The 144,179-nt window shown below is 41.3% G+C and overlaps 1 protein-coding gene across 2 annotated transcripts; it reads right to left on the minus strand.

Annotated features, from left to right (window-relative positions):
* Nucleotides 1–3,029: 3,029 nt before the first annotated feature.
* Nucleotides 3,030–99,350, minus strand: SPSB4 (splA/ryanodine receptor domain and SOCS box containing 4). 2 transcript variants are annotated; one of them, XM_075417296.1, is made up of 3 exons: nucleotides 99,160–99,350; nucleotides 74,547–75,402; nucleotides 3,030–4,307 (listed from the first exon to the last, which is right to left on the minus strand). In XM_075417296.1, exons 2-3 carry the CDS (start codon nucleotides 75,238–75,240, stop codon nucleotides 4,180–4,182), a joined length of 822 nt encoding a protein of 273 aa, XP_075273411.1. In that variant the 5' UTR covers nucleotides 75,241–75,402; nucleotides 99,160–99,350; the 3' UTR covers nucleotides 3,030–4,179. The 2 variants fall into 2 exon arrangements, with proteins under 2 accessions (XP_075273411.1, XP_075273413.1); XM_075417298.1 differs by lacking the exon at nucleotides 3,030–4,307 and adding an exon at nucleotides 18,181–18,246.
* Between the last annotated feature and the right edge of the window lie 44,829 nt (nucleotides 99,351–144,179).

Below are 144,179 nucleotides of genomic sequence, written 5' to 3' on the forward strand. Positions count from 1 at the left end.
TGACTCAGGCAGATCTCCTGCTGATGTCAGTGGGAATTGTACCTGAATGAGTACTGCTGGATCTGATACAAAGCTTGCTGCATAGTGATTGCTGCTGACTGACATGAGAACATCTGGTTATAGTTTAACAATACCAACTGTAAGGGAGATGAGAAGGAAATTTTACAGCATTTCTGGCTTGCTGTTCTTTTATCACTACCAGAAACACTCAAATAATTAATACATTATCTGGTTCTGTAACAGTTTTTCTCAGCTTCAAGTGAACACTGAGAAACTTGCAAAGTTAGATCCTACCTCAATAGGAGCACTTTGAGTCAAGCTGTTGAGACAAAAACTTCAATACCAGGAAGACTAAATATAAAGTCTAAAATAAGACTTCACAGTTTCTCTACAGATTGTATTACATTACTTCTGGATAAGAATGCAAGCATTTCAATAAATTTCCCTTGGTCCAATCTGAAGCCTTCGTAACACTGACTTTGTCAGCCTAGTAGTAGGGACATGTGTGTAACAGGTGCTATACCAGCTGCTTCTCAAATTTGACCTCAAACATAGGTGTTACAAAATTACAGATTTAGTAAGTCTAAAAGCAGCTAAGAGTGGTTCAAAACATCACCGAGGTTACAGCACTTGCGAATCGTAATCACTAAACGAGCACCTCTAGGTGGAAAATTCAAGCCCCCTCCCTCATAATACTTGCAGAAGGATGAAGAGCGACAATACTGAGAAAATAACGAAGAGAAGCTACGACGCATGTATCCATATGCTTAACCACAGTTCTAACAGAAGGGATTCTGCACCTTCAATACTTCCTAGGAAGGGGTCATATTAGAGACCCAAAGTCAAAAAAGTAGGGGAAAAACTTCCTATTGCAACCCAGTAATTAGCATGCACCCACCACAAAGGCTGCAATTTGGCTGCAGCTCCCAGGCGTGTGCCCTTTTCCTTTAAATACTACAATAAAGAGTCACGTGCTTTGCTTTAAAGAGACGTAGTTTATCAGCCATGGGAACGCTTCAAGATCCTGCGTAGAAAAGCTACACTCCTTTTGCTCAGATAGGGGTAAAAAAAGGCTGAAAACCATCACGTCTATTGTCTATGTTTGTTCATGTGATGAAAGCCACAAGTGGCTGGAAATTAAAAACACAGATGCAAAAGAGATCTTACAACAAGTCTCAAAGTAGTACAGCTTTTTAGTAAGCAATCATCCTCTCTGTTAGATATGTGTGGAAGTGGACTTCTGGGTATGTATCTTGACGCATTTAGGCTTCCAGGATAGAGAGACTGAGAAGCTTGAACTGCATTGGTTGAAGAATGATCATAACTTAGTGTTTGACCTCTGTTTTGGGCAAAAGCCAATGCATCGCCACCTTATAAATTATTGCCCAATTCCCTCCTGAAGCAGACAGTAAACAATGTTTGCATTCTGGTAAAGTGAGCCTTGAGAATCAATGTAAGGAACGTACCACCCAGGCTGGAGTTCAGCAACAGAGAGGAGACACTTTTTTGGTACCATTTTGCAAGGAGGTACTCAGACTATTTGCTTAGCCTCAACGTTTGACTCATTCTTAGCAATACAGATGGGCACTCTTGTTCTCTTGTAAGCTCTCTTGGAAGAGAATCTATTTGCAAAGGGATGGTTCGCAGGAACACTGAAGGTTCATTAATATTCTTCATGGTACATCCTCCTTACAAGACCTCTGCGGACCAAGACAACTATATCAAAAAGACTTTGACCCCTGAAAACAGGGCCCTAACCCAGGTGAAGGGGTGTATCTACCATCCAGAGCATCACAACACGCAATTGGGGAACAGTAAAAGAACAAAGCTACCATTCCTATAAATAAATTTTCTAATACCTAAAAAAAAGGTATTAGAAAAAAGCTCTGAAAGTCAAAATAAGGATGTTTGGTTTAAAGAAATCATCACAGAAGGGGCACCAACTGAAATTCCAACCCAACTTTAAAATAATTAGGTTAATTAATATACAGAAGTACCATTGATTTCTCTCATGATATCCATTCCCACTTTACTGTCATATTAAAACGCTGTCAGCTGGATCAAGTGAAAGAACATAGAAGGCAATACAGTTCTGTCACTGCAGTTATTCAACAGAACATGAAGTCTAGTTACACACACATGGTAGAACACTAATTTTACAAAATGTTTACCTGAAATGGACTTTAGTGGTGGAAAAATCAGGTACACCAGGATTACTATGGCATTCCTGAACAGCTGCTTACCTTGCTTAGGAAAAAACACTTGACACAGCTGTATTTCTCCTTTTGACTGAGTTGTTATACCTTCATATCTTCTTCTTCCTACATACCTATTGAGACAAAAGGTTTAAATTAAACAAAGCAAGTAGGAAAAGGAAGAAATACAGATCACAGATTTAATTCCTTCCCCTTGCAAGACTAAAGGAATACAGTATGTACCTCTCACCTTAAGTGAAAGCAAGTCTGAAAGTAAGTTGATGCTGAAGCAAGCATTGACTTACACAGTTAAGCCCAGAGAATCAAATACTTATTAATTTTTGACATCCCTGCGTTACCTTGCTCTTGCTGCTTCCACTCTTGCTCATGTTGTCATATCTTATTTATATCATGTTTCTCTTTTCCAACTGAAACTGTAATTCTGTTCCTTGGGGTGACTGAGAGAAGGGCAACCATCTTCTTTCAGTCGTTTTGCCTGTATCAGCACACAGCAGTCAAACTTCAACCTACCTCAAAAGTGTGGAGTCTCAAAATGCAACTCTGCACAAAACTGAGGTTTTGCTTAGAGGAATCTCATCAGAATTGTGTTAAAAGCAAGCATACAGCTCTATTCAGAGTAGGATAAATCAGGAACAGGACACGATGTTGCCTGTGACTTCTCTCACATATGAACCCAAAGCAGCAATTCCAAAGGGGTACTGAACAGAAACATTTGCAAAACTGCAGGAGGAACTGAACTGAACTTCAACTCTGTATGGAGTGCTATGTTATTTAACACTTCATCAAAGGAGACGTGAGTTTTACTTTGGACAGTAGACTTTATTAGAAATTTTCTCCTCATTCATCAGTAAATTCACATTAAAATATGCTGAAGGCAGCTCAGTCTAAACATTTGACATCGTGCCTTAACAACTTCCAGTTTAAAAACTAGATAACTGATCAGGCAGATAACTTGAAACATGTAAGAAATGCAAACAGAAAGCAGCATCTTAAAAAAAGGGGAATAGTCTCAAAAATTAATACATTTCAGGTGGAGTTGGGGAAAAAAACCAAAATCAGTCATCCCAAGATGGGAAACAGTTAAATGAGAACTCCACAGACTCTAAACAGATAAATAAACATTATAACCACACATACATTAAAAAGAGAACCAAGTACTTTGAGTTCATACCACATAAAAATTATAACTTTGTTCAAATAAAAAAGTGACATCCTTTCTAAAATATTAATTTCCTAAATTCTTGGGATAGTGAACACTTCTAAACTGCAGATCTTTGGAGGGACTAGATCTGGTCTTGAAAACAAAGGACTGCATCTGACTGTTGCCGTGTCCAAAAATTGATCTTTCTGACACATATACCTGTTTTTTTTTCCTCGTGTTTTAAAATCAGATATTCTTCTAGACACTAATCTGCTTTTTAAAAATGTTAGAACTTTTAGATATTATAGGTCTGATTATGTTGAGTGCTGAATACTCAAAGCTCTCAACAACTCTGGATACCAAAGGCAAGTTTTAAATATTTTTGAAACGTTACTGTCAAGATTTTTCCTTTGCTAATTTATTTTTATTTGTTGGGGTGAGGCACAGGAAAAAGAAAGAAAGAAAAAAATCACATTACTGAAGAATGCTCTGTCCTGCATGACAGTGGATCTTGCAGATCAGAGTTTCTGTTGGCATTTACCAGAGGCAACAGAGATAAACCAACATATGAAAGATAAGAAAAATGGCCTTCAGGACTGTAAACACAACAGGCAACAGATAATACACAAATCTTGATCAAATCATTGTTTTCCACATTCTTTAGTAGTCCCCCACAGTGATCCGCTTTCACTGAATCAGAAAAAAATATATATTAAAAATTAAATAACACTTAAGTGTCCATCATGAAGATTTCTAGTTTGCTGTAAACAGTTTTCTGCCATTTGCATTGATGTAGTCCAATGTGAGGCCAGAGGGTACTTCTTATTGGTACTGTAAATAATTTTTCAGAGACAGAGGCAAAGGTAGAATTTCTATGTCATGCAGGCGGTCTCTGCCAAGAGCAAAACGAATTGATCTTCGGCACAAGTCCATTAAAGGCAGGGGTTCCGCTGAAAAAACAGAAGACAAACTAGTTAATTTTTCAGCATCTCCATTTACAGGCATGTTTTATTTATTAACATAGATTCTGTATTTTATTAAACAGTCATAAAGATAGTAGTGGTATTGTTAAAAACCTGACAACCACGAAGCAATTAAGATAATCAATAGAAGCAGACAGAATTGTACGCATTTCACCCATAATAAGTGACTGCAAATTTCAGACTGAGCTTCTTTATCTGTAAGGTTTAAAACAATAATCCAAAACCACTACCAAGTTGCAACACAAGAAGTTATGACAGTTCCAGATTTCTAACAAGACAAAGAGTTTCTGCTCTGTTTATAACAATGTTTGTCATGTCATGTTAACGTGAACTACACTGCCAACTTCTAACCTTTACATACCAGTTCCTTCGGCATCTTAGGAACTGTAAATGGTACTTAAGGGTAACCAAACTTCTCAGCAAACACTGCTTTTCCTGCAACACTCTTTTAGCCTTTCTTTGTAGGAAGTTCATTGGAAGCAAAAAATGAAACAAAACACCCTCAAAACCTGGAGAAGAATCTAACCTTTTCCTCTGTGAATAAATTAGGGGAAGAGGATTCAGCTGACGAAGTCAGGATTTGTGTTCTCGTACATATATACACAAACACCCTCAAAATATACAAACAACATCTGTAGATGTTCTTAGTTTGATTTAACAGAAGTGAATTAAGTATCTGTCAGAAAAGCCTGGCTGATAGCACTTGAGACTGGAGACCTAAACACAGTGATCTGCAGTATCTCAAACCATCTCACCCCTATATCCCACCCTGGCCTGCAAGACTCGCACAGAATTGCAGGAACATCATAGAGTTTCCATCTAATAGTAGCATGAATGACCTCTGTGATCACAGCTTGCAACAGAAATCTCTTTGCAGCAGGAACTCGAGTAAAGTCATAGTCTTTAACCAGTTACAGCTATCTTCAAGAACAACTTCAACCTTATGGATTTGGTTGCACATGTTGGGTTTAAAAGGGTAAGAGCTTAAAAGACTACAGGAAACTCTATGTGATAAAACAAAAGTAGCCTTTAAAACCTTACCAGTACTTTCAAATGGAAAAAAAAAAAATGTTGTGCTTATATTACAGTGATAACTGTTTATAAACTTGACAGATTACTTACAAGTACTCAACATTGTACAGCACTCAGTGGTTTTATCAAGAGTTCTTTTATGTGCCACATGTAGATTTACACAAACTTTGTTAATCTACCAGTCCTTTTGCTGATATTATTTTAAAACCTAGCTGAAAAATCATTACCAAGCACAAAGTAACTGATTTAAGGATTGGTTTTATATGCTACAATTATCTGCTCTGGTGACACACCACTGACTTAGTGGATTTTCCATCATTCATCCCAGCATCACAATTGATTTGTACAGCCCAGAGTTCATTATAGTGTTTCACAAAAGTGTCCAGGGAAAAAGCTTAAAAAGCATTTTGTTGTACACTGACAGACTAAAAAGCTTATTTAACTTTATAATCACTTCAGTGACTTGGATATGTAGTCTACTTCTTAAAATTACACTTAATCTATAATTTTGCCTATTAAAAGATTAAAAAATAAGAGCCCTCACATTGCAGTAATAAAGTAGTATTTTCTATATACTGGTGATCTTATTTTTTATTTTTACATACCAGAATTGTGAACATTAAATCTTAAGGGATGAAGCTGTAAAATTGATTAACCAGGATTAAGAAGTAGAAGCAAAAACAGCTCATGAGTTCCAGGACACAGAATACAACACATCTTACGAGTTTTACACCATAAAAAACAATTTTCTGAGTATCTTCCCAGAATATCTGAGGTTCCATTAAGAAGATGTAAAATAAAGACTGTTTAAAGCCATTAACTGACCATGCGGTCTCTTTTTTTTTTTTTCACTAGACAAAGGAATATGTAAAGCGTAGCCATCTGTACAGCCAGACACAGAGTTAATCCTAAACTTCAAAACACAATTTAAGGAAAAGTTAAAATATTCTTCAAGCTTGAAATACTAAATGAATGTCTCCTGCCTCACTTCTACAGGGAATTTTCAAATGGTAAGGAAAATACCCCAAAGTGTTTGCAAAACCTGCCAAATTACACATACTAAACATGGTTTTGCAACTTGAAAATTTAACTATACTTTTTATTCTCCTTTCTATCCAACAACAGTTCAAACCTACAACAAAATCAGAACAGGTTTGTCCTACAACACTAAATAAAAGTTATATTTTCTGAGGTGCTGGCTGTAAGAACTTGAGGAAAAAATGTAATAATAGCATTTTAAGTAAAAACTTTTTGCAGCTGTGAATAATTCTAAATGATCAAAAATTAAATTCAGGAAAAGAAATCACTTTCAGTTTCAAAATAGTTTATGGGATAAAAATTAAAGTCTGACAATTTTCGGACAGCCTAACTCAACAGAAGTATTATTAAACATTTGGTATGTACCTTAATGCAAGCACTCTCCCATCCATCACATCTCACATTTTTACTGTATATTTTATAGAGGAGGATCATCTGGAAGAAGGTTTGGGTTTTAAGAAGCCCAAGTTCAGTTCCAAAAATTAGGTGAGTTCCAGGGGGAGGAGTTTGTATTAACATGGGAGAGAGCCAGAAGAAAGCTGTACAAAGATCGTGCAGCCCTGTGATGCTGTGCTCTATGGCAGCTGGGAGTGCTGCTCAACTCTGGCACGTGGGTGCGTCCCTCAGCAGCGCTCTGCCCTGAAGCTGAGCAGACAGACTGCGCCATGCATCCTTTTCCAGTACATCAGGCCCTGGGCTCGGCGGATGCCACTGTGTGCCCCAGCAGGTCCCCCGCCTCGGGAACTAGCAGAGCAAAGGCATGCCAGAGTGCCACTGCTCTGCACTCTCGACATAAGCAAGTGGTAATTTCAGAGATGCTTTAACATTCGTCAGGTGCCAACATCTGGCAGAGCCAAGATGCCAATATCTGGCAATTGTGCTGGGTGACTAGCCCAGGCTCTGCCATGCCCCCACCGCAGCTCTGATGATTCACCAGTTGCAAGACATTTCCTGCACTGGAGCTCAGAGAGAGGGAATTGAGATGATGATAACACAGCACAGCATGCCGGCGAGGAAATGGACTGCTGCAAAGAGGTTGCTCATCATCTGCTGTAACGGCTGAACTGCCTCTTTCACACACATGCAAACACCAAAAGTGCTTCAGGTTTTCAAGGAAATTCAGCCAGAAATAAAAGCAGCACAAGTAACATGGTCCTTTCAGAAAGGAAAGGAAAGAAAAAGTTCAACCATCCTGAGTATATATTGCTATGCACCCCACCTAAAACACACACACAGACAATGTATCCAAAACATTCAACAGCACATTCAAACGTTCAAAACAGTATTTCCAAAATGCTACTTCCATTTGAGATCACACAAATAATGCTGAGAAGAGAAAATTCTAATAATGCAAGAGATGGGAAGATGAATATCCTGAAGCCCATGGTTAGCTATGAGTTTGGCTATTGCAGAAGTCTTTCTTTCACAACATTAAATACTCACAGCTGAAAAACTTTTAAATTCAGGGACATTAACTGTTTGGCAGAACATCTCACTATTTAGTGTACTTAACATGCATTATAAGCATTGTATTTTTAGAATAACCCACCATGGAATGGAACTGGAACATTCAAGCCCCCCAGAATAACATGAACCAGCCATTTTGTAACCAGGGTGACAGAATCAGTTGACCATGAACATGAACAGTGCTGCTATGTTCCTGGTACAGCCCGACCCACCTGGACATTAGGGCTGGGAACAGAGGGTCTCGTCTCTAGGTAACCACTAACGCTAACCATAGTGGGGAATTGTGTTTTTGTCAAGAGAAATGATGGAGCGTGGTTCTGTGAAACGGGCTGAAGAGACTGAGCAGGTTTGCCAAGCTTGCGAGCCGAGTGGGCAAAAGGGAATTCGGGCAGGGGGAGATCGCGACCACCGACTCACAGACCCCCTACTCAAGTGATACCACCTACTCAAAAGGAACAATGGAAGAGGGTGACTGAGTCTGCGCAACCATTTACGTAAGAAGCGAGAAAAGTTTACACCAATTGCCAAAGAGAATAATACTGAAGATGCATGAATAAAATAAATACGTATATTTTTGATCTATATAAACTGCACGGAAAAGGTATGAGGTATGCACGTTTGGTGGAATTATCCCCCGTGCATCCAGCGCTGCAATAAAGAATGCCTGCCTTTTAACACTGCATTGGTGTTATGAGGTTTTATTCCCGGATTTTCGGTGACAATTTTGCCAATGTTATGTGAACTTGAGTAATGTTCTTGCCATTAGAAGAAAGAGGAATGAATTGCTGAGCTGGAATGCAAAATGGTAAAGAAAACATGCTTCACAAGAATGGCTCTTTGTATTAAATTCCGAACCAGGCTAAGAAATTCAAAGCAAGACACTCCAGGGCAAGGGAGCAAGCTTTGCACAGGAAACCCAGTGCTTCCACTCGGGCTCCAGCAGAACTGGGAGAGAAAAGAGCAGCAACAGCTCCTTGGGTCAGGCACACACCGAGCCTCAGGCCAACTCCCATCACCCTCCTGAATGCACTTTCAGGAGCGATCTCCTCATTTAACGCTTACTATGAAACCTCTTCACCCAAAGGTAACTCCTCATAATGGTCACATTACAGAAAACTACTTTTCAAGTAAAAAAACAACAGTGTAAAAACAATACTGCTTAATTTCTGTGTCAGAGTTAAATTCCCATGTCTTCCAATTTTATACCAGTAGCTTACAAGAAGGTCCATTTAAAAAAAAACACACACACACAAACAAACCAAAAACAGCTAAGGAACACTTTTGCTTCCACTCCTTCTCAGCAGTTTATCTGCAACATGCTCACCATGGATCACAGTGCAGGGTACTCCGTCGCAAACTTTCCTTTCCCTACACTACAGTTACACACACACCATCACCTGAACACCTGGGAGCTGGGGGTAAGGCACAACAACAGCCGCTCATCTCAGCCAGAGCTGCATTTCACCAAGTGGTGTACAAAATAGCTTAGATAGCTATTTAACATAATAGCTAATAGCTCAGAAATAGCTTAAATAGCTAATCAATAAATCAAATTAATTTCATTAATTAAATAAAAATAACCACTAAGTAGCTACTTAGCTATCAATAACACAAAATAGCTGTGTTTATATATCTAGATATACTCGTTCCAATGGTATCACTGACAGCTTAAGGACAAAGGCAAAGAAACATTTGTAACTAGAAACAACTATGTGCTTGTGATCATTTCTCCAATAAATACACATCTGTGATAGCAATTTGCACATCATTACCAGCTGAAAAGTTCATTTAGTTTTGGCAATCTGTAGTTATTTAACAATCTGGCACTCCAACAAGACTGCCTCATCTTTGTAAACAGGCTTTTATAGTTGAGATACTGAAGTCACTTAGCAACCAATAACACTAAATGTTATTAACTGCAATGTTACATAAGGCTCATGCAAAAGTACAGCTTTTAGCACACAAGTTATTTGCCAAATGACAATACTAATTTTTAAAGACCTTTTTAAAGCTCTAACAGCACATAATGTTCATGGCTTTCATTAACCTATCTCATTTTATAAAATCAGAGTTGTCTGAGTAAAAGAAAACAAAGCAAAATTAAAGCTGGTTGAAAAACAACAGAATTTTTGTGAGAATCACCATTACCAAAAATTAAGAATTTTTAAATTATTATTTTATAGGTCTGAGATACCAGATTATCTTGTATTTTGATATTTTTGGCCTTAAACTTATTAAAAAGCACTTATATTCAGTGATTCATGTTACCGTTTCCAATTTCTGTAAGGCAGCTTTGCAGTCAGATTTAGAAAAATAAATAAATAAATACAGTGTTAGGAGACAGAGATGGAATCATTGATCACAAAGTAAGTGGATGACAACTCCTCAGCTCTAACTTTGCTGTGCTAACAGCAGTGCCATGAAGGAAGAGCCAGCTCCTCAAGGTGGCAAGCGTGGTGTAACCAGGGTGACAGAATCAGTTGACCATAAACATGAACAGTGCTGCTGTGTTTCTGGTACAGCCCGACCCACCTGGACATTAGGGCTGGGAACAGAGGGTCTCATCTCTAGGTAACCACTAACGCTAACCATAGTGGGGAATTGTGTTTTTGTCAAGAGAAATGATGGAGTGTGGTTCTGTGAAACGGGCTGAAGAGACGGAGCAGGTTTGCCAAGCTTGCGAGCCGAGTGGGCAAAAGGGAATTCCGGCAGGGGGAGATCGCGATCACCGACTCACAGACCCCCTACTCAAGTGATACCACCTACTCAAAAGGAACAATGGAAGAGAGTGACTGAGTCTGCGCAACCATTTACGTAAGAAGCGAGAAAAGTTTACACCAATCGCCAAAGATGCATGAATAAAATAAATATGTATATTTTTGATCTATATAAACTGCACGGAAAAGGTATGAGGTATGCACGTTTGGTAGAATTATCCCCCGTGCATCCAGCGCTGCAATAAAGAATGCCTGCCTTTTAACACTACATTGGTGTTACGAGGTTTTATTCCTGGATTTTCGGTGACAGTGGCACAACCTTCCTTGTCCCAGGCCAAGTAGTGAGCTGAAGTAGCGCCGCATCAGGAACAGGAAAGAAAGTAACCTCTCGCAAAAGTAATACATGCCTGGTGCACACAGAGGAGTCTTGGAACCTAGGAGAATGCACGATGCCTCTGTTTGTATACTAACTGGGCATAAGGATTTCTATACACTGTACATACTTGGTGGCTGTTACCCGGTGCCCCTTTCTGCTCTCTGCTCTTTGCCACCAGTGTCAGCATCACTTGGGTTCCTGCCCTCTTTTCACCCTCAATGTTATCCTCATACTTTGTCATAATCAATGATGGTCATGGTCTTTAGAGGGATGATGTCCCCAAAAGATTAAACCTTTGTCATGGAAAGGGGATCTGATAGGGACACAAGATGACTCTGTTCTGGCAGGGCTCCCATACACCAGGCAGAAAGGGAAGGCTCTTGCCATGGCTTGTCACCACTCTGCTACCTGATGCCTACCTGTTCCGATGGACAATCCTCTGTGCCCCACCAGGGCACCTGAGCGCCGATCATACTCCAGACTACAACATGCTTTTGTTTTTAATCCTTTTTCTTGTATTTTCCCCCTCCTCCAGGTATTAAAACACCTGCTAAGGGATAATGTGGCCTAAGTGTTTCCATTAGTGTATGCAGAAATTTGTAACTACATTCAATTATCACATACAATGAACATACAAATATATGTAAGCCAGGAGTTTTCCTTCCAACCTTTCTGCCAAAGCTTAATTATTATTTTAATTTTATGCAGTACAAGCTAAATTCCTTCCCCCACACAATACAGTACATAAATACACCCCCTGTGACATATTTACGGCTCCCCTGATGCAATTGATGGAAAATTTGAGTCGTGTTCCTTAAATAGCACAATCTAGACAAATGAAATTGCAAATAATATATTAAAGTACACAGGCTACGACCAGTCATGAAAAATGCTAATAAATCTCCTAACAGCAATGAAAATTCAGTCAAAGGATAACAGGATAAGAGAAATTACTTATGTTTTACCCACAGATGCCTTTAAGCTCTGCAGCCTAACCCAGCAAACCGTACAAACGAAGCACCTTGAAACATTACATTCTAAGTACAGCTCAGGCGATCCAGAGGAATCACCACTTTCAAGAATTCTGCAATTCAAAAGGGAACACCGTGGTTTTTCAACAGAGCACTGTCATTTTCCTCTGGTCTCTGCCAGACCACTGCTAAACTGTGCTGGCTTTGCAAACGTCGCGTACTCACGTGCTACACACAAAGCTCCGAGCTCCCCCTTAGCAGCTGACGCTGTTACCACAGGCAGAGCCCCTGCCCACCCACCCACCCACCCTCCTTCAGCCCCTCCGACATCGCCCTCCCACCCATGCAGCTTGTTCATATACAGCTGGAAGCGATCACGTTCGCTTCTTCAAAAGCGTAACAGAGGGCAGATGGTGAGATGTTTTTGTTATCAGTCAAGGCTGATAAACAGCCACTGTCTCCAGCAGTCGTCTACTAGGACAAATAAAGCTTCATTCAGTACCACATCAGCAGACAGGGTGGGTAAGTAAAAATACAAAAATAATACAAACACATCCCTGTATCTCAGTTAACACAAAAATTTGGTACTTGAAATTAAATACAATAAAGGAAGAAAATGAGGCAAGAAAGCTTGAGTAGAGGGAAGGACTAAGGGGTAAACCTCTCTCCTCCTCCTCTGCATGTCCTGTGCTGGACAAGGGGGATTGTTTTGCAGATACCTTGCTTTGGCTTTTAAGTGTTAAATGCAGTTAACCACAGTTTAAAACTTCCATCAGGCATCATGTAGCAGAATTAAGCTGAAAAAGCAGCAATGAACACACAGATATTCTGCAGCATCATTTGTTTTCAGTTAATGCTCTCCAGCTGTGCCTTCTTGAGAGGAAAAGAGTTGAAAAGCAGAACAGAATGAAAACAAACCAAAACCAACCCCAAAAGCCAGTGGCCTCTTGTCAGGGGTTGGATAAAGAATCTGTCATTTGAGCACAAGTACATGTCTCCCTGCAATTTCTTCTTTGCATTTCAGTGTTTGCAATCTCCTATTCAGACGCAAGACCTAGACAACTAGTACTGACTCATAAGCACCAGAGCACATGCCTAAATCCAATGAATTCAATGCAGGCTTAAAATTTGTTCTTAAAGATTTCAGTTTAGTAGACTTAAGTATATGCCTAAACACTTTTTTTTTTAATCATATTGGTTATAGGAGTGCTTCTTCCAGAAAAGTAATTTGTCTGCATACATTTATAGGAAGGCTGTGTATATAGAGTCATATACACACATATCTGTAGAAACCCTCTTCTGAGAGGCTCAATGTGCTCTACAGTTTATACCCTCTAAGAGGGTTTATGATCCACCTAAAAAGGGCTCTAGATCAAGCACATTGAATATGTAGAACAGGAGCAATACAAAGTCTGGCCGAGGCCAAATCTATAAGCAAACTTCACTGTAGAAACTTTCCTGAAAACCTTCATTTTCTGAGTCACAACAGCTAATATAAATGTATATATGCATTATAATAATTCAATTATATATATGTATTATAATAATTCAATTTCCAGTTTAAAAAAAATCACAAGTATGAATCATATCTGAAAACATTTTAACACACTTTTTCTTCAATCTACTAAATTGTACTGCTCTGCATAAGTCAGAAGCTGCAAAACAGAGCCAGACAATAAATTTTACCCGCAAATGAGCTGGTTTTGTTACAGCTTGATAGATTTGCATGCTGCCAAAGAGCATGAATGAGAACGGTGGCCACTTCCCTTCTGAAAGAAGAAGCGTACGTATGATTTCATGCCCTGTGTGCATTAGGAAAACGCAAATAGGAAGGATGGGCTGGAAACATTTGCTTTCTGGCCTTGATTTGTTTGTTGCTCTCCTCTCCTCAAATACTTCCACAAAACAACTCTTGCCTTTGTTCTTGAACACAGTATGAAGCTAAATTAAGAGTTACTTCAGCGATGATCTCAATGTTCTGTAGTAGAAAAGACACCTAACATAAATACACACTCTTTAAAACCAATAAACAAAAAAGAAAAAATGAAGTGCTTGATGTTAGAGATGAGCCTAAGCTACAACTGTTGGCTCCATGGCTTCTCCCAGATCAAACTTCCCCAAGCTGAACATGTTGGGAAGGAGGATTTGGCTTAGATTAATCTCCATTGTATACTTCATAGCTTTTACTCTTAGAAACACATCGCCATTAAATTCAGCTTGTGTGCCAGGCCATAAAGAGGGAAGTTGAAACAAATCAAGGTGAGAGAAGATTAAAGGTTGGATGAGAATTTCACTGAGTAGATGCACTGGAGTTCAAAGACAATGCTGTTCGGGGGTTACGGACAGATTTACAGGCAAAGTAATAACTGAGAAAGTTGAAGGAAAGTTCAGATTTCAAGGAAGAACCACTGCAGACAGCTACAGCCACAGGAGTTCACACACTGCAAACAATACGCAACACGGTGACTGAAATACGCTGAAACAATTCTGTGCATTTTATCTCTGTGAAATGTGCTTCAGAAATGGGCAAACAAAACACTCATGCACAAGCACACACCTATAACAACCTTTATGACTGTGAACAAGTCATTATTGTTGGAAATTGTGGTAAATCAGAAAGAGATTTTAGGTGAATCTCTTCAGGTGAATGTTTACCTGTTCCTCAATTCATTGGCACTTTTCTGCCTTAGTAGTATTAGAGCAGATGATGAGATTTCTTGGTGGGAAATCTAATCGTAGTGATTAAAATATTCTAAAATTCAAAATTGTAAGCTTTCACAGTTCTTTAGCACACTTTTTATTTTGGGTTAAGCTAATCAAGTACACTTTTGAGAGAGAGAAAAAAATGAGAGTGAAGGAGAGAGATGCATGCAAAAAGACAAAATGTTGGAACTATGTGCTGAACCAGGTGGGTACCTGGTACATACACCCTGTCATATATTTTCTTGTACTATGCCCAGCACGCTGGAGCTTCACAAGAGTTTCTAAATACTACCTATACTAAAATAGCACATGCTCATTCAAGATACTCATTGCTTACAATTCACATATTCCCAGCTGGAACATATCACAGTAGTTTTCTGTATTAGTGTTCAGTATTATACTAAATAAAGTTATTTACTCTCGTTAGCAATTAAATTGACTCAAACCATCTTCTGCACCACACTGCATGACACTGCAGCTTTCTTCAAAGTTTCACCATATTGACAGGGCAACAGACCTGATGACCCTCCTACTTAAATTAATATAAATTGTGCTGAGCTGTTTAAGACAATAAATATTTGACTACATTCCTCATATCATTGTTACAGAACATTATCTCAACTGCTTCAATTTAAATTACCCGGATGCTCCAACATATGCAGATTTCCTCAAACAAAGCAAAAAAATGGCAACAGCGTGTCATTTAAGTTTTAGTGTAATTGTATACAAGCTCATGATCTTTAGGGGAGATCTGCAAACAACAGACCTGACTCATCACTTTGTAACTCTAGTTGTGATACTAATAGAATTACACTGGAATAAATCTAGAGCAATAAAGTTGCAATTAGGCTCAATATAATGAATTTAATCCCATTAGCTCAGTACTATTTATGTTTTCAATTTCTTGAAAGTGATTTTTTTCTTAAGCATCATCATCTTTATCAGCAGAAAATGGGTACTGTAGATGACCTGAATTATTTTCATACTGAATTTAGGATTTCTCATTGTTCCTGGTATGCAAACACAGCTGATGCTCTCTGAAGACATTTCTAAAGCATGCATTTTGAACACAAATGCACTCTCATACCACAGGCAGAGCACACAGAGCTGCCCTTACTCACCATTCCTGAGCTCTTCTCATCACATGCTCCTGTTACCATCTTTCAACCCTGGCAAAGCTCTGTTTGAAATTTCACACTGCTGTGCCACCACCTACAACCAGCACTCCTGGCATGTTGTCTTGCAAACGGTCTGGTGATTTTGTGAGAAATAGAATGTGGAAAGATGACTTCCCTATTGTGCATTCCTACAGCCACTGTATGTTATGTGTTATCATACTGCGAGCCTCTGAAGCACCCACCATAAAATCCACTGATGGGCAGGGCAAGGTGCGGGGGTAGGTGGGCTAGGGACAGTGGTTTGCCACTGAAGTGACTTTTCCTGTTCTTGGGTACAAAAAAACCCCCAAACAAACCACCCTGGAATGTCACATGGGATTACTAGAATCCAATAGCTAAGTTTTGCTCACACTGAATTTCTTCACCTCCGGGGCAGTACCACCGGGCAAAACTTTCCTGTACTTGGTCCTACTGGACACATGGACAGCAGGAGCCCTCTCTGAGCTGTGTCCTCTAGCTTGAAGGGCTGAAAGGGGAGGTGGCAGTTGTGGTGGAACCTTCTGGCATTCTCCACCCATCCATCATCCTACTCCTCATTACTTCATGTATTTGGAGAACTAGGCCTGCAGCAGCATACCACTCACAGTCTCTTCCCTGTCCTGCTCACCAGATTGAGCTAACACATTTTCTTTGGACCTCTCAAACTATACTTGATGACTCTTCTCCCAGTGGCGCTTGCTTGCTGTACGAATGAATCCAGATAGAAAGGGGAAGACAGGAAGAAGCGACGACGGGGACTTTTGCCCCAGCCCTCTCCTTCTCACACACCTCCCAGCTTCATGCTTGGTCCTTCTGTCCTCATGCTTTGTGTTATCCACTTGCGGTTTTATGACCACCATCTGCACAGGACGTCATTGATGTCAAACAAGATGAGGAGAAAACCAAGTGCAGCTGAACCACTGAGCAGTGTGGCTGTGCTCTGGAAAGAGCTGTAAAACACCACGAAGAATCTGGGTTTATTGCTTCTTACTGATTCATTATCAAGTATGCTTTGTCCATAAACAGCCTTTTCCAGCTCTCTCTGCCCTCAGCTGCCAGCTGGCTAATGCAGTTGCACAGGTGTAAATGAAAGCATCCTCTGGCCTGCAGAAAAGCTATTATGAACAAAGATTCATCTGGATTTGTCAGATGCTAAAGTCAATCTGTAAGGCTGGCAATTAGAAAATTGCATCTGGGAACAACAAAGCGAAGCTGAGCAATTCACTCACCTCTTTAATGTACTTGCAGCCTTATTTCTGTAGGAAAGCGAATCCCATCAACCCAGTAATACAGCTGATTTCTAATAAAAAACTAGAATGAAAGAAATTGAACATGTACTAAAATCCTTATAATACTTTCTATGTGTTTGCATTTTCAGATTCCTGAAGAGATTTAGATAGTAGCTTGAGGCACTCAGCTCACTACTATATGTGTGTCTATATATGCATGTATACATATAGAACACACACATACACAAGAAAATAAAAAGTTATGAATACGATGGAAATATTTGAACCACCCTCTCCTCCTTCCTCCACACATACTTTACTTGTTTATTTTAGTGGCATTAACACGCCATGGAGTTCAGTGACATAAAAAAGCTATTACTATTTGATTTTAGATTTAAACAAATGGAAATAGACAAGGGAGACGAAACTATGAGCTGGAATTAATATTATTGTACTTATATTACAAACAATGCTGTGCTTAATAGCACAGAAAAAATATTTCTAGAATTCTACAATTTGAACAGATGTATAATAATTTCTTAGTACAAAATATAAGCTAATTTCATGTTCTAGCTACATCAGGATACATTTTCTTACCTGGGCACTGGTAAATATGCAGGTTTTCAAGAATAAGCAACTTTATGCAAGCCCATACCTTAGATACCACAATAAATGACTTGATTCATTACATTGTGAAGTAGGCAGCAGAGCTTAGTGAAGACAATAAGGCCATTTCCAGACTAAAAAAAGGGATGGCATTTTTTGTCAATGTTTTCTTCGATATTTTCTTTACAGTTTGGGATATGACAATTTCAAAATTACATATTAAGTTCTTCAATGGCAAGAATTGTGGGGTTTTTTTGTTTTGTTTTTTAATTCGTGGAGTGTCAGTTTGACACTAAATATCCATTATGTTTTAGCAGATTCTGGACAGACTCCTTTACTATCAGCCTCATATTTTGAACACCAATTTTTATCTTTTCCTTAATGTGATTACAAAAAGAAAAAGAAAAAAGTGAGACACAAATATCAATCACATTTTATGCTTGTGTGGCATGCATAAAGATATATATTTTTTAATATACATAAACTCCACTATGACTGTTTTCAACCAAATCTTCAGACCTACTAAACCATTTATGTCTTATTTTCTCCTCTTCTCAGTGGTGTCCTTCCTTTTCTTCTGTGCTCCTCCTCTCAAAGCAGTGTCAGTGAACTGGGGTTTAAAAATGAAAAGACCTGTGGGTCTGTAAACATCAGGAACAGTATATTTTGCAACAGATGAAATGCTAAATTATCAAAATAAATTCTTCAACTTAGTACTTAATGCAAAGTACAAACGCCCAAAATATTAAAAGCACATTCAGAATTACACACAGCACAAAAGAACGCTTCCCACTGAATTCTTTCTGCTCCCTGTCGACTCAGCCTTTTTCACTCCACCAGCATTGCCAGCAAAGCCAAACAGAACCTTGCCAGGGTAAATACTGCTAAATGGGCTCCCCCCTTCATAGGTATTTGAATTTTCCCCTGTTGCCAAGTCTTTTCGATGTCTATCTGCCTGTAAGACGAAATGGATTTTTTTTTCCCAAGTACTCACAGTTTCAAGATAAATACTGACCCCTCGGGCATAAGAATATGCCCATGCCGTTTTGATGCCTTGGATATTTCTTAACTAAGTTCATCACGCGAACAATGACTGAGTAAAAAGCTACACACAGCTTTCCAAAAATCATCCTTTGTAGGGGTGGGAACATCCACCCAGACCAGACTTTTGAGGAGTGTTCAATTTAACCCATCCTCTAAACCCATCACATTAGTTAGTTGTTTACTTTGGTTATGCTTTCAATCCCCTATCCAGGAGGAGAGATCAAGACCTTGTGCTTGTTTTAAATCTTACTCAACCAAACATTGAATCAAAACCACAACCCCTGTAGTCAAGCACGAGGGGCAAGAAAAATTCAGAGATTAGGGTAACCTGACCCACTCATGTATCCCATTCCCAAAGTGCTGATAGTTGTTGTGTCCTTTCTGTCCTTTCCAAGATCAGAACAACTTCTTCAAAAAGCAGGGTTTGTAAATCAAGGAAGATGCTCTTCTTCAGAGCTGTGAGACAGAAGCAGTCAAACAATACCAAAGCAGAGACATGAAGACCTGGGCCACCACAGCAACAAGAAATGGACTGACTTTATCCCTCCAAGCATCTCCCAGCTCAAGAGACAGGGAGGAGAGCGGAGTAGTGACCATCCAGAGTACTTCCCCAGGAACTGACAAGTGCAGCTCGTGTGTGTGTGCTGCTCCCTGGGTACCTCCATGCTGCTAGTGATGGAGCGGAGACCTGGAGCCCTCCGCCACCTGCACCTCCAGGCCTCCTATGCAGACACTCCCAGGAGGGCAGGCTCACTCCTGCCCATCCCCCACCTGGGAAGACCAGGAAATCAGGAGACTAAGGAAAATGTTACTAATTGACGAAGACAAAAGTAACTTGAGAGTGGTAAGCACTACGTTAGAGATTGATTATAAAGAGTGATTATAGAATAGAATAAAATCATAGAACTAGAACCTAGATTCACCTGTGTAAACACAGCTGTGTTAAGAAACCATACAATCGGTATGTTGCAATTGGGATAGAAATCAATTGTATGGATTGTATCAAACAGAATTCACAAAAGAAGCCGAGACGACCCTGAAACCAAGCAAGGCCTGAAACCAGCGAGGGAGAATTCTACGAAGACAGAAGAATAGAAAGAATTTAATAAATGAAGTACTTAAAGGAATGGAATGGTTGCTTAGAAACTTATGAAGATTCTAGACTTGATGTAATTGGTTCAATAAATGTATATAAACTGGTCCATCGAGTTAAGCTTTGCCACTCACTGAGGTGATGGCCCAACTCTGAGTTGTGAATAAAACAATACCTAGTATAACCCACTCGTGTGAGGATAAAATCTTTAACACACTACACCGAGATCAGTGGAAAAATGTCAATGAACAAGGTAAAAAAAGAAAAATAAAGACTTCTTTCCTTTCTCTATGTTACAGTTTAGCGTATTGTTTTCAATACAAACTTGACGCTTTGCATCGTCTCTGCAATTAATGACATGTTTATATGTTAATACCATGCATTTCATATGCTGAATGAAATATTTTTATAATATATACCTTAATTTTATTTACTGCCAGAAAATCAGAATTCTGGAGTTTGTGTATTGGGGATCCTGGTATCAATGGAAATATGCATTTCACTGCCTCCAAGGTAATTTTCTAGTAGGCATTTTTTTTCATATCATTTGCTTTATTGATGTACCTTCCAAAGACAAAAGCAGGACTATGTATTATTCACCACTGCCTTTCCCTTGTTACGTAACAGCAATTAAAACTGACCTTCCAGGACATTCTTCCCTTTAAAACATCAAAGTCAGACGACAACCATTCAAAACTTCTGGACCTCTCTCCCATATAGGTTTGAACAAGAAATTGTGTGCTTGAGAAAAAGCAAACTTCATAGAAAGCAACTTGTGTCATTGCTTGAAGATCTCACGGAAGAGCAAAACTCACCCTATGGCAAAAGCAGACCACAGCCCTTGTGTTCAGATTTCCAGTATGGACTAGGACGCAGCACACCACATTTGTAATCTTCCAGCACAATGTGAAGACTTTCCCAATAAAAACATTTCATCTACTTGTTTCTTAGATGCATCACATTTTTTAGAAGCCAGTTGTGCAAAATACTTCTCATTTCATCAAACTCCTGATTACAGAATTTTGTTACTGGAAAACCATTTTCAAGAAGTCCTGAAATAAGAACGTGTTCTCAAATAACAGTACATGGACTAAAAAAATCCCCACAAATCTAGGAAGTTCAAAAGATTGAGTTGCCTGTTAATCATGAAAGAAGAACACGGAACAGACAAAAGTTGTATTCATACACAACTGCCACCCTCTGGCAACTACCATATCTCTTTTAAAGGCTCGCTCTGAAATTTCATCTCTGCAAATTCTGTTCCCAAAAGCTATTCACCTAACTTCTAAAAATATTTTTTTGCTTCATAACAGCAAGGTATTTGCAATTGTTCAGACTAAGATACTAATCTGCATGGACATTTGTCTCGTCCAGGTTTTGCCGTGCTCTTGGCAGCAGTGATGTAGCTTTTCTCCAAGCTACCACAGTTGAACCACATCATTTCCCACCAGAATTCAGACCAAGTCCAGGACTTGCGGTTCCTCTCAGGACAAATCACCAGAGGAGGAAAGAGGGATGGTATGGGATTTATCAGTAGTAACAAAACATGTAGAGAAGAGGACCTGAGAGCAAGCCTACACACATTTCTATCTTCCTTAGTGACACTCCGGTGCTGATGACCCTCAACAAACTTTCGCATTTCAGTGCTGTTCTTTCTAATAGCTGCTACCTGTCTCATTCCCAAAACCCCATTTCAGAGTCACAGAATCACAGAATGGTAGGGGTTGGAAAGGACTTCTGTGGATCATCTAGTCCAACCCCCCTGCCAAAGCAGGGTCACCTACAGCAGGCTGCACAGGACCGCGTCCAGGCAGGTCTTGAATATCTCCAGAGAAGGAGACTCCACAACCTCCCTGGACAGCCTGTTCCAGGGCTCCGTCACCCTCAGAGGGAAGAAGTTCTTCCTCATGTTCAGACGGAACTTCCTCTGCTTCAGTTTGTGCCCATTGCCCCTTGTCCTGTCGCTGGGCACCACTGAAAAGAGCTTGGCCCCATCGTCCTGACACCCACCCTTGAGATATTTACAGGCATTTATAAGGTCCCCTCTCAGCCTTCTCTTCTTCAGGCTAAAGAAGCCCAGCTCCCTGAGCCTTTCCTCATAGGAGAGATGCTTCTCTCCAGTTCTGGGTTTTGGCATTTCATTTCCATTGCCTACCCAGGCCAAAGCTGAGCTTCGGAGAAAATGAAGGGAAACTTCACCACACAGAAAATCCTTAGAAGGCAGGGCAATGCCGCGTTTATTTTTGGTTGAAAGGTGGCTACACTGACACCTGCCATGCTTTGGCTTTCCTGTTTTTCCAAAACACGCCTCCTGGGCAACATGGTACTTTAGACATACAAAAATTACAACAATGAGGGCCACAAATATACTGCTAGCATACAGCTAAACCCATTGCCATACAGATGACACAGATCCATAATAGATCTCCAAACCACCACTAAAACTTTTGTATCGATGTTGGAACTAATTATATTTGTAGGCACAAATTAATCCGGAGCCCATGAAGCAGGGAAGTTGAAGGAACAACACAGAATACAAGAACTAAGCAAACTGGCAGGCCACTGAAGTCTCCAACTCTTTTCAAGGTCCCCGAAAACTGCCTCTCACTCTGTGCAAGTTGCGCTTTGCAGACGTAATGCAGTATATGATCTTAATCCTGCAGAGCCTCAGGAAAGCTCTACCTACCCCAGCATTAAATCAGGTCTTTGGGAAGCTCTACTCAAAAGAAGGTAAAACTAAGAGCTGTTATCAGAAATTCCAATAGTAATTATTCCCTCAAGTGCCATAAACAATTCATGACGCTGGAAATTCAATATTTCTTGGAAACATAGCAACTATAATGCCCCTCTGCACCTATCATTTGCGGGAATTTAAAATCTCACTTCGAAAACCTGAAGTTCATCTGATAAGAGCAAAACAGCACTGTTCACACAATGTCAGAATACTTTAAATCTTATACAAGTCTTTAACCTTGGCTTTCAGAAACGAGAACATAAGTTTCTAGTTGCACCTATGTAACTCCATTCCCTCCAGCAGAAAAAGACTATTTATTACTGCTCAGTTACGAGCCTTCTGCAGCACAGGGAGCCCCAGTCGGGCAGTAGTGCCAGCCACCTTTGTCAGGCAGCTGCGGCTCTGTTCCCACAAGCACCAGCCAACCTCAGCAGGTTAAGAGCACAGGCTGCATTTTTCACTGGGATGCGGTCTGCAATATAAATGAGGTTGCTCTCTAAGCTTGCCTTCAGAAAGCATTCTCAAGAACCCTGATTCAGCCATTTCCCGCTTGAAATCTCTCATTTCCAGAAGGAAAGAGAAAAAACTAAGCTTCCCTAGCAGTAAGCATCTGCCAAGAAATTTAAAGCCCTCCTCCCTTTTCTTAAGCTTTCCATTTCTTGCTGTATTGTAAATCACTCTGTGAAAATACCATGGACTCTAAACATTTAAGTTACATTCCTAAATGGTAAACCATCAAGTTTTACTAGCTTCTTTAAAATAAAATAGTGTGGTCTAGCTGCAGAAACAAATTATATATTGCTTTTCTATGTTAATTATGTTACACAGATTAAGGGCCATAGTAACAGGAAGTTAAGCTAGCCCTTGTTACAGAAAACTGCTATATCTGAAATAGAACAAATATCACAAGGGTTGAACAAAACTTTGGGGAATGCATTGGAATGCTATGGAAAGATTAGCTCACTTGGCTCCAAAACAGCTTACCAAACAACAGCATGTTTGTTTTTTTTTTAATTCAAATATAAGAACAGCTGATCTGTGGTCAGAAAACAGGCAGTACCTTTCAAAATGCTGGAGCTCTGGTACAAGAGAGCAGGTATGCTTCCTGCCCCGCATGACCTTCTCCCAAACATACATACTCCAATTTTGGCCTGTAAGTATTCATTCTTTCATCAACAATCTCCTTATCAAATCTTTTGTTCCAGGAAGGCCACTGTAGGTTAAGAACAGTGCATTAAAATGGTTTCACAGTATTTATAGAAAGATGTAGAAAGAAAGGAATAGTTTAAGTATGACTGAGACCGTGCATCACTAATGGGAGTTTCTGCAGAAATTGAGCATTTTGACAGGACGTCAGCCAGGGAGCTGAGTTCCTAAATCAGCAGAAACACAAACACAAGTACCAGCCATCGGTAAGTGCTTTCACCTGGCTTCAACTGATGGACTGGTTTTCTTTGCCACCAAGGGATGATTTACACATCCAAGAGGCATTTCATTTTCCTGTAAGTGGTGACAGAAATTAGGAAAACAACATAACAGTATGGGACAGAGCGCCCTATTCACTCGGGTCCAGTGATTGTTTTATCTGCACTTAAGCAAATTTTTCAGCATCTAATTTTGGATATTAGATGTATAATGAGGTACTGCTGAGAATCTGGGGCCTCTGTGAATATCAAACCCCAGCATATGTGAAAACATGGCAGTGACAGAGGATGCGTTCTTAGCTCTGACACATCTCCTACATGGCATTGGTCAAAACACTTAGGTTAGTGTAGCAGAGTTAGCTCTACTGCACATATGTATGTAGAGGAGCTGTGTTCATCACGCTGCACAGCAACATCAAGCCATTTATGAACTGACATATTTGTGTTGCACTTAGACCTGACTTCAGCAAGGCTTTCGACACAGTCTCCCATAACATCCTCCTAGGGAAGCTCAGGAAGTACGGGCTGGATGAGTGGTCAGTGAAGTGGATTGAGAATTGGCTGAATGGCAGAACTCAGAGGGTTGTCAGCAGTGGTGCCAAGTCTAGTTGGAGGCTGGTAACTAGTGGTGTCCCTCAGGGGTCAGTACTGGGCACAGTCTTGTTTAACTTCTTCATCAATGACCTGGATGAAGAGCTAGAATGTACCCTCAGCAAGTTTGCTGATGACACCAAACTGGGAGGAGTGGTGGATACACCAGAAGGCTGTGCTGCCATTCAGCGAGACCTGGACAGGCTGGAGAGTTGGGCAGAGAGGAACCTGATGAGGTTCAACAAGGGTAAGCGCAGGGTCCTGCACCTGGGGAGGAACAACCCCATGCACCAGTACAGGCTTGGGGCTGACCTGCTGGAAAGCAGCTCTGTGGAGAGGGACCTGGGTGTCCTGGTGCTGGACAGGTTGACTATGAGCCAGCAGTGTGCCCTGGCTGCCAGCAGGTTTGGCCAGCAGGTGTGGCCAGCAGGTCGAGGGAGGTTCTCCTTCCCCTCTACACTGCCCTAGTGAGGCCTCATCTGGAGTACTGTGTCCAGTTCTGGGCTCCTCACTTCAAGAAAGATGAGGAGCTACTGGAGAGAGTCCAGCGGAGGGCTACGAGGATGATGAGGGGACTGGAGCATCTTTCCTACAAGGAAAGGCTGAGGCAGCTGGGATTGTTTAGCCTGAAAAAGAGAAGGCTGAAAGAGGACCTCATAAATGCTTATAAATATCTGAAGGGTGGGTGTCAAGAGGATGGGCCCAGACTCTTTTCAGTAGTGCCCAGTGACAGGACAAGGGGCAATGGGCACAAACTGAAGCATAGGAAGTTCCACCTGAACATGAGGATGAACTTCTTCACTCTGAGGGTGACAGAGCCCTGGAACACACTGCCCAGCGAGGTTGTGGAGTCTCCTTCTCTGGAGATATTCAAGACCCACCTGGACAAGGTCCTTTGCAGCCTGCTGTGGGTGACCCTGCTTCGGCAGGGGGGTTGGACTAGATGACCCACAGAGGTCCCTTCCAACCCGTACCATTCTGTGTGATTCTGTGTGATTCTATGTCCCTAGAGGTCTTTCTGCTTTGGAATTTAGAGAAGTGCTATATTGCTTTGCTGTGTCTTAAATGCATTTGTAAAAGAACATTTAGGTGTAGGCTTCTGTCTATGCCCTCTCTCTCAACTGCTGAAGTGGCAAAGATCCAGCTCAAGGCTGAGCTGGGTACAATGTTTGTCTTGCAACAGCTTATGCTGGGAACACGCCAGACACGAGATGTGGTAGAAACTGGCAGACAACCCTGCCGAATATTGAATTTATGCATACAGGCCTGAATAGCTGAAAAATCCCCCTGTGTGAATGAAAAGCCCCAAGTACATATTAACACAATAAACTCAGCTGACATGAAGTAGGTGCAGAGTCTTGCTCCTAAAAGGCAACACCCTCATGGAACCACACAAGGAGTCTGGCAGAGCTTTTGCCCATCACATGCACCTGGGAGGCCCCTCCATTCCAGAGGGAGATGGGTATTTCCCTTGAGCATTGGAAACCTTTGTCTGGTATAGGCAAATCAACAGCCACGTGCCAAGGAGGCAAACCTGCTCTGCCTCCCAGGGGCTCTGGGCAGGTCCTCTTGCTGGTAAGTTATAATGGTGATGAAACGGAGAGATGACAACAGAGACCTGTACCAGCCTTTACACCACTGATTTTGTTTTTGCTTTAACACCATTTTTCCATCAAAGCCACATTTTAATGAATGAAATCTTGTACTTTCCATTTTGGAGGGTGGAGGAGTTTGTTTTTTTCTTTCAGAAAATTCACGCTATGGTACAGCAATGTAGTACAACAGATTCTGGCAGGAGAGAAGCACAGCTCAGAGCAGACCTCTGTCCTGTTTGAAACATTTGACAATGCATCGCCGTTATCTGCCTTCCCCACTGGAAAAAGCACGTTTACTTTCCAAAGCACATATGTTAAAAAAGACCAGTATCTGAAGACTTTTAGGTTATCCTATTGCTATTACTGAGAAATGAAGGTAAAAAGCAAGTCATTAAATGAGGTGACCTTTCTGCCAGACTGGCTTCCATTACAGCAGTTTTCACACAGCGAGAAGAACCTCTAAAGGTATTAACATAATGAGCACTTGCAGTGCCTCCTCTGTGAAATGAAGTTTGCTCCATCAAAAAACAATACCAAAGAAAGAAGTTCTGAAAAGAAACCAGCTGTGCCACTCGGGAGGCACTTGCTGCATTCAGTCGCATGCTTGTTTCTTTCTTTTTATCAATGAGCGATTGAGACTGAAATACTTTTTTATTTTTCAAGAATACAGAAGAGATGCTACAATATCCAAGCTGGATAAATGAACTGTAACATCCGATTGCCTCGTGACGGCTTGAAGAGTTTACCATGTTTATCCTGCGGGGCCAGTCATGGGGGTTACACGCAACACACATCACTGGGAGAGAAGTGACATGCCCACAGTGACCACACTGTGGAACCACCTTGTTCTGCACAGAGGGAGGGAGCGAGAGGTTCGGGAATATCCCAGGGTGCGAACCCTGGGAAGACCCCGCTGCTCTCCTCCTCCAGCGATGCACATACACTGCCTGCCCGTCCTGCTGCAGAGTGGTGAAGCAAAGCTGTGAACAGCGACTACAAGCCACCACAGCTTGACTCACTGCAAGTTGCTCTAATCTAAAATAAAGCTTCACCTTCACTTACACTCAATCACTGCTCATGAATACTCTCTTCATATTTCACCTTTTAACGAACCCATGGCAACCACAGTCTAAATTATTTACCAACAGTGCTCCATCACTCCGTCAGCATCCCTGCTTCTGAAGCACAACCACTAAATAGATATTTAAAAAAAAAAAAAGAAAAAAAGAAAAAAGCACATCACCTTTGGAGCATTCTTCTGCAGTAGATTAAAAGAGCTCACATTAAGTGCCAGCACTTCCTGCAAGTATGCCCAGAGATGAGGTTACTCACTTGGCAACACCAAAAGCTAGCCTAAGTACTGCTGGCAAAATTTTTCGTGCTAACTTAGTGGTAAAAATGTCTGTCAAAGTAATTATTCATACGGTGAATATTCCTCAGTTTGGTTTATCATGACAAGCTGGAAAGAATCACGGTGGCTGTTCATGCAGGCAGGAATGGCATCGGAGCGCTCCAGTTCAGATGTGCCCAGCCTAATTCCATTATTAAACCATTCAGTCTTTAGCAGCAAAGCTAGGCGTCACTTATTCCACTTAGTCAGATTTCAGGGCATGAAAAAAAATCTCTTCCTTCAGCAGCTTTCAGCATATTTGAGTCAAAGGGACTGTAATATACCAAGAGCAGAACAGACGGCTTGTTCTGAAAATGGGCAGCAAAACATGTCAAGGGGATGGACATAGAAAGTGTCTTTCAGCAGTGAATTATGGAGTGTGAGCCAAAGGCAAAGCTCAGTCATACCCCCAGCTCCTTCCAGTTTCCAACAAGTGGAAAAAGCAGCCTTCGGTTTCTCAGATTTGGTGTAAAATGAAATCCCTAATCCGGTTTCCTAGTGCAGAACCATTAAATTGTAGCATACGGTATATGAATGGATTACATTAGTACACTTCTAATGTTCTAACATTTGTATGCCATAATTCAACATTTAAGCCTGATTTAAGATTGACCAAATCCAGCTTGGAAGGAGAGATTAAAAGAACTCACACCACAGAACCTGTTAAAATGAAAGAGGTAACGAGGAGATGATAGGACAGAAAAAAAAAAAAATCAAATGTCATAGCTCTCAGCGCAAAGAACAACTGTTTAGGAAATCATACAACTTTGGAAACAAAAGTGGTCTAAGATGAATATAAAAAATGAGCTGCGGAATAACCTCCTGAGCCAGAGTATGGGAGTTTCGTCATTTGGTACCTGTAGAATAGGAGGGTGTTGGGGGGAAGATCCTAAAACCATTCAGCCCAGAACAACTAAGTCTTCTGTCAGACAAACAGAGGCCATTTGGGCAAAAAGGAGCATGTGGCAAAAAAAAACCAAACCAAAACCAATACCACTCAGTCACTGAGTTTACTATCTTGCTACTGTAAATACTGCAACATAGACTACTTCCTTCACTGACTGAGCCTTATCTTAGGCTGCTCTAAGTTGCTAAGTTTCTTTCCCTTGTAACAAGTATCAGAAAGAGCAGCAAAGGGTCAGCCCTAACATCTACAGTCTAAAGAGAAATATTGTCTGACCTACAGAAAACCTACTCTGCATTACTGCAGAAAACTTCTGGTTGGCTTCTGTTCAAAGTCCATTTAAATTAAACTGATCTTGAAAAGAACACTGATGAACAGTAGAACCTAACAAAATACACCTTCCAAATTAAATTATTCTTTTCTTCCAAATTTACTCCTGCTATAAAAGGTATCCACTATTACCATGGACCTGTGCAGAACGTGCCTTTAAAACCGGTTTCATGCTGTGTTTGTGTTGGTCCATAGCACCCAAGAGCACTCTGACCAGAGCACAGGTAATAGCGCGGGGCTGCCCAGAAAGGCAGCTCCTCTTCCCAGCCAGATTTGACTCCCGCTCCTGGAAGCCAGCTCCATGACCCCTTCCCCTGGGTTTTAAGCTTCTGGATGAGTGACTACCTCCCAAATTAAAGCTTGCTACTACTCTGTTCCAGATAGAAACGTTGTTCAAAGCAGGCAGGTCTCAAGGTATAAGCTATTTTTCTTGGAAACCTTTAAATCCCTTCAGAAACTGCCTGGTCAGTTAAATAAAGCTGTGGCCTTTGGTTTAAATTTTGTACATATTACCCAACTTCAGAGCAGTTCTCAAACTACCATTTCTTTTCCCCAGAAACGCGCAGCTGCGGGAGAGCAGTGCTGAGCGGGACAGCAGCCCACCACCACGGAGCGCGGTTCTGCGCGGGATGGCGACCCACCGCCACGCAGCCCCCGGCACGCAGGTGTGAGCCCAGCCAGCAGCCCCTGCCCACAGTGAAGGGCAGCCCCCTGCCCTGACCTCTTGCCGAGGCACCAGCACCTGAGAGGCTGCAGACTGCAGGTGGCACAGACAGAAAATGGCACTGTGCTGCCCGAGTGCGGGAAGCTCGCTACTAGGAAACTTTATGTCCTCCTGGAAGTGAAAAAGAAAGAAGAAAAAGCTTTTGTTCTCTGTATGCACAGAGCAGCACATGTGTGCACGCTCAGAGTCATCTCCGTGGCTGAAGTAACCAGCAATTACAATGTTTCAGAAATGGCTTGATTTCCAGTTGATAGTAAGCTTACAACCATTAGTTTCTTGTATTACCAGATGGGCTGTATAATGTGAAAAATAAATTACAAAACACTTCCCAGGGTTGCTTAAATGACTGATTTGTAGCTGCAGGCATCTAGCAAGTTGTGAATGATTACTGATGTAAAAGGACAACTCTAGCGGGTACCACAGTAATTGGTATTTACAAAATGTAGTGGAACATTGTCAGGGAGAAGAACAAGAAATGCAAGTAATTTATGCACCACAATTAAACAACTGTTAGAATTTGCAAAAATTTAAACCAGACAAATACAGCATATAACATGCAGCACCTGTGGATTTATAATCTTCTCAAATAATACCACTTCTCTTCTGTAAGAAACTATCAATTAAGGTAAGCACAGGAAATAGCACACAATTTTGTCAGCCTAAACTACCATTTCTACCACCCCCAAATGTCTTTCTCCAATGTTTATCCTGTGCTATGAAATAATGTAACTAGCCTCCCCTTTCCATTTCATCTATGGCAATGTTTAATTAAGTGACTCAGATATCCAAGGAATAAACCAGCTGTGAACTATTAAATTAGCTGGTGCCATCATTTCTTGCCATTTACATGCTTTTAGCATGAGTGATGAATATTACAAAAGTGATGGAATTATATACCACATTTAGAAAATTATTTTGATAACTGTAACTGAAATATATATATGCATATATGTATACATATATGTAGAAAAACATACAAATTATGATTCTCAGCTTCCGGTAGAGAAATAGGTAACAGATATTTTTGAAGCTGCACATGAAATGAGTCTGGAAGAAGCATGACTGTTTCCAACCTGAAAACGAACTAAAGAATCCAACAGAGCAGTCCCATTTCAGCTGGTTATCGTTTCTGCTTTACACAAGGCTTTGTCCCTGCACAGACCCCTGGCACCACAAACGTAAGGGCAGTTTAGGCAGTACAGCACCCCTCAGCACCAATTCATCCCGTCCAGCGCTCTTAATAAAAACCTGCATACACTCCTGGTGTTAGGTAGCCTTTCTGCATGGAACAATGTCTATATATACTTCTCAACTTGATAGCAAACAGTGGAAATGAGCGATTTGATCTTGGAGGTAACGGGAATGCAGCAGTGGAAGAGAAGGCAGCAGTGATGCAGCTAGAACAATTTTTTAGCAAGAAAACTATTCAGACTAGTTGGGTGCAACAGGGAGTGTCTGACTACATGACCAACTCCTTCATGTTACTGCCTAAGCATTTGCTGTAGCAATGTGATGCAAAGCGATGCTGTTGCACACCAGCAGAGACTCCAGCCCTCCACCACCAGCCTGCCAACAACATTAAATAAAGACAAATTGATGCACTATAGTATACAATGAATAAGAACTGAGATCTGGCATTGAGCTGTTCACATGTTACGCAAATAAATCTCACTTATTGTCAGCTATTTTAGGACTGTATGCAAATGTCACTAGATACTACAAAAGAATTTTAATCTTCCTGATTCTCCAGTCCAGCTACAGCTTGTCCTGAATCAAATATCATTTTGTTAGGTTTCAGTTATTCTTTATAGGGATCAGCAAATCAAGTTAACTAGCTGAAAAATTGCTGAATATAGCACCTTGAGAAAAAAACACGTCATGACCTAGTTCTACCTCCTGCTATCCAGATAGGCTTAGGCTTACTCAGCTACATCACACACTTCATAGCCTGCCAACCAAAGTATTTTCTTTTAAACTAAACATTTGAATTACAGAAAGAGCAGCCTGTTTTATCAGGTGCACTGTCAATTCCTGCCATTCTCAAGCTTTGCCTTACCTACTCAACGTTGAGAGAATATGTTGGTAAAATTAACAGAGCATGCCAAAAATCTCTCTGTATCTGTGCTAGGTAAAACTTTAATTTGTTCTTCTCTGCTTTAAGACATGCAAAAGGATATTCCACCTGGATAAACTAAGACAGAAAGGCAAGTCTCTGTCCCCTACCAATCCTAGGAATGGTGCATCAGCATTTCTGACCTTCAGAAATAGTATCAAAAACTCAAAATGCAAACACAAAAAGGACTGCAAACGGCAGCCCTGCCCGTGCCTCTGTGCTGTGCTGACTGGCAGTGTCAGGCCTGAATGGGAGCAGATATGGAACCAGCTGCAGCTGTTTTCCCAGCACATCACCTACCCCAAAGTGTGCACCTTCCAGGCTCAACAGAGACCTTTCGTAAGTCTACAGTGACAGATCTCTACTGAAGAATTTGAATACTGGAGCTGCTTTATCAATATAGTGTAATTGTCTCCTAAATTCACCAGCGTTTGTAGACTTGCAGTTAATTTTGTTCCCTTCAAACAGGATGGCATTTAAGCAGTAATAGGGGGAAAAAAAACCTTAAAGGCCAAGAGAATTAACTGTATCTTACTAAAGCTAGCAAGTTCATGCATTATTCATGCATGGAGGACAGGAGTACACTCATCAGCTTAGAGGGCTATAGGGAACTCAGAATCTGAAGCTCCTCAATTTCTAGCATTAAAAAGGCTAGCTGCATTACTTTATCTGAAAGCAAGCAATAGTTAGCTGCTGCATTTCTTACAGAGCCACATGTAGGCAAAGGGATTGCTTCCAGTTCTCCTAGATGCTGCTGCAGCTCCTGTTGAAGAGCTAACACAAGAACTTGACTGTTGTCCCCTGGATGCAGCAAGGGAACACGGAGGAATATTTAAGCTGACATTCCTAAATGCAAGAAAATTCTTGTGTTATTACGAGATGTCAGAGCATGTGGCTATTATATAGCACGCTTTCATGGGCCCTAATGAGACCATCAGCATTTAATGCCAGCCAATACATAATCTTTTAATTAATAAAACCACAGTAAACAGCTACTTTGTACTAAAAGTAGCCCTTTTCACCTAAACTATTTATGTCCACCATTAAGTGCCAGTTGAAACTAATTTTGCATGTTTGTAACCTTCTTTCTAAAAATACACCGTAATAGTACAGTAGCTATTATTTCTCGATCGTATAATCATGGAAACTGCGACTGCAGTACTTCTAGCCCACATGTGTTAAACAAGTGAGCTCATTTTGTAGAAAATTTCACACCCATGTCTGAAATCTGTCTGCTATAATACAGTATTTACTTTTCACCTGGGCTGTAAACTATTAAAACCACAACACCAAATATTGCAGACAAAACTCACATTCACTGAAATCCTAATTGAAAACTGCAGAATTTTCAGCAATGCTGTTCACGGCAAAGACAATGTTGGTGAAGGAGGGCCAAAGCACCTCAAAGAATTCTTTCATATTTGACAAGCTCTCTTGAAGGGGGTGCCTTTCCCTAAATTAGGCTTTGCAAGTTGACTATCCTTAGTTTCTACTTCTCCTTTATTCTTTTACATCTACCGATATGCACTGTTACATGATGTGCGCTAGTTAAAACATGGAACATGAACAATGGCCCCACTAAAATATTCTTGTGTTAACCAACCACATCTCACAAGCTGAGTCTCCAGATCTGACAAACTATCGATCCTTTTTCTCCTTCTACTCTACAAATCTAATGAACTATTGATTCTTTCCCCCTTCCCCAATTTTCTGCTTTGGCTAGGTGTGCCCGCCCCCCACTGTCTAAATCTCCTTTTCTGTACAGCCTTAGGCAAGGCACGAACTCATCCTTCTTCTCCACTTCATCCATGCCGTTCTGTATCTCGACAGCTGCTGGTCTGTCACACGGTGGTATCTGACAGCAGAACTCTCAGATAAGAAATACAGAATTGGATGTTGAGCTGTGCTCAGCAATGGAAGAGCACTGCAAAGGAGCCAGTTCTCCACCCCACTGTCTACTGTCCTACTGCACGCTGGGGCTGCTGTAGCACGTACCTGTCACCTCCTGCTCTCCACTAGGCCTGGTCTTGCAGCCATGAACACCACCGTGCCGCCCTGAGGGCGATGATGCCAGTGACGTGCAGTAGGAGAGCCACCTCTGCTCACTCCATCCTCCTCACCCCTTCCATACAGTTCAATACAAAAGGATCCTCCCTGCTTTCTGAGGGGGGTGATTGTTATAGTTTGGCTGTGGCCAGCAACAAAAGGGCCACGCGGCCACTCTGCCACCTCTCCCCCCGCTAGGGTGGGGAACAGAATGGAAAGAAACAGGCAAAAAACTGGTGGGTCGGGATTAGGGCAGTTTAACAGAACAGCAAACATAGGGAACAGGAACAACAACGATACTGATACGGAGAATACACAACACAAACCACAGAACGCACAGAGCCGCTCTCACCGCCCGCTGCGGCTGCGCGCTCCCGAGCCGCGACTCCTTCCCACTGCCCAGCTCCCCCCAGCCAGAACCCAGCATGACAGCACATGGTGTGGAATACCCTGCTCTGTTTGGCCAGGTTGGGTCAGCCTGTCCCCTCCTGGATTCTGGTGAAAATTAACCCTGTCCTGGCCGAACCCAGGACAGTGATGCAACCCAGGTGGCACCAGAGAAAGCCCAGCTGCCGTGGAAAATTTCACCCCTGTTCTTGCTTGTTTTGTACATTAATGGTAGTCTTTACTGTGCTCTGCAATTAAACTCCAAGTGATTTCTCTGATTCTTTAAAAGCAAAAACTATGAGCCCAATCCCTCCCCATGAGGAAAATATTTAATGCTCACTGAGACTGTCCAAACCGCTTTGCTTCTTCATCTTTCTATCCGTAACAGCTCCCTTCTCCTTCCCCTACAAAGGCTATCAGGGTGCTCTGAGTTCAGCCCCACACCCCGTCCTGCACAGTACAGCCACACCAAGGCAGAACACAGCCAGTCGCCAGCTCCCGCTGCTGCTTCCCAGGTCAGGGTACAGCTCTAACCTCCAGAACTTCATGACAGAGGTATTTGTAGTTTCACTGTTTACAAGAGATTTAGCTGTAATTTCACCCACTGAATCTTTTCATCTACTGTTGACAGCTCCTCTGCAGGCAGGGCAACTGAGGAGAGAGCCCCCCCAGCCCTGCGCAGCACAGAGATGTAGACGGAGAAGAGCAATGCGCTTGGCTCTTCCAGACAGACCTGCCATAATGGAAGTTTAACTAAGGCTATAAAAGTAAAAACTTAGTTTTCAAGTAAAATTTTTCTGTTATTCTCTAAATGCATGGAAAAGCTGCACTTATGTGTCAAACCAAGATGTCTGACAAACCAAGATGTTCAGCCAAGAGTTTTCCCACACATACCCTCTCTTTGCTGGCCACCAGGCTGATGTATTACTGCTTCGTTAGAGCACCACCACAGACCTCTTCTTTGGTCTATGCAGCCTACTTTCCTTCCACAAATCCCTCCCCTCCTCTCAGACATTACAGATGATACAGACATTAAAATCCCATGACGAAGCTCCGCTTTGAACTCGTTAGTGAGTGTGACCTCAGTCAAATACATTATTTGCAGTGTCTTCTGTAATATTCACCACAAACCAACTGAAGCCAATCACTTCATCAGATACACACACCAGTTCTGCAGATCTCAAATATTTGGAGTAAATCTTTGCTCTTTGGCTTGTTAATATATTTATGGAAATAATAGAGTTTAAACATGAAACAAGAAGTTGCTAAGGTTGGTGACACTTACAAAAGCATTATTTTTCCAATTGCATTCTAGATTAAAAGAGCCACTTGTTCCTTAATACTTGGCAACTTAGGATCATTAAAGAAAGAATACATTCCATATAGACCCGAGTAATACCTAACGCCCAAATATTGGCAACCAAGCTGGAAAAAAACCTCTGGTTTTGGACGAAGGAAAATACTAACTGGTTCCTCACCTAGGAGCTTTTCTCTAAAATATAACTACTGTCATAAGAACAGAAGTATAGACAACAGTCATCCGTAAGTTTTGTTTGCTAGTTATTGTGAAATTTTTTCAAGCCTTTTTTATTTTATTTTTTTTTAAGCCCTGTTTTTATCACATAAGAAATATTATGTGCTAGCATGGTCCCACAGAAGTGGCAATGGAGCCAAATTGTAAAACTGAGTAAAACTGACCATGGGTACATTGCTATCATCTTTACCTCTGGATAAAAACTAATGGCCACATATTATATAGCTTAGCAAGCAGTACATTCTCATCCTTTCTGTAAGGACTACAGACATACTACCCCCTCATCTCTTCCTGTTTATATCTCAAGTTTTTCTCTTGGATGCCTGTTCTAGTCTCAGATGATGCAATGTTAAAAGGAGTAGAAAGGCAGCATATCATATTCTAAACTGAATGGTAATATCCACTAATAGCTCACACAGAAAGTTTATCTTCCACTACTACTTAGAAAAAAAAATACAGGAAAAAAATTCTTCAATTGATCTGTGGTAGTGCAAGTGCCTTTTCCTAAGTACTGGGTTGTGTGAGAATGCAGTAAAATATGCAGCACATGAAAGTAAAAAAGTCATAAAAAACAAAACAAGGTGACAAATTATAGTCCCAAGGTAACTCCCACAGAGCTTAATAGCATGAACACTTCATTCAGATACTTTTCAAATAGAACACAGAAGTTTCCCCTCCACTAGGAACATTAACTTCAAAACTAAATGGACAAAACACTTGGATAGGTACACTAGAAAAGGTACAGTCACCCACAGAAAAGGATGAGCAAGTATACAAATATTTTGGGAAACATCTTCCCAAAACTTTACCCTAAAGTAAGCACCCCAGAAACACCACAGAAAAAACTCAAAGTCTCATTTCATCAGAACAAACTAGAACAAGATAATGTTCAATAAAGACGTTTGGCTCCCATAGGTAAAACAATTCAAGTTAAAAGGTTTGTAAAGAAACCTCCTGCCATGGTCTGCAGTGGAGGTCCTTTCTTTATGGCTTGCCTTTTGCTAATCAACTTGGCAATTTTCTGGGTTAGAACAAATTCCCCATAGCAAATCCACAGAGAAGCTATTTCTTCCCTTACCTCGGAGACACAGACCTTGGCCATGCATCAGCTTCCTGTTCCTCGCGGCAGCCGCCCATGCCCTGCGGAGCTCCAGCTCTCCTCTGGGTTGGCGTCTCCTGCTGCCCTTCACCCCCTTGGCTGAGCAGACGGGGCTGCTTTCAAGGAAGAAACCATCAACTCCTTTCCTCCCCAGGGTCCTGCATGACAGCAGGACGTAACCTCAGCATCAGACAAGACAGTCCTCACATTGGCTGCCCAGTTGTTCTCTTTTTTAAAAAAAAACACAACATCTGTTAACATTCAGTAAATAGGGGATAATGCATTATGCAGTTTTATAACCCATTGTACCTTCTTAGCTTTTGGTAGAATTTGCTCAGTCTTCACTACAAAACCAATACTTGTCTGTTCTGACTTAGTTAAGAACATTTAAATGTAGAAATCTTATTGACAGCTTAAAACCTGAATTGGAGTAAGTTTTGATGTGCATGAAAAAAGTAACCTGTAACTAAGCACTGGACTAGGAAGAGATCAGGTGGGCACAGAGCATGCCCACTGTCGTATCACGTGTGGGGACACTGAGGGAGGACGGGGGACAGCAGCGTGACCAGCAGAAAGGCCCTCTGGTAACCTAGTGACAGCAGTCCCCACTCTCAGTTGTAAGACACTTCCACTATGAGATCTCGGAAAAAACAACAACCATCCCAGCCAACTCGCCCCCCGCAACAGGCACCATCACAGCTTTGCGCCACCTCTGTAATAAGAAACAGGCTGAGAGCAAACACATCCATGGACTTTTAATGGCCTGCTTTTGTCACTTGCTTTTTGATACTTTAGCCCTTTTGCTTCACAGGAAAAAAAAAAAACTTGGCTGCATAGCACAGTTATGGGATACATTACTATCAATAATATATAAATTTTAACAACAAGCAGCAATAAACATGGTATGTAGAGTTTGTATTTCCAGACTACCTCCCCCAAATTCCAAGAAAGTTTTAAGAGTTTACGTTATTATGAATCATCTACCCAACATATTATTTCCCACCTGGAACAGCATTTGACTTCTTTATTTTTCTTGTAAATTTATATGTGAGTGCTTCAGGACTATTGGTACTAAATGATTTCATCAGCATGTCTCTCTAAAGCTGGCTGCAGCAGGAGACCAAATGAGCTAACTGAATGCAAAAAACAATAGTTGAATCATAAGCTATCAGAGATGAGAGGCAGGAAGAGTTCCACTTCATCAGCCCTATTTCTGCAGTTTGCCCAAATCCCAACTCCCACTCACTAAGGAGACCACAGACAGGTCCAGAGAATTATTTCCTTTATGTGGTTTAACTTCCATTGTGAAGAAGTTGCTTAAGTTTTCCTTACCAGGCAACATATAACTGCATCAGCATCAGCAAAAGGGTGATGGGAAACATGCTAACAGTGATGAGCTACTGCCCAAAACTAACTTTCACACAGCCTCCTCCTCTCCCAAAATACTCAATGTAACAAGAGCCTCATTGTCATGGCTCCAACCCAAAGCACAGATGCTCACCAGATGCTGCCAGACCAGGAAGTGAGGTAGAGAACGGAGCTTCAGCTGTTACGAACACAGTGCGGCTTGATCTGCTGCTACTGAAGTCAGTGGAAGAATGCCACTGCATTTCACAACAGTAGACGCTTACTGACAAAGGCTTATCCTCCGAAGGCAAACATCCAGAATGCCCTAAAAAAAGTTCTTTGAAAAGCAGCCTCATCTTTCTATCACTTGTCAGGCTCAGGAGATACATCCACCAGCTTACCTTGCTCTGTCCAACAAGAAATGTCCTCTCTGTCAAGGCCACGTGTTCTTGCAGTGGGCAGTACAAGACACACTGATCGCTCCTGAAAGACTGCATTCTGTGTCATGGGTACTCCATTTTTGGAACTATGAATCTTATTTTATTTTCTGCTGATATAATCTGAGCATTGCTTACAGTTATCCACCTATGCACACTCCAAAGTGTATTGGTTCAGTCACTGGAGCTAATGATACTGTGATAAATGTTTTGTCTTGTAAATCTTGTATACCCCAAGTTACAGAAACACTGCAGTTCACCAGAACTTCTGAAAGGAGGAATGATGGAAAGCTTCCACATGAGGATTTCCATCTAATTTAGACTAAAGAAACAGCGTTAATACTTCTAACAATATTTAGATACCTTCTGCTTACATTTCAGAGTAATAACTGACCTTGGACAAAAGAAAACCACCATGGAAAACACTCTTCACCTCAAGACATATCAGTGACATAGATTATTCCAGAGTCTATGGCACTTAGCTCTGCCAGGACACAACCTATCCTTTCAGATAAACTTGGGCAGGCAACATCTTTCAGCTCACATTTTACAAAGAGAGGAGTTTTCCGAGACAACGGCACTGATGTGTTCTAGCATGGAGGGAAACATTGCTGTGAACTCTGCAGGAAAGCTGCACGCTGCTCTGGTTTTTTGAACGCTGATTCCCGTTCTTGCAGTGGAACAGTCACAAGGTTCATTAAATGCTGAGGATCAATAAATGATCCTCCTCCGAGCCATACAACATCTGCATATCAGAAGCTCATCACAGAAGCTATCTAAATAGCATTTACACAGTTTTATTTATGGTGCCTTGCACTTGCCAACCAAACCAACAAACAGATTGTTGACCACCCCACTTGCAAAGCAATACAGGGAATTTAGACACCCATTAATCTTAAATTGTGCCCTGAAAGCCCAATTTACACTGCTTTGCAAACTAGCACAATTTCTTCTGACAGTTTGCACATAAAACCCAAAACAAGTAAATGCGGCATAAGAAAAATAGCACAACCGGTAACTTATATTGCATGCCTTAAAATACTGTAATTAGATTTTCTACCATAAATATATTTAATGCCTTGACAAATACAGAAAGTTGACCCACTGTCCATTGCGTACTCAAGATTTATCAACTTATCCGGGCTGGCCAAGTGCCTTGCCTGGACGCAGGGCTCAGTGTACTGCAGGCACTGCCCAGCAGTCTAGTGCAAGCCTCTGTTAATGGGTTTACCACACTTGCTTAACCTTGACAAATGCTACCTTAACAACAACAACAACTGCCAGAACAAAAAAAATTTGAAAAAAATTGTCTTTCGTATTTTAAAGAGAAAGAAGATGAAGCATGAATAAATGTCTGATTATTTCAAAAGCTAGTTGTGCTACAGGCTGTAACCACCTAAAAGGCAACTCCTGCTCTTCTTGTCATTTCCTCCACTCAGCTTCCAACACACAGCGCGATAAATGTGATTTCTAATACATTAAAGGACTATACTGACCGATTAAAAAACCCAAACTTCCCCGGCCCCTCAAAAATTTTAAATAGATCTTGGTTACACAGACACACCCCAAAACAGATGAAAAAGAGAAGTAGGGATAGTGGGGAGAGTAGGAGGAGGGGAAAAATATTTCTAATCTCTTCTGTCACATGACTGTGACATACTTTGTGATCTTTAGATGACTGAGAAAGCCACAGTTCTCTCACTAGTAAGAACTGCTACCTCGTGAGCAACACCAGGGCTGAGAAGACCTTTCCAAGAAAAAGTGTTTCTTCTGGGAGCACTGTGGGATCTCTGCTCATCCTGTGTCTCAGCTGAAGTTTTACAATATGAATACTGAGAGGGTGTGCATAAGGCATACATACACATATATACGCTCTGTGTGTATTTGCATATATACATATGTATATGGAATTTTTTTCAAAAGACAAAAAAGCCAGTGGTCAAATATGAATTAATATCCTCTGATTTTCTGCTTATAAATACATGTGTCTGTTTACATAAGCCACACAATTTTAGACCTCTGCACAGATGTAAGCATGGAAGAGAGACAGACCATGTTGCTGTGGTTATAAGAACAGCATCCTGTAAGTACAGCTTCCCACAGGTGGCCAAGTATCATCTCCTGGGAAAGTCAGGCAAACTGTGCAGCAGAGACATTATGACCTGTTGTCTCTTTCCTTCATTGCATTTTCCTAAGGAGTACTGACTATGAGAAGCTGACCAGGGTTGATCCTGGCTGGTGGATCTGATCTGGGACGTATTAGTCCAATTCTTTCAAATAAACTAACAGAAAGATAGCAGCCACATGAGTTTATACAAACGGCATCAACAAGAAGTTGCACAACCCTTGTAAGGACAATTGCATCTTCAGAACGTCATCTTGAGGCTCTTTAAGAGGAGAAAAAAAAGATACAGGAAAAAACATGATTCATTTCAGAAGCATGCTGCTCGTGATTATACAAAAATAAGTCCGTGCTTTTATTATATTTTATAAAGGCTTCAAATGTTGTGAGTTTGGTTTTTTTTCCTCATTTTATGCAATCATTCTGCAAACAAAATAGCCATTGGGCTGGCATAAAAACAGGAAAAAGACTGAACCCAAAAGACTACAGTGTTGATCTTTCTTCCATATTTCTAATCTAAAAAATGGTTTTAAAGGGCTTATCAGTGCCACCAGGCTTCCAAGCCCCTGTTAAATCAGGACCTCCTGAAGTCTTGTCTTCTAGCCAGTGCCAGTTCAGCCCATGAGAGAAGCAGCACAGCCTGCAACATGAAGCCTTTCACAATTTGGCAATTTTCTACGCTGTGACATTTTAAAAATCAGATCCAAGAAACGGAAATATACATATTTATTCACTTCAAAACACTGTGGGGCTTTTTGTCCTCTAGAGAGGCTAGAAGAGAAAGATAGAAGTAGGCAGTGTCTAGGGCAGCGTGGGAAAGCTGCTGCACCCTGCAGCATCAAAGAAAAGCAAGCACGGACCCACAGCATTTAACACTTGCAGATGACTAATGTTGCCTCTTCAAGCACGCAAAGAAACTTATGCCGAGCTGCAACAAGGAGCCTTCTGTACCTTTCCATTTGTCAGTCCTCGCAGTCCAAGTACCACCTGTGTTTATCATAAAGCAGATCAGTTAGTCCGCATACGGGGTCTTAAAACACATTGTGCTAACAGCATGACCCGAGAGTCCACACTACGAGTTCTTACCAGCAGCTGCTCCAGGATTACAGAATCACAGAATCACAGAATAGTAGGGGTTGGAAGAGACCTCTGTGGGTCATCTAGTCCAACCCCCCTGCCGAAGCAGGGTCACCTACAGCAGGCTGCACAGGATCTTGTCCAGGCGGGTCTTGAATATCTCTAGAGAAGGAGACTCCACAACCTCCCTGGGCAGCCTGTTCCAGTGCTCCGTCACCCTCAGAGGGAAGAAGTTCTTCCTCATGTTCAGACAGAACTTCCTCTGCTTCAGTTTGTGCCCATTGCCCCTTGTCCTGTCACTGGGCACCACTGAAAAGAGCTTGGCCCCATCCTCCTGACACCCACCCTTCAGATATTTGTAAGTATATATTAGGTCCCCTCGCAGCCTTCTCTTCTTCAGGCTGAACAAGCCCAGTTCCCTCAACCTCTCCTCGTAGTGGAGATGCTCCAGTCCCCTCACCATCCTTGTAGCCCTCCGCTGGACTCTCTCCAGTAGCTCTTCATCCTTCTTGAACTGGGGAGCCCAGAACTGGACACAGTACTCCAGATGAGGCCTCACCAGGGCAGTGTAGAGGGGAAGGAGAACCTCCCTTGTCCTGCTGGCCACACTCTTCTTGATGCACCCCAGGATCCCATTGGCTTTCTTGGCAGCCAGGGCACACTGCTGGCTCATGGTTAACCTGTCGTCCACCAGGACACCCAAGTCCCTCTCCACAGAGCTGCTTTCCAGCAGGTCCACCCCAAGCCTGTACTGGTGCATGAGGTTGTTCCTCCCCAGGTGCAGGACCCTGCACTTGCCCTTGTTGAACCTCATCAGGTTCCTCTCTGCCCAGCTTTCCAGCCTATCCAGGTCACGTTGAATGGCAGCACAGCCTTCTGGTGTATCTACCACACCTCCCAGTTTGGTGTCATCAGCAAACTTGCTGAGGGTACATTCTAACTCTGCATCCAGGTCGTTGATGAAGAAGTTAAACAAGACTGGGCCCAGTACTGACCCCTGGGGGACACCACTTGTCACCAGCCTCCAACTAGACTCAGCGCCGCTGATGACAACCCTCTGAGTTCTGCCATTCAGCCGGTTCTCTATCCACTTCACCGACCACTCATCCAGCCCACACTTCCTCAGCTTCCCTAGGAGGAGGATATCATGGGAGACTGTGTCGAAAGCCTTGCTGAAGTCAAGGTAGATAACATCCACGGCTCTCCCTTCGTCTACCCAGCCAGTCATGCCATCGTAGAAAGCTATCAGATTGGTCAGGCATGATTTCCCCTTGGTGAATCCATGCTGACTACTGATAACCTTCTTTTCTTCCACTTGCAGATATCTCTGCAGCAGAGAGTGAGAACACTATCAGCTTGTTCTGAATCAGCAGAGAAACTGGCAACTTTTCAAGTCATCACAAAAAAATTAGGTAGCTGCACAAATAATAAATGTCAAAGTGCTTGTCCAGAACTCCACCTGGGAAAGAGCATGCATTTTTCACATGTTCATTCCAGCAATTAACTGGTATGTGCTCCTTATTTATAAACTTCTAAGTATTTTTTAAAAGCAATTAAAAAAATGTTAAATACTAAGCCCTTAGAGAAAGACACCATATTTATGCTAGACCATGCAGAAAATGTATATTCACTTCTTTTCAGCTACACTAAAGATCAAAGGATCCCCAAGAGGATGATTCAGCAGTTAACACACATCTTTCAGTATTAAATCGCTGAATTTCGTTCCTCAGACCACACGCAATCACCACCCTCCTCTTCTTTTTAAATTTTTAATGCATGAAAAATACTCAGTCACGAGTCAGAACAGGAATTTTTTCATTATTAGTACTTTATGTATGAAAGAGGACTGATGCTCTGGCCAGTTCAAGTCCTGTTATTAATAGCATCATCTTGGCTGCAGTCAGTTGTACTTTGACCCCAGCAACATCATGTACAGCAGGGCGGCTTCAGACCTGCTCCTGCTTCAAGGAGGAATGCACACAGTAAAATATCTAAAATTATATTTCATTATATTAGGTTCCAAAAACTTTGAGGAAAACAAGGAGAAAAACCCCCCCACAGTAGCACTGATGAAGTCATACATAGAATCATATCCATAGAATCATATAATCCTAGGTTGGAAAAGACCTCTAAGATCATCAAGTCCAACCATCCACCCAACAACACCATGCCTACTAAACCATGTCCCAAAAGTGCCACATCTACACGTTTTTTAAACACCTCCAGGGATGGGGACACAACCACCTCCCTGGGCAGCCTGTTCCAATGTCTGACCACCCTTTCAGTAAATAAATTTTTCCTAATTTCCAGTCTAAACCTCCCCTGACACTACTTCAGGCTATTGCCTCTCATCCTATTGCTAGTTACCTGGGAGAAGAGATCAACACCTGCCTCCCTACAACCTCCTTTGAGGTAGCTGTAGAGAGCAATAAGGTCTCCCCTCACACTCTTCTCCAGACTAAACAGCCCCAGCTCCCTTGGCTGCTCCTTGTAAGACTTGTGCTCTAGATCCTTCACTAGCCTCATTGCTCTTCTCTGGACATGCTCCAGCACCTCAATGTCTTGTAGTGAGGGGCCCAAAACTGAACACAGTGCTCAAGGGGCGGCCACACCAGTGCCAAGTACTGGGGCACCATCACCTCTCTACTCGTGTTGGCCACACTATTCCTGAGACATGCCAGGATGCTGTTGGCCTTCTCGGCCACCTGGGCACACTGCTGGCTCATGTTCAGCCGGCTGTCGATCAGCACCCCCAGGTCCTTTTCTGCTGGGCAGCTTTCCAGCCACTCCTCCCCAGGCCTGTAGCGTTGCATGGGGTTGTTGTGACCAAAGTGCAGGACCCGGCACTTGTTGAACCTCATACAGTTGGTCTCTACCCATCGATCGAGCCTGTCCAGATCCCTCTGCAGAGCCTTCCACCCTCAAGCAGATCAACACTCCAGCCCAACTTGGTGCCATCTGCAAACTTACTGAGGGAGCACATGCTTCCATAGAGACACTATTTCCTGAACATTAAGCATCTTAAAACCCCAGTCTAAGACCTCAGTTTCCTGCTTGTCTTGAACCCCATGCAGTGCTTGGGGCCCAGGACTGTCAGTACTTGCACACTGAATTCAGGGGCTCGTGAAGGCATGGGAGCGTCGGGAGCCACAAGCCAGGCAGGATTTTCAGACTACCCACTTCCAGAGCAGCTTGTGTGGATCCGACTGCGCATGTATTTGATGTGAACATTTTAAACACTTGTTTAGCAGAACTTTATGTTAATTTGAGATGTTTTTGACAGATGCTACAACTCTTTGAACATGGACTACATACAGATAGACTGAAAGGAAAAAAGAGGGTTTTCTGGTTTTATTATTTTAATATCTTACACTTCATTCCTGCCTCCTGTTGCAGCACTAGCAAGACTATCAGAGACCCACGTAAAAGCAACATCTTTGTTTTGCAACCAATTTCCACTTCAAAGCAGCAAATCTAGACATCACTGTTTGAACAATTTCTTAAATCTCATTTCCATATGTCAAGCAGAGAAGTAACCTGCTGCTTCTGTTCTGTACTGTGAAAGCTTCCAACCTACAGATCCATTTGATAAAGGCACAAAAACAAAGTGTATATATATGCTCCCTGGGGCTTTTTGCTAAAGAGTTGATTTGCATGAGGCATTACAAACTAGCCTTTTTCAAATGAATGCAAAATCCCTGATCTACTTTGTGCAAATATTTAACAGATTACGAAATTCATAACATTGGATAAAAGAAAATATATCCATTTTAACTGCTGTTTTCGACAGAGGAGTTATGGAGTGATCCTAACCACAGCAGTAGCTTCAGAAAGAGAGACTTTAACAAACAGCCATACTGCTAAAATGCTTTTTCTGAAGGAAAGCTATAGCTGGCCATAGTTACACTGAGAGAGTGTGATCTCTTCCTCACTCAGTCTACCCTGGATTTTTATTTGTTGTCTGTATGGCTGTTGTGCAGCCAGACAGAAAATAATGCCAAACCTTCATGCTGTTCCTTGCTTTTGGCCACATTTCACATATAGTCTACCCCTGGAAGCAGCTATATTGCTTTAACGCCGTGGTAGGTTGAAGCACTCCAACAAACGCAAGGTATGCAGGGGAAACTGGTTCACTTCACGCACTTCCACTTATTTCAAAGTTCAAATGGAGGCATGTATTTCATAAGCTTTTAACCATGCTCATACAAATTAAATACATATCCTATTTTGGCCACATCCTTCTCACATATTTCTGCAAGCTAAATTAAAGATTTCAACCCAAGTTGTCCACAATTAAGAAATGTACTATGAGAAACCCATTCCCCACACCACAAGTTTAGCCCCAAGCACAGAAACTGCCTCACCCTCGTGTTTAGATTTTTTATTATTATTTTTTAAAAGAAAGACGTATTAAGGTACTAGCCCAGAGCAACACTCTACAAGTGAATTGTTTCCATGTAGTTTGTGAAGGCAACAACCAGCACAAACACACACACGGCGTGCACAAGAAGGAATACTACCCTTTGCTATTTCAGCACCATTAATCCCTTCCTTCCCCGCCAGCTTTTCCCAGCAAGACAGCCTCAGAGTTACCCTGTGTGATGTCAATGGTTATTTTGTGCCGATTACTGGAATCAGATCTCCAGACAGGATATATTCACAGCTGTCTACATTGTCTTACAATAAGCTGATGGACAACTCATCCTTTTTCCCCCTTCAGCTGAAATCACTGAAAGGGAGACGGAGGCAGCATGCCGGGCAGCGAGGCTCCCTTCCCACCGGCCCCTGCTCCCCTCTCCCATCACCAGAGACTCCTGCACCAGGAGAGGTGAGCTGCAAAAATCTTGCTCTGCGTTTAAAACGCATTATAATGTCAGTCTTTACCCATGTATGCAATGACAAAAAATAATCCTAGAAAATTCATCATTTTTAAGATTTCAGTATATGTAAACCCACTAATACACAGGCATTTATTTCTAAGTACCTGTGTACTTGCAAAAACTAATAACCCAATGCCATGAGTGCACATCCCCTTGTCATGCACATTAAACAGAATACAACAAATTAAAAATCAGTGATCGTAAATGTAAATATATGATAGGAAGATGAACTGTCAGTAGAACCACAAACTGGACTTTTTCCATCAACTATCTAGATGGTGCAGATTTGCCAGCAGAATAAAAATATGACCAGATGATGGGCTGGTGGCACAGACTGAGTGACAGAGACTGTCAACTCAGCAAGTCTACAGGCAAAACGCATGTCTGCTCTTTGTGTCAATGGGGAAGGATGTGAGTTTTCATTATCACAGACATTTAAAAAAAAGGATAAGCATATTTAGAGCATGCCTGCCTCATTTCTGTCAGCATCAGCAAAATAATATTTGACGAAAGACTGAAAAGAGTTTGAGGGATTGGTTTTTTTTAAAAACGGATGAGTCAGTTCATATTCACAGCTCATTATCATAACGTATGGTGTATCAACAGAAGAGACAGTCTATCGCAAGCTCCATCAGTACTAATTACTCAGCTGTCTCAGTAAGACATGCATGTAACCAACTTCTGACACTGGTAGGTTGGTCCCTTTGTGCAGATTTGGGCCAGGCTCTGGGAAGCCCTCCAGTACAGTTAAGCATGTGCCTACATGGCATTGACTTCAAATAAATTTAGGCACACTCTTGAAGAATCTGCTAAACAGAGATGATGCCCTGAACTGGGATTGGCGCTCAATACACAGCCACAGCATTAACTCTTTCAGCTTCTCATTACACAAATGTGCCTTCGCTGAACTAAACATGAGGACCCTGATGTTTGACTTCTGTACTATAATGATGCCCATAAGCATTGGGTGAATAGCTTCTGCATAAACATATAAACAGTTTCTGTATGAACATCTCGAGCGACACAAGGAAGCCCCGGAGTGGTTTGTAGCGTAAGATGGAACTAGAATATTTAATAAATACAATACTGTGTGCTATGTAAAAGGCATCCAACACATTTGTACTGACTGCATGGTTCTTCAGTCATAAAGTTTGCTTGTTTACAGTTCAAGCCCCTGTGTGAAGTAAAAATTGAGCTGCTAAGCTACTTTATCAAGATACAATATTTAGCCTACCAAAAAAAATTCTCTTAAAATGAATGATGAGGGGGACGAGGGGGACAGATTTCAGCACCAAAATGGCTTTCCTCATTTCTTAGTATCCCATTTGCCAGTGCAAAGAATTACATAGAAATCACTAGAAAACAACAGGGTAGAGAAATCTCACTTATCTTTACTACCTTGCCATATAAACCAAAGAAAGAAGCAAGGTATTTATTCTGGACCGGTGTCCTGGGTTCAGCCAGGACAGGGTTAATTTTCACCAGGAGCCAGGAGGGAACACAGCCGGGTGGGCTGACCCAACCTGGCCAAACAGAGCAGGGTATTCCATACCATGTGGTGTCATGCTGGGTTCTGGCTGGGGGGGATGCTGGGCAGCGGGAACTCACTCATGGCTCAGGAGCGTGGGGCAGCGGTGAGAGTTGCTCTCTGCGTTCTGCTCTTTTGTGTTGTGTATTCTCCTTATCTGTATCGTTGTTGTTCCTGTTCCCTCTGTTTGCTGTTCTGTTAAACTGCCCTTATCCCGACCCACCAGTTTTCAGCCTGTTTCTTTTCATTCTCCTCTGCACCCCAGTGGGGGGAGGGCGACCACATGGCCGCAGCTAAACTATAACGACCTGCTACCTGAAGTATACCTCGCATTAACAAAATGGGAGTTTAAAAACATACTTAGCCATCTCATGTTCATTTGCACACTCCACAGTGACCTACTGGGTAAAGTGACATGCTCATATTTTTTCATATATAATACAATATATAATTATCCATTTCTAAAATGGAGAATGCAATGGCCACATTATATTACTTGTCACAGTTATAAACCTGCTCTGAGTAGCAACAGGCAAGTAACCTTGGCTGCCACAGCTACTACACAAGTGACTACAGGTGATATTTTCAGAGGTACTCAAATGTACTCCCACTGAAAAATCAAGAGCAGAGCTGCCCTGGCTGTGGCAGAACAAAGCCAAATCAGCATTTGCGTCTGCTGAGACTGAATGAATCTCAGCAGCTCCTGTTCAGCCAGAAGAATCAAAATCACCCAACTTTAACTCTGCATAGCCACTATCTCACCCTGCAACCCCCTCATCAGATCAAATAAACAGAATATAGTTTTATCAAGGTAGCTGAACTTAAATTAAAAAAAAACCCAACACACAACTAGGGATATTTACTGCATATCCCATGACAAAGTGTTCCAAAGGATAATAAATAACCCTCACTATTAAAACATGCAACTTACTTCCAGTTCGTCTTTTCCTTCTAATGAGCAGATCCTTCTGGGCCCTATGCATGTTAACTGAAAGAGCTCTTTCTCATCATTTTTCTCCTTGAAGACGAACTCCTAAACCATGCTGCAGTTTCTGGCTGAAGGAGCATTTGATGAGTAGAAGTGAACCATGCAGGGAAGCGATCACGGCAGCTGACAGCTGCAGGACAGAGGGCAACTGCATCTCTGACAGACAAAGACAGAAGACAGTTCTTCCAAGCTTAAGAATGTTGCTTTTTAGAATTTATTTATATCTATGCAAATAGGCAAATGAATGGAGAGAAAGAAAAATCCAATACAGGAGTTGATACGGAGTTTTCTGAATAACAAATGTTTCTGAACTTTTCTAAACAAAACCAAACAAAAAAACCCAAGGTCTGAGTGTGATTTTAAGAGAAATACACATTTAAGTAATTTCAGTAAGTTTTAATGAGGATTTATGGTTTGCCGGTTAGTTTAGACGTACTTTTAATATCTAACATTGAAGCACACATTAAAACTGTAATGGAAAAACGTGTGGATTCACCCACATGTTTTTTGACATTTCCCCTCATGGACAACAGTAATCACTCACCCACGGAACTGTTTATCAAGTGAGACGCAGTAAAATTTCTCTTTAAAAAGTCAAAGAATAGAAATTTTATTTCTCCCCAGATGCACTCCATATATCTGTTCTATATGATAATGGGATCCATAGTGCCTGTAGGCAGACCCTGAGCAATGATACGAATCCCAAGGAACCCCAACAGCTGAAGAGAGAGATGCAAATCATAAATCCGGAGAGGTAATGATGTTTACTTTGGACTCATCCCAACACCAGCTTTTTAGCTAAAGAAGTGCCAAGCTTTTCTCCTTGCCTTATGAACTTTCTAGGAGCACATGGCCATGTTAACTCTACAGTAATCATAGCCACCTAAAGCAAGACAGACAGAACCATTTTCTCCACAAAAAGTCTCTTTGTTATAAAGCAATGTCAAGCAGGGAGTGAAATAATAGAGTCTGTGTTTCTAATACAGTAGTACTCTAGTCAAAAGATTTTTGTAATAAAATCTAATAACAAATAATAATTTGCACTGAGTTTATGCAACAAACAAATGCTTCAAAAATAAAGTACATGAATGCACACCAACAAAACTAAGCATCTGATAAAGCTGATTCTTCTACAAAAGTCTCATGTCCATTTTCTGTGTTTCTTACAGGACTTCTTTTTTAAGCATGCTGATGTCCATTTGAATGGGAGTCAATCCCAATATGAAGCTCAAATAATTTTCTTAATGAAATCACATTTAATAAGCCTATCTCCAAAATCATCCTATGGCTAAAAGTGACCATACTATCAAGTCACCTTCCTCTCTTTTTCGTCCAGGATTCATTACAGTTTCAGTGAAATATTATACATCACACTACCTAGATACTTCAGAACAAGAGTTTTATAAATAAGGCAAAGAATTATGCTGTGCGATTTTACATGCTTTTCTTCCCCCTTGAAGCTTAACTCAGAACGCTCAACACAGCATCAGTAACTAAACTTAGCTCTTACACCCCATAAGCTATCTAGCCAAGTATTAAATGTCATTGGACCATACTGACCCAGTAAGTCTCATCTTGCCACTGAAGTCAAAGTTTGCGTACTGTCAATATTTTCATTTTCCCAAGGGAAAGCAAATTCCATACTTGTGAAGGATGAAAATTACAAACCATGGTTAGAACTCCAAAACTGACCCCAAAGTACACGTAGCACTGATGGGGCAAGGGGGAAAACAGGGGAAAAAAGAAGATCATAGTTTTCTTCAAATGCACCCCTCTTGGGCTTAGCAACCAAGACTACTCAAGATGATTACTAGGACAGCTGACAATAAACCCAAAACATCAACATTAAAAGGAAAGCACTCTTCCACGGCCAAGTCCTTTGTTTGATGTGCACATGTTATCGATTCCCTTCCTCGGTATTTCTGGCAGTTTAACAGGATGTTAGTATCAGGAAAGAACATGAAGTGTTTCAAAGCACTATAACATCATGACAGCACTGTTAAGTTATAATTTTTGAAGAGCTAAATTTCTCTAAATAAAACAGCAGCAGGGAGCGTAAAGGGAGGATTGTGCAGACTATACTGTTTTTTTTAAATACGGAGCATAACTTGACACTTGGCAGAAAAAAGCATTTAAGAGACACAAAAAATAATAAAATAGAAAAGGTACGGAGTTCAGGTAACTCCTTCAGAAGAACACTCACTTAGCTCCAAAATGGATCTTCAAGCTGAAATTATGATTTTAACTGAAGAGTGGAAAAGCCCAAATAGTGAACCAGATACCAAGTAGAATTTGTCTTGATGTACTGGTGTGTATAAGACTCTGCGAACCTCAGCAAATAGAGAAACCAGTCAGAGAGGACAGACAGCTGCTCAGATTCTCACCGAAAACACAGGCTGGGCCTGTGCACGGGCTGCATTGGCATCGCACTAATTTACAGCAACTGAGGGGGCAGCCCACTGCACCTGTATCTCAGGAACAGAAAGCCTCCTAAATGAAAGTGAACAGAGCACTGAATTAAAAAAAAAATTTTAAAAATATCAAGCTTCTGGTATGGTTTAAACCATTGCACAAAAGCTATTACAAGTTTTCCCATTAAATGATTAAAAAACACAGTTTGATTTTTTTTTTTTTAAAAAAAAGAACTTATCATTAGGTGTCAACAACAAAGCAGCCCTGGTTCACTCATACACAAAATTAAACATTAAAAATGCACACCACTTTTATATGTTACTTAAGGCATTTAATTTTCCTCTGAAATCAATTACTTCGGGTTTTGTTATTTTAAACAGGCCAACTGCTGACCTCCCCACTACTCTCCAGTGTAACTGTTCAACAATAAACAGGATCAGGAGGTTTGCTGAAAACTTAAGCTTGTTGGACACCTGGTGCTATAGCAGGCTAAAACAAGGAAGTAGCAAGGAACGGGGTGGGGATGGTGTCATTCTGGGCTGAGAGAGGACTTGGTTACCTAATATAAGACCTTGCCAAAGCTGGGCAGTTTCAAAGTTGGGCAATTTGGGATCAGCTGGATTTTTAGATCAGACCTAATAAGTTAATTCATTCTAAATAGAACATTTTTCTTCTTCACAGGCTGAGCTGCATCTACTTTCTGGAGAGAGGGAGAAGGCAAAATAATTGCTGCTTTTCCTCATCAGGGAAGGTTTTACATTTACAATGTGTTTGTAATGACTGGTTCCGAATGAATGATCGGCGAGTGGCTGTAAGGATACTCGCAAACAACATGTAGAGCTTCCTTTTAGGTTTAAAGATTACCTAAATATGAACAGATAGCCATATTCAACTCAAGAAAAGAAGTGGAATTAACTCCGCTATCGAGCAACAGCAGGATTCTGCCATGGTCTAATCTTTAGTGAGGGCAGTTTTTAGGCTTACCTATAATAATCCATTTTAAACTGTTTCCATTTTAAGTTGTTGAAACTATTTTATAAACTGTGTCTGACAAAATCTTGTTTTTAGCCTCCTGGAACTATTTTAAACATTTAGTTGGTAATAGAAAACACATGTGAGAATATCAAATAATTCTAACAGTAGTATTTCCATACTTCATTTTAATCTTATTCATAGACATGAAGTGGAAATGAAATTCACCTTATATGACCAGACAAATCAGTCCCGCAACCCCTGTTGCAAATCACGTAACAGCTTCAGTGCTCTTCTTGACATTTTACTAAACGTCAAGTTCCACTCTCTCTCCTGTCATAGATCATTATATGTAGAACCACAAATACACTTCTGCTACCTTTTGGCATTGTAGTTTTAATAAACATATAGCTAAATCTTGTATTTATTGTAATATACAAGGCAGCACTATAGGAAATTTCAACCTTTTTAATGAGCACATAATTTTACCGTAGTTTACCTAATGCTATTTTGTTTTCCATTTTCTGACATTTTCTGTGCTGAAGGATGTAACTGCACTGCCACGTTCAACCATTATCAGTAGAACCTTTATGAACATATTTAATCCCTTTTCAAACCCATTCACACTATTGATTTCCACATAATCTCACTGCAAAGATTCATAGGACTTCTTTTTTCATTGTGCAAAACTTTTGTATTTTTATTAAAAATAAGGCACCTGATAACTTCACTGGACCACCTCAGTCCTCACATTTTGACACAAGACCCTCCATAGTCACTTTTTCTGTGCCATTTATGAATGCATAGAGATTTTTTTCAATTTTCTCTGCAGTTATTTCTTTTTCAGAGTTCAGCCAAAACAAACCAAAGGAGGTGGGTTGTCACTTAGCACATATGTAAGCTGCCACAAATTGCTCTGGATGCAAAAAGCTTACACAGCTCCACAAAGGGAGACTACAGAGTTTAGGAAACTAACTAATAATTGTTACTAAACACATATATCTCTGGCTAAGTCAGTCCTTACAAGGGTTGTGCAACTTCTTGTTGATGCCGTTTGTATAAACTCATGTGGCTGCTATCTTTCAGTTAGTTTATTTGAAAGAATTGGACTAATACATCCCAGATCAGATCCACCAGCCAGGATCAACCCTGGTCAGCTTATCTCCTTTCCATGAAATGATCACAATTACAGAATCACAGAATGGTAGGGGTTGGAAGGGACCTCTGTGGGTCATCTAGTCCAACCCCCCTGCCAAAGCAGGGTCACCTACAGTAGGCTGTAGAGGACATATAACTGTAGCATCAGATATATTCACCTGCCTAATAATTCTATTCTTTATTACAATTTCTAACAGCAGAAGTCAAAATTCTTCTTAAATATAGAATCATAGAATCATAGAAAGTTTTGGGTTGGAAGGGATCCCTAGAGGTCATCTAGTCCAACCCCCCTGCAGCGAGCAGGGACACCGCTAACTAGATCAGGTTGCTCAGAGCCCTGTCCAACCTGGTCTTGAATGTTTCCAGGGATGGGGCCTCCACTACCTCTCTGGGCAACCCGTTCCAGTGTTTCACCACCCTCATTGTAAAGAATTTCTTCCTTATATCCAGCCTAAACCTACCCTGTTTTAGTTTAAAACCATTACCCCTCGTCCTGTCACTGCTGTCTCTACTAAAAAGATTGTCCCCATCTTTCCTATAGGCTCCCTTTAAGCACTGAAAGGCTGCAATCAGGTCTCCCCGCAGCCTTCTCTTCTCCAGGCTGAACAAGCCCAATTCTCTCAGCCTGTCCTCATAGGAGAGGTGCGCCAGCCCTCGGATCATTTTTGTAGCCCTCCTTTGGACCCGCTCCAACAGTTCCATGTCCTTGTGCTGAGGGCTCCAGAGCTGAACGCAGGACTCCAGGTGAGGTCTCACCAGAGCAGAGTAGAGGGGCAGAATCACCTCTCTCGACCTGCTGGTCACGCTTCTTTTGATGCAGCCCAGGACACGGTTGGCCCTCTGGGCTGCCAGCGCACATTGCCGGCTCATGTCCAGCCTTTCGTCTATCAGTACCCCCAAGTCCCTCTCAGCAGAGCTGCTCTTGATCCTTTCATCCCCCAGCCTGTATTGATAGCGGGGATTACCCCGACTCAGGTGTAGGACCTTGCACTTGGCCTTGTTGAACCTCATGAGGTTCACACAGGCCCACCTCTCCAGCTTGTCCAGGTCCCTCTGGATGGCATCTCATCCTTCTGGTGTCTCTACTGTTACACTCAGCTTGGTGTCATCTGCAAACTTGCTGAGGGTACACTCGATGTCGCTGTCCATGTCATTGATAAATATATTGAACAGCACCGGTCCCAGTACGGACCCCTGAGGGACTCCACTCGTCACTGGTCTCCATCTGGACATTGAGCCGTTGACCACTACCCTCTGGCTGCGACCATCCAACCAACTCCTTATCCACCGAATGGTCCACCCATCAAATCCATGGCTCCCCAATTTAGAGAGAAGGATGTTGTGGGGGACCGTGTCAAAGGCTTTACAAAAATCCAGATAGATGACATCCATAGGTTTTCCCTCATCCACCCTTGTTGTTACACCATCATAGAAAGCCACTAGGTTTATCTGAACACTAGATCTCCAGCTTGGATCAATGGGAAGCAAAAACTGTAGGAGTTTCCCCCTGTAATGGAATGTATTGTACATAATGTTGACTAGATAACTGAAAATATACTTCTTTTCCCAACTGGAACACCTAGATAAATTGAAAAGCACTGCAGAAGTAGGTCTGAGGCCTCAAGGGGAGCAACACAGTCTGAGCACAAAAATGCCGGTTGCAGTGTTGCACAATCATCACATTCCAGTGGTGGAAGTTATAGTTTCATACACTAATTAAAAAGGGACTGAACTCAAATTGCAATGGCTGAAAAGACACCTAAATCTCTCTATATTAAGAATCTAAATAAACATTCATCAAGACCGCCATTACTGTCAGTTATTTTGTTCAACACTATCATCTGAGTACCAATTTTAGCAGCAAATAGCCAATAAAAATGAATCCCTAGTCTCTCAATAGTCAAAAGGAGGTCAATCTAACACTGCTTTCAGGACCAACAGCATAGTGCTGCTAATAAAGTTTAGCAGTGCAGAGCCTGTTAGAGCCGTGGGTTACACACTCACTGCTGTTCTGTCCCTGCATTGAATGCAGAGGCTCGGCTGGCTGCGTCTGAACAGTACGGAGGAGCAGGGGCCAAGAACGACCCAGCCGGCAGCATGCCGGGAGCTTTGGCAATCAGAGCAACAGCCAGCACCAGGCGATGCAGACCACCAGAGACAGCAGTTTAAGGGCAAGTTTGAGAAGGAAGTCAAAAGAGACGCACACGTACCCTCACAGCCTGCTGAACAGCAAATCCCTGGACACACGCAACTGTAAGGGATATTCAGGAAATGCCTACAGGGACACTACGCTTAATGACTACACCATCTAATGTACTTCAGGGCACACATCTTTGTCAGCCTAATTAAAACCAGAATCATTTACCGTTCGCTGTTTTTCCTGTGAGGCAGGAAACAACGAGAGACTGATGGCAGGAAAAGAGCTCCAGAGGGCATTGAATTCACTACTACAGTTACCTAGCAAAAAGGGAAGTAACATCTTTGGAGACTGCTGTCTGCACCACACAACTATGTGTTTAATGAAGTAGTTGGTTTCACTTTTTCAAAAATAGCTGAATGCATTTTATGCGAATTTCAACATAGGCCCTATAATGGATATGAATGAAATAAATCTATTAATTCATCTTGGATGGCCCATAAGGGGCATGGATACTTTGGCTCTGTCTGCAGAAGGTTATTTGTAAAAATATAATGCAGCCAAATGTGGAAGTCATTACCTGAAAAACAGATAAAGATATGGAAAAATTACAGGTCTAACCCTGCTTAATCCAGAACATTACATTCTTTGAAAGCATTATGTAATACCGAACGTTAGCCCTTATGTGAAAAAGGCTCCATTTCCTTACCATTCTATTGCACCCGGGGTAAAACAGAAAAGCAAGGTGCCAATCCAAGTCAAAGAGCCCTTAAGAACCTGTGTGACTGAGACCAAGTTTGACATAGAAAAGGAAGCAAAACAGACCCTTCCCAGCACCGGCAGTAACAAGGTCCAGAAGGGCCTTTACAGAATCACAGAATGGTAGGGGTTGGAAGAGACCTCTGGGGATCATCTAGTCCAACCCCCCTGCCAAAGCAGGGTCACCTACAGCAGGCTGCACAGGACCGCGTCCAGGCAGGTCTTGAATATCTCCAGAGAAGGAGACTCCACAACCTCGCTGGGCAGCCTGTTCCAGGGCTCCGTCACCCTCAGAGGGAAGAAGTTCTTCCTCATGTTCAGACGGAACTTCCTCTGCTTCAGTTTGTGCCCATTGCCCCTTGTCCTGTCACTGGGCACCACTGAAAAGAGCTTGGCCCCATCGTCCTTTTGACACCCACCCTTGAGATATTTACAGGCATTTATAAGGTCCCCTCTCAGCCTTCTCTTCTTCAGGCTAAACAAGCCCAGCTCCCTCAGCCTTTCCCCATAGGAGAGATGCTCCAGTCCCCTCACCATCCTCGTAGCCCTCCCCTGGACTCTCTCCAGTAGCTCCTCATCTTTCTTGAACTGGGGAGCCCAGAACTAGACGCAGTACTCCAGACGGGGCCTCCCTAGGGCAGTGTAGAGGGGAAGGAGAACCTCCCTCGACCTGCTGGCCACACTCCTCTTGATGCACCCCAGAATACCACTAGCCTTCTTGGCAACCAGGGCACACTGTTGGCTCATGGTTAGCTTGTCACCCAGCCAGCAGTCCCAGGTCCCTCTCTGCAGAGCTGCTCTCCAGCAGGTCAGCCCCAGCCTGTACTAGTGCTTGGGGTTATTCCTCCCCAGGTGCAGGACCCTGCACTTGCCTTTAGTCAGAGCCTCCCTCACCTACCAGCTGAAAAGCCATCTCTTTGGCAGCTTCTTATTCTGCAAGGTTAAGGTTAAAGGAGTGCTCTATAACTGAATCAGTTTTATCATGATTGTCAACATTAAACAAAACTAATGACTTCCTGGCAGTCAAGGAAAATTGTTCTTTTTTAAAAGATCAAAAATTTTTGACTTTGTTCAGAGCATGAATTCAAATTTAGATGTGTTCAAGACACATCTAGATAGCTTTGCACAACTGCATTTTTATGACTCGCTCACTTGGCTTACTCCAATTTTTTCAGAGGTAATTTAGAATCATAGAATGGTTTGGTTTGGAAGGGACCTTAAAGATCATCTGGTTCCAACACCCCTGCCACAAGCAGGGACATCTTCCACTAGACCAGGTTGCTCAGAGCCACATCCAACCTGGCCTTGAACACTGCCAGGGAGGGGGCAGCCACAGCTTCTCTGGGCAACCTGTGCCAGTGTTTCACCACCCTCACGGTGAAGAATTTCTTCCTAATATCTAATCTAAATCTGCCCTCTTTTAATTTAAAGCCATTCCCCCCTGTCCTATCACTACACGCCCTTGTGAAAAGCCCCTCTCCACCCTTCCTGTAGGCCCCTTCAGGTACTGGAAGGCTGCTATAAGGTCACCCCGCAGCCTTCTCTTCTCCAGGTTGAACAGCCCCCAACTCCCTCAGCCTGTCCTCGTAGGAGAGGTACTCCAGCCCTCTGATGATCTGCGTGGCCCTCCTCTGGACCCACTCCAACACATCCATGTCCTTCCTATGTTGGGGGCTCCAGAGCTGGATGCAATACTCCAGGTGGGGTCTCACGAGAGCAGAGTGAAGGGGCAAAATCACCTCTCTCAACCTGCTGGCCACGCTTCTCTTGATGCAGCCCAGGATACGGTTGGCTTTCTGGCCTGCAAGCGCACATTGCCGGCTCATGTTGAGCTTCTCGTCCACCAGTACCCCCAAGTCCTTCTCCTCAAGTGCTGCTCTCAAGCCACTCTCCACCCAGCCAGTACTTGTGTTTGGGATTGCCCCGACCCACGTGCAGGATCTTGCACTTGACCTTGTTGAACTTCATGCAGTTCACGCAGGCCCACCTCTCCAGCCTGTCAAGGTCCCTCTGAATGGCATCCCTTCCCTCCAGTGTGTCAACCACACCACACAGCTTGGTGTCGTCGGCAAACTTGCTGAGGGTGCACTCAGTCCCACTGTCCATGTTGCCGACAAAGACATTAAACAGCACCGGCCCCAGTACTGACCCCTGAGGCACACCACTCGTCACTGGTCTCCACCTGGACATCGAGCTATTGACTGTAACTCTTTGTGTGCATCCATCGAGCCAGTTCCTTATCCAACAAGTAGTCCATCTGTCAAATCCATGTCCTTCCAATTTAGTGACAAGGGTAACATCCATGACAGTGTCAAATGCCTTGCACAAGTCCAGACAGATGATGTCAGTTGCCCGTCCTTTGCCCACCAACGCTGTATCCCCATCATAGAAGGATACCAAGTTGGTCAGGCATGATTTGTCCTTGGTGAAGCCATGTTGGCTGTCCCTAGTCACCTCCTTGTTATCCATGTGCCTTAGCATGGTTTTGAGGAGGATCTGCTCCATCATCTTGCCAGGCACAGAGGTGAGGCTGACTGGCCTGTAGTTCCCCGGGTCTTCCTTTTTTCCCTTTTTAAAAATGGGAGTGATGTTGCCCCTTCTCCAGTCAGTGGGGACCTCCCCAGACTGCCACGACCAAATGATCAAACATGATGGAGAGTGGTTTGGCAACTTTGTCAGCCAGTTCCCTCAGGACCCGCGAGTGCATCTCATCAGGCCCCATGGACTTGTGCACCTTCAGGTTCCTTAGGCAGTCTCGAAGCTGGTCTTCTCCTACAGCGGGCAGTTCTTCATTCTCCCAGTCCCCGCCTTTGCCTTCTGCAACTTGGGCGCTGTGGCTAGAGCACTTGCTGTTGAAGACTGAGGCAAAAAAGTCTTTCAGCACCTCAGCTTTCTCCACGTCCTGGGTAACCAGAACTCCAGCTTCCTTCCGGAGAGGGCCCACATTTTCCCTTGTCTTCCTTCTATCACTCACATACCTATAGAAGGCTTTCTTGTTCCCTCTGACATCCCTGGCCAGATTTAATTCTGTCAGGGCTTTAGCGTTCCTAACTTGCTCCCTGGCTACTCGGACAATTTCTCTGTATTCCTCCCAAGCTACCTGTCCTTGTTTCCATCCTCTGTAGGCCTCCTTTTTCTGCTTGAGTTTGGCCAGGAGCTCCTTGTTCATCCATGCAGGCCTCCTGGCACTTCTGCCTGACTACCTCTTGGTCGGGATGCATTGCTCCTGAGCTTGGAGGAGGTGATCCTTGAATACTGACCAGCTTTCTTATCTAGGGCTTTATGCCACAGTGTTCTGCAAAGCAGATCCCAGAGGAGGCCAAAGTCTGCTCTCCTGAAGTCCAGGGTAGCGAGCTTGCTGCACACCCACCTCCCTGTCCTAAGGATCTTAAACTCCACCATTTCATGGTCACTGCGGCCAAGGCTGCCCTTGACTTTCACATTCCCCACCAGTCCCTCCTTGTTAGTAAGAACAAGGTCCAAGCATCGCACCTCTCCTGGTGGGTGTATTTTTAAATACTGTTTCTGCAAAACAACTGGCAGAATCAGCTGAACAGACCCCATTTTTCAAATCTGTAGGAATAGATACAGTATCATTTGCAGATTAAAGAAAGGGAAGAAGAATAAGTAAAAGATTTCTTACAGCCATCCACTCAGAAAAGGACAACACAGCACACTCTTCCCTGCCTCCTGAAAAGACAGTATTTTATAATACTCACTGCAGAGAAACTAGAACGGCATTTGGTCGGTGAAGTGGATAGAGAACTGGCTGAATGGCAGAACTCAGAGGGTTGTCATCAGCGGCTCTGAGTCTAGTTGGAGGCTGGTGACAAGTGGTGTCCCCCAGGGGTCAGTACTGGGCCCAGTCTTGTTTAACTTCTTCATCAACAACCTGGATGAAGAGTTAGAATGTACCCTCAGCAAGTTTGCTGACGACACCAAACTGGGAGGTGTGGTAGATACACCAGAAGGCTGTGCTGCCATTCAGCGTGACCTGGATAGGCTGGAAAGCTGGGCAGAGAGGAACCTGATGAGGTTCAACAAGGGCAAGTACAGGGTCCTGCCGCTGGGGAGGAACAACCCCATGCATCAGTACAGGCTTGGGATGGACCTGCTGGAGAGCAGCTCTGCGGAGAGGGACCTGGGTGTCCTGGTGGACAACAGGTTAACCATGAGCCAGCAGTGTGCCCTGGCTGCCAAGAAAGCCAATGGGATCCTGGGGTGCATCAAGAAGAGTGTGGCCAGCAGGACGAGGGAGGTTCTCCTTCCCCTCTACACTGCCCTGGTGAGGCCTCATCTGGAGTACTGTGTCCAGTTCTGGGCTCCCCAGTTCAAGAAAGATGAAGAGCTACTGGAGAGAGTCCAGCGGAGGGCTACAAGGATGGTGAGGGGACTGGAGCATCTCCCCTACGAGGAGAGGCTGAGGGAACTGGGCTTGTTCAGCCTGAAGAAGAGAAGGCTGCGAGGGGACCTTATAAATGCCTACAAATATCTGAAGGGTGGGTGTCAGGACGATGGGGCCAAGCTCTTTTCAGTGGTGCCCAGTGACAGGACAAGGGGCAATGGGCACAAACTGCAGCACAGGAAGTTCCGTCTGAACATGAGGAAGAACTTCTTCCCTCTGAGGGTGACGGAGCACTGGAACAGGCTGCCCAGGGAGGTTGTGGAGTCTCCTTCTCTGGAGATATTCAAGACCCGCCTGGACAAGGTCCTGTGCAGCCTGCTGTAGGTGACCCTGCTTCGGCAGGGGGGTTGGACTGGGTGACCCACAGAGGTCCCTTCCAACCCCTACTATTCTGTGATATTCTGTGATATTACCCGTACCTGCTCACTAGCAGGAGGCCCTTGTCCATCACCAGCTAAATCAACAGAGAAGACTTTTTGCACAAGGAGATACTGTTTACCTAGCCTGTGGATTTCAGACAAGCACACAGCATTACTGAGTTCCACAGAGGAGCAGAACATTATTGTCGGAGTAGCATTGGGAAATGGATTTACCAACTGCCTTTTTGGCTCAAAATCTTAATCCTAAAAGCTTGAAAAACAAGGCTTTTTTACACTTAACGTGTGTTCTCATAGTGGTTATATAAATACGGTTTTCTTCTTTTCTTAGTACTGAGCAACTTCCCAAGTAGATACAACATTTGATTACCATTTTCACCTGCTCTAAGAGCAGGTCAGTTCCTATCAAACACCTAGTTTCACACATTACTTCAAAAGCTAACCACGTAGAGTTAGCCAAAAGCTCTAGTTTAAAAGTCTAACCTCTTTTTTAAAAATTAACACTGCAGAGGCAGTTGTGCACTGAGGAGAGAATGTACCTAGAAGACATTAAAAGTACTGGGGTTTGTATCTATAGCTCGTCGTGTTTATACAGGTGACTAAACATACAACAGGGGAAAAACAGAAAATAATGACATTTGTTATTGCAAGTAATTGTCAACGATCGATAAGCAAACAATCGTACAAAATGTTAATTCAACTCCCTCTTGCCTAATGTTTATTAGCACACTTTTTCTGTTTTCATATAGTAGTCCTCCTCCACTTGCAAAGGACCTCATCTTCATGACACTACCAAAAATCCTTAAAATCAGAATGCTATCTGTGGGTCAGTTCGGATCTGTGAATATAAAATGCACATATGTAAATACCACTTACTTGCAAATATTATGAGCCTGCCATTAAGTTGTTCTCTTCAGAGTATACAAAGGAAAACTGATATCATTACCAGATACAGTATTTGTTATTTGCTACCTAGGAAAGCAAACCTTTTCCCTATTTACTGTAACAGTTTATTAAGATGTCTTATAAATTAAACAGGTACACTTCAAGTGAATTTCTGTTAAACCAAAATGACAATAATTCAGAATAATGGGGAATAATGATTTGGCATACTACAGTGCAAGTGACGTTTACATTTTATGTTCACTCATGTTACAAACACAAAATGTTTCTTGATACTTCCATTTTATGGAAGTTTTTATTGAGCCAGTAATCTGGGGAACAAAAAGCAGATGGTGGTTCCAGCAGACTAGTCTGACGAGAAGTTACTTGGAGGTCCAGGATTTGTTGACCGGCATGTTCAAGTGGATTGCCAAGAAACCCATACACCACAACAGAGTAATGGTTTTTCTTCCTCTGAAAATAGCACTATGCACAAAATAATGGGCCACTTCCACAATACTGTATTCCTCAACAGAAAATCTCTAACAGCAGCAAAACATTGCAGGGGAGACCCCTCTGAGTGGATAGGTACCCCCCAGCCCCCCTCCAGACAAAGGCATGCTTTTTAGCCAGTTTTGGAAATAGTCAGTCTTTAGCCAATTTCTACTGCAACACCTTCTCAGCAGCGAGCTTTCACCTGCTAACTACTCCTGCACGCAACATCTCACACACACTCCCCCCAAGCAGAAAGTATCACATCTACTATCTCAACACTACACCAGGCCCTTGACGCCTGGAGAACCAGAGCTGCAAGCTGTTGGTAAGAAGCAGAAGTACTGATTTAGGAAAAAACCCTGTATTCTCAGGAAGCTGCTGTTTGCATAAGGATGCTAGTATTGTTCATGCTGCCCATTTATCAGAATTTCATTTCAGAAATGTTGCCCAGGATGATGATAAAAGGATATAACTCCAGTATTTCAAGTACGTCAAGTTACATGCTGGATTTTGAAAACATTTGCATCAGACGATTTAGCTTCTACTTTATTCTTGGTCAACAAAATTATAAAATACCTTAAACTTCTTACTGGTGATCAGTTATACCTGGAAGTTAATAGAATTCCTTTAAAGGATACAAGACCTGTTCTGCAGAAATAACATATTTAAATTTTTAATAAGTCTTCAGAAAATTAAGAACAAAATTTTAGAAACGTACAAGTCCATCAGAAATTAAGAATATTCCAGTCAGAAAAATCTGCAGGGTAGTTCACCCTCTTGGATGCAGAAACATTGAAAGTTCACTCATTTCTACCTAATTTGAAAGTTCACCTAATTTGAGAAGTTCACCTGTAAAGCCACAAATGACAATAAACCCTGTGAAATGCCAATAGCATCACAGTGATTCCTGTAAAGTTCATACTGAAAACACAGCAAACATTTGTCAAGTTCTCTGACTTCATACAGGCTCTTTGTTTGACTTACAAAAACAAGCAGTTACTAGCGGCCAGGAAAGCCCAGCATGGCTGTGCTTAACAGCCAGAGGACCCAGGTGGATTTTCACTCCCTCCCATACAGCTGGAGTCAGAATCTGTGCTCCTGGCAGAAAAACTGCTGATGAAAGTAAAGAAAGTAAATTAGAAATATCTGGTCATTCAGGAGCTTAGATAGTCCTGATCTTTCTTTTCAGTGTGTTGCTTGGCTTACTACATCAAGGCTTCTTTCCTTCCATCAAATTCTCAGCATCTTTCCTTCTTTAACCCTCTTAGCATACTTCTCCGCCTTCTCTCTTCCTTTTAAGCACTAGTGCCTTCTTCACATTTGTTCTTTCAACTCTGTCTTCCTAGATCTTGCTGGCACTTCTCACATTACCTCTTCCTTTTCCTCCTCCCTCAACACACATTTCATTCTGTTGCCTGTGGGTCATCTGTCTCTCATTATACTGTTCATTCTTTGTACACTATAGCCCTTTTTCCAATGGCCTGTCCCCACAACTTTAACATTTCAACCTAAATGAAAAGTAAAGCATGTCTTACCATTACTTCACTTCCCCAGACAAGAAAATACCACTGAAGCTGGTTTCTTAACATCAAACCAATGCAGTTACATTGCCTGCAGTCTCCATGCGCCAGGCGAAGCTATCCTCCTTTCCCAAATGTGTCATGAACAAATTATTCAGAAGTACAAAAGGACTGGCTGTAACCAAATACTACCATACAGTTAATGGACTTCAGATCTTGCAGGATGTTTAAAGTTTCCCCTCTGATCTCTCTGAACTTTGGCCTTCATTTGTTTACACAGGCGGAGGCCAATAGGTCATACCACTAAAATCAGCAAACTGTTTACACATACGGCAAGCACACACCGAGCAGTAATGTAGTCATGGCTACAACCATGCACAGCACATGAAAGCAATTGCTTTAGTTAAAATAGCAAAGATACAGTGAGTCACATATGTGATGAGGAGACTTCCCAGTGCAGTGAAACTCAGTATGAACTCAGAAATTAATTGGCATTTCTTCAGAAGCCAATGCACACATTCCAGTCCAGTCTAACCCAAGTCATCCACTGTAACAGTGCTTGTTTCGTAACAAAGGTCAACCTTTGACATAATCAGTGTGAAAATTTTACAAATTTTTAAGTGCAAATGCTAATTCATCACTGGGGTAGTTAATACCACAAAGAACATACAAGTTTGGAAGAGGAGCTGCCACTGAAGGTGTGCAAACTCCCAGCACATTGCTGGGCCGTGTTTGTTTGAACACCAGATTCCGATATGGTGCCCGTGGCTGGATGATGCATTTCAACAGAGGCAACTTACTGGGGCGAAGTTCTTTGTTCACTGAAAATACACTGTTTTCATAATAGTCATGCTAGCTTTAAAACTGAAATTTGCTATTAAAAAAAAACATTAAGTGCTTAAAAGAACCCCCTAATTCCTAAGCCCGCAAAAATATTTCAATCTTTATAGAGAAAGATCTTTAAAAAAGCCTCTCCAAAAAGCACATTTTACATAATATGAATTACTTGAAAACAAGGCATTTTCAGAAGTAGAAAGCGTTTTAGTTTTGAAAGTGTGAATGGGGTACTGATATAACCCCACACTGTTTTGTTTTGATGGACAGAGGAAGGTATTTTTGAGAGCAATTACAGGCTCTCTGCTTAAAAGATTGTTAAAAAATAAAAGGTAAACTCTACACAAAATGAGGAAAAGCATCAGGATCTGAAAGAAACTAATCACTTTGTCTTGGTTAAATATACTGTAGCTGTTAAGCTTGCTGAAACCACAGAGGAGAGGAAGCAATTTCTTTTAGCTTCAAGATGCTGTATCAAGGCTTCACGGCCTAGCGAGTGGCACACTGAAAACGCATACAGGTAAGTGGCATAGACAACAACAATATTCTGAAATACTTATAATTACTTCTTATTGCAAAGTAGAAGCCCATCTTCTTTACATTTCATGTCCAAACAGTACGTTCAGACATGAATTCCCATTTGCAACAGTGTTGCATCATGCTGTGGAAATGAAAATGTCTGTTGTGAGAAAAACGCAACTGTGAATCTCAAACAAAAACTATCCTTTTTAATGCTACCTACTTCCCTGTCAAAATACATTTTGGTTTCACACAAATCACTTTTTTGGAATAAGATAATTTGTTCAGGCAATTAGTGACAAGAAACTGGCAGAGACAGAGCTAGTATGTAATCATCTACTTAAAAAAAAAAAAACAAAAACAAAAACAAACCCAAAAAACCCACACAGCCCGAAGATATCCCAGGTTGGAAGTTCATTACTTTCAGAAAGAAACGTTCACACGAGGCAGGGAGATACCCTTCTATTGTTATTCATCACACAAGTTTGACACATTACAAAATCTCTGTTTTCTTAGGCATGTCCATAGAAAAATACAGGTATAGCCTTAACTCATCTGAGGTGACACTGGACACCTGCCTCACTCCATTACTGCCTGCTAAGTCCACTCTGAACAAGCATTATCAAAAATATTTTATTCAATACTCCTAGCAAATAATCTTCCCATTGCAATAGACACTCTTTGCACCAACGCTGAAGATATGCAACGCCAAACCTGCCACGCAGAATCCTGGCCAATGCACAGAAGCCTATATGAAATGCTCAGTTTGCTTCAAATTACCAACAGAAATCCTCTTAGGAGTGTCATCATTTAATCTTCTCTATTTCACTACAAACTAACATTTTAAAATAATGTTTAAACAACTGAAAGAATCCTCATAGTCCTTGTACATGAAGTTCAGTTGTGTCAGTAACTTCTAACATGACATCTCTGCCTCCACGCTGAGCTTCAGCGCTGAAGACTGAAATGCCCCATCTCACACTTCTAGTGTTGGAGGTTTTTCAGCAAAAATTAGGTTCAGTAACAGGCCTGAAAGTCAGATCTGATCACCAGTCCCACCCCAAAACAGTTTAAAATGAAAGACTAATGTTACTTAAATTCTCTGTATATGCACAAATTAAACAAGACGAGGGGGAGCTTTGATCCAGTCCTGTCCTTGCTAGCAGGACTTTTCATTTGTTACCTTCGAAGGGCAACAAAACTGAACCTGAGAACACAGGGACTGTCATGGTCTGCCAGGTTTCCCCACTGGCTGTTCACAAAATACACCAGCTCACAGACACAGAGGACTGAGGAGGAAAGATTCAAGGAAAAATTACTGGCAGAAAAGGAACACAAAAGGATGACTTGAAGCAGAACTTGCCACCTTTTACCAGAGTGAAACACTGTCTGGGAGAAAGTGGGACACAAGCACAGTTGAAGGCTGCGGAGCTCAGAATTACAGCTGCAAAAAGCAAATCCCATTCTGCCACTTGTCAGCTTCTGAGCGACTTCACAGCCTCAGCATTATTTTAACACAGTGTTACTGCTGGGGCAGTGTTCCTCTCATTTATGTAGGGAGGTAGACAGCACCATCACTACTTTCAGTGGAACCATCTGCAGAACACAGCAGCACTTGTGAGTGTGCTCATTTTCATGCACACTGCCTGTGGATTTACCATAAAAAATATGGTATTTTCTATAATCTGAAAACTGGTATATAAATTGCCACTCACCACAATACACTCCGGGAAGATCATGGTCTTCTCATGTTTATCTTTTGAAAGTGGAATTTCCTCTGAGCCCGAAATTAGGTTGCTACCTGCCTCTCCTAATAGAGAAGTTACACTGTCTTTAAGGGAAGAAAAAGAGGCCATCTTCAGAAAGAGACTGTGATTACAGAATGAGAGAAGCTTCCACAACTAGAGACAAATAAAGTAGTATCTTAAGGAGCAATATAACTTCTGAGGAAATGTGTATGAAATCATAATCAAAACAGACAAAGGACACACATTTGTGGCAATAAAGTAAATACATCACTCGATAACATATTGCAGAAGCATTGTTATTTGCACTGAAGATTGGATTTACGCTGTACAATTCCCAACAGCAATACAGATAGAGCATATCTAAAAATAAATACCCTTTTCAAATTTCCACTTCTAATACAAACCCGTGAGAATTAGTTCACATTGCTGACCAACTCCAGCATCCTAGCTCAAACAAATTTGTAAAAGGATTAATCAAGACTATCAAATTTCTAATTGGTATTTTAGAGTAACAAATACCATATTCAAAGTGTAACTTTAGATTACAACAATCGCTTCAATTTTGACAACACAGGTATAGTTGTTGCTCTTCAAGGTTCTTACTTCTTAAAAACAGGATACACGGGAAATCAGTGGAAGCATTATCAGAACACACTAACACACGTTTTTTCCTTAAAACTGTCAGATTTGGCAGTTGCCATGGCACCTTTATGAACCAGAGCAGGAAGATAAAGCACAGATATGTCAGGACACAAATGAACCATAGCACAGCTGCAGACTACCAGTGCATGTTCCTAGCCTTAGGAACTACTGAACTTAAAATGAAGTATGCCAGCACCTTCTTATGTTTTAGGTCAATGATAATGGGATTTCCTACTAAATAAACAAACTAGACTAGATTGTAAGGGAAAAGAAAAAGGAACTGCTATCTGTAAAGCTAATGAGCGCCTTAGATTTCCAGGGATAGAGGCCACCTCAGCCAGTCTTAATAAGTCAAAGTTGTATAAAACAAGACAAGGCTATTCTTACAAATCTGGGAGCTTGAGAAGTTCTTTCTAGCTACATACTTTCATAAGCAACTATTTGCTACCAACCTGAGGTAATCAGATGATTCTCTGCATGATTACAATTAATTTATGCAAATTAAAAAAATTAACATTCACCCAAAAAGACCATTCACCATTCCAGCTAAACTCACATCCTTCAATCAGAAATGTCCTTCCTCTGAAAAAGTGAAGCTGTACCTAATGTTCTACTGTTATTAGTAACAAAGACTGTCTTATCTGAAGTTAGAGATGGGGGGGGGGGGAAGTTAGGGAAGAATTTATTATTAATAAAGAGTGTGGTAACATAACAGAAGAGAAACTCAGCTGGCGAAGAGAGGAAAGAAGCAGGAGGATTGAAAAAAAGAAGAGTATCTTGGAGAGAAATGTAATGCAGAGACCACCAGGAAGGGGCAAGGGGTGGCTGGGGCAAAAAGCCAATTAACCCAGTGGCATATTCTAGTGAGAATTAATTAGTTCTGCTGAGAATTAATTAGAAAGTCTCAAAAAATTAGGATTAAAGGACAAGAAATGCACTTAACCCAGGGAAAGGGGGTGCACGTGGAGGAAGACAAAAAAACTTCAAAAATGAGCTGATTCCTAAAGTAGGAACCAAAAATGCTGTTTCATGTTAAATTATCTCAGAAGCTAAAGATTGCTTCTTCACAGGACTAGTTGCTTAATTACTACTGCTTCATCCTCTGATTGCATGTCTGTAGGGAAAATTCTTCCTAAGGTTTAGCAATACTGGATTTTCAGAGTACATTAATTCCATTGCAACCTTCAGAGTAATGTACCATATAAATATCATATAAAACTAACAGGTTTATCTAAACAAAAAAAAACCATACCCGTTTACAATTTGAATTGAAATCCATTTGGGGGAAAACCCAGAGAGTCTGACAAAAGATTATATATTTCTCCTAGCAGTCAACAATTCTGCAATTTTGACTTAGATTTCTTTATGGTAAAAAAGCCTCCAAGGGGAAGAGTTCATATTTCTAATTAGCATTACAATGCTAATTGTATTGTCCAGGGGCAGGAGCCAAAGGGATCAATCCCTTCCCCCAGGCAACCCAGGTGCAGAGAGGGAGCACAGGATCTAGAACCAGGAACTACTGTTCCTGGGCCTCTATGCAGGGGCAGATGCGGCTCCCTGAATGGAGCCAGCATCCTCCAAACATCCTCAGTTCTGTATCTGCACGAGCTGACTGCAGGCACAGCAAACAGGCTGCTGGCATGTAGAAATAGGACTCCAGTAAGTTCAAAGCACATACTTTGAATAATGCTTCTGTTTCATCTGGGGATGTAAATAGTTACAGATGTTAAGAATTGTCTATGTGCTGCAGGGCAGTGGTCAGTAAGAGCTCACTGAGAGCCTAGGGACCCTTGTAGAGAAGTCCCAAATACTACAAGAAGGATCTGTAGGTTAAAATATGAACTGGTACACATAAATGTTTTCCATAAATTAAATCTATAAGTAAAGTCTTCTCCTTGTTTGAGACATATGCTGCCAGCTTCCTGAACTCGACAGTTCAACTTATTTTCAAAATTGTGTAGTGGCTATGCAAGGTTTAGCACAAGAACTGCAATGGTCTATCAATGCCAAGCTCAACAAGTATTCTTTCGCACCTAAATGGCAAAAAGAACCATAAATGCCACACAAAAGCCAATAAACTGTGCTAGAGAATGTTTCAAAGTAGTTGTACTATTCTATAATGGAAACTGAAAGTTACTAAGTTCTGAAATCAACATTCGAGGAGCTTCAGGCATAAAGATCAGTGAACATCCCAAATGTCTTGTAAATTTAAATTCTTGGATCTACACCAGTTTAAGAGAAGATGGCTAAATTCTGAATGGAAGAAAATAAGGAAGGTCACGGGATACTATTGTTTATCTTAAGTCTTACAGTCTGTTTTCAACCAAAACAGAAGTTACTCTTTTTGGAACTTAAAAAGCTAAAAGAAATTCTAAGAGCAAGACATGGCTGTGTTAGACTTCAGACATTATTACTGAAAAGTTGGCTGGGCAGCATTACCCCAAAATCTTGCCAAATTTACTCATCTCTAAGAAACAGGTTTGGGGATTTATAACCAGAAACATGCAAACTGGCAGCAGTGGTGTACGGTTTTTTAGTCTTCAGTTATTGTAGTCTATTTAACATGTAACACAGAACTCGGTTCTTTCCTTTCACATGCAATTTCAAGACTTTTATAGTTCATTTAAACATTGACTTACCCTTCCTGAAAATGCACAACAGTCAAGAGTTCAGGCAAGAGTTTGGCAAGTTGTACCTTTCTTCTGCATAGTCGCAATCACATGGAAACAGTGTCTTTAGTTAGGACGCATCCCACAACATATCCCAACCAGATGCTTCACCCCAAGGCAGCAGCTGTAGAAGCTAGCACTGCACTTTCAGTGACAGTGCATCTTACAGGATGAAAAAGTTTGAAAATGCTACCAGCAGGCATTCTTAGAGATGGCCAGAAGGCCAGTGCTGATGCACACCTGCAGACGTTTCTTCATGATGCTAGTGAGAGTGTGCTGTGCTGACGTATGCAGGCGGGACCATTCCCAAGAGCAGCAGAGCCCCACCAACCCTCCTCCCAGCACTCAGTATTTAATTTCAACCAACTCCACGCTATCACACAAAGATGGCGGGGGGGTGGGGGGGAACAGAAGAGAGAAGAAAAAAAAAAAAAATCTGAAGTCTCCTTCCACCTTCTCCCAGCCTAGGAATATATTAAACTCTAAATTTTGTACCTATGAGTTGCATGACCAAATTCTATGTCTATGGGTCACCTATTGTTATATACAGAATACAGACCATCTGCTTCGCTCTTCCACGCTAATTCGGAACAGAGCAGAGCTGAACCTGACTGTTCTGTCCAGTATTTTTAAGGATCAAAATAAATCACTGCGTTCAACTCACATACTCAATGACCAAGTTTTCCACCACAGCACTGTTATACTGTGCTCTCACCACTTTGTTTAAACACACAGGTACTAATGTTTCAGTCACCCTCCTCAGTGTGCATTTATACGAAAGTGGTTTTCTATTTCTATGGTCCAGTCTATAAATAGTCTTCTGGAGTCCTCATCAGACAACAGATAAAAATAACTTAGCTTTTTTTAAACATGCACGTACCCTGATGAAAAAAACATCTGAACAATAACATATATTGTATTTATATTATTTGGGTTTTTTAATTATTGCAGTAGGCAATGAGTCAGAAGTCTGATGTAAAACTCCACAAAACAGGCACATCAGTGTGGCCAATACCGATAGCATTCAATCAGAGATGTTTTTCCTGGGAAGAACTCAGTACACTTATGATGAGCACTCTCCATCCTGTCCTCCTGCCTTCCCTACTAAATCCTGACAAATATTTCCAAGTCTGAGTCTCTCCAATGTGAGTGAAACACTGTCTTGTGAAAGTCACAGCACATCATCATGTGATGCCCAAAGTAGCTTCTGAAAGCAGAATAGTCTGGGTATCAGATGCAGACGGAAGAACTACGATTGATTTTCACTACAGCATTATTCTAAGAGCACTATCCAGAGTCCAGAGGGCACATGGGTTCTTGATCTTTGACCTGCAGCATTATTCTTCTATGATTCTGCCATTTACGCAGTAATTAACATACTTCAAAGTCTGCATAGCCTCTATACCACGACGACATATGTTTAAGTTCATTGCAGCTGCACAAGCCCATCATTTGATCCTTTCACTCTTTGCCAGGCAACTGAAATACAGGGGCCTCTAAAGTATTCAAAGGTCTTCTATTTAAACAGCAAGACAGCAAGTACTGAAAAGACTAGAAATCCCTGCAGTTGAGGTCTCCATCTGCTCTGTAAGACTCCACATAAACAACCATTGCAAGCTGTGGTATGCATTCTGAGCAGTAACAATCAATCACTAAACAGCAAGTTACAAGTCACCATGTGACAACAGTTTCAAGAACAGCTAAAGTTACTATTACCACCTCTACTACCAGCTGCAACTTTCAGAGAAGGAAAAATAAAAGCAAACAACTACACTACGTTCAAATGTACTTAAATGAGCATCTCGCTGTTCTTCAAGATCTACTCTGATTTTCACAAGAGCAAACAATTACAAAAACCTGTAATGTTAAAGTGCTACGCGAGTGAACATGAAGACTGCCAGAAGCAAATTTGCTACACAAGGGCTGGCTGGATAGAACCACTTTTAGCAGAGAAGAGAAGGTGTCTGCTTTAGAGAACCAGCTAAACAAGGTACTTTGGTTTCTTGAATGCTGTTTTTGTTGCAGGACAGTAACGAATCAGTGGACATGTGATTACAAATGATGTGATTCCAGGATGTCAAACTGCCTCATGGCAAAGTGGCTTTAAACTCCCTCTTCACATGATTAGATTAACACTCAGGCCTACATAAAAGTTTAGTTTACAAGTTTACTTTTAGCCAGGGGTTCATGCTTCAAAAAAAAGACAGACTACTTTGACTTTCTCAGAGATAGTTTAGGAAGCTGTCCTTCCTCTTCCAGCAAAATTATCCCACGAGAAACCGGATGGGAATTTTTCTCTCTGCCATCTCACAAACCACAGCTATCCTTCTCTACTTAGCCCCTTTTACTTTATAATTTCTCCCAAACTCATTCACATCCTCCTCCTGTGTTTTCATCTTTCTAGAGCTCCCTTAAGGAGGGCTGTGAAGGCTACAAAAGGAATGCAGAACGATTGCTTGCGTGGACGCGATGGACCAAGCCGAGCTGTACTTCGCTTAGTTTGGCAGATATTCCCAGTATTATAAAAACTGCTTTTGCACACAAATATTCAGTTTGCAAAAGTATCTCTGCCCCACCACCCTTCAAAAAAAAGAAAAAGCATCACACCACCACTCTGCAGTGTCCGAGTAACTGCAAAATACTTATGATCCCCCGATATTGCTCTGTATGAAAGCACTCCGGAAGCTGCCATTTAGCGTCTGGCTGTAATAACCTGCAGGGCTTCTGTGGATAACGATTCCTTCTCCCAGTGCTTATTACAGATGTTTATGAAAAGGTAATCTTAAACAGGGTCAATTATTTAATTGTGTTTCTACTTTCTACAGCAGATGTAAGGCTAATGAGCAGAGAAATAATTTTTGACAGAAAAAAAAATTAGACCACCCCAACCTAATAGAAAAGAATAGTAAATTCCTTTAGAAATTACTAATTGAAAGGCAGGTTTTGTACACTTGCTATCATTCTCTTTTTACAAGACCAAGTTCCATTCATAAAGCCCAAAAACCATGAAATTTTGTTCAGTCACCTATTTTTGTTAAATCTATATATTTGTATTCACGGTTCCTCCTACGGCTCAGATAATACAGTCTTAAACATGAACACAGTTCCCCTTACTACCTCCTTCGGCCTTCCCTTCCCCAATTCACAGCAGACGATAAACTGACTGTAGATAACTGGGCATGACCGAACGGATGCCACACTGCTTACGGACCTGGCAGAGCACATGTCTTCCTGAGCAGTGAGAACTGGACAAGACCCAGTTCTGCAACTCATCTTCTGGTGGGCTACTACTTCAAGGTCACAGCAGCAACATGCTGCTCCTTACTACATGACGATTTAATTTGCTACTACATTTTTAGCTCAAAAATGGCTAATGCTTATCCACACCCCCATATTTCTGGAGAAGAAAACACCCTGGCAAAGCACCTTCTGGAAACAACTAAGGAACAGAGCTCTCTTTCAGAAAAACTGCTGAAAGCAACTTTTGACCTGAATTCCCAGGTTCTTGGAGACCCACAGCTGCTTCTGAGGGTCCTGGAAAGGCAACTATGGAAAGAAAGCCTAATGGCCTGAATTCAAATATGTTTATGCACACCATTTAAGAGTTCTCACTACTACAGGAAATTTTTACAGGGTCCACAAATCCTATTTGAAAACCACAGATTTAAAACATATCCTCCAGTAAACAAGAGTTCTACTGTTAAACATACCCAGGAAGTTTCTCAAGATCTTTTTTCTCAGTCTGCCCATTTTCTTTAGACACAGATTTCTGGCCACTCTGCTTGCCAAAAGGGAAAATATTTTGATACAATCCATACCATTATTATAACACACAACTGATAGATATTTGTTGTGGGCACCAGCTATGGGATGCAATCTACTCAGAGTGGACGCTTCCCCCAGCACACTCTGTTCACAATGAAAGGATAAAGAAAAAAATCCTACATGAACAAAACTGCAAAACAGTGTAAACAAGAAATATGGTAACACTTACGGTCAAGTCCGTTGATGTATCTCATTGTAATTTCACAGTGCCCCCAAACTGCACTGACTATAGGGTAAAGTTTTTTGCCTTTTAGTCCCCTGAAGGCCACTCCAAGATACTGTCCATCTACCATGAAGCTAAGCGTCCCTTCATCCATATCCAAAACCACCAGTAAGGAGTCTGGGAGTACAAAAGACTCATCCGGTTCCAAAAAGACAGGATACGTGACCCCAGGCTGATTTTTACAATTGTGGTAGAGTTTGTTGCGTCCCAGATCCCAGCCCCACGATTCACTATTGCTACCAACCAATGACGTGTATCCCACTGAGTGCAGCGGAGCTTCAGCTGTGGAGACACCCACCACAGCATGAGTTCCCCGTTGCCTCGTGGGCCAGTGGATTTGCCAGACGTGCAGGCCTCTTGTGTAGCCAACTTTGCCCCGGATGCAGTCTGTGCTTTGGGCAACTGGGTGTCTATGAAAAGTCAGCTTATCATCTTCCTTTACAAATATATTTAAGGAGCGATCTTCATTGTTCCAAGCATGTTTATACTGGACCTCCAGCTTGGCAGGGGGCATATCCAACAGCACGTCCAGTCGCGCCGGCTTGCAAAAATCCGGGCCTCTCAGCTCTCGCTTAACAGGTCTATAAGGGGGCTCCCTCACATCCACAGACTTTATGCTCCCTGAGATTTTCTGGCCCATTGTTTGGCTGAAGGTATATCAAGGAGAAAGAAAAGTTGACTTTGGCCCAACGTTACCTCATGAAAGCACTTTTACACTGAGCCAGTGACCTGACAAGCTGACTGGATTTACTTCTCCTGTTTGGAGCTTTATAGCAGCAATGTTTTCAGAGAAAAAACGCTCCTGAAAGAAAGCAGAAAGTTTCCAGTTAGTTTAAGAAAGCCAACAGAAAGTCCACAGTATATTTTTAAAGAACGTCTCCTCATCTCTGGTAGTTAGTTTAAACACCGAAGCTGACAATTCACCACTTTTTATTCGGTATCCTACAGCGCTAACCGGCCTGCCAGCAGGATACTCCGAGCCCACCAGCGCACACAGTGCAGACAGTCATTTCCTCCAATTCATAATAGGATGCAGACATTCCCCACTTTCTGCCCTTCCACCCATTTTGTCTGGCCAAGTTCACAGCCGTCCTGAAGAAGGCATACACTATTCCCCAGCAACAGCGATAAACTATGTTCAGCGGTACCTTCACTTTCACTTGAGCTTTTGTTTCATAAGCTTAGAAATACGCACTGTCAAAATCTCCTTTTATTTCTGGCTTTTCTCTTTCCTGGGCCCTGGTGAGACACAGGGCTTCAGCTTCTGAGTTGTTATTAAAACAAATGCAGCCAACAGCAAATGGCTGCAAATTTTAAACGTTTACTTTTAACCCCACCTGTTCTTAAATAAAAGAAAAAACAAAAATCCATCAAGCTTTAGTTTTTTTTTTAGAAAGGAGGTAAAAAAAAAAAAGGAGAGAGAGGTAATGAGGAGGCTTGGAAGGACAAATGAAAAATGGTGAGGTCAGTTCCTCAGCAGACTCTTCTATATGGGCAGCTATTACAAGCAGGCATTTCTTTGTGCTACTGGACAGCAGGCTAATCTACATTTTCTATCTTGCAGTACTAGGCTGATGCGAAGGAGTGGAACACTGTAATATGCATTACAGGGAATACATGATTTTGAAACGTATTCTTTCTGTGCTTCCATAGACAAACATGGTAACGTACCTGGAAGTGGTCAAAAACACCCAGGAAAGATTCTTTGTAGCCTGAATAAGTTAGATTCATTCACCTTTTAGAGCTCAGGTAGAGTGCAAAGGGAAGCCAAGAACCTCTAAAAGTACTACATGGATAAAAATTAAGACAAAGTCCTATGAACGCAAGTAGATGATTGACATGGGATCAAACAAAGTGTGTGCACCAGCAGACATACTCCTAGTAAAATAAGTGCGAAGTCCAGGAATGCTCAAATATAGCTGGGGAGACCCACCCTGTTTATTTACCAACAGAACAATGAAGCATTTCAAGAAGCAGTGAAAATCACCAGACTCTCCAAAGCCTGAAGAGCCTAGGTGACAAGATGGTTTTCATAAAGCACCAAACAGCAGAGAGGGGCAAAGATGTCTTGCAAAGAACATCTTGCAAGACTTGATTTGGTAAGACACAAGACCATGTTCTTCCTTTTAAAGAACTTCTACCCCAGATATACTGTCCCATTGCAAAGATAATTTCTGAAAGACAACAAGAAACATGCACTCACAAGGAAAGGAAATAAAAAGAGAAATCTAGGAAAATGCCACCTGTAAAATTTACCATGCAACCACGTTTTAGAAGTGAATTAACTCCTTACAGCGGCCAATACCATGTAAAGTTTTTTCCGCATACAGAAATTAAACAATGCCTGTGGCCTGTGAAAGCTTTCTTTCCAAAATAAGTTGATTTTCAAATCCACGTGACAGTTAAGTTACTGTATAAAAATACTATTTTCTGGTGGCTGGTCCCATATGGGTGCACATCTGAGCATAAACCAACCACCTCTCTGCACCTAATTTTAACCTTTAAAATCAAAATTAAACATCAGCCCCCATGAAGAGCCTTCAGAACAGGAGGTTCTTCTCACTGAAACAGTACCACAACTTGAAAGTTACCCCACATGAAATCAGCTTGAACAATCCCCCTTACTTCTTTACAAACCATGTAAAAAGAATCTCAAAGTTTAAACAGTAACTACATTCAACTTGATACTTGCCACTTCCACTGTTGCAGCAGCACTCATAGGTTGTTTCAAAGATACAATGGCAAATTTTGCCCACCAAAGCAAGTTTAATACTTGATTACACAGTGATAATCCGGGGGAGAATGAAATACTGACACTAATATACACATAGAAAAGCACAGGGAGTAAATGTCATTGGGTAAGTATGTTCTCCTAGGAGCACCCATGCTCAGGGATTGGGTAATTCCTTTAAAAAAGGTGCTTGATTACTTGACCTTGAAAGAAGGATACAAAAAGGGAAAGCATCAGATGTTCAAAGGGAACCCCAGCAACTTCTGTATGAGGTTTAGCTCTACATGCCTTTGAAAATGTTCTCTTTAAAGCACAAGACAATTACCACGTTCTTGTCAGGGGAGACAACCAGGGAAGTCCTCAGTGCATCCTCCCGTATCACTTCCTGATCATATGAGAAACTAAACTTGGCACAGAGGTCTACCTGGCAAATCACCAAGAGATTATAAACACCAGAGTGACTCACTTGGCAACACACAAACATTCTTCCTAATGTGCCCCAAACTGTAACATAAATAGGCTGCTAATAGATAGATCAGTAATACAGAGGAGTAAAATGCATCATTACAAGTACCTCGATATGCGCACTACTGTAGCTTTACTCTGGGATGTGCTTAGTAAGTACTTTGGTTTGAAACCGTATCTTACAACATTCAGCCTTTATTCATATATGGACATTGCCACATAATTTAATTATATAAAGTAACATTTTGCCTGATAGCTTTGTATGGGCACAGGACTGAACAATAATGTAAAAAATCTTACAGTTACTGATGCATTCAAGATGCAGCAGTTCCTAAGGAGTGGTGCAGCTCAAAAACTACCTTTCATCAAATACTTTCTCCCATCCACTGTAACATATTATACTCTCTTGCACCCTAGTTTTGCATAGCTGATAGTTGTTCTCATCTTCTGTTAGAAGGCCAACCATAGCCACACTAATCTCATTCAAGCATTGGTGGACTTGAACAAGTAAATGCAAAAAAAAAAAAAAAGTCAACATTTAATCATTTGTACCAGTACAGCAATAAAGACGTAACCCCACGCTGGCTGTGATCTGACAGCTCGGATTGCTGGTGCGTAGTAGCAGCTGACATGAAAACTTTATGTGAGGAGGCAGTGAGGAGTTGCAACGCATGCTTCCTGCTCACATCCCATGCAAAATTATTGTGAGCTCTACAGCAAGCGACTCATGCAGAAACTCCTCCTCTCCTGGCAGCTCACAAAAGTCCTGCTGGTTGCTTACAGGAGCAACCTGTCTCAAAGCCAAGACCATCTATTCCTTTTTCTTGTCTAAGTCCTGTCCACTCACACCAAGCAGATGGCGGAGACCCACACTGAGGTGAGGAGTGGCAGCAGAGGCATCACCTCGTCCTTCACCCTGCCAGGAGCTGTTGTTGGAGGGCTGCAGCCTACCAGGGCCCAGCCCATCTCCACTGACAAACATCCCCTCCCTGCTTCCAGAGGTAATACCGCACTTCCAGTGCGGAAACCTCAGAAACGTCACACTCACACTATTACTGTCAGGACCTCCAGGCAGCTTCTCCCCACAGAGCTACGCAATTATCATTCACCAGCAGTTGCTGGGAGAGCACAATGCTCGCAAGGGGAAGTGCAGTGATTATCAATTCGTCTGGCAAAGGTACTCCAAACTGGCCTCCTCTCTGCAGGACTGGATTGCTACACCACACAGGATTAGTAAACGTTGTGGGTCAGCCTGAAAGGATAGAAGATTATTCCTTTCAGATTATGTACTATTCAATCCATTTACAGAAACATTTGGTTGTAAAACCTTCTCACCATCTCCTGAATTAATAAAAGCTTGCAAAAGCACAGCACTGTCATTCAACTCCTGTGACTGTTTTTAATCCTATACTACTTAGAGAAACTTAGATTTCCATGCCTGTATCTTCTCACTAGACATATAAATACCCTGAAATTGAAATAACATGCATTCTCACTGTACAGTTTTGCTTTTAATTTTTTCCCAAACTTTGCTCTTCCAGTAATTTCAAACCACTAGAGGAGTTGGGAAATATCAAAATATTTCAATCTGTCTTAATATATATGACAACTCCATTATACCCATTTAGTGACCACAACTGAAACAGTAAACTTCATCAGTTATGTCTGTGATAAAAAGTATTTTGTGCAAACAAACAAACAAACAAAAAGTAGTGTTTTCATGGGAAGAGAACCACACATTAGTACAATCCTGCAGCAACTGGAAACCTCCAGTTGAGAAGACTTAGTTTTAGTAACCTGAATTATTTCTGTCTCACAGTTTCACATTCATGCCATACTTTGTCAGGATATGATGATTAGATTGAACATACTGTATAAGAACAAGCCAATTCCAAACAGGAAAAGTGTGTCAGCGTCACTTAGCAGTGTCCTCATGCAGACTGCCAAAATATTTAGGGAAATTATTCACAACAGAAACATAAATTATACTTACCAGAAGAAGGCCTGCTGGGACATCACTTTGCTATAATTAAATAGGGTGCATTTTGTAACAATTCAGTATGTTGGCTTCAACAGAACATAACTGCTGACAAAAGAAACACGCTTTCTGCAAAGTCAGTTTTCAGCATTAATAGTTATATTTCCCTGTGGGTTACCATGAACTAGACGTGCAGAAAGCTTGAAAAACATGCATGAGAAATGACACCACATAAACGCAATTCAAAACTACAGTAAGAACGTGCTATGGCTTAAGTTAAATATGCTAACTTGACACTTATCAAAAGTGACAAGCTAGGAGAGTCCCAACTAATGATACTGATTGGTGAAATTATCAGAAAAAGCAGGGAAGGTGATCCCTCTATCTACCAGCATTTCAAACCTTTACTCAGCAGTTCCCATTCTTTTGCTACTGGCCCTTGCGTTTTTTTTCCTTCCTGGAGCCAGACTTCACTGCCACCTCCCCTGCCAACCTGGGCTTTGTCACCAGCAAGCAAGGACTCCTGAATCCTAATAAGGTTGTGACAGGAGGCTCTGGAACCAAGGCCTCTTCTCCATGGGCACCAAAACTGTTCATTCCCCAGACACCTGAACAGAACCAATACCCTAAGTGTCTGAATACTCTGAATCTAACCCTGGTCCTAACATCTCTACTGCAAGAATCTGTTCTGCAAGTTGATGAAGAATGGTTTGTAAGTTTAAGAACAAGGACTTCTACCTCCACAGAGACAATGCAAAGGCACAAAGACCAGTGTCTATCAACTATGTTTTGCAGAATCACAGAATGGTAGGGGTTGGAAGGGACCTCTGTGGGTCATCTAGTCCAACGCCCTGCCGAAGCAGGGTCACCTACAGCAGGCTGCACAGGACCTCGTCCAGGCGGGTCTTGAATATCTCCAGAGAAAGAGACTCCACAGCCTCCCTGGGCAGCCTGTTCCAGTGCTCCGTCACCCTCAGAGGGAAGAAGTTCTTCCTCAGGTTCAGATGGAACTTCCTATGCTTCAATTTGTGCCCATTGCCCCTTGTTCTGTCGCTGGGCACCACTGAAAAGAGACTGGCCCCATCCTCCTGACACCCACCCTTGAGATCTTTATAAACATTTATTAGGTCCCCTCTCAGCCTTCTCCAGGCTGAACAAGCCCAGCTCCCTCAGCCTCTACTCATAGGAGAGATGCTGCTGTCCTCTCACCATCCTCGTAGCCCTCCGCTGGACTTTCCAGCAGCTCCTCATCTTTCTTGAACTGGGGAGCCCAGAACTGGACAGAGTACTCGACTAGGGCAGTGTAGAGGGGAAGGAGAACCTCCCTCGACCTACTGGCCACACTCCTCCTAATGCACCCCAGGATCCCATTAGCTTTCTTGGCAGCCAGGGCACACTGCTGGCTCATGGTCAACCTAAACTGTTCCCAGTGTGCAAACAGCTACATAACCATGACAACGCTTTTTTGAGGGTGACAATGAATTAAGCACATTTTTGGCACCCTAAAAAGACTGCCCAGCTTAGATTCAGCTACAGGTCCTGGTATCCAACATTGTTGTTGATTTCTTGCCCACTTTGAACAACTTTGGCCTTCATTGTCAAACTGGGAATATATAGTAACAATGCAACCAACCAGAAATGACTGGATACTCTAAACTAACCCATGCTACAGATAAAATTTTATGCTGCATGCACACTTAGCAAATGACATTTAACATGTGGGATGAACAACGCAGCAGAAAGTCATGACTTCTTCAATTCCTGAAAGGAATGCAAACCCTGAAAATCCCAAGGACATTCCTGCATAAAGGGTAACTTATTTTGTAATACTACAAAAATGTAACTGTTTCAAATTCAACATAAGCTTGTTATTAAAATAGACTGTGCATTTAGCCACTTGGAATTAGAATAATCTGAAATATCACACCATCTGTACCACCAGAGTTAGAAGCAGCTGAATCATATGATGAAGAATTCAGAAAGAATCTTGAGTAGCTATGAATACAGCAGAAAGTGTATTTTTAAATAGTTCCATTTACTGTACTTTGGAACTGAGCTGATTTGAGGTTTTGGGTCATTTTTATGCCTTCCACCCCTCTGCACTCGTTTCTGGGATTTGCCTCTCTGGTACTGAAAGCTGGTTTTAAATGCAAACATTTATACTCTGAAGAAACATGAGAGATGACAAAAACCCACTTCTATTCTGTAAACAGGATTTTTGCATAATGATGTCTGAGTTAGAATACAGCAATGTAATATGAAAAACAAATATAGTAACATAACAAAATAGAAATTACTTTTTTTACTATGGAAGTTTTAAAACAGCAACATTCCAGTTCTAAAGTTACTGAAAGGAAACATTTACTTACTTTCAGGGTATTTAACAGGAATGCCCACATGATTTCACAATTACCATGTTCAAACTGCTACATCCCTTCTACCACCCCCTCCTACTCATTCTTTCTTTTTGTCTTGCAGTCACCTGCACTCAGATGGACTCCAGATGGGTCTGCCTCAGAAAACTAATGTGGGTAAAATGTAGTGTTTTATTCTGTCAGGTTATTTTCAGGTGGATAAGCCCTCCGATCTGGCACATCAGACAGTCATGTAAACGCTTGCTCTGGCATAAGGAAAGGGAGAGGAAAAAAAAAAAACAAACCTGAAAGGCAGAACCATCTATTTAAGCAGCAGCCCAAACTGTGGAGCAAATATCCACAGTCACTTCACACTGAACTTCATGTCTACATTCAGTACAGTCATGAGCTTCTGCTTACCTTTTCCTCACTCTTCTGGCACGAAATGATGCATCTTTCATCCTTCAGTCACCCCTGTTACAGTAAATACTTTCCTGTCTTTCCTGAATGCCTGACATAGCCATTTTGAATATTGAAGTGTCATGGTTATATCAAAAGAGAAAATTAACACATGAAAAAGGCTTAACACTAAATTGAGAATTATGTTCTCAGCTCTACTTTGCATTTTACAGGATCACGTGCCATTTTACATTTCTACCCAGCCATGCTTCACCAAGTAAGTAATACCAATAGGTGTCAGACCACTTGATATTTAAAGTCCAAAGAATAATTAAGTTTTAATATTACAGTTTCTCTCCAGTCATTTCTACTTTTCACCAGCATAACACTTCTCAGACAATTTATTTTACTGTTACCTCTACAGCTTTGAGGAGGATTAATACTCCTACAGCTTCAATTTCAAAACCAGAACATTCATTACATGATGACCACGATGGCTGAATACCTTCCCATTACCTTTCTTTTGCTGTAAACTACAGTGAAGCCAGTTGGCCTTTAAAACAAAAGAAAAGTTACAAAGTCACAGATGTGAAAGCAACTCCTGGAAAGCATCATTCCTTATTCTAGCCAGCAGCATATTCCAGGGAACCTGCCGGAGATGATCCCTGAGTGGACTAAGGGGAGGTCCAAAGCTAGTAGAAAGTGACAGACAGATGAGAGCTCCTCTAGCTTAATACAATTGTTCACCAGAACTTCACGGCAACTGCAGAAACTTAACCCCTTATCTGAAGGTTCAGTCACAGTATTATACGTGTCAATGTATTCCAAGCCTGGGGAGTCTTTGTAAATCATGAAGGAGCCTAGGTCTACATCCATGATGAGGATGGGGGTAAGGAGGAACACCCACTAACAGCAACTCTTCTTTTTTAATCACAAGGCTGCTGTAGGCTTACCAGACTCTACAAGAGATGGCTCCACTCTCACAGTGCCTGTCTATATTTTGCAGTCAGTAGATGAGTCAAGTGCTCAGCCTCTCTACCTTTTCGTCTACAAAAAGACATACACCAACAGTTTAAAATTTGCAGTGCTCTTGGAAAGGCCAAGAAACTTCTGTCATCTTCTTTTGCTTTTAAGCCTTACTTTGTTTAATTCTCAGTTGAATCGCAGCAGCAGCATGCAAACAACACCTGTTGGATGCTCTCACTGCTGGTGGGCCAGAAGCAAAGCCATCATGCTTCAGCCGAAGCAGCTCATTAGAGGTAGCTCCTGATCTTACCTGGATGGCTTTAATACTTCCAATTGTACTTCTGCCAAAGTCCAGTAACTAAAACATATTGTGCCTCTGGCCAAACACAACAGACAAGAGCTGAAGATATTCTCTCCCCTGCAGCAAGCTGATTCAGAAGATGATGATGTCCAAAAAGGCTGTCTCAGACAGACCGCGGGTGATCTATTGTAGGGAAGCCACAAACGCACACAGGACTCTGGCCCATTCCTTCCGCTCAGGATTGCCTTGGGAGAGGGGGAGGGCAGGGTTGGAGGGAACCCAGCCATTGTACTTGCACAAACATGTAGAAGATGAATACACAAGAACAAGTTCTATCCTGAACAAAAGCGTATTCTTTTGTTTAATAGGCAAATAGGCTTACACAATCACACCATCTGCATCCCTCCTAGCCCTTCCCCCTTAACTATTTCAGTCAATGGCCATCATCAGCCTAACCTGACACTACAACAACAGGCTCAAAGACAGCTATGGTCCTACAGGAGGGGCAGACATCTTGGAAGTGACGTCATGGAAGATGAGGCTAGGCTGCAAGTTCATGTCTTGCCAAGGAACACAGAAGACAATGAGCTCACTTCAAAGAAGTAACTGCAGGCAAAGCATCTTCAAGTTAAGTCAGCCACAAGACACAAATCCAGGAAGAAACACTTCATTAGTCCTGCAGTTTCTAAAGTGACTTCTTTTAAAGAACAGAAATTACATAAACAGACTTTATATATCTTAAGGAAGCATCATCACAAATTCAGATTATGTAGATGAATTCCTGTTTCCCAGGTGAGGCGACAAATGCAGCTACATACGGCTTTTGAGCGCTAACAAAAAGATAAACCAACTTCCTGTTAAGTAAATGTTTTCTTTAAAAAAAAATCAACATTTTTTAAGCAACAGCAATGAATTTCATCTGTCTTAAACATACGCCTCTGCTAAACCTTATCTGTCAGTAGATAATAATTGCACAGACAAATGAGGATGATGGAGAAAGTAATATCATAGAAACAAGCCACCTGAGCTCCAAGCAACAAAATGGATTTTCCTTATGCACATAAAATCTTTCCCATTTTACAGATTAGTATTTTCATTTGTTTGCTATTAATTTAGGAAACAAGGCACTTGGTAATGTAGGAGAGGCTGGGAAAGGCCAGAGGGATTTAAGGAGTTAAAGATTTACAGACAGTTACGGCCCCATGTCAAGAGTCCATGACTCCTCCTGAAGACAGAAGGGATGTCTCAGTGAGAACCCAGGATGGGTCTCACAGTGTTGAAGGCTACGTGGAGCATTATATTCATTCTGGGTCTTTCATTGTCCTAGAGCCAGATTAAGCAGAAAGGCTACCTCTTCAAACAAATACCGTTCAACAGAGAAAAAGTATCCCAGACTGTTTCCAGGGTTAAAATCACAGAGGGTCTCTGAGTAGGAAAAGCCATAGTGAAAGAAGTTGCTATTCTGAGTAGCACTTACCTCTCTCTACTACTGACCTAACAGCGTACATCCTAGAAGAATTTCATGTTACAAGTGCCAACAATTCCAAGTATTCTTGACCACAGGAAAGTACTTCAAAAAACCCACACCAAACTTCCTAATAAAGGTATGGATAAAAATAAATCAGCTTTATGCCCACCTACAGGATTCTCAACACAGACTATGATCTGTAAAATCAAACGCAAGGCCTGTATTTCTCAAAACAACTTTACACTGAAGCTCCCACTGCTAAGCAGTTTTCCACAGAGAATTTTCTTTCAAGTGGCATTTTACTTGTAACAATGAATTACTAATCATGTTTCATTCTTCAATGCATTGAGGAAAAAGGGGAAAAAAAAAGACTGAAAATTATTTGGAAGAAAATTGTACCAGGATGCAAGATTTGATGGGAATAAAGAGATATTTGTACTCAATCTCTAGTTATCCTGTCACTGAAGTAAAATAACTAGCACCACATTCTGGAAGTCCTGTAAAGGCTATATAAAAACGAGCATGTTCCAATTAATCTTTGCACAAAAAAACCCCATATCTGATATCATTTCAATGAATCTTCAAGACACCCTCTGAATTTGCCAGACACCAATTCTCCAATAACTCAGGCAGGCCCCTGCTTTGCCCTGAAGAAAAATACACTCAGTCTAAATTTGTATCAGCAGAATTATACACAAAGAGAGACCACATCAGTAAATGCAAGCTGAGCTCCATCAATAGGTATAATGTTAAAAAAACCACATTCAGGAAAGACACGTGAAACCCTAGATTGCATTGGGATATACAGACCACCTTGATTTCCAGCATAATAAAGAGCAAAAGTAACATTTCGAAATGTCTTTGGAAGTAAGGGACTACCTCTAAGGAAAAAATCATTTTCCCATTGAGTTATAAAACCGTAACAACTCTCAGTATGGCCCGCATTCCTGAACAAATACTGGGAAAGTTATTCTTTTTTCAACTCTATCAGAGCTAGGTGGCAAACTTGATTTTTGTTTACCACATCTTCAAGAAAAGCACAGGCAGGATAGAATTGAGAATCCTTCCAGAATTATTTGACCTCTAAACAAGGTATTCACATCAGCATAAATGCAAATTTGCATTTATCAAGCAAACCATGATTTACTATTGCAAAAGCCTTGGAATTCACATACAAACCACCCCACTCTGTTGAATATAAAACCATGCTGGATACTGCACAAACTCTACAAATTGCTTCAGTAGAGGAAAGCAAGCCCTTTGGCCAACAGGAAAAAAAAAAGTATCTAACCATACTAGAAATCTGAGGGGGTTTAAGTTTTAACCAGTCTTTCAAAAGACAAACTGCCATATAGTTTTCCCAGAAGTGTTGTGCAGACATGGAATTTGCTACTAGAATCACAGGATCAAGAGCAGTTGTGCATTTTTGTATTTATCGTTAACTCTGTTACAGTTTACTGTAAAGACAGATCAAAAACAGAGGCAAGTTTGAAGAAAGTAACTTTTGTAGTACAGAAGTTAAATGGAGTGTTAAAATCCAGAAGTTTATGAATGCTTCTAACCACCTGAAGAATCTCTCTCATGAACAGCAATCTTCCGCTATAGAGAGGGAAGGAATGAAAAACAGGTGCTTTTTGATTCCCCTGTGTATCATCTTCATCACAGATTTATTGCAAAAGGGCTTTCTGTTACAATCCTGGTCTTTCCAGTCTCCTTCCCCTTCCCACCCTTTTCCCTCCTCCTTTCCCTGTATCATTCCCATCTTCAGTTTCTTTAATAATGGGAAGTCACATGTGACTTGCTTAACCATGCAGCCTTCCTGATGTACTTAAATCTGCTCTCATATTAGGACTATTCACAAAAAGCTGAAACATCCCCAAAATACTTACAATTAGGCAAGACTGGTTTATAAAAGCTAACTGGCTTTCATTAGTTACCGAGACATAAGATTCTACACCAAACTCATCATGTTGCATAACAGAAGGAAAGACTTTATTTGTCTGCCCATGTCCGGTTTTCTCTTCTTAAGAATTCAGGCTTTGACTCTCCCCCAGCTTCAGAGCTCTCTTCCATGTGAGTCTTCTTGACCACACTCCAGAGGCTTCATCATCACAACTCATTGCTAGTGGATGTTGCTCCTATTTTCTCCACAGGTACTGGCCCACTCCAATTCCCGAAAGACCACTTGTTTCCAAATTATAAAAATCAGCTACAAATACTGGTCTGCAAACCAGACCTCATACGTGGGATTCACCTAACTAAATTTAGATTCTATGATGTAGCAGAGCTTATCACTGGGATAAAATTAAGGCCCGTAAATGCATATTTTGCAATGGACATAAAAGTAAATTTCCAAAATTAGAAGAGAAAGAAGAGGAAGGAATTCATCTCATACACCTCCAGAACCAACATAACTCATTTAATGTTCCCCTCATAACCAACACTGAGAAAGGGGGAGAAACCAATGCCACCAAAAAATACTTGGACATCCTTCTCCTATTTTAGTATCTTTACAACATTCACCTCTGACTCCACAGCAAAGGTTCTTAAGGCTAGTACAGTCCACGTGGCACTGCTGGAAAGAGAAAACTCATACCAGCACGCCCAACCACCATCCTTCATTAGACAGTAGATAGCTGGTTCAATGCCAATCTACAGACTCACCAGTAATTATCAAAATGTTAATGTCATGATTTTGGTTAGCACTGTATAATCAAGGGAAGGAGAAAACGTAGCAATAGTACCAGGGTCTTTTCTGAAATTCTTGTGAGAAAAAAAACAGTTATAAACACAGATACCCACTTCCAAAGCTATTGCACAGATTTAAAAACAACCTACGTGAGACACCGCTATTTCTAATACTGAAAAAATACAAGTATTTTTCAGAAAACTGTTCAAAATAATCTGTGGCCATGTACCAGCAGAACTGAGGGCATATTCCTGCTGGGAGGGCAAGCCAGAGCCAGATGGAAAGACCTGTAACTTGGAAATCAACAATTTGTTGGGCCAGCAGCTGAAAACATGGAAGATGAGCCACACAGAGCTCCAGGCTACCACACTACCCAAAAGTCAACGTAAGTTTGAGCTGCAGTAGTTACTAATGGGTGAGTTCTCTAGTGCCATCAGGTTTCATCTCAGGCCACCTTTCTGCACTCTGAAAAACAGAGGACACTATAACATAACCATGACTCTTACCAGAAAGGGAGAAAACATCCTCGAGGAAAGCAAACAGAGAGAGATGAACAGGAACCCCGTGCTACCATCCAGCTTCCCTATCTAACATCCCTATCCCTATTCCCTATCTAACACTGCGAAGACAAAGCCTTGGGGTAGGAAAGGGGATGTACCAGGTTACCTGGTAAGGGCACTGGTGGTACAACTAGGAAGTTTAATTATATTCCTAAGTGGTCCCTGAGAGCAATTCCCTCGCTCAGGAGCCCCTGCCTTAAGATGGTGGTCAGAAGAATACAAAAGCAGCCGCTTGACTGGAGAATCCAGAAGGAGGAAAAATATTTGGTGAACTGTGCCACAGCTGCAGCCAACGTGGACACCCAAGACCAATGAGAAAACACACCTTCCAATGCTGTAACTGGAACATGGCGCACACTGTTCTCGAACAAAGAATCCCACGTACATAATCTTCTCAGTCACTGCTTTGGCCAGGCTCTACCAGATATGCCAGCTACCTAACTCAGATATCAGAGCATGGCATTCAGAGCTAACCTTGCACTACGAAACACAGCTCTGAAGCAGAGTAAAAGGCAAAGGGAAAAAAGAGCATGCTCTTCTCTGTTGAGGAAGGCTTTGTAGTGATCTAAGCAGGGGGGAACTTTCAATACTAATAAAAAATAAGGTAGCGAGTCTCCATTCAATTGCCCTGTGCAGAAATCACTATGATTTATGACTTCTGCCTAGATGCAATTGCAGAGAGGAAAAAAAAAACCCACCCAGTGCATGCCTCTCATACTAAGCATACATCATCTCATGTCTGTGCAAGACACAGGAGCAACCAAGGCTGCCTGCTTTACACAGACAAGATGTTAAAGGAACTAATTCCTAAGGCAGTGGGAAAATACTGCACGGGAGAAATTCCAAGTCACAAATTCTGCTATTTAAGCTAAGCTGCTTAATCAAGTTAATTGAAGGAATTAAGAAAGCATCTGGAGAAGAACACATTCACCAACAGTCTCTAGCCATTCCTGATCTTGTGTGCTTTTTCTGGGTGCAAGTTCGCCTGCTGGAACAGTAAAATCTATTGTCAGCCATTATGCTGATTACCATCCACTAGCTTTGCTAAATACAGGCATGATATTTAAACCTACTTTTGTTTATTTGTTTATAAGCTATTCACGTACTACGTATGAAGCAACCATTAATGCTTCATGTTAACAAGAGAAGTGTAGCTGAATATTAGAGTTACACATTAAAAATTACCATTAGAAATAATAATTCTCTTCACAAAAAATTGTTTACTGAGTTTTTGTTTGGTAAGACAACCAGGACAGAAGCTTACACTCTTTAAAAATACAACTGATTAATATACATTGGGGCACTAGTAAGAACCTATGAGAATCATAAGTTTTAAGTATGAGTCCCATAAATATAAAATACAATTAAAATGTCATTCTAGAAAACACTGAGAACAGAGTTGGGAGTCTTACAATACAAAGATTTTTCTTCCCTGCTATTAAGGCAGAGTGATTAAAATGCAAGATAATCCTCTTTATTTCAAAACCTAATTATTACATGTATCAAAAAATTATTCTTGCACCATAAGAGACCTAAATGCAAGAAGTGAATTCTACCAAGACCATCAACCCACACATCTTTGCTGTAATACAGTAACTGCTCAAATTTTCCCTTCCAGTTATATTTATGCAATAGACTATCAGGCTAAGCTTTGATTTCAGCATACCACATTTATTACCACTTTGGAAACCAAACACAGAACAGCTGTGGCAGTAGAAACCATTATATGCAAATATGGAGATAAAAAAAAAGTACAAGCAGAAAATCCATTGTGAAGACCACTTCAGTGGGAACCCTATGATAAAAGTTGTATTAAAATGCCAGTTACGCCTTGGTGTAAGGATATCCAGAGGAAGCATCCCACACACATTTTTCACAATGGGTATAAAGAGATGCTTGCTCTGCACAGTTCAGATGCTTGCATGAGTTCAGTACCCAAGTTGTCTACACTGCCAGCACCGCTCTGGAGAAACTGAGCTGCTTGCTACACTCGCTACTATGTTTCCTGCATTGCTAATTCAGATATCTAAATTTTGGTGCCAGATTTCAGCAGTGGCTTTCCCACTCTTTCCAGCACCCAAAACAAAAATACTTCTGCATTAATTCACTATCTTCATCTATTTCCAGAAGCAAATAGGATGTCAGGCCTCCACACACTGGAATTACGTTACACCACAATCAATCAATCTCAGCAACTTCTAGCTACAGGGGAAGACAGTCTCCCCACTCACCTCCTGAATAACTGCATACCAGGTAGCATTCATTACTAAGTTATATTCCTGCCCAACCTCAGGCATTGACCCCCAAGTTCCAAACTATCTTACCACTGGGAAAACAAAGTCTAAAAATAAAGGGAGAGGGTTGGCTCCTGTTGTACTCATGAAGACTTCCTGCTCCAGCATCCTCTATTAGCAGGACACGGATGGAGCGCAGCAGTAAAAGCTAGCTCAGTCAGTCTCATGTCCCCGGAGCATTGATAGGCTTCGGCTTAAATTTTGCTTCGGTGTCTTCTTCCAGCAGTCAAACTGAAATGGCCTGGCACGTATGGATTCTTTTCCTTCTCTTGCACTATCATTCGACAAAACTAGAAAGACTAAAAATAAACAGTTGATTCTCATTACAGGGTCTAAGAGTAGGAAACAACCCAATTATCAATGCTGTAGGTAGCTCACTGAAAAAAAGAATAAAAAGTGTAAACTGAAGGATCTCTGTATCCCTAGACATGAATTCAAGGCAGCAGCCTCATGTACTTTCTCCCATCCCACTGCAGCTTATCGAGGTGAGGAAAGGTATGTTACCACACCAGTGCTGACTCCTCACAGGAGTTTGAGCATCACAGAAGTACCTTGCCGCTACTCTGACAGTTTCATTTGTGCACCCTGCCTATGAAGTCTATTTTCACTCTCCATTTTGTTTTTAAATCCTGATGAATACTTAAGCTTAGCCCCTTTGAGAAACTAACCAACTTTTCACCAGGTGCACCTCCAAGAACTTGTGCTGTTGAATGCTCTTCTCCTTCCCTCCTCCCACTACATCTGTGCTTCAAGTACACAGCTGCCAGGAGAGTTAGGCTCATACAGGCGAGCCTCTCTTCCCTTCCTTCTCTTGCTCAAACATTTTGCTTCACATACCATTAACATGAAAGTTAAGAAACTTAAGAACAACCACTACATATTCCAGGTCTCATACTCATGCTGGTTTAATATAACTTGTTACATCTGAACTTCAAAGGACAAGATACATGTTGTAACAAATGCTTCCTGAGCACATTCATGCATCTTTGGTAGATGATCATTGCACTTACAACATTGCATCTTAGTCTAAACAGGCCATCAACGAACTATGTGTAACACTTTCTAGACTACTGGAAGCAGTTACGTCAGCACTGACCAAAGTACAAAGGAACTTCTTTATGTTTTACTCATTTTAAATAACCAGCAGCCTCAAAATGTTATTTGGCTTTCAATACCAAAGATGATAGAAAACACACCCTTTTAATCTTGTAACATCAAAACCAAGGACTAGATACATATTTAGTGAATGATCAGTATACTGTGAATTAGAAGTGAGACTATCACAATAAGTATAACTGAGATGTTAAAAGCATCAGAGACTGACAATAATGAAATGCAGGGACACAGTCAACAGCTGGCACAAACCAAGTGTAATGCTAATATGCAGCAACGCAGTCAAAAAGAGGTCGGGTTGGCAATGCTTGCTGTCTTTTATACACTTCCACGTGTCATCGTCTTTAGTTCAGAAAACTTCTACCATCTCTGACATGCTTGACCAGTTTTCAACAATAGGAAATATAGTATTTTGGCTTCTTTACTCTGCATCATAATTTACGAAAGCAAGCCGACAATGCACCTAAATCTGCTTGCAGAGTCACATCCCCAAAAGACTGCTCTAAAGCATGGCATGAAACCACCAAAGCTCAGAAATTAATTTATCAACAGTCTCAGGTTTAACACATGCCCAAAGGCATGCTGCTGCTTCTTTCCTATGCAAAGGATAAAATAATGACCCTGCTTGGGTGAACTAGCTAGAGCCCCAAAATAATCCCAGGGCCTTCAAAAAGTTCAGGCCATGCTAGTATCACACTGAGGTCCTCAATTTAAGTCCAAGTAGACCAGTGATAAACCATGGGGAACAGATACTCAATTGCCCATGCAAATACGTCTCTCATCTGAAAAAAAATCTGCAAGTCAATCTTTTTACAGGTTAAATAAGGATAAACTTTGAAGACAACCAAACAAATGGAGTAGTTAAATTTTAATGGGCTTTTTTTAACCTCAGCTAAGTGTCTCCTTCAGCCAGAAATGCAAACAATACAACACAAACAATGCCATAAAAAGATTTCAATTTTAACTCTTAAATCCCCAGATTAGCTACACTAAATTTTGAGATCATTTTTTACTTGAGCCAACAATTCACATAAACGAAGTCAATACAGATACACTACAAAATTGCATGTACTGACATCACTGAGCAAGGAATACTAGCATGAACAAATTAATACTTGAACTTTATTTTAAAGCAACTATTCACTTCAAAACACTACAATGATTCTGCTGCCAAAAGCACATCATAACCTTTGGTGAGGAATATAGCAGAGCTTATTCTGGAAAACAGAGTCTGAAATATTTTACTTGGAAAACAAAGTTTCAAAATTATCAGTACTGGCCCCCAGATTGTTCTGTATGTCCAAGCTGCCCTTAAAGTAGTTCTCAGAACAAGAAACCTTTTATAATTTAGCTAGTAACTCACAAAACAGTTAAAGCTCTGAATTTAAAACTCTCTTTATCAAACACTTAATCCAACCATTTTCCTTGGCTACATATAGCTTTGACTGTCATTTGACATTCACATTTTCTTACCTGTGAAGCAATACAGTTGTCACTGACAAAATCGTGCATTGCGTGGCTTCTGTCAAAAATAGTTTAATTATAAAATAAGCACGAAGATTTTGCGGAATAGATCAATGTCCAAAGATAACAACAGCCAACTTTCTTCCAAGCCACTTCTGGCCCTCCCTAGTAAAACTAATTTTTCATAATATTTTTAAAGAAAAACAAAAAAACCACCTCATAGATCATGACGACGCCTACGATCACCACTTCGGGATTTCTGTGGACAGCACATTCTCGGTATGAAATGTACCACTAATGTAAATACTTTGTGCAACTAGGCTTTCTTTAAAAATGACGACCTCCAATACCTAACGAAAAACATAGCCCTGCACTGGAGGGAATTTATTTCTGCATTCATTGAAGAAGAGATGGAGAATAAATCGTAAAAATGAAATGACAACTGAGTACCTAAGCCATTCGGCAGTTGTGAAAAATCTCCCCTTTTTCCACACCTAAAGCTCTGCCAGTAGTCTCACATGATTAATACCCCCGTGAAATTGCAATTCTAAATAAGCCAATTTTTAAATACTCATGAAACAGTACTTTTAACAAAGGCTACCGAATTTAAAAAGAAATGGAAACAGCATTGCTCAGACTACCGAATATTGCAGCCTAATCACGAGAAAAACTGAAAGTCGCATGAGGCAGCTGCTGCTGCTAGGGGTAGAAGGAGGTTGAATGGTCCCTAGGTACCGGCCTCACTTCTCCTCACACAGAGCTTTGTTGCATTCAGGTACCAAGCAAAAAAATCTGCTCAAGAAATACAACAGCAGAGCAAGCCAGCAGTCCTTGCCGTGGCCCCAGCGCTGCAGCGGGCGCCCAGCCCTCCTGCAGGAAGCTCAGCAGCCACCCCACTGAGGGGAGCTTTCCGAGACAGAGCTACTGCAGTTCAGCCCCTGGTTCGGTTCCAGGGCATGGACCTGTTTCTGCAGGAAGTAAATCCTCATTCTTCTGACAAGACAGCGGAAACACAGGCAATCTTTTCTCTCTCTCAAAAGCACTTTGCGAGATCTTCTTTGGGAACTGTTAACATGGAAAGCGACAACGCAATCTAACAGAACAAAAGTGCATGCCAGATTGTTGCGATAGGGTTAAATTAAACAGTATTAGAACGAGCTTTGGGAAATGCACATATTTAAATCAAGAAAGCAAACTCAGCTAAAGAGTCTGCTGTACAGCTCTGAAACAATTCGTTTGCAATCAGCTCAAAGATGGATTTCAAACATTGCCACGCTTCGTGCTGCACACCAAAGCATACTTGTCACTTCAGCCTCTGACAAATCCTCAAAGATAAAGCTGCTAAGTCACCCGCGCTCTGCAGTGCAACACAATAAAACCTGTCATCTGACACCAGTCATGAGCAGGTTTAGTCAGTGATGTTCAACCCAAATATACACAGACTAAGCAGAGCGAAGCAAAAAATTAAACAAAATACTGCTCTGCATTGGTCTAAGTTCAAGCGACTTCAGTATGAACAGATTCAGGTCAAAGCTGAGCACCTATGTTTAGCCTAGGTACTTCACTTCTTACTAAAGAAGAAAAACTCCCTTGTGGTTTTTTCTTTGCTATGGAAAACACACAGCAAGTTGTGATAAATTTCTGCCTTTCAATCACTACACACATCAGGAACTGCACCACTCTGGGCTCTGAGGCAAAGATGCCATGCCTTTAAAAAAAAAGACACACACACTCCTCAAACATAAACATATATATACATATGCATCTCTAAATAGGCTAGTACTTGTCACTACTCCATTTTTTGTCCAAGGGGAACTAAAGGAAGGAAAGAAGTGAGCTTTATCCAACATTCCTGATGGACAGTCCCAGTCTTTAATAGAACAGAGGTAACCAAAATACAGCCATCAACTCTTACTCAACTATTGCCAGCCAAACTGCAACTGCAGTTCTTAGCTCAAAGTCGCAGCACTCCACAAGTGCTGTTCTCTGTTACGCAGCCTTGCTCCCAAAACATAAGTCACATTATTCTTGCTCTCCTCTTTGATGCCTTTTTCCATGCTACCACCAAGGCTACCAGGGCACACCATTTTCTTTGAGCTTTGCTTTAAAACAAAATCTCTTCAGGGCAAGGATTTTTCCTTTAAAGGTTGTGGATGTTACCGATTACACTGTCAGCTTTCCACACACAAAAAAAAACCCCAAACCTCAATTTTATCACTGTGCAATCTAAATGACTGTGGGCTGTAAAGCAGTGCAAGTAGCTAAGGCAAAGCAAAGGCATTTCCGTACATCATCTTCAAGCCGGATTCAGATAGCATCCACCATTTCAAACACTTTTACTCTGGAGAGCACAGGTCAAGTACACAGCTGTCTTCAAGCAACGGTAGCTTGAAGAGTGTAACGAAATAACTTTCTCAAAGTAAAGGACAACAGTTGGTTGTTTATCTCTGGATTCAGCCCTTTTGGAGTGGTGCATCCTAGGATATTTATAGGCTACGGTCTACCAATTGTGTTAGTGATCTACACACACCTTTTCAACGCAAAAATCAAATAAGCAAGACATCTCAACCAAACAACCCCCACAAACAACCCGAGCATGTGTTAAGTAAAGTTAAAGAAGTCCGAAGACAAACTACTCTTCCAGGAAGTGCATGATACGTTGACATCTTCTCCTACAGCACAACCACGCATCAGCTAACAGAGTTCTCGAATGCCTAAGCTGCATGTTAAGAAGACAGCTTTAAGCCATCCCTGAAGGATGTGTGTGCTGCAGAGTACGCCGCAGATTCACTAGCGTGTACGTAATCCCATGAAAGACACACGTGGGCAAGGTAGCTATGTGGTCTGGCAACATTCAATCCACAGTACATGTTTATTTTCAAACATTTAAGTACAACAACAGTAACTCCCAGAATTATTAGTGATATTTTTCGACACACAGAAATTTTATATTGAGTTTTGACTTCAGAAAACTGGTTAGCTGTTCAACGGGCAGCCTTAAGCATGGCCTTCATCACAGAAAATGGCTTAATACTTTAAGACCCTAGGACAACATGGGCAGCCTACACTTCCATTAGCTTCCAGTTGTGTACTGTATTACTGTAGTTCAGCGAGACTCTGCTAAATTAGCTGTGTCCACCTAAATGGAGTTTTACCAGCATGGAGCCCTTCACCACTTGTGTCACGAGCCCAGGTTTGTTTCCTGGATGGTGTCAGAAAGGCAGCCCCCCCCCCTCGTGATACCAGCCTCTGCTGTGCTCTACCATCAGCCTTGTCTTGGCCTTAAGGCGGGATTCACAAAGTCCAGCAACATTCACATCAATCTTTTACCCTGGAAAGCCTGCTAAAATGAAAATATATCTAGATTTCCCTTACGCAGATATTCTGTTAAGAAGAGTGCATCTATCCTCACTAACTGAAAGGGGAAATGGAGTGAGCAATCAAGTACACCCCACGTCACCGTTATTCAAGCTGGGATTCACCGTGCCTAGAAGCACTCTGAAAGCCTCAAATTTGCACTGAAGTGCTGTTGCCCCAGCACAAAAAAAGCTGAGTAAAGGATGTCAGTGCAACAGCAGTGAGCAGCCAAGAAGGCTAAAGAGAGCAGGCGGCTAAAACGCAGCACCGCTTACAGAACTTGAATCTGGTAAAGGCATCCCTCTTCTTACCCTCCTCTTCCTGGCCAAGATTATGGGGATGGGACAGCTGGATATCTAACACTACATTGCTAATCGTTTTAACCAAGTATGTTTAACAATTAACTTCTCAGAAAACAATGCTCTGCTGTCTTCCTCGACTGCTGTCACTATGCCTCCAATGTGTAGGCAAAACAGCTGTCTGAACTAAGAAAACCCAACTCAAAATAACCATCACACAGAGTCCTGGGACACAGCATCGAGTTCCACTGTGAAAATTATCTTCACCCCCCACAAAATGAGGACAATGACACATACACAGAAAAGGGGCAGTGATTGTGAAGGAAAATGAGACAAAAATAGCTTGCTCAATTTTTCTTGGTACATGGAAAATCCATTACAGAAGTTTACACGGCAACAATGAAGCCTGACAAGTTAGTGAGCTTGCGGCGTTGCGGGAGAGATGGCCCATCATTCAGAAATTCCTGTGCTGCACAAACGGAAGTCAAAGACGACTGTAATTTGGTCAAACCAAAAATAAGAAGTTCTGGTTCTTTCAAGAAGCAAAATACTCAACTGGCACTTTGCTACAGGAAGGTTGCGCTTCTATGTGAAAAAAACCCAAAATCTCACAACTTTGAAAAGCTCCTTGCAACAAAGTGACACTGCTTTATCACTCCCAAGCCCCAAAGCCTGTCGAACAGGAAGCCTGGTATTTCAATGCTGGCTGAAGTGACATTTGTACAGACAAACAGAAGCCCAGTGAACACACCAGTAGGATGGTACTGGTGTGAGCACAAGGCTCTCCAGCAGTACCAGAGCCAGCAAGTACTTCCAGAGCAACTCCCACATGAGGGCCTCAGCAAGCAGAGCGCTGGGAAGTTTTATCATCCTTGTGACGCAGGGAAGTACCGGGCCTCCCTTCAGCCCTGGCAGGGACACTGAGGCACAGGACGGTCATCCAAGGACATCCAGAGTCAGCAGCAAGACACTGTGGCATATTAGCTACCAAGAAAACCAGAATTCCATTACCAAGGACAGCTATAAAACTTCTGTTTGTTGTTATGAGAACTTACACTATCTGGCATTACTCTGTCAGCAGCACCACATAACCTAACAGCAATCTGATATTCACATCCCTGACGGGCTGCTTTAGTTACAGAAACAACATTAAAAATGTAACATCCTTTGAGAGATAGGCTGTGCAAGCCAGGCCAGTTTCAGCCACAAGCATGAAGAGTAACTCTTTGTGGCTGTTTTTTCCCCCGGAGGAAAAGTTCTTTCCCAACGTGGAGATATCTTCTGTCACCGAAGGCAAACAGGGCACTGTGAAAATATCAGTTATGACTTAAGCACCGAAGGGCTGCAGCCAACATCAAGCCAGCAACTGAAGTAGTAGCTGGTTATCTGTCTATATAGGACGCTTCCCCCCCTGTAGCGGCCTACACTCTGTCCTCAACACAAAGAAATCGAAATTATTCGCTGCCACACCAACTTCCCCGGCCGCCCTTACGCCGGGGCCCTCCCTCGGGAGCGAGCGGGAGGGCGAGGGCAGCGCCCAGCCCCGCGGCCCCTCGGCGGGGACACCCACCCGCCGGCGACAGCAAACCCCACGCCGCCGGAGCCGTCAGAAGCACCACGCGGGCCAAGCCAGCGCCGTTCTTTGTTGAAACCCGAGTCTCGCCCACAGACGCGGGCTGGACCAGCCCCCGGCCCGCCTGGCCTCTCGCCCTTCCCGAGGAGGCGGCGGCTCAGCATCCCAGATCTCCCCAGGCAGCTGGACGGAGGTCCGGCGTTCGCTGCCGGAAAGAGCTGTAGAAGAGCAGCCTGTGGCAATGCCGAGGCAAGAAGGTTTATTTTCACCAGCGCAAAGTCAAATCAACTCAGTTTATAAGAAATGTAAATCTTCAGCTATCTACCATCTAGAAACAATTCTCTTTCATAGCTCAGGAAACTAATTTCTATTGTAAAACATTTCATTATAAACTAGAAAACGTTTCAGAAGTGTATTTCTTTAAACACCAGCTTAAAAAACAGCACCGTTTAAAGAAAAAAAAAAGAAACAAACCCACAAACTCATCTCTACGTACCGTGCAACAAACCGAAATTCCCACGAACAGAACCCACCCATGGCAAACTTACCACGCACACCCCGCGGAGCACCTCTGCCGATCCGTTACGCGAGCAGAAAGGAGAATCCAGAAGTAGAGACGCGAATCACAAGTAAACAAACTCGCAACCCCCCCCACCGTGACTCGCAGGAGCACCCCCCTCGCACGGTGCCCCGCGCGGGAGAGAGACCGGCCCCAGCTGCGGGCTTCCAGCAGCTGCCGCCGCGCCAAGGGCGAGCCGCCGTCCCGGGGAGGCGGGGGGGAGCCGGCGGGCGCCGCGCCCGGGGGGCTGCGGGCGGCGCCGGGGCTCGGCTCGGCTCGGCTGGGCCGGGTCGCCCGGAAGCCCCGCCCGGTGCCCGGGGGCGGTGGCGAGGCGGGCGGCGGCCTGCGGCGGCCGCCGGGCTTTGTGCACGCTGCCTCCCTCCGGGCTGCCCGCCGCCGCCTCAGGCGAGAGCCGGCGCAGCTCGGGAGCGCGGCGAGCGCCGAGCCCCCTCGCGAAAGCCGATCCCGCTGATCTCATCACGGCGGGCTACTAACCCAATGGCCGGGGAATTAACAACAGACGGCGACGCCCCTTCCCCCCGCCCCGCCCCGGCCCCCGCGGACGCAGCGCGGCGCCCGAGCGGGCTCCCGCGACTCCCCGCCGCGCCGCCCCCGGCCCCGCGTGAAACTCGCCCCGCGGGCACCGACAAACTTTTCTTAAAAGACAGCACGCGGTCCCTGGGAGGCTGCTCGGCCCCCCGCGAAGGGCCCGGCGCCGTCCGCCCTGCGGCCCGCCTCGGGCGGGGAGGGCACGTGAAACGCCAGCGACGCGGGCAGGGGGCTGCCGCCGGCAGCTCCTGCGCTGCTCTCGTCTCCGCTGCTCTCCTCTCCCTCTCCTCTCCCTCTCCTCTCCTCTCCTCTCCTCTCCTCTCCTCCTCCTCTCCCAGCGAGCGCCGGGGAGGGGGCAGAGAGCACCCAGGGGCTCAGTGCTGCACAGCTGGCAGGGCACGGAAAACTAACTGAGGTATAAACAAAGCATGTATATTCTTGGGGTGGTTTTTTTGCATTATTTGATCTTTCTAGACCATATCTATGCAGGTGAAGCTCTGATTACACTCTTAGATGCTAAAACTGAACACACACTTCTAGATAAGCTTCGAGCCTTCTACAAGGCGATGGGCAAGGCAAGTCCTGTCACACCAGTGCAGTTTGTGAAACAGTCAAAAGGCGAGCGCTTCCATCACTGCTCATTCATTAACATCAGTAAATACCAACCTGAAAATCAGTGTTTCCTAACCTCTGGCTCTTAAACCCTCCCCCACCAGGACGAGCAGCAGAGGTTGACAGAGATGTTGCGTTTTCCCTCTCACACACACAGTGCTTGGGTCAGAGCTCGAGACAAGAACTGGCAGATGCTGCTGCTCCTCACACTGTCTGTGCACTTGCCACCCCAAAACTAGATTAACATCACTCAGAGATTTTAGAACACTGTAAAGGTGACATAAAATAACTGCCTCTTGCAGGACAAGCCAATAAAAACTTAAAGGTGAAGAACTTACACTAGAAAGTACTTTTCCTCAAATTCTGCTGTTCTGGCCTATGCTTCATACTTCTGGGGATGAAGCGGGCAAGATTCCCCACCTACCCACCCCCGCCCCCCCCCCCTCTTTCATGGTGATTATTTATTTCTACATTATTTTTATTTATTTTACTAAAATCTTCAGACAGACCTCTAGCAAAAAACTGAGCCAGACAAGAGAAATACCCACACTTAGACCATAAAGAAACGGGGAGGAAATTCTGTAGATTCTTTGCGAGTCTTCAGTCAAGGAATCCTCAGTATAAGCTGCAGTAAAACTGGCCGTGTTTCACGCATGCCATGCAGGCAGAAAAAGTGCCAGAGAAGGCAACAACCCTTCTATAGGGACCTAGAGGTGCCTCCAGGGGTGAGACAATCCAGAACCCCACCGAAATGTTTTAGAAAAGAGTATTAAACTCAAGTTCCTCTCCAGGCCTTGCATACACATCCATCCCCCCAGCCTTTGGGATAACTGGTGGAAGTACAATAAACAAAAAATAAAGGATGAATGTGAGTTTTCTATATGCTCCACAGGTCTTTAAGCCTAGAAAAGGCTTTCTACTGCTTCCCATTCCCTCAGGCAGTCTTTGTCTGGTTTACATATAATAAACGTGGAAGTCTTGAAATGAGCAGTCATCTGTGCTCTCTACTAGCAGACAAGTTACTGAATTTAAATCCTCCTCTTGGCTGTGAGCACCAGTTAATATCTGTTTCACAGCACTCATTTGGGAGAGGAGCCCTACAATGGGCAATGTCTGAACAGAGTAAGCGGGGCAAGCCTGTGCCTTGAAGGATGTTTTGCATTCTTTTCCTCAGTTTGTAACAGACTTACTTCTCTTACACACCTTCCCAAAGCAGCAGTGTCTCCTTACACTTTATTTGGCAGTAAGCAGTATAGTATGTTTTTCATTGTAAGATGGGATGCGGTCCTTCATGCCTCTGCCAAGCTTGATGCAAAAAGCAAACTTGGAAAGACTTCCTATATGGTTTGTAACACTAATTCTACAAAAGAAGATTAAAGAAATCACATTAGAAGTCAACTGTTGTATCTTTTCAGCCAGCTTTAGACACCTAGGTCTGAAAATTGAACAATGCAGAGATCAATCAGGCAGCACAGAGTTTTGGGAACACACTTCATGTGCAAAGGTGAAAACACTAGAGGGTGTAGAGAGTGTCATTTTGATTAACAATGGCTAGAACATGCTATTTGTATATAGATAAGAATGTATATACACCTTGCCACAGGGCTCATCAAAAGAATAAGAAACAATCACATTTGAAAGTATTGACACAATTTTAAAATGGACTTCGAGCATGGTATAGATACAGCCGGTTCTTTTGAGCTGATCTCATACAATACCTGGGGAGCTGAGGAAGAGGCATGCATTTGTATACCACCATTACGAACCTCTCAAAATAAACTCCGTGACACAAAATCAACAAAATGAACCATTTAGTACGGTTCCTGGAGCTGCACACCATGAAGGGCAGAACCCAGGCTGTATTGCAAGCATTGTGCATTACTCAGATTCCCCAAGTCTTCCACTGGTTTGATTTACCTCACAAAATAAAAATCACAGTCAGAAAGGAAAGCTTAAGAATAATATACCTGTCTCTAGGTGGCTGGGAAACACCACCATTAGGTGGTGAGGGGCAGGTGAGAAATGTTTTGCCTCTCCCATCTGCTTGGAATTGCTCGGCAGACAATGGAGAGCAAAAGCTGCCCACTGCCACCCATGGAAGAGTAAGTGCAGTAAAGAAAAAACAGATGAGGAAAAAGAAATTTGGTTTAGATGAAAGTATCACACATGAGAATCGTAGTTTGAAGTTGTATCTTGGCATCGGAGCTTGACAAACAGACTGCAAAGAGTAAACTGCCCATATTCGTTATTCCTGTGCACACTCATCTTCAAGGTAAGTTCCGCGCTTACTGCATGGTGAACCTTCATCCACCCTCAACTCCGCTCAAAAGTAATTAGGAAACGTTTCCTACATACACACAATAAGTACTAAGTCCTGATCCTCCGATCCATCGAAATAACAAATCAATTACTGTTATTTTACCCACCTGGTTTCTGGGCATTGCTATGCTCGAGGTGGCAATGTCTGCTCTGGTTTTTAGTACCAGCCTGAGCTACTCTGCTGAGATCCAAGGTGCCTGCTCTGCAGCCGCCCGGCTTTCCAGTCAGGGCTGCCTCACAGCACAGGCAGGAACAGCTCATGGCAAAAGACCATTTAGGCACTGCTACATCCTGTGTATTTACACCTGTGTAATTCTTCCTGTTTGGATGCAGACCTGCAGGTCTGAGTTTTGTGCAGGCTCGGATAAGGGCAGAGGGGAAAGTTGAGCAAGGTGGCAAACATAAGGCTGTCAGCAGAATGGACAATATGGACAAAGCCCATCTTGAAGTCCACAAGTCAACATTTTAGATATCCACATGAAAAGACAAGACCTTACCTGTAGTTGTCTGAAGTTCACAGAATTCCCACACAAGTTGTTTAAATCTTAAAAGTACTCCAGTCCCAAAGCTCAGCTTCCGTAAGTGATGAACACTGATATCAAAGGATTCAGAGTCACACAGAAACATGCACTTTCCTGGAACTATTCAAAGCACTATCTGGTGACAGAGCTTCTCTACATAAATGCTTTAGTTCTAACCCTGCCATGTACTCGTAACTGCAAATTCAAAGTTTACCACTGCTACTTGGAGTCTACCAAAACTATTAACCAGGAAGCTAGGATTTGTGCATCTCAATGAATTGAGAAATTGCTACTGAGATCTGTTCTCACAGGCCACTGGGCAGAAGTTAGAATTTACCTTCTTAGAGTACATCCCCATATAACCACAATGAGCAAAAACCACAGAGATTAGGAAATCAGCACTTGCATAAACGTTTCAGTAGTTCAAAGATTCTAAACAAAGGATAAAGATTCTGCATGTCCCATTTGAGAAACACGGATGACATTAAGAAATAATTAACATTGCAAAAGTAGCTCATTTTAAAATGTCAAAAGTCAGTCTATTCAAAAGCAGAGGTACCTGCACTCTCAGATGGATTTCCAAAGCTTACTACATAGTTCATATCCTATAACCTAGCCAAGTCTCTTCCCCAAACACATCATGTAAGGAAAAAAAATACTCAGACTATACACACACGATACTTACAGATAAGAAGAAAGCAGCTCAATTCCCCTTCTGTTTTGTTCATGTGTTACCTTCATCAGAGCTCATGGTCTCAAGGACTGTCTCCAAAGTAACCAGCTGCATTGTGGAGTCATCATCCAAGTCTTTCCTTCATGCAAAATTTAGTTGGACATAGACAGCCATAACTTTCCATCAACACAGAGACAAGACAGTCCAAGGGTTTTTTTTTTTAGGGAAGGTGTTTTGATTAAACATTTTAATGACTACTTGGCCTGTGCCAGCAGTACACCAGGTAGGGACACCTCAGAGGATGCAACAGAATCAAATTGATAAACAATGGCAATAGTTATGACAGTATTGAAAATTGCCCAAAACTCATTCTACATACTTATTTCGGGTTCTGCACAACCTTAAGCGCAAATTCCAGTGGTTAAATGCCAACACAGAAGCCTCTGTCTGAGAATGATCTCTGATGAGGTAGCTCCTATTTGGGAAGCCCAGAGAGCCCGTACCTCCACTGGCTACTGCAGTCCAGGACAAAGAGATCTTTTCTTAGAACTTGCTTTGAAACTACATTAGACCCTTTCAAGTCATTACAATGCCACAGACCCCGTCAGAACCTGGCAGCTAGTTCACATCACAAGACTCTGGCGTTGCAGCGTCCACTTTGAAATCTAATACTGCATGTAATAATATTTTGCACTAGCTTTAATTTTCAAGTGGTATTAGTACACAGCACTTCCTGGAGTACAATATAGCTGTCAAATGCAACTATAGAAAGGTTCATATCAGGGGAGAAATCACAACATTTCCAGTAGGAAGAGATGGATATAGACTCTGGGATGATGGCTGTCACAGGAACACTTCAAACCAGGTCAGTACACATGACTGCCGAAGCTGCAGTCCATAATGTGCTTGTTTTACAAAAGGACAGTGACACTGAAGGGTTTGGGGTGCAAGTGAATCCTCATTAGCATAAGTCTCCTCAACACATCAATACCATCTTAGCTTGGTTTTGACTGAGTCATGACTGATCCAAGCCCCCTGGATCATTAGGTCACAGGGCATTCATTCTGTTACATCAGCTACTGATACCTGTGTGTGAAGGAAACTCGGATTCGATATTATTGATGCTTTTAATAACACTGGTACTTGCCCACTGAGCCAGTCAAGTGAGAAAATAGGTCTTTATGGCCTCCCATGGGAAAAGTTTTGACTTTATAGTTAGCAAGAAGTGACTGCGATGATCTTTCTCTATCTTTTTCTTTTAATGTGAATATGACATCCCAAAACAATTACTTGTGGAAAACCACAAGATCACAAGCAACTTGAGTGTGCAAAACCATAGTGCATTAGCTGTCCCTTCAAATCCTGTCATGAAGAGCTAAAGTGGGTAGATCTGTCACCCAGATTTCCCTATGGTGTGATTCTGGAAATATAAGTTTTAATATATCTCTCATACATTGCACCCAGAAATTTTTTAACTGAAACAGACTGGGTTTTGTTTCAAAACTGCTTTCCTAAACAACTTAGTGGATAATTTCCATGAGATTTCAAAATATGACTATCAGACAAATTAAAAGGTAGGTCCAGAAAAGATCGAAAGATCCTGCTATTTGCAAAGGCAGAATTTACCCTGCATTCTGCCTTGCTTCTGGAAGAAAAATCCTGCGTTTTCCAAAACCTGTGGAAACTGTATCTAAGATGGATTTATTCGCACCCTCCCTACAAAAATACACCACTGCTGTTACCCAGCATATTCCAGACATTCACCTTTGGTTTACAGGGTTCTTAAAATATATATATATATATAAAATATTCCAGGAATATTAGATGTATCTACAAGTTATACTGTTTCATAATCTTCTATGTTAAAAAAAAGTCCAGTAATAAATACTACTTCTAAAAAGATTTTTAAAAAAAACTACTTAATTGTCAGAAAAACATGTTTTAGCAACACGCCTCAAAGAGCTAATAAAAAATTTACATTAATACATTTTTCATCATGTTAAAAAAAACAAACAACCAAAAAACCAAACAAAGAATCCCCCACAACTTTGTTTTCCCAGCCTTGGAATACTTACTCAAAGATACCACTTAAGCCTGATTAATCTCCGTGTGGACTCTTTGCTCTGACTGATTGCCAGCATCTGAAACTCCAGGAAACTCCATCTGAAACTCGCAGGATCTGTCACATTTTTCTGTTCCCTGATTTGAAGGGCAGAGGGGAGGGGAAAGAGCCCCCAAGGTTTTCAGGTATTGCCATTGCAAATTTCTGGGAATACTCTAGCAACTGTAAAGTCTTCTTCTTGAAAGCATTTTATTTCAGTAAAATTGAACTGCTAAGTATTCCAGATATCAAGTACGTCCTGTGTGAGTTCAGAACATACAAAAAAGTCTGTGTTAGTTGCTTAGGGACAATAATCTAGACAACAGGATTTAAGGGATATTCTACTAATTCTGCCATTTTAAGCTTCAACTTCTGCAGTGCTTGTTTCCTCAGCAAACCCACTAAATATCTGCAATTTATTCGGCTTGCCCCCCCTCTTCAAGATTCACAATGATACAGATCTTCGGCAGTTTTCCCCAGGAGATCTTTTGTTTCTTCAACCTGAAAACACCCATTCACATCAAAAGCAAAGTCAGTACAGTTTATTATCCATTAGACAATCTGAATATGATCCTCCTGCTAAAGGCTGTGACTGCAGGCAACCATCTGGGGTCTGGACACACAAAAGACTGTTCGTAAGGGTGTACGCACAAAAGCGCCATGGGGATATGGAAGTGTGTACCATACAAAGACATCCGATTGTCTTTGGTTTTCTGAGGATGCCATAAGCATCTAATCAGAGAATTAAGCATCAGGGAGGCAGCCCTCAGATGGCAGATGTCAGCTCCAGCAAGGCCAGATGGCGAACAAAGGTGTAAAGCACACAATACACGTGGGCCAGCTTATACAAGAAAGCAGTTCCAGTCCTCGGTTAAAATGTGTTACAACTCTTGTGACATCCTATGCTGTGAAGTGAAAATGTATCATTTTCTTTATGGGACTGTCACACCTACAGGGCCACTTTCCAGCAGCTTAGTATACTCAGACTTTCTGTTAGTATTTTCTCTGAAGTATTACCTACCCTGCCTGGGACAAATGCACAGGCCTCACGAGAGAGATGCAATCTCTGTGAAGGAAAACATTGACTGCAGTAGAGATACTGGTCTGGCATAATTGTTTGTCAAGGGGAAATGCATCTCACTGACTGTCATTTACAGCAGAAACTCAAGGTCTGAGGAGAGAAAGAAAACAATCTCATTGAACTAACCCAAAAAATACCCCTGAAAACCATTATTCATTTATTTTCCAATCTGTTATGATTGATTTAAAAGTAGGATTCATAAAGTAACAAGTTGCCCTGCAGTAGCACTTTTTCTTACACTCATGTATATGCAGTTTACGTGATGTCAGAGATACTATGGCATATATCCCACTGCTAACTAAACTCTGACAGACTAATTGTACTTCTAGCCCATCTTGTACTTCTCCAAAATTTCCGAAAACAGAGGATAAATATTTTTACTTCATATTTAAACAGCAAGGATATAGTGACTTCCCAGGCAACAAAGCCCATAAATCTAAATAAACAGCAGGATGCTAGCAGGAAAACTGAAAAATCTAAGAGATTATAGGTCAACAGAAACGAGTATTAGTCTTCTAATATGACACAATCCTTGCTGAAGAATAATGTATAAGACTTAAATAATTGCAGTTGCTATTGTCCAGAAGGAGAATGTCCTTCCTTTTTCCTTTTGTAATGTTTTCTCTCCTAAAAAAAAAGAATGAAATAAAAAAAATGCAGAGGCACTTGCATACGGGGGCGTGCAAAACAATCTCCTAACTTAAAAAATTTTACCATGGTCTGTCTTTCTTCCTATTCGTAGAGAGAGAGGAATATATAAAAGTCTTGAAAGACTTTTCTTGTTTTGTGGAACATTGCCCAGGTGTGGACACATCCAGCATCTTTGGGAAGGTGGTCAGCTGTTCACTTTAGACTCTCTGAAAACTGATCCATGAACAAATAGTGGCTCTTTGTGGATTGGCCCATCTGCCTCCCACATCGGGGAAAAGGTAGTATTGCAGTAACAGCTGCTGCGACGAGTATAGCAGGTCACAGAAAAGTAAGGAGGAGAGCTAATATTCAGGAAGCATGTGAATTTTGAATGAGATCAAGATGAGCAAATATAGCAACATGTCACTGCCATACCAGCACAGAGAAGACACAATGTAAGTTTAAAGATCTAAAAAAGAAATCAACTAAGACTACGTTTATTTATTTAAGGAAAGAAGGAAAATCTAGTCAGGGTTAACACAGAGTCCCCTTTACTATCTGCAATTTTGGTCTAAAAGCCCCTAAACCCTGAGACCCAGGATTTCTTTTGTATCTCTATCAAAGCAGAGCTCCGGCCTTCAAAAATGAAACTTAAGTGTCTGACGTTGGAGATGTGCTTTGTTTTTCCACCTTTGGAGTTACACACGCAGTCATAAATCAAATGGTCCTGTTCACATTGATGTAGCTAAAAGCTGGGCAAAATTTCCATTGTATCAACCTATTTTTCTTAGGAGTTTACACTACTGTACATTTTGTCTCTAAAGCGAGTCTGCTTCCCAAATTTTAGCCTGCATCTAACTGAAGACAAACTGCAACATGCTACAAACACCATCCTACAGGCTAGTTACCAGTGTGATTTTAATTGAATTCACTGGGAGGAAAGGACATTTAATGGAAACTGTGGAGAGCAAGAGGAAAAATTAACATATTTCCACATGGGAAGTTAAACAAGGACTTTATAAACTCTAATTTTCTTCTTTTATATCCCCCCGCCCCTTAACTGGATCAACACATTGTCTGCAACACAGCATTCCTTCCTACAAGCTATTCACCTCTAACTGATTTCTTCCTGGACACCATGATCCAAACATATTAAGCGGAGAACTGCTTGTTTGGAAGCATTGCTGCCACACACCCCGCTTGGTGACACCAGGAAGCACGGCCAGTGAAATTGGATGTGCCAAGAACTCCTTTCCTTTGAAAGATTAAATGGTTTGCATCTAAAATAATAATTGCATGGTATTATACATTTCATAATGGTGAACTGCATGCATTTCAGCTGTTTTCAATTTTTTTTTTTTTACGAAATTCCTTTTTTTTTCTTTCTTTTAATCAAAACCCTACAAAAGACATCTTTAATGGAAACAAATTAGTCATTGTTTAGCTCTACTAATAAACTATCTTATGCATTCTATACACATCTTATAAGATAGAACATTTAGTATCTACATTTGCAGATTGTTCTGTCAAGAAAAATGGATATGTTGGAACAGTAACTTCTTCCCAATTCTGTCATATGACAGACGAACAATTTGGCCGGGAAAGAAAAAGCAAATGTAACAGCAATCTTATGTTGTTCACTGTCCGAGTTCAGGAAGCTAACTGATAATAATACCATATTCAAGCTGTCAGACATGCTGGTAGTTTGCCATAACTATAAAATCTGTCTTGAAGACATGCACAATACTAAAACTCATCAGAATCGCCTTCCAAAAAAACAAACTCACTCACTCTGCAACATGTTTGGGGATAATTGATACTGCTTACAGGCTCCCCTTCTGTTTTACTAAAAGCCTATAAAGCACCACTTAGAAAACAACTCAGCACCAAAAATGCTCATATGCTCCCAAACACTTGTTTGCTGAGTTTTGATCTACACAGGGCAAGTTACAATTCAGTGCCACAGAGGGTGCTGACTTGCCTGGCTCTGCCCTGTCCCGCTGTCAGTTGACATAGCCCTCTCAGCCAGCGAGGCTACATTCATCTCTTACCCACCATATCATACACTTGAAAAACAAAACGGCAGATCTTTCAAAGCACACTCATACATCACTGATGATACTGAAATATACATATACAGATATCTAAGACTGCACTTTCCTGTTTCTAGTCAAATTTCTAGGACATTTTTGGAAAAGTATTTTCTTACCCCTACAAACAAAAGATCGAGTCTATTATTTCAGGTGTACAAAAAAAGGAGGACTGAAAATTTGATGAGAAAATATATGGGACCTAAAACATTTAGTGCGAAACACATATGGAAAAGCTATCCTCTTTGTTCAGAAAAAGGGAAGGAAATATTGTCATCTTGTCACCTCTCGTTGTTCTGACATAGTAGACAGAACATCACCAGCATGAGCTAAATTAAAATTGTATATCCCGTATGTTACTGGAGATCATATGCTTAACTACTTTTTCCATAGATTTAATGCTTTCTTAGTGTGAAAAAGACAACTATTTCAATCATGGTGTGAAATACATTCATCTGATTCGTGTCAATATGAAACAATGCTAGGGCAGCATGATAAGATGTGATTTTCTGTCTTGCATATCCTTGTATAACCACAAACTTAAGGAAAACAGAGCGGTTAATATACATTGTTTCTGTATCTTGCAAAGTTGCCTGACAAACACCCTGGCATCCCAGTTTAAACCAGTTACGTTGTTACACAGTGTTACATAAGAAAAGCCCATAGGGCACATGGGTAAAGTCCAGAACCTTCTCTATGAATATGTATCAACAGACCATATATAAACCGGAGACGGGAACTGGACGCTGTGCGTCTTGGTCGAACAGAGACTCCCGGCGCACCCAGCGCTGTTTGCTTGCCTTTATTCGCCTAATAATTTGGATACTTTAATTGAAACCCTGTTTGGGACTACCTCATTTATCACAATGGGTTAGGAAACTGAAGTTTAGCATTAAACCCTCTGGAAGGAGGGTTCAAATTAATTTATTGCCTCTCATATCCTGCAGCAATCAGTCCCATCCCAAAACACATGATTAGAGAATTCCTGCGACTTCTAAATTTCCGATGGTGCTCAGAAGCCTACTACATTGGTACTTTATCACAACATCAGCTCGTGTTTCAATATGACTTGCAATAATCACTTGCAGCAGCGTAACATTAAACATCAGAGACAGTTTGAGGGATGGTCCTAGCAGCACTTCCTCAATATTTTTGGAAGTGGCTCGGCATGAGCTCCCTGGAACATCCAGGTGCCTCCAGCAGGAGCGGGCACAACTGCACACTTGCCTCCAATGACACACTAAACTCCAGTGGGCTTTAGCAAGTCAGTCCAACTCCTCTGTTCCACCGACCCAGAGAAAGTGAAGCAGGAAGGAAAACCAACCCTGTCGTTCTCGCTACCAGTACCTCGCTGGGTGGCTGGTACTGGAGAGAGCCCAGTGAGGCAGGGCAGGGAAGCATGAAACCACATTCACCACCCACTGTCCCTAGACGGGGAATAATCTGACATGGATACCATTTCCCTAAGCTATGCAGGACAAAAGCAAAGTGAAGCTTGAGTACACAGTCACAGGAGGCAACGGTAAAGGGTGTGGAGGAGGATTTCGCTGTGGTCTGCTAGTTTTAGAACCTCAGTGTTCTCTGTTAAAATCTGATAAAACAGAGCAAGGGTGTGTCCAGGGTTCGGCCAGGACAGGGTTAATTTTCACCGGACTCCAGGAAGGGGCACAGCTGGGCGGGCTGACCCCACCTGGCCAAACAGAGCTGGGTATTCCATACCATGTGCCGTCATGCTGGGTTCTGGGGGGGGGGGGGGGGGGGGGCGGTGGCGGGAACTCACTCGCGGCTCGGGAGCGCGGGCACCGGTCCGGTCTGGGAGAGCGTCTCTGTGGGTTGTGCGGTTTGTGTTGTGTTTTCTCCTTATCTGTGTCGTTGTTGTTCCTGTTCCCTTTGTTTGCTGTTCTGTTAAACTGCCCTTATCCCGACCCACCAGTTTCTGCCTATTTCTTTCCATTCTCCTCCACACCCCCGCGGGGGCAGGGGCGGCCGCATGGTGCTTTTGTTGCCGGCGGCAGCCAAACCAGAACAGGGTCGGATATTCAATCCTTCCCTCCAGAAATAATGCAGGATAGGCCTCTCTCCCACAGGTGTTTTGTAGTGGGATGCTGAAGTGAACCATGATCACAGGGTGTCAGCCATCTCTGGGGCAATCACCCGTGGAAGCAGAGCTGGGGATGAGAACAGGCTGCTCAAGAAGCTTTATTTGCTAGTTAAATTGCAAGTTAGCAGCCCTATCATTAAACTGTAATAAATTACTACAATGCAGAAAGCTCCATTGAGAGATGGAGTTCAACTGTATGTTGCTGAACTGTGATCACATTGGCAAATAAATGAATTCTGCTGTGCTGGTTTTGGCTGGGACAGAATCTGGTCCTAGCTGCCAGCTGCCAGGTTAAACCACAACATCTAGTTCAAATTAAACTTCCCTTAATCATACCACAATATTACCACATGGTTAATTGGAGGCTATTCATTATACTCTGATCTCCCACCCATATAAGTTGCTGCTGCAGTTGCTACACACTTCAAAAAGCTTTTGACTTGAATTCTTTAGATCAACACAAACAAATCAGCTTTGACAAGATCCTTCACAATTTTCTCAGGTTAAAAAAAAGTCCCACATACAAGATGCATAAAGCTTTCCTTTTTTTTTTTTGGTCAAACACAAATCCCACTGTTATAAAAACGGATTCAAAATCAAGAAGATGAAAGCAGGAGGATGCTACAGAAAAACTAAAAACAGTAAAAAAGCATGTTAAGGAGGCAGTCACCAAAGAACATTTATTTAAAGCAAACACTATAAACATGACTATACTGTTCAACTGGTGAGCTTAGAATCATCTTTCACTTCAGCAAACTCCTAAGGCACTAACTCATTTTCTTCTGAGGAGTATGCTTCTGGATTTAGCTTTTTTTTTAGGGGGGGAGAGCAGATTTCCTTTGCTTTTGGCTTTTAAGGAGCAGGTGTTTGTTTTATTCTTTAAATAACTGCTTGTTTGCTTTTGAAACATTTTAAATCTTTCTATTGAGACATGGTTCCATGTGAATGCATTTCTCTCTCTGGACTGCTAGGTAGTTACATTCAATTTTGAATAAGGAACTTCTGACAAGGTTCTCAGTGTTTTTCCTGAAAGTGGATCCAAGTAATTGAAAAAAATGAATATAATTCAACCAACATTTAAAAATGTTAGTGCAACTATATATACGTACAGATTTTCACTACAGCAGAGAAGTTTGTTCACTACACAAAAGCGTTGATATTTCTCCTTATTAAAAAAAAAATCCTACAAACAAAAAACCCTCAAAAAATTCCAGCTAAGAAAACGCCCAGTTCAAGTCTACAGACTTGTAACAAGATAACTGAAACATTTTTCATTCCTGACTAAAAGATAATATCTTTATGAGATTACTAAAACAAAGATGCTAAACATATCTATTAAAAATTCAACCAAATAATTTTAAGATCCCATTTATTTCATTTATTATTAAGATCTGATCTAATTATATAACCTTGAGACCACGAGACATGTAGCTTAAAATGCTGATCGGAAATAATTAAAAAACAGCAAGTGTAGGACCCATTACAACCAATTTGAGCCACAAGAAATCGAAAAATAGCCAAATCATATACACAGCAAAATCTCAACTGTGATTTAGCCAAATAAGGCATCAGTGTAATTTTCATAACAACATAGAAAAACGTAGGGTCTAGAAAATTACTACCTGGAGGAAGGATAATTGATTGATAACATTAATTCATGCTGCTTGACAACCAAACATGTAATTTGAAGTAGTGTTGTTTTAATAATATGGAAATTTTAAAAAATTAAATTAATTTAAATTAAAAAAAAATCAAGATTTGGTACGGGTACCTGAAATATGTTATGAAGCTGACTATAATTCCATGTAATTTTAGCTCCCCTTAAGCCATTTCAGATTAAACCTAGAAGAACTGCAGATAGCTACATTTAGTACTATCTTGCCATAAAGGTATAGTTTAGGAAAGATGCTTGCGAAAAACAAGCTGATTAGGAAATTCTATTATTGTTCATTTCTTAAAAAGCACAGGGATTAATACCTGTTAATTCTATTAGTAAGCAGCACTAAAACAATGACAGGATTAACTAATCTTCAAGGCAACGTACCAAAGTCTTAATTAATATAAAACTCCATGGAATCATGGTTGACAGATGCTGAAGGGCAGCTTTAATAGTTGTGCAGTTCAGACTCAGATCTCCCCCTCTTCCATTCCTGTGTGTCAGCCAGCACCTCTGCAGCTCTGGCTCCAGCCAAATACCTTGGCAAGGTCAGCAAGGAGCCGACAGAGGAGGAAGAAATCTTCGGGGACCATAAGTAATATATGGAGTCGCCCATTCTACAAACTATGAATCTAATGGGAAGTCATTTAGCTAAGGCTGAATGTTGCTCCTCCACACGTTTAAGGATAAAAGCCTTTTTAAGGACTAGTTCCAAGGGCAACAGAAAACAAACACATTTCCACAAGTGTGTTCTCATTAATGCTGAGCTTCAAGCAAGCCAGGAAAATCACTGCTGACCTCGAGCCAATAGAGAGGAGAAAGACTTGTAAGGGAAAAACCATCTTAGTAAAACAACCCGGAGGAAGCTCTCCCCATTTCCTTCGCAGTCTGTCCCTCCAGGCCTCTTCTGCAAAAGTAAAGTTCTGCTCTAAATAAGGAAATTATCCTGAAATTGGTTAAATGCACAATTAGGTTCTTTCTAGAAGAAAGCAATTCTCAACGTATGAATTAACCATAAGTCTTTAAGCAACTCACCACGTAGATTTTCTTATAGCGGAGCAAAAATGATCAATTTACTAAAACTATTCAGTGTTCTAGTGAGCCTACTCTGGAATAGATTTATTTTAATAATATGCAGGAAAACCTTCTTAGATTAGGATCTGTGATTTGAAGTTTTATTTCTTATTTTTTAAAAATTAGATTAACATGCATTTTCACACATCTATCACACAACTATACATCCAGATAAAATGCTCTACTGATGCCCTACTGAAGTTTTCCCTGTAAAATTTTCAGGTTTTGGTGAAAGTTTACAAAAAACTTTTATGAACTGTCAGGATAGGTATTTTAAAAACCTTATCCTTAATTACACCTAGACTTGTTTTATAAGTAGGCCCACTTTGCAATTCATGGCAGATTTGCCATGAATATGAGGCATATTTGTTTGCACAAGTATTGTTCATTAAACATTATGTAATGAAAATTCTACTATGCAGAAAACAGAAGTTAATCATAACTCACTACACATGCGGCAACCGACAACCATTGAATAAACAAAATCTACATTAAAGCACGTCATTGAGATTACAGTCTTGTATGGAGCAACCTGTCCACACCAACAGGTTCTCAAACTGCCGTGATTCAGAGGCATTAATAAGTATATTTATAAAATGAGTTCATCAAAAGCTCTGAAATTCTGAAGAAGCGTAACTGCTGAGGTGTGGCTGAAAGCACAGAGCCCACAGTGTCTGAGTGTGCTTAAAGCCTGGACAGTCAGCGCTCCCGTCCTCTTACTGAGCGCTCGCCCGTGGAAGACAGAGCATAATAGGCAGTGGTGTGAATGCACAGTGTGCGACTTCGTCTGTGTGCCCCTGCACAGCCGTACCCATGAGACATAGACGGGGACAGTCACAGTGCTTACTGAGACGTTCATGTAACTAAGTTAGGAGTCTCCTCTCCTCACAACTCCATACCAACACACGGGTTGGGCGTCTCTTCTATGGACATCCTCCTCTAGAGAGCAATTGGAGTTATAATTATAGTTATGCTACAAATCACCTGCTGGGTGTACCTATGTCTTACTTTCAGCTCTGTAGGAGTCCTGTGAGCCTCAGTTAAAAGTCTAAAGATGGAAGCTCTATACAAGAGCATGCATACGCTGTAATTTCACCCTCAACCTATGGAACATGAATTTCTCCAGATAAATCAATAACCATCCCAAAGTGCACCACCAGCTTTGCAGATACTAAGGAACAGAAATCCATAACCCAGACAGATTTTTGCTTTAGTAATCCTCAATGCTTTTCACAGACACCGATTAAACTCAAATACTCAAAAATACAAGTATTTCCTGAGAGGCTGAAAAGACTGCAGTCACTACATGAAAGCTTTGAATTACTTACCTAGCCTCCCAAAATATGGTAAAATCATCCAGCTACTGTATTACATGACATTGCACAACTGAGAAAAACATGCCAAACGGCTGTAATCCACACTTAACAATTTGGGCACTTCTTGTGCGAATTGCTGCCAGTTTTAGATTATTTACACACGATTAGGAATTCGGTTTGCTTTTACTCCTTACTGCTTAGAAAAAGGCTGCATTTCTTATTTTCAAACTATCACTACAACAGTCACAAAGCTGTCACCTTGTATGTTTTAATTAACCACTAGTAAGAACAGAAACCTGTGAATCAAAAGATCATTATGATAACGGTTCATCAAATACCTTGACGTTTCAAAAAAGAAAGCGAAAAGAAAACAAGCTACTTAAGTACAGTGCTCTTTAGTTAATTGTTGTTTAATTTATTCTTGTAAAAATATCCAAATACACAGATTTAAACCAGCCAAGAAAGATATACTGGTCTCTAGCATAACTTGTTGATAAATGGACATCTATGGTAAATACTCTTGTTTACAAAAATGCTTTCCCAGATTTTCTGCATTGGTTTCACCTCACTTGTACTACCAGAGCAATGCTGAACAAATACCTTATTTGCATCTAAGTAAATGACACAACTCTGTCCTGGTCCTTGTTACTTCACACAGATTATGATCTTTATCACTTCTTATCACTTCACCATTAATTCCTAAAACTGCAAATTAGACTGCAAGGCTCATTGTACTGTCAAGATAACTAATCCTAACATCTGCCCTTAGCTTCATGCAAAGGATCAGTGGAAGGACTAGCCATCTGCACAGTTTTTTAAACAATAAAGTATAGGGAGACATACTATTCTTCACTACAGCAAGTTCAACATGAAAAAATTTTCAATATCTCATCTTTGAAAGTTCAGAACCGTATCTTATTGTATGTCAAGGATTATCGCAATAGCAAAAAGTATTTCAGTTATGCAGTAACATGTAACCTGCAAATTTATTTTGAGGACCAAGCTGAATATTTTACTGTTAAAAACTTTTATTACTGATAAAACAGATACGCTCTGACATTGTGGTGCAGTCCTGTCTGCATACACCCCAGGCTACACCAATTATTTCATGGGTGTGAGGCAGTAACAGAGCAAGAAGCAGCAGGCTCGTCTCTTGGAGCAATTCAGATGTGTCCTTCTATCCAGCCCTGGAGCATGAGCGCTCAGCAGACACTGGACTCTGCTTATCCACATCATATAAACAGCAAGACAACAAAACTCTTTCGTTATGCTGGAGCACAATCAATTTGAGCTGTGTATGATCAAAACATGAGCCTTTTATCCACACCTCCTTGTTAGACCAAATCCTACAGCTGAGTGAAATCAAAACTCTCTCTACACAACAAGAAAACAACTGAAAACCCCAAACCCAAAGTCTCTGCTCTCTGCCTGCCACCAATGCCTTCTCTCTCCAACACCACTGATGATTTCTGTACCTGGACAAAAGCCAAAACTTATAGAAAGCAGGTTTTAAAGCATTTCTCCCTCTCCACCCCCCCCCCCCCCTTTTTTTTTTTTAAGTTATATTGCTGCCAAAAATACAACAAAAAAGGTTTGCTTATCCACTACCACTCACGGAGTGGGGGGGGGGGGGGAAGCCTGTCCTACAGTTTAACAGACTTTCAAAAAATTATGTCCTGGGAGGTTTCAAATTCCTCCACGATCTTTCAGAAAATCAGATTAATACAACCTTGGAACACATATTTGAATGCCTTACTCATAAGTGTTAGTTATGGCATGTCACCTCTGCAGAAGAGCTGGAGATTTGTTGGGCATCTCATTCATGTGTTACCATACCAGTTATGACAGTGGAACATCCTTTTGAATTCCTTTAACACTATATTTACTACACTTTGAAAAGCAGATTACTATTGTTAATAACAACACTCTACCGCATAAGCTACTGAAACATATTCTCTACTATGGTTTCATTTGGGGGACAAGGAGGGGTAAAAATTCTGAAAGAAGCTTAGGGATTTGCATCCAAACCCTGCCTGATTTAACACAGCATCTCAAATCCAGGTTTCTTTTTTACTACAAAAACAGTTTTTATATTTATTTATTTTAGGAGGAGCACTCAATTTACTTAGAACAAAGACATCTGTGCTGCTGTACTTCTAAAACAAAACTTGACTTATAAAGTGTAATTAAAATTTCTAAGTGCTAAGAACTACCCTTTGACTTTAAACTTTATCATGCTTTTTTTAAGATATTCTGACACAAAGACTAAATTGTTGTAACGTTTTCTTTTGAAATCCTCTTGTGCGTAAAGCACCATGGAGATCTGTTTTCAGAGAGGTGACAAGAAGTGAAATTGTAGAAGTAAGAGAAAGGACTTTAAGAAAAAAAGCAAAATATATCAAAATGATTTGGTTTGGGGGTTTTTGTGAGTTTTGTTTTGGTTTTCTACTGACTAAGTGAAAACGGAAGTCAGTTTCAGCAAGTCTACAGTTCTGTCTCGAATCTGCTTCAACTGCACTAATCGCACAGGTCTCAACATCCAGACCAATTTAAGATCATGCACTGTTACTTCGGAATAAACCATTATCAAGCTCCACACACATGCTGAAGGCCAAATCCCAAACAGTCTGAGCACCAGCATGTACTAACATACACACAAACAGGGTTATCGCCTCAGAAAAAAGTAAAAAAACCCCCACAATTCTGAAGTGGCCTCCAAATATTTCCAGTTGTAATTGCCCGCAAATGATACTGTTCTGCCACAGCATTTGTAGCGTAACACCGAAGAAATTCAGAGTTATCAGGTTTGAGGGGTTTTTTTTCCCTGCCCCCCCACCTCCTCTCCTTTCTGTCTTTGCATGTGAAAGACTTTCTATGCTTGAGAAAGCTTCAATGCCTGAATGTAGATAGTTATGGTACAGGTCAAAATAATACTATGTTCATAGCTATCCTTTCTGACTAAAAAGATCACAGAAGCAATTATTAATTCTCACTTTTAGGCTTTCACTTTCACTGGAAGACAAGACTGAGGACAATCCATATATTTTAAAAATAGAAAATAAGTTTGCCGTGTATTGCTTAGGCTAGTTGCATTCTACAATTCGTTGTTTCTACTTTTATACTTTAGTATATACCATCTGTACATATTTCCCACCTTATATCTACATAGTGCCTGGTAATGTTTCCTACTTTCTCCACTCATTGTTGGAAATCAGTTTTTGTACCAGTAAATTGCTGTAATTAATGATTCTCCTATACATCCCAGGAATGCTATATAACTGGAAAAAACAACACCCCAAAAAACCACTACACTTTTAGCACGCTGTTGTCCCTTCTCCTGCATTCTTTCTCACTTACCCCAATGCTACTCTCTTGATGGCTTTGTAAATCAACCAGTTTCCAGCACTGCCTTTGCAGAAAGCATCTCAGATGTGTGAAGCTGCTAAGTTTCTGTCCGTCCCATACAGTATGATATACATCAGCGAAAAAGTATAGGATTGCAAGTTTTAACTCCTATACTCTAGACAGAATTAACCTTGGAAAAATATGCAGTCAGCTGCGGTCAACATTCTCTGTTCCCCCTCTTCCCACACTAAAACTAAAATAAACATACCAATGTATTCCTACCAAAACCATCTTACATGTCAAGAGCAGCCCGAGTACCCTACTGCTGTTCTTCTCAAGCCTGGATTTTCATCTGCAAAATAATCTAATAATAGGAAAGTTCTCCCATGAATTTATCTCAGATCAGCAAGACCTATTTCTCCCCTTCTTCTGAGGGAGGTGGTTCAAAACAAGCCCCACCCTGGCCGTCAAGACAATGAAGCTGCAAACAACCTATTGCGATCAAAGCCCCATCTGCTGAGCAGCAGCAATTCAACTGCACTTGTGGTTTTTGTATGGTTGCAGCTTCTGAATTGAATGATCCTTTCATTTAGAGGGAAGTTTAAACAAAATATGGTAATTAGCATCAACCACTGTGGCTTTCATGGCTACTGTCTACAAAGACATCTCTAATAAAAGAACTTTCCTTCTTTCCCATCTAATTACACAACATTGTTGAACAATACAATTCAATTTAAACCAGGTAGCTCTTTGTAAGTCAGTTAATAGGCTTCCTGCCTTATACTACCTATTGCATGGTATGATTAAAAAGAATAATTCCACCTCCAAATCCATCTCACTGAATTTTGTTTCATCTTCCCCCGAGGAATATGGCTGAGGTTGGTAACATTTAGGACTAATCTTGCTAGCATAAAACTACCTTTTGAAAGGAAGGCAGGATTTAACTTTATAACACGGTAGGGTGAAAAAATCAGACATTCCATAGCACTTCAGTTTTATGACATAATAAAAGATGCCAACGTGCAATGATGAATGTTTTTAATGAGACATCCACAAAGCTGTAGTCAGAAATCTTCAGAGGCACAGTCCTCAGCAATATAAACAAGATGAAAATTAGTTTATTTTAACTGCTACTCTTTTTTGTTTAGGTACTATAGTCCCTCATTACAATAAAAATCAATAGTGGAAAATTAAATCTTACAGAAAAAGAGTATTTTGGGCAAACCTTATTTTACAGACACGCTATCCATACTGGGCTGGACTTACCTGACTTTACAGCGAAGGCAATGTGGGCCTGACTAGCACTTGGGTTGAAAGGGAAACCCCTGAGGTGTAACAGCAAGTGCTGTAAAGAAAAGCCAGTGGCTCAGTGTCAAACGCTTAGTAAACATTAGCCCACAAAAACTGATTGTATGGAAAGACTTAATCTGGCCCCATTACTGCTGATGAGCTGATAGGCAGGAATAAAATACTGTTTTAAAGCATCTGGCTGGGGCAGGGATTTGGACACCTGAATTCCCTTAGGCTGCTCTGACAACTCCAATATAAAGATTTATCCTAAAGACTTTTCATACCACCTTCTATCTGCCAAGTGAAACAAAAAGGGCAAGCAGACAAAATATATCTGAGGGAGCCACATATTTCAGTAGCATGAGCTATAATTTGAGGGAATAGTTTTACTGTGTATATAATGTCTGACATGTTTGTGAAACTAATTTTTGGAAATATAACTGGGAGAGCTCCAGACGGGTAAGCAGCATCCTCCATGAGTTTCAAAACAAGGAGAGTAACACAAGGCACCAAAAGAGGAAACTTTCTATTTAAATAACATCATCTACTGTACATTCCCCAAAGAGCTAAATCCCAAACAGATTGGGAACTGGAATACAGACAGACAGCATTCCTCACTTACATCCTGTTAGACAGCTGAACAGTAAAGCAGAGCAAGCTAAAATAGAAACTGTGTTAAATCAAGCTCAACAGTCCCAGCATTTAATAACCTTTCCAAGGAAGTGGTCTCCCACCCAAACACCTCGGGCAGTCCAACTCGGAAGCCCGTCTTGTCCCACCCTGCAGTACAGCTACTCTCATCAAGCAATTATTTCCTTTTCTTCTCAGCCTGGGCTACTATTGCCCCCTGCCATCAGGGGAGCAGGAGGATCCTCCTCCAGGTTTGTTGCCCAGGAAGACAGCGTGCGGACTTTTCTCACCTGACACACAGTAAGCAACTCACCTACCAATGCACCTAACCTAGCAATGAACAGAAGTGTAACCAGGGTGACAGAATCAGTTGACCATAAACATGAACAGTGCTGCTATGTTCCTGGTACAGCCCGACCCACCTGGACATTAGGTCTGGGAACAGAGGGTCTCGTCTCTAGGTAACCACTAACGCTAACCATAGTGGGGAATTGTGTTTTTGTCAAGAGAAATGATGGAGTGTGGTTCTGTGAAACGGGCTGAAGAGACTGAGCAGGTTTGCCAAGCTTGCGAGCCGAGTGGGCAAAAGGGAATTCCGGCAGGGGGAGATCGCGACCACCGACTCACAGACCCCCTACTCAAGTGATACCACCTACTCAAAAGGAACAATGGAAGAGAGTGACTGAGTCTGCGCAACCATTTACGTAAGAAGCGAGAAAAGTTTACACCAATTGCCAAAGAGAATAATATTGAATATGCATGAATAAAATAAATATGTATATTTTTGATCTATATAAACTGCATGGAAAAGGTATGAGGTATGCACGTTTGGTGGAATTATCCCCCGTGCATGCAGCGCTGCAATAAAGAATGCCTGCCTTTTAACACTGCATTGGTGTTACGAGGTTTTATTCCTGGATTTTCGGTGACAGAAGCACTGTTCTGCTTTCCACTGGGGGAAAAAAAACCCCAACAAATACCATATTGACAATTTTGGAGAGAAGTGACAAAAAGAATGGAAACTGAAAATGTTGCTCATGAAGAAACTGCTTAAGAGATGTTCAGCTCTCCCCTAAGCAAGGAGAGCTTACAGCAATCTTAAAACCTGCAGCAGACAAGAACAGGAATTCTCGCCATAAAGTACTGCCTTTTATCAGAATTATTTTGCCTGTATCTTCTTGATGACATATTAAGGTACATTTAGAAACAGTCAATACAAGATTCATGAATGATTAACAAGCTTTTATATTATGTGATATTTCTGGTTATCTCCAGGTTAGGGGAAAACATTTTACACGAGATACAATATGACACCAGATACCGACAGGCTCCTGAAACAGCAGGGACTTTTCAATTTCCCTTTAAACACCTGTGAGAATTCTGGAATTTCATTGTATCTGTTTCCCTCATCTAACAGAAATTCTTGCATGGCATCTTTGTATTTGACAGGGAGAATCTAGAAGTTTGTGTCTGGGTATAGTTTCTAAAGGTATGTTCTAGAGTTATCATTTTGTTTAACTTGTGATCCAAATACATCTTTGAATTAAACAAAAAAATCATTACAAAGTAATCTTCTAAGGTTGTATTTCTTAGCAGGAATGCTGCCATATATTATGCCTTTAATTGTTGCAAGTAGAAAACTGCATTAACTTGAAAACTGCGTGTTGTGCACATTACTGAAAAATGACCTTCTGTACAGAGGAAAGTATTTGCCAGTTGCACAGCTACTGTTATGCCAGGATAAACCACAGGGGATTTCATTATGATACAGCAATTTTGTTTGAAATTTAACTTGAAACTTTCAGCAAAGAGTATTTCCTAAACTGAAAATATTACTGAAAATAAAAAAACTGAAATATCCGCAAAAAAACGAAAAACATCCACACTGCCATGGCTACAGTCACACAGGCTGAGAGCTCCAGCACAAGCAGAAATGCACACACGTGCTGTGCAACAGCTTCTGCACGCACAGGGAGACTGATGCATCCCTCCAGAGGAACTGTCAGGGTGGGACTGGTACCACTGGTCCTGCTTCAGCACAACCGACTCAGCCCGGATACCTGCAGTGGGCACTGCCCGTGCATTTCAGCTACTGCTTTAGGTCACAGGGGCCGTTGCTCTGACTGGACTGTGAGGTTTGGGAAATCAAGAACCACTTTTTCCAAGAGAGCTCTGGCATTATCAGGAATGCATATTACATTTAATACGAATTTGCTAGTCACGTTGCTGTGTAACCTCTTTTTAGTTTTTTTTTCTTTGTATCAGAACAAAATGTCAAACAAGGAAAATATTCAGCTTCTCAGAACTTAGTAGGCTGTTTCAACAAGACCTCACAGTAACTCCACAAGTATCTTTGTAGAAAATGGCAGTGATGCAGCATGGAGGGGAGCAAGTGGTGAACAGTTTTTTTACAGTGGAAAGCAGAAATAGGCCTACCTTTCCCTCTCCTTCTTCATCAGTGCCATTCATTTATCAGTGCACTTACCGACCACACTGTCCCTCAAAGGATTTGTCAAAACTCACCACTACTTGTTAATACAAGGATCACTGCATCCACCAGCTCACAGGCAGTGACTGGACCTATTTGGACCTGGATGAGCATTGCACGCTTTTTGTATTTATATCGATTATTCCACCCATGTCCCATTTGTCTCTCTTCCTATATTTCACCTTAGGAAGCTAGACAAGATGACCTGCAGAAGTTCCTTCCAACAAATTATTCTATGATTCCACAAACATCTGTACTGCAGGTTCTCTGGGAAAAGAAGCACTTTGTACAGAGACCAAACCAAAAAAATATTTTTTATTTCACACTACAAAAATAATAATTCTGGGTATGGCTAGGAATATGTAGAATTGTTAGTGGAAGTGTTAACAGTTTTCTGAACATGTAGATATACACACAAATAGCCAGCTATTCTATGCAGAAAAGCACTCTCAGACTCAGTCTGCCTTCGTTTGCATTAACATGTACATAATTACAGTCCACCAGGTCTCCTGTACTTGTTCACGTTTGTATTAAGATTGACAGGCCAAAATGGATTAGCACAGGCAGCAGGAACAGGCAGCATTTCAATTTGATGAAAGGATAATGAATTTGTTTCTTGTAAACAGTCATTAAAACATCTTACAGGAAGATCTATTACCTATCCTAAAACATGAACATCACATTCAAAGCCATATCCAACTCTAGCCAATGCCAGTGTCACATTAGCATCTCCAACGCTCATGTGAAAGTGCATTACTGTGTGGTCTTCTCACCTTCGAAATGTCTGCTTAACATTGGCAGAGAGGTATTCCAGCAGTGAATTTAAAGGATTACTACAGGTTTTCCACAACTGAAGTCACGTGTCTTTGGCCCGATGCCTTACAACATAGGCAGCATAGAATCATCCTTCAAAAAGCACTGCCTGTCATGTCTTATTATTTACATATTGAAAGGCAGATAAGTATCCCACTTAAAAGAGACAGGGCTTAATCTGTAAACACTTCAAAGGGATCTCTAATGACTAGAATTTAACTCATCTTTCTTCATTTTAACTGCAGCTTTGATGTTCTCCCTAAATCTTCATCTAACCCTCTGCTCAAGAACACATAATCACACTAGAGTTTCTGAGAATATAATGTGTACAACTGACATATCAAATAAAAGTCACAAGTAGGTTAGACCTGGCAATCTAGTTTATTTCAGAAGTAAATGAGGCCTCTGTGTGCCACAGTCACTGCTGACAGATACTCCTCACACATGGGACTGATAGGTAATCAACACCAAAAGAGGAGAAAACAAAGCAGTTTCATGGTATTTTGCCACACCTGGTGATGTAACATAACCTGCAGGCGAGTGAGGCACTTGCGGGTAGTATTGACAAATGTTTCACTGTTACCATCATGACTCTGTGAACCTGTCACAGGCAGGTATTTGTATTTCCTCAAGAATCTATCCATGTTGTTCTATTGAGAGATTTTAAATCAACAGTATATGCAAATAGTGGGCATTTCTAGCAGACTAAAGGTTTTGGGTTTTTAATGCAAAGCAAGCCCCAGGTAAGCTAATTTCCCTAATATCAAGACAGACATAGAAAGAGGATTACTTTTACTCCAAAGGTATTTCTTGTAACCTGATGCCACTGCAGTTCTATGTGAAGTGGAAAATTAATGACTGTTACTCTCCAGAGAAGCTATTGCCAGTGTAAATACATTTAATAAATGTTATTTCTGGATCATGTATTTAATAACCACACTATAAAAAACAGCACACACACTGAAGACTTAGACATCACAAGACTGTAAGACTAAATACTAATAAGTAGTAGTACTGTTAACTACTTGACCACTAAGACTCCATATAAAAACATAATGTTCTAAAACATTACCATGTTTCTTCTGAAGGAAATAAATTTCATATTTGTAAGCAAGTGTGAGTATCAGAGATGCAGGATGCAAGGGCTGCTCTGTTCAAACAGATGAGTCTAAAGGGCAGAGCAAAAGATTAGTTGAACAACTGAGTTTCTGCTGTGCCCCCGATAGTCATCTTCCAGTGAATCACACATGTTAAATAACATCTGTGAGAGTGCTGACAATCCTGATTTCTCAAGCATTTAGAAAGCATAGGAGTCTTTGCAGAGGCACTAACCAGTTTCTTTTTCTGCCACTTAGTCTTCAGTATTTTTTTCAGTCCTCAGAAATGTAAACATTTTCATAGTTTGCATGCAAACTCCGCTACCAGTTACACCCCAGATAAAAGCATGAAATCTAGAGTAGCTATGCAAGAGAAGATACCAAGCAAAGGATATCTTACTGCTCGTTAGTTCAGAAAGGCAAACAAGGGATTTAGCTCTATGACAGCTCAGGCATTAAAACAAATAGCATGCCAGCTCTGCAGAGCATAATCAGAGTACAATTAAAAGCACGTTACACAGCTGCCTACACACTGAAAATACGCTGTCGGTAAAATGGTCTGTATCGGCCAATCTCCAATATAGGATGGAAAAGTCTAAAAATAGTTTCAAAGCAGTGAGACATCCAGGTCAGTGCAAGACTCATGTAATCCTCCTTCTCATTTGATGTTTCCTGTATAACCAATAAGCCCTATGTCAAGTCCCACTGCAGCGTAACAAGCCCTACTGCAGCGTAACACCAGTGTTTTCCTACCATCTCCAGTGGGTGGATTGTAATGCCTCCACTAATTTAAAACACTTCGTCTAAGCACTGAAGAGGGGTCACTTTTCTATTTTCCAGGAATTTAGAAGGCTTTTTAAAGTGGTGGCAGTAAGTTGCAAAAACCTCAAACAAGCAAGACGTCTTTTTGCACTTCCTGCAAAGAAGATAAAAACAAACAGTATTCAACTCATATTTTTCTATCTAAAAAGCATACGAAAGTAGCTCCTCTGCTTTGTGCAAGCAGAATACAAATCAAAACATAAAGCAAAAATTCCTGAAAGAGGTAAAGACCATTGATCATCTGCCCCATCTTCTACAGAAAAAAAGTCTATTGCTTATAAGTACAGTACAAAACATAGATTGTAACGCTTATTAAGGCTCCAGCAAGCTGTAAAAATTCTTTCCTTCCCCTTCCAAATCTCCAAATACGCAGCAGTAACTATGAAATAAAGAGCATTATGTTACAACAGCTGTAGTATCAACTGCCCCAGTATTTGCTGACATGCTGGGTAAAATCTGTGCCACAGTGATGCAAAAGTTTCCTTTGCTATTTCTAAACAGAAAATTATCAGAAAAATCTTGTGACAGGATTTCTGCATTTTCACTCGTATAATTTATTTCTGCAGTTTAAAAATAGCCTATGATTCCAAAGTAATTCAGACTGTAAGCGAATTAAAATAATACACAGGAAAATTTATTGCATTGTTTCCTTTGCTCTAACAACTTCTGTCTATGATTTCGTACCGGCGACATGAACTACAGTTCTTTCAAGAACTATATATAGGTATATAAGGCCCCATAGCATATGTTAAAATATACCTCAACTCTGACAGATTTGAGATGTTAATTTCTCTTCCTACTCTCACTTCACTATATGACTCTTCCTAAAATTTCATGTAAGGGCATCAAACTAAAGAAGACCCTACACATATGAAACATACCATGGAACAGAATCCCAAATCGTCATAAAATGAACAGCAAATTTTCACTGCAAAGGACTCAAATGATTTACCAGCCAGCAATGACTTACTGAAATAACCTCTGAATAACAAACAAAAAACAAAATAAACAAAAAGTTCACAATCTGCTTGAGAACAATGGGTAAAAAGAAAGATAAAAAAGCCACCACTCATTCACCAGTTCACAACTACTAATTTATTCACTGAGTTACAATGGCATTTTAATCTGAAAAGCAAATACTAGTGGCTCCCATTACACAGATTCCAAATATAGTATTCCAAGCAGATGGCTGTGAGGAGTTTGGATCATTTTCTTGTTTACTTCTTCCACTTGCCTGTTGTTTTTAGATTTGGACCAACTCCTACCCAAGCACAAAAGTACAACTAGATAAGGGATTTTCAGTTGTATATTTGCAGTCTGTGCTAATAACAGTGCACATACTTATGTCACATAGTAATTGACATAAGCCTCAAAATAAACCTTTAAGGTTGGGTTTTTTTAATGTTATGTACAGTCTACATTATGTCACACCTGGTATTTCTGTGAATTGCAAGTCCTTGTAAAATCTCAGGTGAAAAAACAGATTTTTTTTTTTTTTTTTTTAAATCTTTAGAACGAGTTAGTGCCTTGAAAGGCAGTCAATAAGACTGTCTAACCACACAGCTAAACGGGTGGCATAACCTCCCTATGGGAGACCAAGTTCTCTAATAGGGCAGCAGCATCAGTTACCTACGGCGACAGCAATGGCAGCAGCTCCCGCTTCCATGCTGGGCTGTAAGGATGCATCGGAGCAGCAGCACCTCCGGCCAGCTCACAAGGGCCAACGTGAGCCTGGCCAGGTTCAGCTCTGCACCACGCTCCTCCAGGGCTGGAGGTGATATTCAGCAAGCCCAAGAGCATGTCCTGCTTCCCCATCTCTTTGGAGGGGCCACTCTAAGCTAGAGTCAGGAAATGCTGCGGACACCATGTCGATGGCACAGAATTGGCCTGACAGACAGAAACCATTTTGATGGGTGAAACACCTGCTCAGACAGGTTCTTTAACAGTGCAGGGATCACAGAAATAAAAAACATGCAGCTACATGGGAATGCTAAAAACAACTCTTTGCACTTTTGACACATCCAAATGAGGACTCGCCAGGGAAAAGTATCTCTAATTGCTCCCAGAGTAAGAAAAAATTTGACATTTGCTTACTTCTCTGCTTATTCTTTAAACACAAGAAAACACATGAGATTATTCAAATCAGGATGGTGGTGAGTTACACAAACCACAAGGTCCTGCTATAAAATTAGGAACCAGTTTCAGATAGTTATTTGGGACAAATGAAAAAGAAGGGAGCCAGGGGAAAACTGGGTTCAACTGAGACTAAGCAAAATGTGATTGGATTTTTTAATATTAATTTTGTATCTTAATAATAAAAGAAAGAATCTTATTTTGTGGAGTCTGAACCACAGCACAGACCAACCTTTGGATTGTAAACATCAGAGAACTTGACTACCTATGAATATCTACAAACTTTGGATGAAAAAAATCACATTTATTTTTAATTATAACTTAGGACTCTGCTTAGAGTTTTTTTGATTCATCCATTTTACGTATCACTGAATATGGCTCTAGATATCAGAGTCACCTTGTGCAAGTTCTGAAGGTGAAAAAGCCACAAAGGGAAGAAAAATAGTTCTGTCAGCATCAGGGTACAATCAATAGCATCCCAGATTAGACAGTCAGTGCCACAGTATATCATTCCCAATTTTTTAAAGAAACATTTTAAATTGAATTCTTAAATAATTTAAAGATATCTACTTCACATAAAAAAAGGCTATTAAGAAGCGCTTTACAAGTGACCCACAACTTTCATCACCTTCAGCTGAACTGAGTTGAACTAAGCCTAAACTTTCAACATTTGTATAAACAAATTAAAACTCCATAGCATAAAACCAAAGATTTACAAGACTCCTTTAAAAAGATATTTAATTAAATAAATGCTGTCATGTATATATGTATGTATATACCCCCAATTTTTAAGTTCACCATGTGCTGTTAGAAACAAAAGAGCATGCTGTTGGCACAGTTCCTGACTGGAGTTCATTTGTTTTGCCCTTCCATTGAATTTTTCAAACACTAACATTACCTGAGTAATTCTACACAAATGAATTTCCAGTGGGACTCAAGTGCATAGATATTTACAGAATCCTTCCTTTCTGTTAACATTAGTTAAAATTAAGGCTGAAGCAACATGCTCTTGTACTGCTACTTCCACTAAAAGGCAAGAAAGACATCAGATATTAAACTGAAAACAAAAGACAAGTAGACCATCAATCATGGTTAATTTTGAATTTTCTTAATTTTTCAGTAGAAAACCCTGGAGAGTTGTATGCTATCAAAACTTAATAAAAAATAGTATAACACAAATAGAGTATGTTTTATGCATTACTTCAAAGCTATCCTATAAAATGTAATAGGACTGCTTCACAAACGCATTTTCTTCAGAAAAGTTTAAAATTTCTAGGAGAGAACAACACATTCTAAACTCATAAGACATTCCTACTAAATGTCTGCCCCATTATAATGATTTCATTCAAAAAAACCAATTTCTGTAGGACTTCTCTGAAAGAAACTTGTGTAAGAATTACTTATCTTCTGACACACAATCAATCAACCTATGAAGATAAAATAATTAAGAAGGACTGAGAACATGCGTACCACCTAAGTACAAACACTAGGCATATAAAAATTTGTACTGAAGGACACATTAGTAGTTTTACTATTTCAAACATTATCTAAGTTTGTGGTATTTCCTGTTAACAATTACTGGAAAAAATTTATAGGAACATCATTGTTTACCATAAAATTTATTCTCAAGTCCTCTCAGAAAGCAAGAAAACCAGTGTTTGCACTAACTGTTTGTGATTACACACCTCTTTCACATGCATAAAGAAGTGCATGTGGCCATTACCATTTTTAAAGTCCATTTAAAAGCACTGTCAATCAGTTGCAGATTGCACAGCCAACTGCAATTATGCATTTACAGCAATTAGATTTCCCAAGTAATTCAACATGAAGATTTAAAACTCTTTCAGGGAGAAATTGTATTTATTCCCAATGTCTGCAAAAGTATTATTGAAAACAATCTTAAACTGAGATTTGTCCCTAGTGTCTATTTCTGATTAATATGTGGTTCCTAAGCATAAAAGGCTACTAAGGTGTTACAAAAAGAAAAAAAGCATTCCTTCCGCATGGAAAATACTGCAAGCAGCCCAATGCTGAGTAAACCAGGGCATGCAGCTGGAACCAGTCCACGCTCTGCTTCAGTAACAGAAAAATTACTGAAGTGTTTGCCCTTTTTTTCAGACAAGCATCTGGACAAACTGGCCAGTGAGATTAATGCAGGAGTTATTATTCACCACTACAGACACTACTTTGTTTGACAGAGAAAAGCATTATAAAGAAGCAACAAGCTATGTGGGCATGTCCTATCTGATCGCTAGGCTGGTGTTAGTAACCACCAAACCATCCACCTGGCCAGTCCAGGAAAAGCACCTGAACACACAGAGCTACATGCAGCTCAGTTTTTCACCCGGCCAGTAAGATTTCAGCTGCAGGGCTGCACCGTGTTTCATCACTTACTAACATCTTGAGCATCTCAATTCCTGCAGCACATGTCACTGATGAGCTTCTTATAAAACTGCTTGTCACAAAAATGACTAGCAATAAAAGAAAATAGAGAGTTTGTGTACAAAAAAAGACAATTTTTCCCTTACTTTAAGAATTCTTATGTTCGTCTCACCTATAACTTTATTTTCTTTCCTTGGTTTATATATGTGATGACTCGAACTGCAACTAAAGCTTTCTGGGAAGTAACAGTTGCAAACCCTGTGAGGGATTCAAAAGCTCCTTATATATTATTAAGACAACATTCTGTAACTCTGAAAACTTTGCATTAAACATATGTATTTTTCCTATGAAAATTTTTCCTATGACACACGAGTAGCCCATGGTAGCAATCCTTCAGTGACCAGCATGCAGCCAAACATACCAGCATATGGTCAGCCCATCTGCCCCCACTAGCAGCAATCTGCAGGTGTAACACGCTAAAAAAGGGATGAGTAATTAAGATGATTTGCTTTAATGCAGATGGTTACATTTTTGCTACTTTATCACCTTGCAATATTAGAACCATTGAAAGAATGTAATAAAGAAATCCCAGCTAACAAGCTCTGCCTCAGTACCCCCCAAAACACCTCATTCTGCTCCACAGGTCTAAATCTAAATAAGCCTAGCCTTAGCTTCTTAAATTTCCTCCAACTTGCCCAGTCTAAACTCTGCAGGTTGTCTCTCCTCTGTGTCTCCAGGCTGGGTGTCTCAGCCACCTCTGAAGCCTGTCAACAAGAGCATGGGAGGATTTTGTGGTTTAACCCTGGCAGGAGGCTGACACCTCTCCCTGTCTCTCTGCTATCTGGATCAGACTAGCAGGGAGGTGTGAATACTTGTGGGTGGCCTGGTTAAAGCTCTCTTCTTAACTCTTTCCTCCCCTGCTTCCATTGCCAGTTCTGAGAGGAGAACCTACACTCTGCTAAATATATAGATAAGACAGATAGATAGATAAAATCAAGCCACAGGGGCCACTGCTGCAGCTGGTGAGGAGCACCACTGTTGTTTCCAGCCACAGAACAAAATGACTTCTCAGAAGGTGAAGATATACATGGGCATAACTGTCTGTAGTACAAGACTAAATCCTTAGGGGCTCTCCAACTAGAGCAATCAATAACAATTAATCTGTAGTTTACAGGAATTTAATTGTTCCTCCTGATTGCATCCAAGTCCAGGGAAAGTTCACACAAAGTGTAGCTAGCATGGTTTAACCTATAGTGAACTGCAAATCAAAATGTTTAGGGTAGAAATCCGCATGGAAAAAAGTCTCTATTTGTTCTCCTTGTAAAAAAAAAAAAAAAGCTTTAAAAAAAGTGAATGTCAGAAGTTGCAGAGGAAAAACTACACATTAAAAAGAATAGCACATGAAAAAACATTTAATAACTTTTTTTTTTTTTACCTGTTCCATGTGTTTGCATGGATTTAAATTTTAAAAATATTTGCTATCAGTAAAATTTCTACTGCTAACACATTGCGTTCCACGGAGGAAAGCTCGTCCTTTATTAAACTCCTTACTAGTCTGCCAGGGGATTTCCATGGAGTGGAGATACACACTTGGATAATAAATGTTGTATAGGGAGCAAGAGCACTGCTCATAACCTAAAACTGCTTACATTGGTTTTAGCATTTTTTGGGATCAAAGTCTACTAGAAAGAGAGCGCAGTACTGTTTTCACCACGACCCACTGTGCTCTCAAAAGTTTCCTGATCACTTTCTTTGCCACTATGATACCTGTGAATGCAACAAATATAACACGTAGGGGATGTTATCACTTCAGGTAGTCAGGATCATTACACAACCAAAACAAGTCTCCGTTCTTTGTGAATAATTGGGTTGTAAGGGACTCCTGATTAATCCCTTTGGGCCTTGGGAGAACAAGTATGCAAACTACAGAGATAAGGAGGCTGCAAGATGATCTTCAAGACCCCCCAAGGATGGAAGGACATTTAACACCTACCAATGAGTTCTCAGAAAAACCATTACTACGATAAGCATTTCTTGGAAATGTAATTAATATGTATGTTAACATAGCATAAATACCTAGTAACTGTGTCTCTTCGGTACACATGTTTGGAGGAGAGAACCCCCATGTGCCCGTTGTCGTAATAAAGTATACCTGCTTAATAGTCTGCCAACTATCGAGTCTTCAATTCCGGCTTTTCACGGCATCAACTACAAAAGTGAATTTTTAAATTTAAACATGGAATGCAAATTAAATGAACAGTTTATGGGGTTTTGTTTGCTTGTTTTTCTTAACTGTCATCTTTTGATTCACTGACAGCTTCTGGATGACGCAGTACTACCAAATCCAAGTGCTCAAAGACGATGAGTCAGGCCACAAATTCCATGAGATCTTATAGAGAAACTGCAAAGTTGGACTTTTTATTTCACTTTTATTTTCTATCATCTGTTTTTTTAGTTAATGTTAAGGTCTGCAAGCTCTTATTAGCCTGGAGATTTTTTTCTGTTTTCCAGAAAAGTATGTAAATTCTTGAGGCTTGCAAGAAAACAAATGAGATATGCATTGCCAATATTGAGTTAAAGGGAAAATACTGAAGTGAAGAAACCGTTGAGATTGTGCCAATATGAGAAATAAAGATATTATGAACATAGAAAATATGAAACCTTCATCTACTATAAACTAGTCTTGAACTCTCACTCACCAACTTAAAAAAAATCAGATTTAATATTTTACATTTCACTCGGACACATTGAGAGCTAGGATTTGCCCAGTGCGCTCTATAGGTTTCCCTACATTACTCTGGTTAGCTTAACTCCTAGAATGTAAAGGCAACTAGCAAAACAGTGAGAATTCTATCTTTGATTTCAAGTTTCAAGATTTACTTTTAGTGTATAGTTAAAAAATTAAAGTGCTACTATTACTCCAGTTTTCAGACAGATTTAAAAAAACAAAAAAATCCCAAAAAACCAAAAAAGCAAATAAAACTACCCCACCACAATCCACCTTTCCTATCTTTCGTAGGCTTACAAAATATCTTGAAACTCTATATTTGTTTGTTTGCTCTTTTTTGGTGGTGTTTTGTTGTTGTTGTGGGTTGGTTTGGGGGCTTTTGTTTGGGGTTTTTCTGGGGGAACCTGAGGCATATTAAAGAAAATCTAAATGTGTTGCTCGTAAGTAATGACTTGTGTAAACAAAAACAAACAAAAAAAAGCACAACCCACCACTCCCGTCATCCATGGATGTTTTCTTAAAACCCAGGGGACCACATTAATTACTGCTGCAACATGTAATCCTTGTCTGTCCACTGCAAAATCTGTTCTCTCACAGAGTCAGAATCTACGTTACTTCAAATGAACCTACTAATGTTACTGCCAAAACCAGTCTACACCAAACTTTGACTGTGCCTCTTGCATGAGCCACACTATGCTTCCATGAGTTCGTCAGAATGAGATGCCTCACTTAGCACAGTTACAAAATAGTCTTTTTCGAAGGGGCTGAAATCAATTCACCATTGAGCTTTTAGGGGACCCAGCTATCTGCCCTGTACTCATTAACAACGGAAGTGGTAAAGTGAGCCATTTACTAATGTACCTTATAATGCCTGTTTGACAAGGACAAAAGGAGAGAAGACACAAGAACCTAGCTAAATTCAGCTTGAGAGAAAAGACTCAGCTCTAGCGAGTAATAGGAAGAGTTTCTGTAATGTATTGACTAGGCTGGCAAGCTCTGATATAATTAAAATGAGGAATAATTGCAGCAAACTGCTGGCATATGCGAAATTTACCGGTGTCCATATTGCTTAATGGGCTATTGCCACCACTGGTAGGGTTTTTCTGTTTAAGACAGAAAACAATGCTGGAAAACGAAAGACCTCTAAAGGATGACCATTACATAAATATGAAATAGAAGAGCAGCTCTTCTGCTAGGGTACCTTGATTTAGGAAGAGAGGATAAAGAACAACACAGGCAGATTGCTACATGAATGATGACACTAAGATGACCGTCTGGCAGAACCCATAGCAGCTGATTAAGAAAAGTGAAAAATACGGTTAAGCCATACTATAGGTAACAGTTTCATACTGTACTGTCGTGTCTGAAACTCTCTAAAAGAAGTTTTTTGTAGGATCTGACATAGTACATATATGAACACACTTTTAACAGCAAGAAGTTAAAACAATTGAATACAGGGGAAATAAAATGTATCTATTAAAAATAACTTGAATTAGGGCAGAAGAGCCTCAGATTCAGGTCAAACTGAGCAGACTTCAATAAAAGGAGTCAAAGGACTTAGTAGTTTAAGTAACCTGGTCGATAGTTCAATATTGTTTTAGTTTCTTTGCTGAAAAAGCAGCATAAAGAAGCTAAACCAGGCTAGTATGTGCAGAGAATTCAAAACAAAACCACCCAAAACTCAAACACAGCTCTTTACATTTATCTTTAGAAATGCAAATGAGCATTGTCCTCGTTAACAGGTGCTAACTAGCCAGGCACCATGCTGCACTCAGATGTGTCATGGATGAGCAGATGCCTTTATGTGTTTCTGGTGATAGCCTTAGAAGTGCCACGCATTGAAAAAGCAAAGATCAAAAGCTCCTCAAAGCCCACTGTAAGATTTCAAAATGTAAAAACCAGTGATGGGTCTGAGAAGTAACAACGCCACCAGTGAAACAGGACATGGCCATTGTGCATAATTTGTATCACTATACCAGTGATTTAACTGTGTGAGAGTCTGTGCACATACACAACTTGAATTTTCAAGACTCTCAGCCATGCTAGATTCACTTGTTATTTTCAGTCGAGGCTGGATTATTCTATCACATTCACATGATTTGGGCATAATGTCATACAAGCAAAGGGACAAATGACCCAAGAGACTTCTTACACTGATACAGATCTTCTGAACTTTGACTTGCTGTGAGTATTTCGCATTCCCTGTCACCGTGCACCTCACAATCACCATAGCGAGACAGGAGAAAGCTATTTTTATTTCACAAATGGGACACCTGTTAGGATAAAACACAACAATCCAGCAGAACAGGGACAAACACTTTGGCAAATGTGTATGTTCAGGTAGGCAGAGACATCTATAACACATGTAGGTAACGGTGGGCTGTAAGTACCTGCAAGCTGAATAAGCAGTTGTGCATGTAGGTGCCTATATGTACGAGTTGACCTAAGATCCTTTACAAACCTTGTCCTACTGCATTTCTCGATACTGCACAGAGCATACCTACATCATGTAACAAAGAACAGCAAAAAGACACTTGAGGTACAAGTAACACATAAAAGAAAGCAGCACAGTGACATCAGCAGAGCTTAGTAAGTCACATACATTACCACTGGAGGCTATGCTGTCTTTAAAGGAATGAAAACTAGTATCTTTGTATGGCCCCATTGATCTGTGTGAACCTAAGAGGTGCTTGCAGCTAGCTCAGTCCTTTTTATAATGCTATGTGCAGTACAACAGAGAAAGAATGACCAAAAGTATTTGATAGATCACAGAACTAGGTTTGCAGGTATCAAATCCCAGACTAGCACTCTGAGTTCCTCCATTTCCTCAGGCTATATTCACCAGCTAGTTCAGCAATCTGGGCAAACTGAAATTCTGCCTGGCAATGTAAATGAACATTTTACATACCTTTTGGTCTGAAACACCACAAGATTAAATTAATCCTGCCCTGGGGCAAGGAAATAGATTAGGTGATCTCATAAATCCTGCACAGCCCTGTTTTCCATGATTCTACTATTGCTCGGGATTGCTGCCTCCTCTGTTCCCAACCTGTCCCAGTGGCATTCAGATGACATCCTGATCTTTGTGCATTAACCACCCTAAAATATTTTAAGCCGTTCAGCTTTTTTTTCTAAAAACAGTCAGTTACCAATATGGAGTATACCAATCATTGACATGGTGACAAAATACCCATGCTTATGTAAAAAAAAAGTTTTAACTTAATTTTATCTACACTATCCCTTGCAAAATCCTGTGGGAAGAAAATACATGTAACCAGAATCCCTGCCTGACTCAGATTTGAGAGACCGGGCCCTACAGCAGATCTTTCGCATTTGTTTTGTTCTTTCCTATATCAGCCATTGGAAAGAATTGAGTCATTCCCTGCTCTGGAAATTCATTATTCGCAACTTGGTTCTAGCAGGACTCATATATAATTCATCTCTTGACAGTGAAATAGACATTGCAAAGGAAGATAATCCAAGGTCAAATATTGCTTGATGCTCATGATTCACAAAGCTGCATGCGATACTGCTTTCCTTGGTTAGATTCAAGAGGGATGACTAAGTCAAGGGAAAAATTTTCAAATTAATGCAACACACTACAACTTTCAAACGATCTGAGAACTGTGCAGTTAGGGAATTGACATTTTAAAAGGTTATTGATTGTATAATTAACATAAATAATCAATAAAATTCAGTTAACATTTATGTAAACATTAGAGTACAAAATCTGACTGTGAACATCTGACAAATATTTCCACTACAAATCTAATGACACAATTGAAGAGAGATGCTTTCCTACAGTCCTAAAATGTATAATAAATTTGAAGAAAAACCTCAGCTAGACCCATTTAGTAAACTGATCTTTCTGCAAACTGTTTTTACCCACTAATAAATTCTTTATACACCACCCAAAGCAAGCACTAAGTTAGCATCACAGCATGGATTTGTCATTAACCATGTTTGTAAGTCTTTCTCTAGAAAGGCCAGTTCCCACATTGCTCAAAGCATGTTGTTTCACTCCTCAGCAGTGTAGCAAAACCAGCAAAAAAAAAGTACTCAGCAGGCACAGGCATTAGTTATCGGTGTTAGGGATATTCCAAAACGTCTTTTAGTCAGAAAATGCTCTTTGGGGGGGGGTGGGGTGGGGTGTGTAGGAGGGAGGAGAAAGGGGAAAAGGAACCTTTTTCTTGGAACATACCCATCCATCTCAAAGAGGTTTTGTGGGAGTGATTTGTCATGACTGGGTTCTGTCCTCCCATTAGAGCAGCCAACAGGCAAGTGATTGGAGATTGCGAAGTGAATCGAGCAGAAAATCAAACCAGTGGTTACCGGCTATTTTGGTCTATGCCATTTCTTTGCTGGCGAGTTTGTGTTTAAGTGTTTGAAAGGTCTGTTTCACCTCTGTGGCAGAAAAGGAAACCACATTTTGCAGAAGAAAATCTGGATTTCTAATTAGGCTGTAATTGCATTCTTTCCTTTCGTACCTCACCCAGGCTCTAGGTGGGCTGTTTCACAGACCACCCAACTGTGGAACCTCGCAGAGTCTTTCCAACACTTCTCTAGTGGCTTTCTGTGAAATAGCTGAGCTCACGATCAAAGTGCTCATACCCTCAGATTCTTCTTGTTTTAAAGGTAAATGTATTCAGCTCTTCCCTGTAATGAATGAGCTGAAGCACAAGCTGAAAGGCAGAAGGTGACTTCGGGGAAGACAACAACAGGCAACCCAAACATTCTCTGAGCACTAAGGCATCACGAGGTAAATCGGAAAAAGATTCATTTTTGTATATGTTATCTGCAGATCTAAACTAAGCAACAGTGGAAACTAAGTGCCACAAGAGCAGTAACAGTGAAGTTGCAAAGCAACTCTTTCTTTCAGTAGGACCTAAAAATTTCCCCCAAACAAGTTTAGCCCTGAAAACTTGTTCTGTGTTATTTATAAATCATTCATTCGAATAGGGCAATCTCAGCAGAACCAAAACAGCCGCAGTGAAGAACGGGGAGGATTTTCAGCAAGAAGATTGATACAGAATGTGCACTTCTGAGGTTTCAGAAGGGAGGGTATTTATATTTTTCTTCAGAAGGACACAATGTTTCTTCAATAAAACCAAAACTGTAAAGACACAAAACCTATCTCAGCCATAACAAACACAGAGGTAAATGTATGCAGAAACTGAAGTAAAACACAAAGAAAGCATTAATCTTCAGGTAATTACTTTGCCACAACATGCCTAGACTGCCCACAATTACTTGAAAGACTTGTCATAAAAACTAGAGATTTAATAAAAATAAAAAACAAAACCCAAACCAATTTCCCATATGATTTCTCCATATAAACATTACATTTTTCCTTTGAGCAAAGCAGTCTGTGAAGGGTTTACTGCTACCATGATAATGAACTATCCAAGCGCAATGATTCTGAAGAACAAAATTCAGTCTCCTATTTAAAAGTATCTCATCCACACCGTAAAAAATGAAATACGACACTGAGATAAATGAAGGCAGGAAGAAGAAAAAGAACTTGTCACCAACGAGCGATTCTTCACAGTTACTAATGCTTCTTCACTCTTCTAGCACTCACTTCTTCAATTTTCGCCATTGGAAGCTGACTGCTAAAGGGGCAAACAGACCCCTCGGACTACAAGGCAGCAGTTGCTCAAATCATTGCAACAGAGTTTGAAAAAAGTTTCTCCAAAGCTACCGATGCTAACAACAAAAAACATTTTGCTAACAGGTACTAACAACATGGAACATGCCTAAAGAGGTAAATGCCGCCTTACGCTTACACTCCAACTAAATCACTCTGAATCAATAATTTGCTGCTTCCAGTGACTGTATCTGAGAGGAAAATGATAATTTTATCACAGAAAGCAGAGCATAGCATCAATGAGCAACAAACATTAATGTAAAGGTCTGCAACAGAGACGTTAAGATTGGTCTAAGTGAAGCATGAATGGAAATATCTGTGTATAAAAGCACCAGAAGAAACAGAAGAGGAGTCAGAACAGCGACATGTGCTGATGACCTGACAACAATCAAACTCGTAAGCACCAAAGCATGTTGTTTCCATCAGGTACAGGTGGACTATGTATTTTCTTCTCCCAAGTAACAGGCAACAGGAGGAGGGGAAATGGCCTCAAGTTGCGCCAGGAACCGTAGATAGGATATTAGGAAAAATTTCTTCACTGAAAGTTGTAAAGCACTGGAACAGGCTGCCCAGGGAAGTGGCTGAGGCACCATCCTTACAGGTATTTAAAAGACGTAAGATGCGGAGCTTAGGGACATGGTTTAGCAGTGGAATTGTGTTAGGTTAATGGTTGGACTCAATGATCTTGAAGGCCTCCTCCAGTCTAAACAATTCTATGATTCTCCTCCTCTTATCCCAACAGAAGGTCATATTGCAGCCAGAAAGTTACCATAAACCAGAGAAACAAAGAAAATGGGCAGCTTAAGATGCGTACAGCATAACGTAAGCAAGATTGAGGCAAGTCTCATGCTGTGACTGCTGACATATAAAGGATATAAAAGACCTGTCCAAAACTCAGCTCATCACCACAATCTAAGTGAAACCCAAAAGATACAGTGAGGACTCAACACCCTTGTCCTGTGGGCTGCACACAACAATGCTGGCCAGAACCCTTGGGCACACGTGGTTTGGTGCTGGTGTTCTCTCAATATCCTAAGAGGCTGAAAATAGATCCATTTTCCCATGCATCATGAGAAATATTGTGTGGTTATTTCCAGAGTTCATGAGCTAGCTTTTCTCTGGGTATGTGTCATCACAAGAGTTGAACTTCCTTTGCCTCCACCCTCTTCAGAAAGTCCCTCTAGAAGTACCAGCAGCAGATCGTCACAAAAAAGTACTTGATTTCCTGAAGCGTGTTTACCTTCTCCTGGTTCAAGCCCTATGGTTGATTCCCAGCACCCAACAGTGAGTTACATAAAGGAAGTGAATGCTGCTTGGTTTTTCTGTAGGTATACTTCTGCATGCTTTCCAACAGACAGGAACAAAGAGCTTTTTATCGCCTAGCAATTCAGACAACAAATACAAATTGATGTCAGTCATACATATCATTTTGATACTTCCTTGTCATCAGGTAAGAAACAAGTAAAACTGAACAAAAACCTCTTCCCTATAGAGGAAAAAAAAATGAAGGAAAATACGAGAATCAACAGTCATACCATAAAATAAAAACGCACCCTAACACGCAGTGAATGGTTCTGTACTATTCTGACTCATTCAGCTCTAGTTCCTGGGTCACCATGCTCACTGAAGAGAACAAATAATACAAGTTACGATCCAATGCAAGTAAAAGAGGACACATTGTTCATTTCTCTGGAGCCAAACCAAAAATATTTCTCTCATCCCTGTTAACACTCGTTTTTATGCTGTACCAATTAAAGATAGTTTTGGGACAGTTTCTCTAACTATTCACCAAAAGTGGTCCTTTCTATTTCAGCCAAGATCCTTTACATTTCAGCCAGGATTATGCAGAGAATAATACACTTTAACCCCTTTCCTCAAAACACAATTTGTGCCCCGGGAAATTTAACTGCCTCTTCGATCTAATCCCATGAAAGTCCTTTCTGAATCATTTGGGGATTCACCTCATGAATTTTTCATTGATATTTCTTGGTGGGACTGTCAATCAAAGATGAAAAGAGGAAAACAAAACACAGAATGAAGTGGTTTGCTAGAAACATCACCTCAGGCAGTGCCAAAATTACATCAGATGGCATAAAGAAGAACACTTTGAAGAACTGGCATGGAGAAAAAGTGTCTATTTTGTGTCCTTCCCTCTCTTTTCTAGGATTAATAGCTTATTTCCTTTTTGTGTTTTGATTTTTTTTTTTCCAGGCACACTCAGCATCGCATTCTGTTTCCCAAATAACATCATGGACACTCCACAGAAGTTTACAACAAAAACCAGCATCTGTTGTGTTTTAATCAGTTTTCATCGAGTTATCCTCAAATCAAACACCACAAGATTTTCTTTTTCTTCACACTTCTATGTCATTACATTCACAGTAGTGACAGAAATATGGAAGGTGTGGCTCAGATCCCACAAGATGTCTGATCACCACTGACAAGTTCAACATGAGCACAAAGAATGTTCTCCCAGAAGCAGTCAAAGCACAAACAGTAGGCACAGAAGCTTGGTATAAACAAGGTGTTATTTAGGAGTCCCAGCCACACACTAAGACCCCACAGGTGCTTCGCAAATGCAGATTAGAAGGGCTGATCTTTCCCTAAAGGCCCACAAGTAATCATGTATGAAGAAAGGCAGAGGCGATGCAGCAGTCACATGACAAGTCTGTAGACCTTTTCAGCTGGCCTTAAAATAACTTATTCTCTATGAAGTATGTTCTTTTAAGTTAAAGGCTTTAAAAAACCATGTTATTTAGCATAAGCAAGGCTAAAAAGAAGGGTCATGAAAGAAAAGAACCAAGAGAAGTGCTCACAACCGAGAAACAAGAAGGCAGGGTGTGACTCTCAACCTTGAAAGCTACAACTAAGCACATGGCACAGGATCTGACACGCTCAGGTAAACGCAGGCAACAACTTTGGTTTAAAGAACTAGGTCTATCCTTCACAGACACAGGAAGACAATTCAGACACAGCTTCTTTCTGTATTTCTATTAATAAAGTTCTATACTAGTAAGAACCTCACATCTTTGCAATGTAAGAATCAATCCCATCCAAGCTCAAAGATGTCAAATATGGCAATACACTAGTAACAGCTTGTGTATTTTTAGAAATACAGGGATCTGAACTCTGTTTCACCCAGTGTATGCATTCCCTTTCCATACTATTGATACTGCATTATTTTAATTTCTTTTATGGTGTGTTATGGTTAATGTTTTCAATAGAGCTCCAAGACCTCTGGAAACCTGCTTTATTCAAAGCTGGTTCCGTAAACTCACAGGTTGGTGTTCTTTATGTACAGCATTAACAATCCGCTGTAGCCGCATGGACTCAGGGGCTGCTACAGAACCAGCATATAGGAAAGAAGGACCTACATTTGCTGGAGATTGCCTGTTCCAATACAGTTTACCAATCAGGAGACAGCCGCCCTCCCCCAACCATTCATGTGAGCACTTTGTTCTGGGAAAAGGCACTTTATTGTGGGAAAACAGAAGTAAATCTTCATTTGAGAACAACTACTCTGTTACGAGTACAGGATAAAGGGTCAACATAGGAACGGGCCAAAACAATGTGTGTTACAACAGTTGTGCCAGTCTATCTCCCTAACAAAAAAAAGAAGAAAATAAAAACCAAACCAAAAAAGCTGTTGCACAACTGCACGTACAGGTTTCAGATTTCCTTTTGCTGGCAAGCAAGGTTGTTCTATACTGGATTTGTGCAACGTGACTGACCCTGAGCCATGTGGGTCTGAGTCTGCTCAGCCATTATAGAGAATTCAAAATATCCTTACACATGTGCATGAGAGAAGGAATAGGATTTTCTTGAACCAATATAAATCAAAGGTTTACTTCATATAAGAACAAATAACTCTAAGCGTCTGTAGCTCAAACCAGGGGCTCTACGTGGGAATCTCAACACTGTTTGGGGGTATTCATGGAACAACTTGAAACTACATTTCTTTCTTTGGGATGAACTTTGAGTTAGAGATCATGTATATCTAAATAAGTAACTCTAGCATAACGTTAAATGAGATTTCTGAGGTTGGAAGGAGGACAGGTTTCCTTCCATATTACTCACTATGCAGCATGACATTCGTGCAAGTCAGAGGCGAAGCCTCCACAGAGCTTTCCCATTACCACTGCAGCTGCTCTTGGTCCAATGAGCACTAAGAAATGTGGATTTGTTTTAAATTTGTCATTTTTTGTTTGGATACTTGGTTTTGTGTTGACTGTTGGAGAATTCATTGTTTTCAGGCTTTTCTGTTTATTTTTTGTGGACTAGTAAATTGTCAAGCATTCACTGCAAACAATCAAACTCAGGAGCTGTAAACACCACTCTCCCTATTTTGTCACTCCCTGCCCCTTTTCTTACTACCAAATACACTGGTTTTCCCTATAGCAACGTTTAAAAAAAGGATTTCTCAACTCTCCTTAGCTTAACTCTCCCAAGAGCAGCAGAATCAGGGCAACCAAATAAAGGATTAGGAAGAACTTCATGTTAAGTAATGATCAGAGACATGTAATGCCTAAAATCACATCAGCCACTTCAAGCCCTTTAAATAAACCTTACTGATAAGTAAACTTCAATTTATTTTAGTTCTTTCCTTTGGTAAATAAAAGCAGTAACAGTAAGCTAGATAAAGAAAAATCTGCTCAAAACATGAATTTCATTTTGATGCTGTCATTTCAGAAACACAAAGTTTTAAAAAATAGTGCGTATATATATATGTATATTTTCATTCACTAAAGACGCTATATCCCTGTACTCAAGAGTGAGAGCTGAGAAAGCTACAGATTAAGTTTAGTCTGTTTGAACATCATTATCACTCTTTTCCAAAAGTTTCTAGAGCAAAATGGGGAACAGGTGGCTTTGGGTTTTTTTTAAATCAAATTTCAAAGAGAAGGTAAGAA

The sequence above is a fragment of the Opisthocomus hoazin genome, chromosome 4, assembly GCF_030867145.1.
Source record: "Opisthocomus hoazin isolate bOpiHoa1 chromosome 4, bOpiHoa1.hap1, whole genome shotgun sequence".
NCBI classification, from domain to species: Eukaryota; Metazoa; Chordata; class Aves; order Opisthocomiformes; family Opisthocomidae; genus Opisthocomus; species Opisthocomus hoazin.

Excerpts from the sequence above, each read along its gene's own strand:
- SPSB4 (XM_075417296.1), bottom strand. The coding sequence starts at position 75,240 with ATGGGCCAGAAAATCTCAGGGAGCATAAAGTCTGTGGATGTGAGGGAG. Across the intron at positions 4,308-74,546 it reads ATACATCAACGGACTTGACC|CGGAACCCCTGCCTTTAATG; the intron begins GTAAGTGTTACC and ends CTGTTTTTTCAG.